General features: G+C 41.0%; 7 protein-coding genes across 9 annotated transcripts; 2 read left to right on the forward strand and 5 right to left on the reverse strand.

The window, feature by feature from the left end:
* The first annotated feature begins 8,661 nt into the window (after positions 1-8,661).
* Positions 8,662-14,140, forward strand: RPF1 (ribosome production factor 1 homolog). Its single transcript, XM_030953583.1, has 9 exons — positions 8,662-8,854; positions 8,937-8,993; positions 10,113-10,193; positions 10,556-10,651; positions 11,341-11,494; positions 12,024-12,106; positions 12,946-13,127; positions 13,214-13,340; positions 13,716-14,140. The coding sequence occupies exons 1-9, from the start codon at positions 8,699-8,701 to the stop codon at positions 13,755-13,757; spliced, it is 978 nt and encodes a 325-aa protein (XP_030809443.1). The 5' UTR covers positions 8,662-8,698; the 3' UTR covers positions 13,758-14,140.
* Positions 14,141-15,083: 943 nt separating this feature from the next.
* On the reverse strand, positions 15,084-18,846 carry GNG5 (G protein subunit gamma 5). The gene is made up of 3 exons (XM_030953584.1): positions 18,663-18,846; positions 17,422-17,577; positions 15,084-15,326 (listed from the first exon to the last, which is right to left on the reverse strand). The coding sequence occupies exons 1-2, from the start codon at positions 18,741-18,743 to the stop codon at positions 17,452-17,454; spliced, it is 207 nt and encodes a 68-aa protein (XP_030809444.1). The 5' UTR covers positions 18,744-18,846; the 3' UTR covers positions 15,084-15,326; positions 17,422-17,451.
* A 1,579-nt stretch (positions 18,847-20,425) lies between these two features.
* SPATA1 (spermatogenesis associated 1) lies at positions 20,426-33,805 on the forward strand. Its single transcript, XM_030953574.1, is given in 14 exon segments — positions 20,426-20,461; positions 21,330-21,436; positions 24,479-24,596; positions 26,620-26,673; positions 26,768-27,092; positions 27,207-27,460; positions 27,861-28,024; positions 28,174-28,234; positions 28,829-28,912; positions 28,914-28,947; positions 29,739-29,864; positions 31,613-31,782; positions 32,713-32,811; positions 33,707-33,805. Coding segments are annotated over 14 exon segments (1,731 nt in total).
* A 1,889-nt stretch (positions 33,806-35,694) lies between these two features.
* On the reverse strand, positions 35,695-42,103 carry CTBS (chitobiase). The gene is made up of 7 exons (XM_030953398.1): positions 41,932-42,103; positions 41,286-41,424; positions 40,144-40,352; positions 39,341-39,512; positions 38,697-38,794; positions 37,864-38,025; positions 35,695-36,896 (listed from the first exon to the last, which is right to left on the reverse strand). The coding sequence occupies exons 1-7, from the start codon at positions 42,055-42,057 to the stop codon at positions 36,711-36,713; spliced, it is 1,092 nt and encodes a 363-aa protein (XP_030809258.1). The 5' UTR covers positions 42,058-42,103; the 3' UTR covers positions 35,695-36,710.
* Positions 42,104-42,312: 209 nt separating this feature from the next.
* LOC115906421 (vitellogenin-2-like) lies at positions 42,313-64,093 on the reverse strand. Its single transcript, XM_030953580.1, has 35 exons — positions 64,054-64,093; positions 63,681-63,701; positions 63,347-63,498; positions 61,350-61,601; positions 61,053-61,214; positions 60,792-60,940; positions 60,219-60,369; positions 59,956-60,113; positions 59,710-59,875; positions 59,091-59,216; positions 57,905-58,123; positions 57,281-57,498; positions 57,067-57,164; positions 56,528-56,652; positions 55,819-55,920; positions 55,105-55,224; positions 54,825-55,014; positions 54,393-54,486; positions 53,406-53,591; positions 53,062-53,200; positions 52,076-52,304; positions 51,816-51,991; positions 51,284-51,610; positions 50,958-51,005; positions 50,713-50,799; positions 49,972-50,184; positions 49,737-49,879; positions 48,246-48,384; positions 47,397-47,532; positions 45,953-46,139; positions 44,569-44,679; positions 44,018-44,108; positions 43,779-43,938; positions 42,550-42,711; positions 42,313-42,425 (listed from the first exon to the last, which is right to left on the reverse strand). Exons 1-35 carry the CDS (start codon positions 64,091-64,093, stop codon positions 42,313-42,315), a joined length of 5,190 nt encoding a protein of 1,729 aa, XP_030809440.1.
* Positions 64,094-67,827: 3,734 nt separating this feature from the next.
* Positions 67,828-90,829, reverse strand: LOC115906377 (vitellogenin-2-like). The gene is made up of 37 exons (XM_030953524.1): positions 90,790-90,829; positions 90,655-90,675; positions 90,398-90,549; positions 88,855-89,106; positions 88,182-88,343; positions 87,942-88,090; positions 87,196-87,346; positions 86,936-87,093; positions 86,682-86,847; positions 85,726-85,851; positions 85,160-85,378; positions 84,025-84,242; positions 83,794-83,891; positions 83,387-83,511; positions 83,177-83,278; positions 82,416-82,535; positions 82,141-82,330; positions 80,357-80,450; positions 80,059-80,244; positions 79,354-79,498; positions 79,015-79,237; positions 78,761-78,936; positions 78,139-78,389; positions 77,684-78,027; positions 77,562-77,620; positions 77,043-77,096; positions 76,125-76,211; positions 74,887-75,099; positions 74,657-74,799; positions 74,126-74,264; positions 73,500-73,635; positions 72,852-73,038; positions 72,437-72,525; positions 71,279-71,376; positions 70,364-70,523; positions 68,814-68,975; positions 67,828-67,943 (listed from the first exon to the last, which is right to left on the reverse strand). Exons 1-37 carry the CDS (start codon positions 90,827-90,829, stop codon positions 67,828-67,830), a joined length of 5,511 nt encoding a protein of 1,836 aa, XP_030809384.1.
* A 4,373-nt stretch (positions 90,830-95,202) lies between these two features.
* SSX2IP (SSX family member 2 interacting protein) lies at positions 95,203-115,468 on the reverse strand. Of its 3 annotated transcripts, XM_030953909.1 has the most exons (15): positions 115,417-115,468; positions 115,059-115,174; positions 108,494-108,627; positions 107,609-107,772; positions 107,161-107,361; positions 105,437-105,547; positions 104,069-104,204; positions 102,482-102,557; positions 102,233-102,404; positions 101,299-101,449; positions 99,963-100,099; positions 99,382-99,549; positions 97,199-97,307; positions 96,253-96,373; positions 95,203-96,074 (listed from the first exon to the last, which is right to left on the reverse strand). In XM_030953909.1, exons 3-15 carry the CDS (start codon positions 108,534-108,536, stop codon positions 95,924-95,926), a joined length of 1,740 nt encoding a protein of 579 aa, XP_030809769.1. In that variant the 5' UTR covers positions 108,537-108,627; positions 115,059-115,174; positions 115,417-115,468; the 3' UTR covers positions 95,203-95,923. The 3 variants fall into 3 exon arrangements, with proteins under 3 accessions (XP_030809769.1, XP_030809770.1, XP_030809771.1); XM_030953910.1 differs by lacking the exon at positions 115,059-115,174 and having other exon boundaries at positions 115,417-115,466; XM_030953911.1 differs by lacking the exons at positions 105,437-105,547; positions 115,417-115,468 and having other exon boundaries at positions 115,059-115,185.
* Positions 115,469-142,910: the final 27,442 nt, after the last annotated feature.

Genomic DNA, 142,910 nt, shown 5'->3' on the forward strand with positions numbered 1-142,910 from the left:
GAACCATTGAGTCTAACTCTCTCCTGCCAAAGGTAACTATGCCATGCCTTCTCTTTCATAAATAATTCCATGCAAGCTTAGGAAATAAAGTATTTTTCCAAACAGGAGAAAAAAGTGATCAATTTGGAAATACAGACAAAGGAAATATTATTTTAGTTAAACCTTCCTTGTCAATTTGTATGTAACTTTTACTGAAATGTGCTTTTAATTCTGTCCTCTGTCTCTTACTGCAGAGAACAGAGATTGTCTCCAGCATCAGTCTGTGCTGGGTAAAGCATCAAACTTGTTGAACTGTGCAGACCAAGCAGAAGAGATGCTGTGACAAAAGGTCCAATGTAAGACCAAATCTCATTATGAGTTTCATTTCTTTGTTCAGTCAAACACTGTGCACCAGCCAGGATTGGCTCTCACAAGCTTCCACTGTAAAATTATACAAAAGAGGCTGAAATCTAGGCCACAGCTAGAAATAATTCTTAGGAAGCTCTCTGGATTTCCTGGAGGGTAAGGTGTGGCTTTGTGTGTAGGAGGTAAACGCCAGTGTTTTTCTGTTACCAATAATTATGTGCAGCTTGAGTTTCAGTAATAAGAGCTACATATGCATGCTGGAAAAAAAGAGTTTATCTTACACTGGGATTATACGTTCCAAGATAAATGTCTTACATTGCTTTTATCTTTGTTATTTTGTGATTAGCACTTTTAAATGTCTAAAAGCATGCACATATTTTATCAACACATAAGACAAAAATACAGTTCCTGAGAGTTTGTAACATAAAAGCGAAAGAAACCTTGTAAATCTTCATATTAGCCCACCAGTCTGTCTACACATTTTGGAACTACTACTTGCACTAGCATTTGTTTTTATTGGCTTCAATAATTTTGCTTTTGATGTTTTTTATGATCACTGCCAAGTACAGAATATGCTTTCCAGAAAGTTACCCTGAGGTGGATGCATAACATGGAAATATCAGTCTTAAAGGATTTGATAAACCAATAAAGAAAGAAAATCTTATCAGGGGAAAGGGGCTTGGTAGCTTAAATAAAAGAAATACTACAATTCTAATGACTATTAATCAAAATATAGCAATACAAACAGGAAAAAAACCCAACTTTAATGTAGCTAAAATGTAGCCTGTTAAATTATTTTAAAAGTCCATTCATTGCCGTGTCTAACCCCCTACCATATGAATATTATGGAAGATATTCTACAATTCTTATAAAACATTTGAAAGTGCTTTTTCTACTTCATTTTGAGTTTTCATAGCATCATAGGTTTTAAGGCCAGAAGAAAGCACCACAAGTCTCCAGCCTGACCTTTTGCACGGTACAGGTGATAATTAGATTGAGGGACGTGTCCTTTGGGAAAAAAATCCACCACTTTGGTTTAAAGTTTTCATATGAAAAAGAATACTTCACAGGCCTATCTATCAATTTGTTTCCCAGGGCTTAGTTAATCCAAGGGGTTTTCTGTTTGTTTTGATTTTGTTTTTAATCAAAAAAAGATCTCTTGACTCAGTTTTCAAACGTTGCATCTTCTAAAAGATTTGTCTGTTAAACTGAAGATTTCTATGATTATTCTCTTTATTTATGTAATTTCAGGTGAGTTAGTTCTTCCCTGATTCATTGATGGGCCAAAGAGATGAAGCTTTTTAAGTCTCTTCTGTAAAAAAGGGTTTCTAGATCCCAAAGTAACCACATAGTTCTGCTTAACCAGTTTCTCAGTTTTTGTCTCGGTATCAGGGCAAGACCTACTGTTCCACCAACAAAATCCCCATTGCTGCAGTGCTCCCCACATTTATTCACAGGAATGGCATTTCTGTGTGTCCCTAACTGCATTTCTGCATCACTCCTTTTCATGATGCAGCCCTCCCTCAGGTAACTAAATTACATTTTTCTTTCCTAGCAATATTAGCCTGCACTTAACTTTCCTAAAATGCACATTGTTCAAGTTAACTCACCTAGATTCTGGGAGTATTGTGGACTAATTTCTTATCTTGTATCACTTTACAACTTCTGTTTCTTACAAAATATTATCTTAAAATTTGTAAAATAACTAGTATCTGTCACTAGGTATTTATAAATACTTCTCACTTATTAATAATGCCAAGTAAAAAAATGATCCTGACTATTTTTCTCAATTTAAAATGTAAAGTATATACTAAGAGCCTTGTGTAATATAGCCAGACACTGGAATGTATTGAAACAGAGGAATATTTCAGCAGCATTTTGCTTATTCTCAATAAAATGTGTGTTCATACCATGGAGTTAAGAGCTATCTTCAAGGGGAAGGGAACGACAGTTTCAGTTGACACCTTTTACTTTGTAATAAAATAATCACCTTATTTCTGTAGTAGCACCTACAAATTATGTTGCAATAATTTTGAACAAGGAGAAAATCTTTCTATCTGTGGGCAAACTGCATGCAGAAAAAGAAGCAAAATTATTGGTTATACCAAGCTCTCTTTATTTCAGCAAAATTATTCCACTACCGCACAAATACGCCTTAATATAAAATAACAGAAATTTAATAAATAAAATGAAAACACAAGGTAGCATATTCTGAGAAATATCTGCCTAGAAATAAGTCATACTCTAATGTTGGATTAACTCCTTCTTTTTCCATACATAAAGGAGTGTTTTATTAAGGCAGCCCAAGCTATGTGTAATTGCACCAGCAGAAAGATACAAGCATCACTTTCTGCAAAGAGAGCCACACCTCCCAAGAAACACAAGTTTTTCTACATACCCACAAGGCTGATGAAATGTTGCCATTGACTATCTTCTCTTTTACAGGATAATTCTTTAGCAAAGGGTAGGGATCTCCAGAAGCAGCACAATGAATTCAGCAAAATACCAGGTTGGAAACAGTAGATGCTTCTTCAGTACTTTGCCACAGGTAACTATTGGATAAACTTCTCAAAAAGTCTCATTGTGTCAAAATACAACTTTATTGTCCATAGAATTTCCATTTGGGGAAGTATTCCAGTTTTCTACACTGGACACTTGAAACTTTAGCAACCACCATTATCTTTTTTTTTTCCCAGCTTATATACAATTAATGCATTATCTAATATTTATAATCTACTAAGCAGGAGTGCTGACACACTTGTAGTAAATCAAACACCCAGTACTAGCCAGGCCAATCTGTCCAGATTAAGATAATGACCAGTTATGCCATCTTGATAAGTCTTGTGGGGAAAAAAATATTATGTTGGTTATAACCACATATTTACTACTGTGTTGACATCCATACATAAAGCCATTTTTTTAAACTCAAGTGAGTTGAAAACTGGACACTCATATGCAGCAGAATATGGAATTTCCATAATTTTAAAATAATACATTTGCAAGGGTTTTTGGGAAGAATTCCTTATAAAATGCCTTCTTTTTTAAATCTTCTCCTTTGCTTAATTCTTCCTTAGATTATGCAAATCTTGCTCAGTCAGGCTTCCAAAAGCTTCGCTTCTTTTGCTTTCTCACATGCACATAACCACACACTCGCTCTGAGACGTTTGACACAGAGCACTTGGACACAGCACTACTCCTTGCACAGTGTTTCAGCAAGAAGGTTGCACCAGGAGCTGCTGCAGCTTCAAGAAGAGCAGGAAGGGAGAGCCAGGGAGCTACAGGTCTGTCAGCCTCACCTCTGTCCCCAGCATGAATGTGGAGCAAACACTGCTGGAACACATTTCCTAGCACCTGAGGGACATGAAGGTGACTGAGAACAGATGGTGCAATGTGGCCTTGCCAAGGGCAAACCTTTGATGGGAAGACTGGCTCAACAGAAGAGGAAGAGCAGTACTTGCTGTTTACCCTGACTTTAGGGAGATTATCAGCATGGACTCCCACAGTGTCCCTGCAGTCAAATGGGTGAAATAGGGAGTGGAAAAATGTGCAACATGGATGGATGATCATCTAGGCTGTGCAGTGAAACAGGTGTTGATCAGCAGTGCTAACTCCACATAAAAAGGAGACTGGTTATTAGTGGTGTTCCTCAGGGACTCATACAGGGGCTAAAACTCTTAATGTCCTTTTTAATGGCATTCTCAGCATGTTCAGATGTGATACTTTTTGTGGACAGTGGTGTCAATACTCAGGAAGATGAAGCTGCTATTCAGAGGGGTCTTTGTTCTTTTTTACCACTGTTTGCTTTCTTAAACCTAGGACTTCTTACACAAAAGTGTGAAGATTGGAAAGAAACTTTAAAAAGCAAGAGCACTACAGAATGAAAATTAAAAAAATTCATTTGGTCTCCTTATTGACTCATAGTACACCAAACTTTTTTAAACACTCAGTCTGCATTCCTCATTTGGTCAGTGATGTACCTGAAATCTGGTATCTAGAATGATCCTGAGCATGCAGACATTAACTGTGAATCTAATTGAATATAGTTGTGGTTTGAACGTGTGGTGCTAAATATTTGTAAAATAATTTTTAGGTGTCTTACACTGGGCATTCTAAGTGCGTTTGATAAATTTTGTTTTGACAGACTAGTTTAATTTTCCCATCTGTATAATGGACATCATGCCTTCTTTCCAATAAGCATCTTAATGTTTGTACACAGCTCAGGTACTGTAAAGAAGAGCAACCCAGAAAAGCATACAAAAATAATATTTTTTTGGTGTTATGTTATGGGACGAGGACAGGGCATTGAGAGTATATAGTAAGATCTAGTGTTCATCCTGAAATATTAAACAATAGCCAACCTTATTGTGCATGATACCCATTTTATCCATTAGAGAGATTGCCCTGGGTGACTGAAAACATTGAAATTAAAAGACTGTAGACAAGATCCACTAAGCAATGCAAGCCTGTAAGTCTCAAACAGATGATCCTGAAAAACTACCCACACACTTCCTGCATAGTCACCTGGTAATTTAGTGAAATGCACTCCTGGAGAAACAGCTCTGGGTATGCCTGAGTCTGGGAACAACGTGGAAAGAGCTAAGCAGCTCAGCATTTATTTTGTGCTTATGCCTAGCTGGGTAAACAAGAGACTGTTCTACAGTGGAGGCCCCAGATGGCTTGGTACAATAATACATACCAAGCACCAGCGGCTTAGGCTCTCTACAAAACACAATTGCAGGCTTTCTCTCAGAAAATGATGGTGTGGATGTTCATCTTTCATAGGACAGCATATTGTGGTGGGCCTGTGCCCAACTCTTTCCTAAGCTGAAGAAAAGTGGGCTCAAAGACACATTCCCCTACCACAGGAGCATCTCCCACCACTCTGACTGTTCCACCCTGGTGAGGCCACATTGTCTGTTCTTCACTGTGCTAAAAGCCCAGCAGAGCATCAGGCCAGCAATGTAGAAGGAACCAGACTCTCCAGCTCAGAGATGAGAGCATGCACAGAGAAACTGAAGCTGGTTACAATCCATTCTCTAAAACTTGTTTTTTGCTGTGTAACTTTTAAAGTAAACTACAGGGAGAATACTGAGACCTGGCCAGTAATCAAATCTTGCTTCCCTTCAGAAGGAGAGTGCCCAGCCTGGCTATTTGATTCAGCATTTTCTAGATCTTATTTGACACACAGCAGTAGCTTCAGCTGGAAGAATGAAGATACTTCTCCCCTCAGAAAAACCTGCAGCCTTGTGGTTTCAGTGTTCCATTGACAGGTGAGATGACAATCTCCAGAGGCTGGAAAGTCCTGTCTTCTGTATCCTTCTTCAACTCTTCAACTCCCAGTTAAGCAAAGCCACTATCACTGAGCCTGCTACACATTCCACGGTGTTCAGCATCCCCTGGAACACCTACCAGAGAGAAGCTGTGAGCATGAGGGGCCTGCTGAGGGGTCAGATGTGATCAAAGCTGCTCTGCAGTCTCGAGGCTGAGGTGTTTACAGGCATAACAAAACCAGACCTTTGGGGTACCACTTCATTATCTACACAGCACTGTGAAGGGAAAGAGACAAGTAGTATGTGCTCTCAACCTTCAGGAAAACAAAATAAAAAAAACCAAAACAAAACAGGAAAATAGCAAAATACTGGTTATTACATAAAAACAAACAAACAAAACACAAACCAACCAAACAACCAACAACCCCCCCCAAAAAACAACAAAAAGATAAAGAAGAAAACAGTTCTCTGAATTATTGAATCCAAAGATACCTTACCCTCTTTTCTCACCTTTTTCTATATTTTCTTACTTAATTTCCTTTTCCCATATGAATTTTTGTCATTTTGACTTAATCTCAAAATGTTTTTTCAATTTTTTGAAATGACAGAACAGAAAAAAACCAAAACAGTACTCCATTGATACAACTTAAAATGCTTCACTACTGAGCTGGGTTAATTTACAGAAGTTTTCCTCCAAAATTTCTGAGTGCTGACATGGAATCAATGCCTTCATTCATCACTATTCTATAGAGAAATGGCTTGTTAAAGGGTTTTGTATGAGTGGGTGGGGATTGTTGGGGTTTTGGTGGTTTTTTCCCAGTTGTTTTGTTTTTAACCAAGCAGCTTCTTCCAAAAGATTTTTTACCTTCCAAAAGGTTTTTTTACAATGCTACTTAAGTTGTAAAATAAGAGTACCCTGGTAAAAATGTTATTTGCACAGAACTGAGTTCATAGGTAAGAAAGACCTTGGAACTTCTATGAAAAAACTAAAGTAATACTATGCATGCATTTATTATTTGGGCCTTCTATTGAAGTTATAATTGTACCTTGTCAGTGATCTCTACCAAATCCTCAGTGTGTTTCTGGTGTCTTGTCGTTGTCCCTCCCCTGCCCTAGGAAGTTCTTGTATTATTGTGTATTATTATTTTGTTCCTCTGAGTCCTTGGAAGAAAGGTATTTGAATAATATTAGGAGGTTGTCATCCCTCTTGCTAGGAGGGAGAAAGATAATATGTTTTTTCCTCAGGTAAGCACTCAGTGATCCCAACAAAAACAGCATTGCAAACTGGAACTACAAACAACACAGAACTCCCTGTATGCTCTGCTAATAGCAGCGATGAAAATCTCTGCTAATGACTTTGAGAAATAACCTTGCAATCTCTGACATCTGCATCAGCTAGAGAGATAAAGTTACAGCAGTGCTTGGTTAACATATTCTCAACAAAATCCTCTCAACCTCAATTACCATGGAAACTACTTATCCTTAAGGCAGTAAGGATAGCTGAAATATTTTCTCTTGACAAAAAGGAGAGCGAGGCCAGAAATATATGGGATTGTGCATAATGAGGCCTTTGATCTTTCATTTCTGTGTTAAGCAGAAGTAATCTCAGTGAAGCAAGTTGAGTTGCAGAACAAAATTTGTTTATAGGACAGAACAAGGCTTAAGACATTCTTTATTATTCTGGTTATTTCTAGGGTTTTTTTTATTATCTTTCTATATTTATGTTAACAGATTTCTTTTTCCCTTTTTCTAGTGAGAGAAACATAGTAAAGACAAATAGTACTTGTATATAAAATTAGTAGACATCAAGCTTTGAAAACATGCTTGGGACAAATGGAACTAAGCAGTCCCATTAAGGTTCAGAATTTTGCAGTCTGAGATTAAAAATGTCTCCAATTTAGAACAGGTCCCCAAAATCCCTGAGTACTCAATTTCTATAAAACACTGTGTAGTCTTTGCTGTGCAGAAGCATTTGCACATCTCTAAGCATCAAAATCAGCTCAGGAATAGAAATTATTTTATGTAAATTGAATCTCTAATTTGCTGTAGGAGTTCTTGTTTCATTTTAACGTCAAGTTTTAACAGACTTTAATGGAATAAAATTAACTTTTGGGAACATTATCATCATAACCCCTATGGTTCCTAATAAACAGGTGCTCCCCAAAACTTAAGTCACTTTGAGCAAAGGTCCGAAAGCCTGCACATGTGCAGGCACTGCTGGGCCATGTTGTTACCTGCAGTAATGTAAACCCATCAATGTGTCACGTTTGCTCAAAGCTTCCCACTTTGACAGCTAACTCGGTTTATAAAAAACACTGCAGCAATAACCCCTATGAAATACACTGATTTTATCTCCAGGTTCGCTGTCTGCTGAGCAATGAGCCCTGACATGTCGTGGGTCGAGAGAGGTGACTGTGCTCTGCACTCAGCCTTGAGTATTGTGTGCATTTGGGCACCACGATGTAAGAAAGACACTGAACTATTCGAGAGTGTCCAGAGGAGGGCAACCAAGATGGTGAAGGGCCTCAAGGGGAAGCAGTGAGGAGCAGCTGAGGGCACTGGGTCTGTTCAGCCTGGAGGAGACTGAGGGCAGACCTCACTGCAGTCACAGCTTCCTCGGGAGGGGAAGAGGAGCAGCAGGCACTGATCTCTGCCCAGTGACAGTGACAGGACCCGAGGGAATGGCCTGAAGCTGAGTCAGGGCAGGTTTAGGTTGGATATCAGGAGAAGCCTTCACCCAGAGGGTGTTTGGGCACTGGAACAGCTCCCCAGGGCAGTGGTCACCACGCCAGCCTGAGAGGTTCAAGAAGCGTTTGGCACATGGTGTGTGTACGTAGTGTGACTCCTGGGGTCCCGCGCAGGGCGAAGAGCCGGACCGATGAATGATGCTCCAACTCGGAACACCCACAGACGATGCGTACGGCACGCCCGCGCCTCGCCCCGCCCTGCCCTGAGCGAACCCGCCCCGCGCCCGCCGCCCGCCGCGCGAGCCCCGTGCAGCGCACGCGCGGCGCCACCCGGCGGGGCAGAGGCCAAGGGTGAGGGGCCGGCCCCGCCCCGCAGCGGCAGCAGCGGCAGCAGCCATGGCGGGTGAGGGCAGTGGGCCCGGGCCGCGCGATGGTGCCGGTCCGCCCGCCCCGGAGCGGGTGCTCTTCCCGCCCACCTTCAGCGTGTCCGAGATCAAGAACAAGCAGCGTCGGCACTTCATGTTCCTTCGCTGGAAGCAGCAGCAGAGGAAGGTGGGGCGGGCTGTTGCCGCGGGGCTGGGGAGGCGCGGGTCTGGCCGGTGTGGCTAACGGAGCGCTGTTCCTCTGCCCGCAGGAGAAGTTGGCCCTCAAGAAGAAGCGGAGGAAGGAGCGAGAGGCTCTCGGAGACAAAGTAAGGGTTCCGGCCGCAGGAGCCGGTGTGGCGGCGAGGCCACTCCTTCCGCGCCGCGAACGGGGCGCTGCTCGCCAGGATGAGGGTCCTGCAGCTCTGCCCGGAGCTGGGGCTCCTCAGCTTCCTGAGCCAAAGGGCTTCTCCGCAGAATTCAGGGAAGCGGAGCAGTGAATACAGTGAGGGTGATAAAACACTGCAACGGGATGCCCAGAGTGGATGCCCCATCCCTGGAAACGTTCAAGGCCAGGTTGGAGTGACCCAGAGCAACCTGGTCTGGTCCAAGATGTCCCTGCTCACTGCGCTGGAATAGATGGCCTTAAAAGGTCCCTTTCAGCCAAACCATTCTGTGGTTGTATGCTCTCTGTGCTCGCTGGCTGTGGTAGCCTTCAGAGACACTATTGTCTAGTAGAGGTATCAAACAGCTGGCTTTAGAAACCTTGTTGCTCCTGTGTTAAATGATGCTGTAAACAGGCAGGACGAGTTTTAAATTGATGACATAAAACCATTCCTGAGAAGTTGTCTCTGATGTGATTGCTGTGGCATTTGTGTTGATATTATTAGGAATTGTACTCCAGTTTCTGTGTAGATTAAAACAATCAGAGCTGACCAAACCATTCCCAGACCAGTTACCTGCTGGATTCCAAGCCTAGCTGTGAGGAAAGGTTTTGTTTCCTTCCTGGAGTGATTGAAGATAGTCAGATGTGAGTTCCTGTATTACAATAGTCTCACTAGATAGTGTAAGTTAATGGTGTAAACATTAAAGGCTATTAGTCATTAAATTCTAGATATCAAGGTTAAAATGTGTTGCAGTTGAAAACAGAATCCTTTTCTTCCACAGAATAAAAATGGAAAGAAAGTTCCCCTCTTTTTTTGTTTTGTTTTGAAAAGTGACATTGTTCCAGTGGTGCTTCTCTCCATCTGATGCTTTCTGGTGTCCCAATAGCTGTGCATATTTTAATCAAGTTTATGTAACTTCTTTTTTAAAAGTGGCATCAAATAAATAATACTTGCAGTTCTGTGTAGAAATACAAACAATATTGTGGTAGTATGAATGTGGTATTTGCAATGCATTTAATAATGACATCAATATGTTATGTTAATAAACTTTATGTATTTTAGGCACCTCCAAAAGCTGTACCAAAGACAATTGAAAATCAGCGAGTGTATGATGAAACCACTGTAGATCCCAATGATGAGGAGGTAACTGCATGTGCTATTAAGTTAACCTTTTTTTTTTCTAACAAGGGATGTAAATTGATTGATGAAACTGAATAATCCCCACTTTCCTGTTAATCTGTTGATAAATTACTTTTTAGACATGATGGGTTTACTAAGAGGTGATATCATTCCATCATTATCTGTATTAAATAATTGCTATGCTGATATTGGTAGTAAAAGCTGCCCATGTTCATCACACTAGATTCTTAATAATGTGAAAACCACATTCTTTCGGGTGATTAATTACAGAATAGATCTTGTGAATTAAAATTTAGATCACATTGAACAGTTGTTCTTCAGGTATTTCATACATGGTGGATTTAACAAAACTTCTGTTCTTCCAGGTTGCTTTTGATGAAGCAACTGATGAATTTGCACCATACTTTAATAGACAGACTGTTCCCAAAATTCTTATTACAACATCAGACCGACCTCGTGGGGTATGTATGTTTTACTTGGAAACCAAATGGTTATAAGATACCAGGGTTTTCATCCTATGATTGTTACATTGAGACTGAAGATAATAGCATTCACATGGATTTTTTCTGTCATTTTATTTAGTGCCCAACCATAACCTTGTATGTGTATGTAATCCATTGGTTTCTCCAGCACTGTTTGTTTCCTCCATAAAAAAACCCAACCTTGTGCATGTGTTCTTGTATTGAAGTGATCAGCATTGCCTGGTTGAAGAGATTACTGACGTTTTTGAAAACCATAACAGAAATTGGTTTAAAAATAAGAAAAATACACCTCAAACAGTTTCTCTGAAAACTCAGGCATGAGTTCATGAAGAAATAGTTATATTGTATTTTGAGATGCTGTGAACGTTTTGTAAACCAGTGTACTTTATAAATAATGAGTGTGGAGAGTATGCTTTTTGCATTTTCCTGCTTTTCTGTGATGGAGGAAGGGGAAAAAAGTCCTTAAAAATCTCTGGTGTGCTGCATTCTTTACTGCAAATAAATTTTTTTTGCAGTAACTGAATGAAGGAATTTAATAGCTTATCTTCAAATCTCTATAGAGATACTGGAAGTAATATATGCTCAGGGAGTGTAGTTGGAATGACCAACCCTCTGTTATCCTAACAGCTGAATTCTGCACATTGCAATTTAACTCCCCTGTTTTGCAGAGAACAGTGAGATTCTGTGAGCAGCTGGCTACTGTTATACCCAACTCACACGTCTTCTATCGAAGAGGGCTGGCTTTGAAAAGAATCATTCCACAGTGCATTGCAAGGGACTTCACGGATTTAATTGTCATTAATGAAGATCGCAAAATACCAAGTATCCTTTTGTGTATTTATCAGGCAAAGGAAACAATTCTGTAGTGTGCATCAGAAATCTACTTTATTCTGTTTTCTTTCACTTCATAGTGCAAATTACAGAGCTAAAAATCAGTGTGCCAACTTGAGTGTCTGATGGCTAATGGAACTTGGACTTATTAAAGAAAGTGTTAGCACTTTTTTGTTGTTTGTAATGCATGGTTAAGCAGTTATTATTTCAGTAAATATAACAGTTTGATTAATTAACAAGTTTTTCTGACCAGGAAGATCCATCTTTTTTTTCTGGCTAGATAAAACATTACGAATTAGTTAAATGAGAAAGCAGTAGAGGATAATCCTTGTTAGCATGTAATGGACATCCTTCAGAAAGCTAGTTAACTAGTTTGGGAATGTATGTTTGAACATACAACAAAACCTTGGGTGTAGATGATGGATCTAAACCTCTAATGTAATACTGCATTTTGCATTGAATATTCCTCTGTAAATTACATGCTCAATTTTACCAGCCTTTTTTTTAACTTGGTGCACAGATGGTCTTGTTTTAAGTCACCTGCCTGATGGTCCAACTGCCCATTTTAGAATGAGTAGTGTGCGTTTGCGTAAAGAAATAAAGGTGAGACTCAAAAAAATTTGAAAAATGGGTTAATTTTTGGTTAATGATAAATACATCCAGTCTACTTCAACTGTCAAAACTGCATTTTGATATGATTCAGCTTGATCTTGTAAAGAGTTTTTTGGTAAGCTAAGGGAGGCTAAGGACTAGTGTGTTCTACTTCATAAGCAGCATATTTCATTTTCAAGCTGATTTGCTGTATTTCTTTATTGCCAATATTTTATAATCTGACAAGTATTTTTTAAATCATATCATTAAATAGTAGATGATAACCTACATCAGTAGGAAATACTCCATGTCTTAGCATATAAAATCAGCAGTGTAAAAGGTTCCATTAGATGTAGTTTATCTTGAATAAGACCTAGGTCTTCTTGTTCCTATAGCTCTATCACCTCTTCTTAGTATTGCTTACTTAGCCATAGGTAATTTGCAGTAAAATGGGTTTTCTTCTTTGAAATAAGTAATCTCTAATTAGTTTTTATTAAAGAAGCCCATATACTCTCAGTCCCATATATCCCTAGTTGGTATGAGTACAGGGGGAATACTCCTGTGATAGGTAGAGTACATTGTCTACTATAACAGGTTCTGCTAAGACTAAAAAATGGTGCAGGAGAAAATGTAAAATTATTTGTGCTTTTTCATTGAATTTATATCGTTGAACCAAAGATCCTTATGTCACCAGCCGCTCCTTTACGTGTTTATGAACTTAGGTTGTGTTTGAAAGAATGATTAGGGTTTGTTTTTGCCCCTGTCTTCCTATTTCAAACACTTCTTTGGTAATACATTGAAATCCTTTTGCATTCAGTCTGTTCTTTGCATTGTTATTGCTCTGATTTCAGCGGAAGGGGAAGGAGCCCACGGAACACGTCCCTGAAGTGATCCTGAATAATTTCACAACACGGCTCGGCCATTCCATCGGCCGCATGTTTGCTGCACTCTTCCCACACGATCCTCAGTTCATTGGAAGACAAGTAGCTACATTTCACAACCAGAGGGACTACATCTTCTTCAGATTCCACAGGTGACATTTTCTACAATACTCATTTACAAGTGAGAGAGAATACTCTTGTAACTTAATTCCTAATTTTAATTCTTTTCTTCCCCAAGATACATCTTCAAGAGTGAAAAGAAAGTGGGAATTCAAGAACTTGGGCCACGTTTTACATTGAAGCTGAGGTCACTTCAGAAAGGAACCTTTGATTCCAAATTTGGAGAATATGAGTGGATTCATAAGGTATGTCTTAGTAATGATAATAGTCCTGCTTGGGGAGGCTAAATGTGACACGAAATGTAACCAAAAATCTTACCCTAGAAAAGTGGTACAAATGCAGTTCTCAGTGTGGAAGTATTTAACTTAAGCATTTAGAGGTGTATTTTGAGAGTCATGCAAAGCAGAACCATCCTGCTGTATTTCAAATAAAAAATAAAAATAGCAAGGACAATGAATGTCAGTATACCATAACTACTTATTTGCAACTCTACTGTACAACAACTACATTTCACTGTCTGCCCTGCTATAAAGTGGAGTGGCCATCCTTGTTTGTTTCATCCTGTTGCATGAACTTGCTGGTAAACAACTTGCCTTTACAACTTTCCTTTGAAATTTCAGCGTCGAGAAATGGACACAAGTAGAAGAAAATTCCACTTGTAAGTGAAATCTGCCAATTGCTGGTGACCAGGAATACAGCAGCTGCTTTGAACTACGGACGATCTTGGACTACTAACTAATGATAATGATACTGAACAGTATCTGTCTGCAGAAAGACAAACAGCAAACATAAAAACTTTCTACAGCGGCAGATCAAGTAGGATGTGACTCTCTTCCTATTTGTAGCCAATGTGACAAGGACAGTGACTTTTTCCAGTTTAGCAGGAAAAACTATGGCTGTATTTGAGTAACTTGTCATTTAGCTATCACTAAGGATTTGCCATAAGTGCTGCTGTGCTGTAGAAACAGATTATGCTTCACAACATAAAAGACAGCAAATATGTTGGTTAAAGAAATTTTCAAAATAAAATATTTCTAGTTTTACAGTTCCCTTTTATTTTTTCTGTTAATGCAGACATCTTCAGTTAATCAGATAAGAGATAAATATTTGAAACTTACTTCTAACTTAGAGTATGCTGTTCCTGACAGTATGGGTAGAGTTCTTCCAAAAAGGTTCTCCTATCCAGAGAACACGGAGAAGGCAGTATGCAATCCATGAAATCCATGGTATTTTATTTCATTAGCATTTTGCATAAAATAGGCATGTTGCTGAAGTTACAAAAACAATATGCGTAACTCCTACAGGCATCTCTTCTGTAAGTATCACGTTGACAAGAGGTCTGTATACCCAAAGCAGTTGAAAGGATGGGAAAGAACTTGTAAAACTGCCTTACAGGACATTGATAAAGCCATCATCTAAAAATGCTGCTCAGTGACTATGTGAGGTCTCTGAGCAGGGTTTTCCCCATTAAAATTTTAAAAATGCTTCTTCAGCCTCACAGCAATACTCAAGTTTGTATTATCTACACATAAACTACTGTTTTGCCTGAAGTTGGCACATTCACTGGCAGCTAAAAGGTCAAGTTTTCTTTGAGCTACTTTCTTTTCATGTACAGCTGTAAGTGCTTTTTCATATTTACCTAATGAATAAGAAGGCACATAGAGTAAGTTATCTCCTAGGGTAGAATTACTCATTAAGATTAAGAATAATTTAGTCTGTCTTAATGTGATGTCTATGATATGGCACAGCTGTATAGCTGAATTATAAACAGTCCCAAAATTTTTTCTGTTCTATTTCTGTTATGCTTCTAAGTATGGTACTGCTGGAGCCTCATTGTTCTGAAGGACTGTTAACCCCAGGCAGACTTGCAGCAGCAGAGAATATTTACACTTCTCTCTGCTCTCCAACTGCTACAGTGATGCACTGACTGTGAGGTGCCACCATGCCCAGAAGTTAATCCAATTCTTACAGTAATTTCAAGACCAGACTAAGTCAAGACACTTTTATTTTTTGCTTGGCGTATAAAACTGATTCCCGTATGAAACAGAAATACGTAACTAGCATACAGTTCATCTGGAGAGGTAGATGGTAAGAAGTTTGATGACAGTAGCACTTTTAGAGTTAGATTTGGCACGTTAAAGCTAAGCTTTTTTACAGACTTCAAACCAGGCCACTCCTTGAGGCACTCTGCCCATACATACATCAGCAGGTAGGAAAAGATGCTAAAAGATCTGAAAAACAAAACCAAAATCTAGTTAGAAAGGTATCACTACTGAATGAAGCAAATCAAAGAATATATATTTCGGAGTATGCCTTGGACAACTGTTTAGGAAAAAATACCCTCTTTTTCCACAGCTGTTTTATTAGTTTAAAAAACAAACTTTAAGTGAAATCATGCCCAAAGATACACCAAGATAATCAAAGCTCTTACAAAATAACTGAAACTTAGTGTCTCCTTGAAACCAAACTTCTAAGTGAAATGATAGAAGAAGCTGTTCCCAGTCACCTTCTGCTCATCAAAACACCAGGTTTCTACTTTGCCTTTGAAAAGCAGGGAATTTGTTGTGTAACTAACAAATTACACTTCCTCCTCAGTGAGGTGGTGCTGACTTTGCAAACACAAACACTACTGGCTCATCAAGAAAACACAAAGAATCACCTCTTTTCAGGAAGTGCCTGCAACGGATACTGCAAAGTGAAGGAGTTTCACATAGAGGTAGTGTAACTAAACCAGAAATTAGTTCCATTCCAAGGTTGTAGCAGAGAAAGAAGATATTAAGCCTTCTATGCCCTGTGTATGCAGGTGTGGTGTGAGACAGAGGAAACATTGTTTCCCTACATCCACACCCAGGAATCCAGGAATTTCTTAACCTTGGCAAACCTCTCGGTGGGGAATTGTACCTGTCATGGATTAAGTACAGTTTATTTGGCTTTGTGTAAGTTTTCAGTCTATAATGCTTACAGATGATCTGATGTCTTCCTTGGATTAGTGCTTACAGCTGAAGCTACACTAGTGTAGTGTCTGAGAGTTTTTTTTAAATAACAGTAATTGGCAAAAATTCACAACAGAAGTAATTTTAAAAGCTACAGGAACTCTAAAGCACATTTCAGTTACACTGTTGTAATTCACTGCTCAAAACAATGTGGGATGTGGTTTTGCTTGTTAAATAGTTAAGGATCAACTTCTATACTGTTAACTATTCTACCCTTTAAAGGTGGTTATTCTGCTAGTACACTCATCTGCAACTTTTCTACAGTCTGCTTGAGGGAAGAACAATTTTATCAATCCAATCTGGCTGTGGTCAACCTTCTATAAAGCTGCCTAACAGCACAATTTTAATCTAGCAAACAACAGTTCTTCGGATGATAGAAGTCCGCTACACAACCAGAATTTTTCAAGGTTAAGACTGACTATGAGATTTGTAAGAATTGTGAAATGTGGTTAACTGTGTATCAGGTGCTTTAAAATAACATCTGTGCTCTCACCTCCAACAGATCCACATCAAGGGGCAACAGGAAAAGGGAACACAGTAAAATCATCATGCATTTACTGTGGTCAAAATAACCAAGTTATTTGGACTCTGAATTTTGGTGAAACTATTGTGGATCTAAAACTCACCTTTCCAAAGAGGTTAGCCTAAAATCTAGTCATCAAAATGGCAGATGAGTGAATAGTCTTCCTAGTGATAGCAGTAGTGCTAATGAACTATGTGCTATGAAAGTTCTGGAATGAAAATCCAAATGAGTATTCCACTGTTTCTAGTTATTTAAACCACTACCCCTGTAGTAGCTTACTTGAGTGGCATTTGGGCTTTTAAAAGTAAATACTTCTTTAAAAGTATATACTTTTTTCTTTTGGCAGAGAGGGCATCTCCCCCCCACAGTGGTCAGTGCTCTTCTTGGGGACCACCACCACTAATCTGCTTTTGGAACTGTTCATTAAAAGTTTAAGAACTGAAGTGTGTTTTATCTGCCCCAAGTAGGATTCACCACATTAATTCTAAGTGAGAAAAGGGAAATAATACCCTTATAGAGAGGAAGATACAGCACAATTACTGTTAGTCTAAAGAGCAGCTCAGTAGTAGCTGGTCCCACCATTCTGCTACGCAAACTGGTGGAAGCTCTGCAGCAGCAAAGTGCTGTTCACAATACCAATGGCCAGCATGTGTCCAGTACATAGCTGTGACCAGAAAAAGGGAGAAGGGACCAAAAATGGGGGTCTAGACCAACACCAGCTGCACAAGTCAGATGTTTCTGAGTGCCTTTCATAGAGCCTGTCTCATTTAAATGACAAAAGAGTTTATGAATTGTAATTCAATAACTTACCACTGAAAGATACTGAAGTAGTTCACATAATTACAAAAATGAACAAACTTTCTGGGGTCTGAATGGATTTGTACTTGATGATACTCCCGTCAGTAGGGGATCATGTTGTGCATTCTGCAGGCAGAATTGCTTCAAGTCAGCTGCAGCTTGAGAAACCTAGTTATAATAAAAGCTGGCATTAGAATTCACTGAAGAGTCTTTACTGAGGATGTGGTTTTTACATTGAAAAGACAAATACTACTAAATTATTCTGCAATACAGTTTATGTAGATTTTATGCAATAATTTCATTGTAGTTTTTTTGTTTCTTAAAGACAAGAAGATGAACAATGTAAGAATGAGAACTGATTTGGAAGTTTTAATTTCCATGGTAAACTTTTAAGTATGAAGGGTGACAGATAGGCAAGATCCTGGAGATGACTTTATTAAATATATGAAGATCCTTGTTCTGGCATAAACAATTAAAAAATACTGCCTATGGTTTAACATGTTTTACTCCACTGAACTTGCATTTCACACTCCCTTGGAAAGCCATCCTCAGGATGAGATAATGGGGTTCTGAGCACCCTTATAAGGGGTTTTTGGCATGCTGTACCTTGCTAATAACTGATCAGTGAAAAATTCCTTGTCTTGCTTTTCTTTGGTGTAACTCTGAACTCATACAATAGAACGATCGAAGTTTTAAAAAGTTGCATCTTCCGCTGACACTCGGTATCTGCAGTTTGTCGGGTTTCTGGGCCGTGCCAGGCGCGGTCTCGCCCTGGCGCGGCACAAGTTCAATGCACTTGGTGTGCCTGGCAGCGACATCTCCATCTTGCCGTGCCGGGCCAGCCCAGCCTGTTGTGCGCCCCGCCTCGGGCAGGCTCCCGGCAGAGCCCGAGGGCACGGCGCTTCTCGCTCCGAGGGCACGGACGGGCAGCGCGGGCCGCGTCCATCGCCCCAGGGAGCGCTTCGGGGGGAGCGGACCCGAGGGGCGGCGGGGAGCGAGCGGCCGAGCCCCGGGCAGGGGTGGCGACGGAGCGGGCGCGGCTGCGCTGCCGATCCGGGCTCGCCTCGGCCGGGGAACCCCGACGGAGCCCCGGGAGAAGCCCAGTGGCCGCCGCCCAGCCAGGTCCGCGGGGCGGGGCAGGTGGGAGCCGGCAGCCCCGGCCCAGCCTCGACGCGGCGGGCGCGGCCCCGGGGAGGTGAAATGGCGGCGCGTCCGCCCCGTGCCGTCCCGTCCCGTCGCGGCTCCGCGCTCACCTTCACGCGGGTCACACTGGCCTCCAGGCGCAGCTGCTGCACCACCTTCTTCATGGCCGCCACGTTGGAGGAGCCCGACATGGCGGGGTCGGCAGCGGGCTCGGCACGGCACTCGCAGCACTCCCAGCACAACTTCCCGGCACGGCCACAACTGCCCGGAGCGCGGCGCCTGCGCAGCCGGGGCCGCTCCGTGTGCCGGGACGGGCCCGCCCGCGGGCGCGGGAATAACCCCGCCCTCACACTTTCATCATGGGGACTGCCCGGGAGGCTGTGCTCACCCCGAGGCGGCGAGTCTTGGTGGTAATACCCACTGCGTTCCAAGTTTGGGGGTCATTTTGAGATGCAATGAATGAAGTTCCTAACTTAGCTCGTGTTAGCAGTTTGAGTGTTGACTGTAGCCTGGAGGATCTGTTTTCTGGTCCTAGTTCATTGCAGGAAGTGCCCGGGAGCGGCAGTGAAGTGGGGCATGGAGTGGTATCAGGTGTAGCTTGTTCCCTGTCGGCGGGAGCAATGGCAGGAGCAGTGCTGTGCCTGCCTGTGGCGGGCAATGACTGGGGCAGTGATGCGTGTCACCCCCGGGTTATTGGCAGGAGCTCACAAGTAAAGACACAGGCCCTGTTAAGCAGGTATTTCCCACTGACATGAGGAAATCTTAATTCCACAGCGCCAGAGTGAGACTTGGAAGGTCTGGTCACTCGTGCTCAAGAGCAGGTGAATTACAAGTAGCTGGGGTAGTGGCAGGAGGAGTAGAGAGATCTCCTGTTGAGAGCAGGAGAACAGCACCTGAGTTCAGCAGGTGAAAATCCAGACGAGGTTTGTAACCTCAGAGGGGCTGGAAGAGCCTTCAAAGCAAGAACACCAAGGAAACTCCTAACAAAAAGAGAAAGGTGGAAACAAGCTTTTTAGCAGGGCCTGTTGCAATAGGACCAGGGGAATGGTTTTAGACTAAGAGAGGGTTGATTAGAGATGAAAGGAAGAAGTTTTTTACACTAAAGGTGGTAAAAGCCTGGAACAGATTAACCAGAGAGGTGGGAGATGCCCCACCCCTGGAAACATTCAAGGTCAGATTGGACTTGGGGGTCTGGACAACCTGGCCGAGTGGGAGGTGTCCCTGCTCACTGCAGGGCTTGGGCTAGCTGACCTTCAAAGGTCCCTTCCAACCCAAACCGTTCCCTGATTCTATAACATGTTAGGACAGAGCTATGGTTATAATTTATGGAAGTATTTTTCTGACATGGTTGCCCAGCACAGTCACATTTCCTCAGAACACTGCATTTGGCTGGCACAATGTGTTTGCTGCAGTTCACAATAATCATTACTTTATCAGATCCAGATCCTGCAAGAATCTTCCTTTGTGGGGATTTAGGTCTGTGTCTTTAGGAAAACAGTGGAATTGTGTAGAAAATTGTATACTACCAAAATATTTTTATGAAAGGGGAGAAAATGTTAAGGGGAAGTGCTCTAGGGCAGATCTCAGAAGCGCAGGGCTATGATTTAGCAATTCCCCCAGTTGCTTAGGTGACACTTGTGTAGAAGGTGTGGTTGGTTCTGTTTGCAATTATCTGGAAGCTTTCTGCCTCAGCACGGACACAACTTCCGTTTTCATAAGTGGAATGAAGATCAGTAAATGAAAAGAAGGATATTTATGGAGTAATTTCTGTCATAACAGACTATCATGGAACTCATTCTTAAAGAATGCTTCAATCAAAAAGAAAATTAGAAAGCCCACCTGGCATTTGCTGTGGTCACATAGAGGGACCAACATGTCATTCAGTCAAATGAGACCTCAAACTTCACAGGTGAGAGTTTTTGTACTTTTCCACGCAGATTTTTTAGATTTCACAAACAAGAAATAAGAATACATTAAAATAAGGCTTTAGAATACCTGGGAGGAAAAAATGTGTGCTTTTAAAATAGTATATGTAGAAAGAATTATTTTCTAGTTCATATTCAATAACTCAACACTTGCAGAAATATTATGTATAGCTTATTTGCATGGCTTTTAGTTAAAGGGAATAGCCCTTGTCAATGCTATCTGATTTTTACTAAAAATATCAAGAGCTAGAAATTAGCAGTATAACAACTGCCACAGGTCTGAACACAGCCCAAGTGAACCTTGCTCAAAGCCAGCTTAGTTATTCTTTTTGCAGACATTAACAGGAATATTTTTGTGTTTCCAAGGCAGCTAATATTATTAAAAACAGTCAGAAATACTTTGATTTTTTTTTTCTTGATAACACAGTCAAGTTGTGGTGCTATTTGAATCAAGCTTTCAGGGCTTTGCATTTTTTATGAGATGAACAAAGGTAGGATTTCAGCTGAGGGATTCTTGTCGTCATGACACTCTCCAGAGCATCAAGTGGTTTTGGTAAGATCTCTCCATTGCTGTCACAGTGATACACAGCAGTAGCACAAGCTCTCTATTATCTCACTTGCATTGGGGAGCTTGTTCTAATGTGACTTATTTCAGCTGGCACTCAGTCACAAATTGCTCTGCTGTCCTCTCTCACAATCTAGTCATCCCTGTGAGACAGGGCCTCACTGTTCTAGTCCCTGTGCTAATACCAAAGGAACCATTCCTGCTACACAAATTAGAAGTCCACCTAAAAAAACCAAAATGTATAGGAAGAGGATGATAATACATTTACATCTGTTCTTTTTTCCTAGCTGTTGGAACTTCATGTTTTTTATGTCCCAGCAGAAGTGTGGAACTTCAAGCTGAATACAGTTCCTGTAGCTCTTACTAGCAAATTTGTCTCAGCTGGATTTATAAGGTGAGTGTGGTTTTAGGTTTTATGTACGTGGTAGGTCCTTCACACTGTCCTTCAGTCTAACTTTTAGTCCAACTGTTGCTCTAGAGAGCACAATTACATCTGCAGCAGAAATTTGTTGTCTAATGAAATGTCTGGAGTGTAAGTAGTGACCATAACTAGCATTATGTTAATTTGTACTGTATCAGGCATGATGTAGACATTGAAAAGCACTTCCAGAGCAGTGCTAGTATTTCTGCAGAATGATTTATATTGTAAAACCATATCTTACATTCTTTCTGTCTCCTTGAGTCTGATTATCAAAAGCTGGAATTCTTTTGGGCAATGGGCCAGCTTCAAGAGAGTGGCTTGATGAAGACAGGATAGCCTGTCAGTTCCCAGGAACAGGGGTATGATGATCTGAGCTCTCAGTCCAGAGAAAGAGCTGAAGCCCTGTTTCTCAAGGGAAAGCATTACAGCCAGTGAACCAGCAGCATTTCCTCTTTCTTACTGAAAGAAGAAAGTGAAAGGATGTGCATAACACCATGTGTGCAGCTGTGTGTGCTCTCAGGTAGCTGTTTAAAGGACTTAGTAAAAGAATACCCTGGTTCCCAGTCCTAGGCTCAAACCTGGCACAAGGAGTTGTATTTTTCATGTGTCATAACCTTGAAAGTTTTTTTAATACTCCTAAAACACTTTGCTCACAAAATCTAGTATCTAGTGTGGTGAGAAGTTGTAGAAAAATCAAATAATGTAAAGATGTGTATTGAAACTGAGCTTTTACTTACACCTTGTCTACATCTGTGCAAAACCTGTCAATTCAGCTAAAACTGCAGGGAATAGAGGTTTTAATTAGTTTAAATTGAATCTTGTATTATCCACTTGAGACAATATACAGTGTAGCTGAAAAGACTGACAGCAATCAGGTAGGAGCATGTAGGGCAGAATGTATTCATTCTCACAGCTGCTTTTGTTGAAGGGCTGCTCAAAACCAGAGAAAGTAAGTGCATAAACTCATTTTGTTTGCTGTTCTAGTCTGCAGCAGAGGTGCAGAATACATATGTAGTCTGGAGTATAACTTCATTTCATGTCATGGACATCTGCCACTGCCCTATATTTTCTAGTGTAAATTTATTCCACTGAGGCATCAAATTAAATTAGGATCCTCACTGATTTCAGTGGGTTTATATCTGCCTGGATATGTTGCTTGCTAATGACTTTTAGATAATTGCTAATTAATTCTTCTAGGGGTACTGTGCAATGCTGCAGTACATTAGCATTAACATAACTAGTACCTGGCCAGTGAATCACTGTCTTTCAAAACAAAAAATATTTTTAAAACTTCTTTTATTATAATCCAGGAGAGGGAATGGCTGGTACTCCTGTGGCTTGGACGCTGTTGGTAGCTCTGTTGTTCAGTCAGCTTGACAATCCCAGTGCTGTCTGAGTCAGCTTTCCAAAGGATTCCTAGGTCAAAGTACAGGCCACTTCCATTAGCTGTGAAATTAGAGGAAGATGTTAAGGGTGTAATTTTCTATGGCCCTGAGTTCTGGTTCCCATGAACTTGATTTCTTAGCCTCTGTGAGCTTTTTTTTCCATTCCTCATTCCTCACCACAGAAGCCAATCTTTTATTTTTTCTGGATGAGATGCCTGCAATGAGCTCTGGTTTGCATTGCTTTTAAAGGGACACCCTGAAGCAAGTGACTTGTATGTGACTGTTTTCTGCCAGCCAGTGGCAGCAAGTGACAGACTAATAGTATTGCATTTTCCTAGCAGCTGCACTGGCAAACAATTTTGAGATAAATTTCCGCCCTATATCTCAGGATCTGGATACCTAGATACTTTCCCCCATTGTACATTGTAGATGTGTTCACTCTGCAGACTTTGGTCTCCTCTGCCTCGTGCCTGTGCTCCAGGGCAGTTTTATGATGTTGAGGAGGGTCCTCTAAGTCCAGGGTATTTGAAATAATACAAGGCAAGCATTGTGTTCATGAGATGAAAATGGCAGTGTTTTTAATACATGCTTGAGGTGTGAACTGAAGGCCTAAGGGGCTGCTTGCAAGTGCAAACAAGCCTTGACAGGGTAATGTTGAGGACCTGCTCAAATGGAAGTCCTGGCAGGTTCTTGTCTGTACTGTTTCCTGAGAATGGCATGTGCTATCCCCCAAGCTGTGTCTGTGCATTGCTTGAGGAGTGAGAGCTGCCTGGGCCAAAATCAGCCTGCCACTTAATCAGAGTGGGTGGTTAACAGTCTCAAGCCTGCATTTGTTCCCTGGTTTCTTATATGGCAGCTTAGAACAATTAGAATTGCTTGTGCTGTGCTGCAGTGCTTTGGTATGCCTCTAGCACATTTGGATTTATTGTGCAGAGATGCTTTTTATTCTGTAGTGATTTTTCTACTGAGCTCATAGCCTAAATATTTGCATACTTTTAAGTAGTACATTAAATGATACAATTCATATTTGTGTCAACATTCTCATCCTCAAATCATGGTGGAAATGTTCACACTGCGGTGTTTGGTTTTTATTTAAAATACATTTGCATGCACACATGCACACACCCAACTGTAAATTTGTGCTGGAAAAGACAAAAGCAAAGGAATGTGCCTGCTGCTTAAAGTGGACAGTGCTGAGGGCTCCTCTGGCCCTGGGTGCTTGAAGGGAATGTTCAACAGTCCTGGTCCAGCCACATGAAACTGTGTCACTTAAATGGAAGTGCACGAATGTAGCTTCCAGTAGTGTTGTTATTCACCTGCAGATGAGCAACAGCATTCTGAGGAAGTAAATTTCATATTTTGTCTGCTTCCATATTCTCCCTTTGTGTGAGGCTGGTACAAGGTGACTCTTGCTGGTTAATGTCAGAACAGCCCTTACAGTGCAGTGTTCTGAGTGCTGCCCCAGACCCTCTGGCCTGTCTGTAACTGGCTTCAGTTCTAGGACACAGCTCCCAGTTTTGGTCATTCTGTCTGTGCAAGCCAGCACATACAGACCTTCATCTTCCCCCTCCTACTAACTAGCCATCATTATTTGATCTTACAGATGTATTAATGAATGACAACATTCTAGGGTGTCTCCTCACATCACATTAAGAGTGCTGCGGGAGAGGCTTGGAGAGTACCTGGGTGGAGTGACAGCTGCAGATAAATTCAGATTTTTAAAATGCATTGGGAAAAAACTAGCAGTGGTAAGTTAATTTTTTTTTCTTTAGTGCTCTTCTGTTTTATAATGTAAAGCAGAGATTTCATTCCTGCAGATGAGATAATATCACATAAATTAGAAATAACTTTAGGGGCACTGTTAGCATTTCTTTTAAACATGCTGCAGCCTAAGCTCTTGTCAGAGCATATCTGCTTCCCCAAGTGCAAGGGCAAAGCTGGTCAGTTGTATTACAAGTACCCTTTAGAGCAACAGGTGTAATTAGTCACCATCCAGTGAAAATATAATGGTTTTGCTAAGTCCATGGATTAAATATGACAAATCTGGTTGCATTAAAAAAAACCCAAATCCATAAGGCCATTGCTACCTGTACACAGTTGGGAATAATTCATTTGACAGATTTGCAGTGGAAGCTCAGTCAGAGTTCTTCTAATGGCTCCTGCTGTGACCTGCCCAAAAGCATTTAAGATATCATTCTCTGAATGAAAACTTCTCTGGATGTTCCACTGTTTAGTCCAATAATACAGCCTGAGAGGTCAGCAATAAAACCCCTACATGTGTGAATCATGACTGTTCCTCCATCAATTCTATATATATATACATATATATCTTACAAAGTATAGCTAAAGATTAAATAAACTTCAAAATTAATCCAACTGAAAGTTTGTTCATGTAACACACAAAGATGTAAGTCATTTATGTAAGTATAGAATACTTTCTCCATGTCTCATTTCTTCTCTTTCTCATGGATTTAGCAATTAACTACAAGCAGGAAATTCAGTGCCATTCTTTATTTCATTTCTAGTAGAATTATCACTAAAATCACTGTCACAGAGACTAGAGTAAATACTAAGTGATATGCAAAAACTGGGTGGAAAAACATGAAAAGAAACTTAAAAGACCGTGATACAATCTAAATAGGAAAGTATGCATATGTTTTCAGTGAATTGAGGTTTTCTTAACTGGATGACAATAAGTAAGATGATTAATTTTCACCCCCACATAGTTCAGAGATAAATAGAGAAATTTTCCAGCCTTTATAATGTCAGAAAATGAATAAAATATGTTAATAGAGAATTTAAGATACTGGTAACGTTCATGAGGATTTATAGAGACAAATGAAAGATACAGTTTTTCTTTGAGGTATTTACTGTTGCTTGATGTTTAACTTTATAACACAGTGTAAAGCAATAAACCGACTGCTTTATTTGTTGTTTAGGGTCATGGTAACCTCATTGAATTACATCTCCATGATCAAATATTTGTTGAGTGTTCTCTCCCCTTAGTCTTCTGTTTCACAATTCTAACAATGTAAGCAGAACTAAGAGCTGTGCCCTACTTGCAAGCAAGGGTCTTTTAAATGAAAAGATAAACTAAAATTGTGTTCATTTTCTCTTCCTTTTTTGCATATGACCTTTGTGTTTAATTCAATATAATTATTTGAATGTAAGCTCAGATTTCTTTTCCTTACATTGGAGCACATATTTCAAATATATATTGACTACTTTAGACTTTGTTTTTAGAACAACTGTTTAAATGTGAAAGTGTGTGTCACAAAAAGAACATGAAGGAAAATGATAAATACAAGAAGACATAGGATATTATTAGATTTTTTTTTCCATATACATTCAATATTTTGCAATACTGTATTAGGAAACTAGAGAAAATTATGTGAGACTCAGCATTTCTTTCCAGGTTCAACTTGAAGCAACTTTTGATAAAGAAAGTTGCAAATTTTTTTTTCCTGTGACTGTTGGATCAGGTCCTTTGAACCATAAGAGAAAGTGCAAAGGATAAAAAACCATTCAGTACGTGCATGTAATCTTGTAGGTCTGATTAAGATTTTGAAAAATAGACGAAGTTTCAGATCTCTGTCAGAAAATACAAATGTACTTTGAGATACTTTTACTCCATAAGGCCACTACAGATTATAGTGATGGTTATAAAAGAATGCAGTATGTAAAAATGACAATAGAATGCATGTGTCACATGCAACACTGTTGTTGAAAAAAGTATTGTATTTGTTACGTTTCCATACTTTATCTTCCAAGGTGAAAGCAAAGCAGGAAGCTGAACTGGAACTGAAGTCATTTGCTCCTCCTTATGTAAGTACTGAATGGTTTGTAAGGTACCATTTTCAGTAACTTTACATTGCACATTTTCTTTGTCCTATCTGATGGATATACTCTGTAATTTCAGGCACTTTTTCCTGAATTATATTTATTACCTGGAGTGGAATATTTTGAAGATGTTTATCCATTGCTATCATCACCTCAACAAAAATTTCACATTAGTGAAGAAGCTAATAGGTTTGGTCATGGATCAAGATTATCCAGCCTTTCCCAACAGAAACCTGAAAAAGGCAAACCATTTTCAGAAAGTATACGAAGCAGGCATCAGGCAGAAAATCTGGAAGTGCCCAGTCCTGTGGAATGGGGTGAGAAAGAGCCTGTTCCAGTTTCACACACAAACAATAAGCAAGACAATAACAACAGAATTCCAGAAAAACAGTTTGAAGAAAAAGGTAAGCTTAACCAGTGTAGTGAAGGAAGGTGATGGATGAGAAGAAAAATAAATATTATGGTTAACATTTACAGTAAAATAATATCTCTGCTTCATATTATCAATTCTTATGCAGATCCAAGTGGATCTGATGGATCTCTCTTCACACCAAGTCATTCTAATCCTGCAGACCAGAAGTCTGGAAAGTGGGACCTGGTATTACAGACCTCTGAGCAGAATCATCTCAGCCAAGATCAAGAAGACTGCAATGCTCCAAAGTGGAATGACAAAGCCAAAGGAACTGCTCCTACTCATGTAAACCACAGTCATGAACAAGGCCAGGGTAACCAAAGACTCCAAAATCACATTAAACATCAAAAGGGTACACATGTTTGTTATTATTTTTTTGCTAAAGCAAAGTAAAGCTAAGTTTTAAGAAATCTGTAAATTAAGTGTAAGTTGGAATAGCACTATGAGAACAATATTCAGTTTTTTAAAAATAATGATATGTTTCAAAGAGATGTCGTTTTACCTTGTGAGTCTTTCATTAGCACTGTGTGCTGATATAAACACTTTACTATAGTTGGTACATTTGTCTAATCACCAGAATTAGTCAGATATAAATTCTAATAACAAAAATACATTTTTCCCCTTGATTTCTTTCTTCTGTTATTCATGGAGCATTTCCAAATCCTAGAGATAAGACCACTTGCTGTGTTGATTCACTGAACTTCCAATACAGGTTGGAATGTCCAGTCATTGGCAGTCAAACCAGCCTGATTTTTGCAAGGTAATCTGTGTATTTTTGTCATCACTATCCTGGACAGAACTAGCAAACATGGAAAGTAATGAGCACCAAAAAGATACCAAATTAAGAAGAGACAGAACACAGGATGCTGAAATTCTTAAAAGAATGGAAGACCAAACTACAGATTATATCCACAAAAAACAAAGGTTAGCAAATAGTACATCTCCTAAAATAATGGATAATATTAATTCACCAATACAAACTTACTTTATAGACTTCAAATAAGTGAAAGAAAAGGAGGCAAGAAAACATTTTAGTCAATGAATTTTCACTTGTTTTTTTGATTTTATCTTAGCTTGCAGCAAAACAGAACTAAGAAGACTAGAGTTGGTCTTGGTGAAAAACTGGATTATCAGGTATGTTTTTCAAGGTAACATTCCTAGTAATCTTGAGCAATAAATATAGTCCTACACCTAGAAACAGTCTAATTTTGTAAGACTGGTGACTCATTATAAATATGAAAGATTTGAGAATAACTGAGAAAAGTTTATTCATGCTCTGCTACTTAGCAGATTTTCTAATGAATATCAACTATATTTCTACATAATTAAAATCTACAATTACAAGTTTTAGTTTAGAAATTGGCAGGTTTTGATTTCATAATTAACAAACCAGGTGGCCATTTTAAGGCCCTTATTTCCTGGTCTTGCTGGTTACTCCCAGTCAGTAACCTGGGGGTTATGGACATGGACAAGAAGCAGTAGCAATAGTCTGTAGTTTTGTCTGTGTGTTCTCTGTGATGGAGGAGTTCAGTGCTCTCATTTTGTTTGCAGAGATCCAGCTGTTTGAAATTTAGTGGTCCTGGGTACTGGTAACAGAATATAAAAATCCTACCTGCAGAAGTCAAGTTCAGCCCTCTCCTTCACTCAGGCCACTTTCAGGGCATGTATCTAATGTAACTATTCAGGATTATGGTTATGTACTTATAGTTGTGTCCTTTGACTCTATAGGCAGATGAAAACAAGCAAAATCATCTTACATGTCCAAAAGAGTGTATTTCGGCTCCTAGTCCACCTTTTTTGGCATTTACTGTAAAATCCAGCTCAAGTTCCTGTAATTCAGGCAGCAAGTGAGTACATGATTCAAAGAAATTGCAAGGAAGTAAATTTTTAATCAAGGCTGAAGACTCAATGAAGACATAAATACCTGCACTATACATGCATTAATTCACAGTATTGTTACAAATTTTAATTTATTAATAGAAAATTCCAGGTTTTTATGATTGCATGGGCTGTCCTAGAGCTTGGCATGTTCCCAGCACTAGAAAACCCAACTTGTCAAGTGGATGGAAGGAGAAAAGGAGGGAGATCAGATGAAACACTGCAGGCTCAAGTGAGAATGTAGCAAAGAAAATCACAAGTAGTGTTGCTGAGGGGGGAGGAGAGTGAGAAGTTAAGTGTTAGACCTGTTGTTGCAGACTAGTGGAAGTCTCAGATATTGTCCTGCAAGCTGGAGTTTAAGGCAAGATTTCTCTACAGTTTCTATTGCAATGTATTTTAAGCAGGAAATAGTCTTTTGGAGGCTTTTTTGGCTTTATTGGCCAGAGTTTGCAATGTATGGAGTGAATATATTTCTTGATTACATAGTTTTAGTGATACATTGTCTAAACATACAGAAAGATGTTTGTTTGCATGTGTGTGTGAATGCCTGGATGCATGCTGGATTTCCCCCTTTTTCTAAAGTGCCAGCCATTCTGAAAGGTAGATTAAAATGAAACCTGATTAAAATGAAATTGTTTCTACTGCTTGTTCTGACAGAGCTTTTGGCATAATTTGTGATGAGTGCATTACAAAAGTCTTGACTGATCCTTTGTGCTTAGAGTATTCAGATGCTTGCTAAACATAATTGTAATATCTTTAGAAAACAAGATGGCAGAACAATTGCAACAAATGAAGGAAGACAGAAGGCACATGGAAAAAACTAGAGAAGAACTGAGAAAAAAAGCTAAAGGGCTACTGGAACAAAATAAGCTGAGGAGATACCATGGTACACTTTTAATTTATTTTGGAATTTTGATTGATTGAGAAATTACAGTGAAACCAATGTGAAAATATTTGTCTCTGTGTCAGTGGGCTTAATTACAGAGTGGGCTTAATTACTGAGAGAGCAGTCTGCTAACCAGTAGGTCCAAGAAGACTCATTTTGTGTAATATCACGCTAGAAACAATCAGGGTTGCAATGTTTCCTTCCACTTTTTTTCCTAAACTATTCAAGTTATGTCTCATGTATGTGCAGTGCTCAGAGAGCTACTGCAGGCTGCTTTTCTCTGAGGCCCAGAGCAGCCTGGCATTTTCTAATCCAGCCTTTAGCTTACAAGGTGCTTACAGAGGCTTGTACTGTGTGGATAAGGCTTCAGGTAAATTGCAGCATAATAATTTTTGTTCGTCCTATCCAATAGTATTCAGCTTATGACATGGAAGTTCCAAGCCTGTTGTGACAAGCTTGACAAACCTTGGTTTTTAACAAGGTCAAATCTCATTGAAATTTCACACAGATTTTCTTCATAAAATTATTTTCAAGTTTATAGTTAAAACTATCCTCCCTAAGTCACATCCCAGTTATACAGACATGAGATTTAATAATTTTGATGTTTTGAGAGCTTTCTCTTTGTGCTTAAATGTCACTAAGTCATTACTAGTCCCAAATATTACTTGTAGCTCATTGAAAGGAGAGAAGCCCATTCTTTCAGTTATTCTCTAAGGACATGGCTGCACTGCACCCTGCAGCCTGGGAAATTTGTATTTAAAAACCCCAGACTTGGGTGTGTGAAGCAGTAACTCTGTAGTAGCATGGAGTTGCAATTCAAGCTAGAGATAAGCCCCAAATGGTGCCTGCATTGCCTTAAATTATGTTGTCCAGTTAGGTAAAATAAAGGTTATTTCACAAGGATTCAAACAGCTTCTGCAGGTTCTGTAAGAAGCATCTGTACCTCTGAATTTTTTTTTGTCAGACCTGAAGAGTTTTGTAAATAAGGGCACGTAGCAAGCATGTTTCTTTACAAGGTATTAAGGAAAGAGCATTTTCTGCAGTAACAGCCATCCAAGTCTGTATTTAATATCCTCCTAAATGTGCCATGCTGACAGGCGCTCTCAGTTACCTGGCACAGAGCCATCCTCCAACAGCTGAGTTCTTTTGGGTAAGTTTCACTTGTCCTGCTCCCACAAACTATGCCTTGAAAGAAGGGATTCATTTAAGACACTGCAGATATGTCTGCCACATACAGGGGCATTTATGTGCCGCCTCTTGATAGCACACTGACAGCACAGGAGGAATCATAGAAAAGTGTAAAGGTAACTAACTGTTTCCTATAATTTGGGACGTCAAATTGAAGCTGTTCAAAATCTCTGGCCGTGAAGAGCATAAATTTTGCCTAAATCTACAATGCTACATTTTCTGGTATAGTAGAGCTGTGGAATTCACACTGTGCTGGGCATACCACTCTTCACAGGAGCACCTAGGCGCTGCAGAACACCTGGGCTGTTTGGACCCTGTGTTTTATCACAGTGGACAGATAGAGCCCTTTGTTGGAGGTTTATGTGAAAATTCAGTTGCATTTAGAGGGAATGTAACTTTAATGAAGATTTTTTTTCACTAAATGTTTATTTTAAAGAAACCTCCTGCCGTGTGTATGCATTGGCCCACTGAAGCTTGTGGGGTGAGCTGTCCCGACTGCCTTCAGCAGACTTTATGATTGGGTGAACAAGACCAAACACTGTTACTGTTCTCCTGTGCAGTGCGTGAGGAATGGAAGAAGAAATACTTTGAAACCAAGAAGGCTACAGTTTCACTGGAGGACACTTTAAACAAACTGCAACAAGATTTAGAGCTTTACCACCAGAAATTGCTCTTGCAACTGGAAGCCAGAGATAGCCAAAAACGAGCAAACAAAACAACAACCTCCAAGGTATTTGCTTGTATTATTTATTATCTCTTTTTCACAGTCTGAGTTGTTTTGGTTTTTTTGTATAAAATATAAATTAAAGAAACAGATTTGTCACCAACCAATAACTTGTAAACTAGCTTTAGCTCAATGATCTGAGAGACAGAGTTCCTTCAGGCCATTTGTCTCAAAAAGACTGCAGAAGTGCTTGAGTCTGAGCATTTGTTTCTTTCTGCTTTCTGTTGGTACCTTTTTGTAACAAAATCCCCTTCTGTTCAGTATGGTTAATGGATTGTTCAGTTCTACTTTGTTTCTATTATCCAAGATTTCATACAAGGCAGCAATGAATGTTTGGAGCACACAAAACCTGCCTGTAGCTTTTGAAGTGGTTGCACTTCAACTGTTGTGCAACTGTGAGTTTCATAGGAAGTTCAGAGGGATTGAAAAGATAAAAGAGAAGGAGGAAACACCCTTTCCAGCAGTTGTGTCTGCTAATTTTCTACATTCATTAATGGAAGCAAGGCTGTTGAAAACAAAACTGAAGCTAGCCTAGGAAAAATAAATGTCCCTTTCTTGCATCTGAAAGGTGTGTTCATGTACAATCTAAGAGTGTATATTATATACAAACATGTATTATTGGAGCTATCTTGAAATATCTATGAAATAAAAATAGGAATAGGGTTGACATTGCGTTATGGCTATGCTCAGACACATTATTGGTCCTTTTCTGTAGTGGGCAGCCCCCTGAGAAGGGAGCTGGGATTTACAGAGCTGTGAGGCTGAGCAAAGGGTGCTCTCCAGCCCTCGAGAGCGACGTGCAGCCAGGCAGGCATCAGCCATCTGGGAAGGCAGGGAAGTTGGAAAGAGGTTGTTAGAGGATTGTTTCTGAGTGGTGAAGGAACACCCAGTGAGGAACAGATGCTGCACCTTGAGGTTTGTTGTTGTTTCACACAGAATTACACAATCATCCGGATTGCTACAGTGCAGCATGAACTCCACCAACTGAGGAGGAAGCTAGAGGATACAAAAATGAGACTCCTAAAAGAAATTAAGGTACTGTGCCTTTTAATTAGAACAGTCAAAATGTGGCAATGTATAGAAAAAAATTAGAATTTCTCAATTATTAGATGATGTAAATATTTGCTAAACAGTTCTTGTTTAATGCTTTTATGCTGTTAGCTTTAAGGTGTTAGGTGTTGTGACTTTAGCATTTGAGCTAAATTACTCCAGAATGCAGGTTATCAAATGATTTGGAATGTATGGCATTCAAACAACTTAGATACTCAATGTACTATGTAAGCTAAGATTCACAATCTTATTCATACAATTCTAATTACATTCAAAAGGTAATTGAAGAAATATACCTGGTGTGGTGAGGCACTGAGCATGCCTCACCACATAAATAGACCGTGGCTAAAGGAAAATGGTAAAAGGAAAAAAATAAACCATCAAAAAACAAACAAACAAACAAAAAAACCTAAAAAAGAAAAAAAGGCTGTCTAAGCAGATTGCAGACCTCTTCATCTGCTTTATTCCATATCAGTGTTGCCTGTGACTCTTTTTGGAAGAAGAGGTAGTATAGGCCTTCACACTGGACAGCTTTCCAGCTCTGAAAGTTTGAAATAGGAGTGTTCTACATCACAGAGATTGCCCATGCTCCTGTTTACTGGGTACTCCAGGCTGGTTGTAGTTAATATGACTTTATGACTCCTCCATTGTCTAGCAAGGAGTGGAAAGAACAATTATTTTTGCAGTTGCTTCAAAAACATCAGGGCAAGTACGGAACAAAGTAGGGCTAGAACACATAAAATTTCAGACATGAAAGATGTATTCTGTATTCAGCCATCCTGTATAAAATTCAGTCTTAGTTATATAAACCTATATGCATGTCAGCTCCAAAAAAAGCTTCCTTAAATTGCCATTCCTTAAATGATGGGTTCTTTTGCAGATGAGAAAGCAGGCAGCGTCTGATTTACGAGCACTGAGAGCAGAACTGACACAGAAGAAGATTCATTCTCCAGTCCAGAAAATCAGGAATTTAAGATGACATGAGTAACATCTGTGAAATGTACAACAGCTCTCTAGTGTATGTAAAAGAGAATTTCAGAGCATTTGTTTGTATGTTCTTGAAGTAACTTTGTAAAAAAACATTAACTATATAAATGTTGTGGAATTTATACACTAGGCTACAGCTCACTTCTTTTTAAATCTCACTTACTGTAAGATCAGTCGGCTACTTAAACATACAGTTTAAGCTAGTAACATGTCTAAAACTAAGCTGTCATTTTTAAAGTGCAAGTTAGTTAATTGTGTAACATGCCAGTGGTATGCTGACATTCTTTGATTACAGAGCTAATAATTAATAGCTACTAAGAAATAAACCTAAAATCTGTAACCTTCTGTCCTTACTTTGAGGCTCACACATTCAATTTTTTAGAAATTATTAAAATATAGTTTCTGTAGAACTACAGCAACAGTAATCCTTTATTTGGCTATTTACTGGAGTTTGTTTTTGCGCTTATAAATATATCTATATATAAATTAACTATCATTACTGTAGTATTATTATGAAGCATAAACAAAATCTCAGATAATCTCACTTTTTTTCCATATCTAGCTGGTTTTGTTCCCTCTCTTATTAGGAAAGGCACACAGACATTAGGTGTCTTCTGTAGTTTGAAAGCTTGCCTGAAAGCTTTCTCTTGGACCAGTATAATGATGATCCTGGTCCAATTTACACTCCTGCATGTTCTGCCTTTCCTTAGTTCCAAGGTCATGCATGCCCTGAGATTAACAATTCTCTGAAAGAGGAATCAGAAACCTCTTCATAGAAATTTTTTCTTAGCTCTGCTGTTCGCCTCTTTGCAAACCAGATGTTATTATATTGAGCAGAAGAATAACATGCTAGGAATTAATCTCAGCTAAAAAGCTATCAGGTATTTATAACTGGAAGTGAAACACTCATGGGAAATAAGTTATGGGATAAGAAAATTATGCAGCTCTCAAAAAAAACAACTTAGAAATGTCTTGAGTCAAACCACCCATTATCCAATTTATTTTCTTAAAGATAGGACTTAACAAAGATTTTAGTGCTAAAGGATTAAATAAATTCTTAAAACTACACCCCCTTTTGCTTAATTCAGGGTTGAAGCTTACATTCTCTATTTAAGAATTGTGTCTTATTTAAGATATGAAAGCAGGCTACTAGTTACTGGAAAATCAGAACCTAAATTTAGAGTTTAGTATTATCAATTCATGGTCTTGACTGCTACAGGAATGAGAGTTTTACAATTAAATCAGCTGGCCCTCAGAATTTTGCAGGTCAGATATTCGTAGCAGAAGACTCTCAATTTAGCAAATATCCATCTCACAGTATTTTAGCATTTAAAGTTCTGAAGTACAAGTTCTGAAGTGTGTGCGTGTGTATATATATATATATGTGTGTATATATATATATATACATTTAATATATAAAATGTAGGAGTTTCTCTTAAGACTTATAGAGTGGTCTTCCAATGAAAAGCCTTCTGATTTGTCAAGGGAATTTTTTAGTTTCTGTAAGAGCAGTAGGCTTCACCTTCTGCTTTCCATCACCTGTAATATCAAGCAGACACTTCAGATGAAGTCTTCCAGTCTTGTCCTCAGTAGCCATTATGGTAATGCTGCCATAGTATGGTAACTCTTTAGCAAGAAAAAAACCCAACCAATCAGACAAAAAAACCCAACCTCCCCAATCGAACCAAACCAAAAATCCCACCAAGCCCACAACTGACTACATCTATATAATTAAATTATTTTTTTAATTAATGGAGTCACTTAAGCAGGGCCCAGTTGCACTTTAATCTGGTTGTGAAAGAGTTCTGAGAAGCAGACAAGCAGTGTGGGCGGTAAGCTGTAGAACAAGTAAAGCACAGACAGGGAACATTGTTTACAAGCCTTACCAAGAGCAGCATTTTATTCAACCAAAAAATCCTGTAAACACCAGCCAATCTTTACATCACTATGGGTATTTTAAAAAGTTATACAACTTCTTTAGGCAAATGATTTTATGAAAATATGAACTAGAAAGAAAACATAATCTCCTGTTATCTCAGAGGCAACACCCCATAAAAACAAAAAACAAGCTACTGAATAAATCTTAGGGTGTGTGGGAAAATAGATATGCAGTTCACTAAATAAGCTTCTGAATTCTAGTTTTCAGGAAGTAAAGTAGTTTGAAATGGAAGGAAACATCATCCAAGTCACCTTCATATTAATGCTTCTTCTTCAAGCTAAGGTCAGAGATTTTCAGCTTTTGAAACTGAGGAATTTATGTGATACATAAGCACAGTGAAACTGGAGTTTATTGAATATTCCTTTCTAACAACAACTTTGATATAAATCTTAACAGCAACTACTTCATGTTATGTAATTTCTTCAGTCCATAAAAATCTTTTAATCTAGAAGAGTAACCAAGCTGCATATAATCAACAATTTGTCTCTCCAGTATTCTGTTTAATCTGATTCTAGAGTGACTTAGCTAAAATATTGTTTGGGTTGGGAAGTGAGAAGGCTGAGACTGCACCATGTAACACAGGAATAAGTATTTGCTGCACCTGGCAGCTTTAGCAAAGCATCATTATAAGACTGCCCCTGTAAATCCATCAATTGGTCTTGTTACCAGATACACACTGGGTTCAAGCATTAACTAACTTACAGTAACTGTGAAAAATTAAAAAGATGAGCAGTCTTAAAAAAACCTGCTGATACAAGGATTGTTGTTCCAAAGCAACAATGGAACTTTCTGAAGAATGAAAATACAGCTTTGCATATAAAATAACAAGACTGATTTGCCTAGTTTTTAAAGTTTTTTAATCACAATATATTTATATAAAGTCAACATCTGTGATAGTGTAAGCCAGAATAAAAAATTACCAATTTTCATAATTCTAAATCAAGGGTTTACACAGTTCTTATGGTGTCAGAGCTTGCCACATTGCTTGAGTTTGTTGTTCTGCTGCAGCTTCCCTGGAATAGTCAAGACTATTTCCATTCCACATTCCAATGCCCCTTAAGCCTCGACTCTTCACATATGCTGCTTTTAGAGAGATGCTGTGAGGGTCATCAAACCATACCTGGTGGAACTGACCAACAGAATCCTAGAAAAACATTTAAACACCAGTGTCAGGATCACATTTTCTCTTGAACACAGTTAAAAATACAACTAAAAACTGAGATACACAAGCTACATAGATTTATATAATATTTTCCTGATTTAGCAATTCTTTGTCACACAGGACAATTAAAAATTCTAAGCCAAATATTTGGATATTTTAAAATTGTAGAATATAAGTTATAAAACAGTGACACAATTTAACTGAAGTCAGATGAAAATACTTTGCTAATTTGTATTTTAATATTTTTTTAATACAGCTAAAATTTCAGATACGGTATCTAAACTAACAGGTGAATTTAGTTTGAGATTGTGGGGTTTTTTAAGCAATATACAGTTTTAGAGGAAGTAATAAAATTTTTTCAAGGTTATGCTGCTTTTACCTGGTCATTGCTTACAACATCTTTTTAATAACCAATATGTGGAACTCAAATAATGCTTAAAGAAACAAGACAAAATGGACACACTGTGGTGCTCTTGTAAGCACAGTCATTTATGGAGTCTTTCACTGTGTCTGTGTAGAAAACAAATGCAGAAGGGAATATGCATGCAAGGCATCAAGCTAGACAAAATTAAGAGCATCTCAGAATCATTTTTAGTTTAAATCATTTATCAGCTCATGAAAGTAACTCTTAACAGTGAAGGATGGAGCTACAGGATGTCTTTGTGCCAAAATGTCGTTTTTGACATGATGCAGTATCTCAAGAAGACTAGAAAGCAATAAAGATCTTTATTACTCCTGTAGTCTTCAGGCACTGCATTCCTCTCTCAGACTAGGAATTCAAGACACAAATTTTCAGCAATCCTTTACTGTACCAAAAAAACCAAACCAAACCAAACCAAAATGTAGAAAACATGAAAGGAAGAATCTAATCCCAATAACTTTATAGTCAAAGATCTGTGGTTCATGAACGCTTACTCCACACCACAGTGGCTTGGAAAAGGACTCTTACCTTATACTCATAAAATGGAGCCTTCTGCACCTCATCCCAGAGCAGCCCTGAGAGAGAACTGTTCACCTGCTTCATGATGGCTGCGTAGGGCACCTGGCTCCCCGCAGCGTCACTGCAAGGAGCCCCACGGAAAGGCACCTGGGGGAGGGAACAAACATGCTCCTGGAAAACAAACAGGGAGGCAAGAGTTTCAGGTGAGATACACTGAACTCCAGAACAGGAGTACAGCCAAGAACAATTCACAAAAGGCGTTAGAGCCACAAAAATTCCAAATCTTCAAGCAAATCCAGCAGATACTATTTGTAGAGAAAAGTAAATTAAAACAGCTACATTTTCTTTAATCTGCAGTAATACAGGACTGGATGGATACCCTTCAGCTTAAACAGTTGTCTTACCTTTTCCACCTTTAACTGACCCTTACATTTTTCATAAGTATAATATTTGAGACCTCATAAACTGCTATCCTGTAACAGTCGTAGGTTTGCTATGGTTTGTTGCACCTGTCTTTACAGTGGTGTTGAGAAGGCACATACAAGTGTTGTAGGGCCTTTGGACTTCATCTCTTCTCATACAGGTAACATTTATAGCCAAACACAGTGTGTGGATGTCACGGGGTTCAGGCTGCCTAAGGAGCTAAAATGCCTTGTCTGGTAACACACTGCTCCATCAGTCACCAGCCAAGCAAAAGATTCTGGTTTGTGCCCCATCTTGATGCTCTTATCCATCAGACCACAGTGTTTCCCAGTCCAAAAACAAGATTACCAAAATCTAGTTACATCTTTCCAAAGAAAAAAATTAACAGTTTGATTGCAAACAAACATTCTTCACCTTACCGTGGATAGGTTTTGGCAGACATAGTCATAGCCATACCAGGGGACACCCATCACAAGCTTCTTAGGATCAATGCCCATAGCAATGTACTCTTCATATCCTAGTTTTGAGGGAAATAAAAATTAACATGCATCCTTTACTTTTCCTATGCTTTTTATTCTTACAATTAATTTAGAGCCAGAGCCACAGCATGATACCCAGAGGCCAAGGTGCAAGCTGTCCTTTGCCTTCACCTGCACTCTCCAGTGAGTGAGAGGCTTGCTCTACTGGGATCGCAGTAACTGCTCCAGTTTCTCACACTTAAAACCATCTGCCCTGAGCAGAGGTTCACAAAGATGAGAGAAATGTTTCAGGTTCTCTGCAATCCCAGGCAGACACCACTGCTCTGGCTGCCCTCTGTCATTCCAAAAGTGTTCTTTGCACTCCTGAGGTTACAGGAACCAACACACAATGCTGAAGGTCTGTCTGCAGGCTCATAAGGACCAGGGGCACTGTGTTCATATCCTGACAACACATATCTGATCACACTCAAAGCCTCACTGCAACAATAACAAAATAAACCTGTCTGAGAAAAAGCCCTCTTTTCTATCTACTCATGTGAGCAAATGGCAATGTTCTGACTCCTGGGGAGGTGTTCTGTCCTCACCAACTAAGGTCTGCAGGTAAGGAGCATTGGCTTTTGCAATACAGTCTGTCCAGATCTGGCTCTGTTCATCATATGACATCACAAATAAGAAGTCACAGGCATCTGCAATCCCAGTGTAGTTGTAGCACCTTTTATCTATGCATGCTGGAGACCAAGCCACATCAAACGTTACCTGAAGGAAAAATGCACAACTTAGTACCAAGTATGGCCCTCAGTGCCCTTGTTATCTCTTATTAAAAAAAAAAAGCTATGACTTTTAAAGACAGTATTTCCCAAATGGTACAGTTTAACACATCTTGATAATAATGAACTATAGAAGAAGCTGCTTATCTGACAAAACAAACAGAAGATAATAAAGTGAGTATCCCATTAGTGAATACATATCACCAAAGAAATTAAAATATAATATGAAAACTACCAAAAATAAGAAGCACGGTGCAGATCTTGAAAACTTTCATGACAGGTTTACCAAAACACTATCAAGCTTTTGCCCCAGAAGGCTGTATTTGCCCTACTTTCAACAATTCATTAAGGGACACTAAAAACTGCCAGCTCACACATAGCAGTAACATTGTATGTACAAATCTCAACAAAGCCCATCTCTCATTGAAATTCACACAGGTCAAAAAGAGTGATTCTTACAAGATTATATCACAGCTAACATTCATAATTAAGCATTCACTAGAATATTATATTTAGATCTGCATAAACTTTTTCATATTCATATGCTAAACAGCACTACCAAAAGTCCTTACATTTCAGAAGGTTAAATTTAATGTTTGTATAAAGTACATTATTATTACCTGTGATCCAGCTATTTCTCTGTGAAAAGCATCTGTAGTTTCTTTAACAAGCTCTGTCAATGCATAATACTCAGGGGAGTTTTCATTAACTTCTTGCTCTATATCTAAGTTAATTCCATCCATATACTGCTTTTTTGCAAGGTCCACCTGTTGGGATATCCATGCTGCTCTTTTAGCAGGATCAACAATTTCCTGAAGAGGTACATCACCTGGACAAGAGGCCTTCAAGAGTTAACATGCATTTACACCACAGTAATAGTAGGAAGGAAAGGTTTGTCTTTAGTTAACCAACACATTTAAACACAACATAAAAATTACCCATATCAATACTGGTAAAATACAAAGGAGTTCATTTTTTCCTCAAGCATAATTTTGAGAAACCACCCCAGAAAAGATTACCAAGGTTCTTTGAGAGAGTGATGTTAAAATTAAGTTCCTTTGGTTTTTCAATAATTTTAATCTTACTTCTGCTTACTATTCTTTTAGCTACTGTAAATTATCTTTCTTGAAATCAAAGAACTTTTATCATTTTAACTGGTCACATTTAGAGGAAAGCTACTTTTGTGTTTAACCTTTGCTGTTTTGCACACTGTAGTCCTGGATTCTGCTTTTTCTCAACAGAGCCAAAAGGTATTTACAACATGTAAGCTAATGGACTTTGTTTTTCTAATCAGCATTTGTACCTGCACTGAGTTCCTGAGCAAGCATATTTTAAAACTCAACCACTTCCTAATACAGAGGGATTAATTTAAGTGCAATATACTAAATATTACTTAAAATCCCTTTCCTTACTTTGTCTTTTGGGTACTGCACATAAGATCCAGAATACAGACCCAAATAGCAGGCTTTTTCTTTCCTCTCTCTTCCCCCATAGCAATGATGTTCCCTATTAAGAGAACTTTTATTAAGATGTCACTGGGATGGTTTGGTTACTACTGTGGCACAATCCACTGTTGGTTTCAATACCCTGCATACCAGCACGTGCAAAATATCAAGGGTTCATTAAAGCCTTATTAATTAATTCTCTTAATGATTTTAATACTTTGCATACAACTGAATGTAAAATGTCAAGGTAATATAGCCCTGTGTACCTTATCTTATTCACGTATCACAAACAGCAATGTTTTTGCAGTGTAACCAACCTTTCAGTACTATCCTCGAGCCTTTGGAGTGGGCATAGCACATGAGCTCGGGATCGTACTTCCCGAAAGCTGCCACAGTGGTAATTTTGGACCAGTCGTAGGATTTCCAGGCTTCCTTCCCCACATCAAACACGAATACCTGGAAAAGGGGTAAAACGCACCCTGGTTAGACCCGAGCGCTTCTCAGCAGTACTACCATTCTCCCGCGGCTCCCGCACCGGCACATCCCCGCTGGGCAGCGCCTCAGGGATGGCAGCCGGGGGCCGAGTGCGGGGCACCACCGACCCGGGCACTGCCCGGGACATTGCCCAGGCCGGGGACATTGCCCAGGCCGGGGACATTGCCTAGGCCGGGGACACTGCCCGGCCCGGGGACACTGCCCGGCCCGCAGACACTGCCTAGGCCGGAGACACTGCCCGGCCCGCAGACACTGCCCGGCCCGCAGACACTGCCTAGGCCGGAGACACTGCCCGGCCCGCAGACACTGCCCGGCCCGCAGACACTGCCTAGGCCGGGGACACTGCCCGGCTCGGGCCGAGCGCAGCGGCTCCCGGGTGCCGGGGCGCGGAAGCCGCTGCGAGCGGCGCTGCCGCCGGGCCCGGCCCCGCCTGCGCCGGCAGCGCCTGCTCGGACCGGGGCCGCGCACCTCGGAGCCGGCGGGGCCCGTGACGGGCTGGCACAGCCGCGGGTCCCGGCAGGGGCAGGCGCCGGCAGGGCCCAGCAGCTGCAGGAGACCGACGGGCAGCAGCCACCCGCCCCACGGCCGCCCCATGGCCACCGGTGCGGTCCGGCCGCGCAGCCTCGGCCCCGGGGCGGGCCCGGGCGGAGCCGGGTCCAGCGCGCCGCCTGTGCAGGGACAAATGAGCTCCGCCGAGCGTTCAGAGAGCAGCTGTTTATTGAAAGGTCATCCCGGGGACGGATGCCCGGGTTGTTTCCCGGATCCCCGGGAGAAGAAGCAGGGCAGAGCGGTCTCCCGGAGGGGACGGGGCTCATCCCCGCCGCCCGAGGCAGCCGGGCTGAGCGGGGCTCAGGCCGGGCACTGCTGCTGGCACGAACACGCCGTGTGAGCGGACACCGAGCTCACGACGTCCTCGGACTTCTGGTCCAGCCGAAGCTGCCCGTCCAGGCTGAGAGCGGAGTCTAAAGGAGAAAGGAGAGCAGGGTTGGTTATACATTGGGGCACTCCTGTGTCAGTGCGGTGCATTTCGTGCTTTCCACAGAACCCCGGTGGCACAGCGTGGTGTGCACAGCTCACCAGACTCACCGGCTGGAACGCAGTGGAAGCCCACGGACACGGAAACAGTCTGGGTTGCTGAGCAGCCTTTCACACAGCGAAGGACTGGCTCCACGGAGAAACATTTTTCTGCTGCCTTCTCAAATGAAAGTGGCTTCTCACTTTTGACAAGTTTGTGCTGCAGTTTACAAGCTACAAAACATGAACCCTCTTAAAGCGTGCACAGAGTTTAGGTAAATAGCTTTCAGTACTTAATTTGTAGAACTGGCAGACACTAAGACCAATGGATGAAGTGTGGCATGAAGGTAATCAGCTTGAAGTGAATCAATTTTTTGTCAAAGGCTCAGGCTGTGAGAAAATGAGGCACATGGAACACAGTTGCAAGGACAGAGATGGGATCTAGGTGGGACACTGATGTCCAAATCCAAAAGATACTTGTGAAAACCTTGGTCAACTGACGCTCAACTTTACTTGAACTCAGACAGCACTTCATTTTGGGGCAGCAGTGGCTCCTAGGCATATCCTCTTCTGTACTGTGAGCAGCATCACACCTGCCTTGCCATGGCTGAGTAGCTTAGTCCTTATGTCTATGATCCAGCCACCCCAGGGAAGCTTGATCTAAGAAAACATTACAGAAAGGCCAACACGTGCCCAGAAGGTTGTGTTCCACACAAAATGTGTAGTGCACCCTAATGTGACCAACACATTCATGTTTTTATGTAGGGCCTGGATAGCAAGAACAATTAGTCATTCCCAGGCTGAAGTTTTCAGAGTGTGTTAATCTTCAGCCTGAGGAAATTAAAACAAGTTTTTCCCACCTCAAATGCCTGCTAGTTTGATAGTCAGGGCTAGATATAATTTTTTAAATTTAAACTAAAAGCCTGGAAATAACAGAATGAAAATAAAGAATGAAACTATTAAAGATGACATAAAATTACTTTTGTCAACAGTCAAACTTCTTCCTTTTCATACTAAGTTATCAACTTAGAGAGTTTTAAGTTGAACACACAAACTCCAGGTAACTACACAATGCATAAGACGATATAAAAACCCAAGAAAACTAGAACTTGCAGTGAACTACCAAACTCAGGAAAAACGGATTATTTTTTTTCTTCTTTTAGTCTGAGGCCACTAATCACAAAAATAGCAAAAAATGAGATGACTGTGCTACAATTAATATAAACCAACTATTCATGTGATTAATTAACTAATTAATTAATTGAAGGCAATTACATTAATATATGTTGGGATCTTAGTACCTCCAGTACAGGGGTCTTCTGAGATGATCCAAGAGTGACCAAAACTCACAGCATCTTTAGCTAAATATCCACTGGGTGTTTGATATTCTCTTTCTACCTCAGCATCATATTTTCCACAAATGCCACATGTTTTTCCAGCCATCCAGAAAGCAGCTTGAATCTTTGTGGAAATACAGAAAAGTTGCATGTAAATGCTTTTCTTCTAAAACTAAACACACTGAAAGTAACTTAAAAATTACCTCAAGTCTATGCCCATCATAGTATATTTTATCTATGCCATAATCTGGGGCTTTTAGTGTCAGTCCTTTCTTTTCACTGCTGATCAGCATGCTTGCAGCTGCAACAGAAAAGAAAAATGTGATCTTTTCTGAAATGAAGTTACTGTTTTAGGATCCACCCTGAACCCTTTGTTAATTTCCTGGGCACATAATGCACACTTTACAGAATCCCAAAAGAGATTGTGGGAAGTGAAAAGACTACTGCTCTCTGCCCTGGGAAAAGCTGAAGCCACTGACAGGGGTGGCTGTGACAGGAGTCATCTAAATTCCTGTTCTGTGGGTCTCTGGAATCAGCAAAACATACCACAGCCCTGCAGTTTTGGTCTGTGCAAAGATGCACAGGATCAGCATCTCTTTCTGTGCTCATCTTTCTTGCCACCCACAAGAAAAGCTTGCATGGAGGTATGTTAAAATCTAATTCTTTCTCAAATTAGGATGATCTTTATCTTGTGAGGTGTCTGCAGGATCATACCCTCTCCTTCATCAAAAGATCAGGAAAGATTAAACAAAACCTAAAGACGAGTCTCTTACCAGTATTAGATGTGTATGGAAGATCTTTTGGGGCTTGGACACCATTAATCTTCAACTGGATGAGTCCATTGGAAACATACATGTCAATCTCACTTTAAATAAAGGAAATTAGTGTAAACAAATGCTTCTCCTCTGCCCTACTCAGCTTATAATTTCCTGTTCTGGCAGAACCATCACTGCAGGATGCTCATATCATCCTGGCATGAATCACCTTCTCCCCTTTAGGGGGAAGGCTGAGGGGGCCCAGGACAGTGTGCCAGCAGGAGGGCTCCCAGTGCACCTCCCCTGGCTGTACCATCTCTGAGTGGCTGCTCGTGGCCACAGCTCAGGCAGGAGGACACCAGGCTGCAGGAGCCTCGCTGCAGCACAACCTAATTGCTATTACCCTCACATAAATGGAAGGTGCTTTACATTTCAAAGGAAGATTGGGTTCCCTAGGGCAGCTCTCTTACAGCCTGAACAGGCTGTGTATTGTAGTATTTTCTTCAGAGCAGTGTTTGCTCTAACAGAAGAAATATGAAGCTCAAGCATATCAAAAGCACATCCATACAATTGCATGAAACAATCAGGAATGATTCAGTGATGAGGAATGTCTTTATCACAAAAGATACAGTCTATAAAACAAGCATCCTTGTGTTCTTCCACAAAACAGGTGCAGGGAATACTAGATTCCCTCTGTTTCTCTAACACTATGGCACAGTTAGGCACACATTTTTCAGAAATAAATAATTACTTGTAATGAAACCTTAGGGATGAAAGTCTATTTATATGCTTTGAAGAACACTCACTACAGTGATTTTAGTATGCATAATCCCATGCAATTTAGGGGTGATTGCTCCAGGCTGAAACAAAGTGTATCTTAAAGGAATTTCAAATAGATTAGAACATTATGTACCAACTAAGAGACATCCTAAGAGAGTGCCTCTAATCTGGGATATGTAATGCCCTTTTTAGCTATGTCCACTTCTCAACAACCCTGCTGTAATGAGTGTGAGTTCTAATTTGTTCTAATTATTAGCTTAGTGTAGAAGGCCAGACTAATGATTAAAATATCTCCTTCTGGATTTACAGTTTATGTGTCTGCCTAAGCACGAAGTACTGAAATTAGATGCTTAAGTTCTAACAAATTAATGAAGAATTTGTAGCAGTAAAGTCTTGAGATTACTGTGAACCTCAGATATATTTCAGAAGCCCTTTTAAAAGACAAAGTCCCAAATTCCAGTGACACTCCTAGATATCTTTCCATTTACATCAGTACTTCCTGCATGAATCTAATGTTAGTGCCAGTCTGCCTTGCCAATTTGATCTTCATTTATAGCATATTCAGGTTGGCATCTATTTTTTGTTAAGTTTTCAATTACTTACTGGCTGGCAACTCTGACATTTACTGCTGTAAGGTCAGCAGACTCTTCAGGTCTTTTCACCATCACCAGGAATTTAAGCTCTGGACTACAGTCCTGCACCAAGACATGGTAGCAATTTGCAGGCATTGAATAGTTAAATTCAACACCATTGAAGGTTGTGATCTTATTTTGGAAAACTGTACAATGACCTGAAAAAAAAAAGTAAAAGTAAGCATTTTATAATTTATGTAAGATAGCAATTTTATTTTAGTTTTGTAATTAAAGGGAAAAAATATTCTGGTTCTGCATGTTCTGATGTAGAAATGGATTAATTCTGTCAGGTGAAATTTTAGATTTGTAGTAATTCAAAAGTAAAACTTTGCCAGTCCTACAAATTTTAGATTTGTAGTAATTCAAAAGTAAAACTTTGCAGAACAACACCCCCGTGATTCAGGCATTGTGTGAGATGAATTGTGCTCAGAGCTGGTGCAACTCTCAGTTTGTGGCATTTTGGCTTTTCTAACTTTGTTGTAATCAAAAGAATTTCAAAAGGGTTGATAACAATTCACATACCATTACCACTAGGGAAAGTTTACTGAAATGCTGATACCTTTATGGAATCATAACCAGGGTTAGAAATAGTTAGAAGTTGGGAAGGAAAAAATACCACACTACATTTTTGTCTTTTTCACTGTAATGCCATTTTGTTGGAAATCCTACCAGCTCTGATTAGAAATTATTTTGCAACAATTGTAGTTAATACAGATTAGTTCTGGTGTTTACCTTAGAACTACCATTGAATCATAGAATGGCTCGGGTTAGAAGGAACCTTGAAGATCATCTAATTCCAATCCCCTTGCTATGGACAAGGACACCTTATAAATATGCATGGGATGATATTATCCCACTGATTCCAAGCAAAATGTGACTCCTTATTGCAGGATTACATAAAGCTTTTCATTTTAAAACTTACCCTAAGTACGTATAATGTGATTAGCTGTTAATACAGCATTAATAAAACAATAATCCCTTCAAACTCAAAGTGCAGGATTTGAAATTAATGAGTACACTTTTGGAGCTGTTTCAGCTTCAACATAACAGTGCTAATCAAGCAGAGCACCCCAAATCAGAGGTCACTTAGATGTTCCTCTCACAAATTTTGTGTTGTATTTTCTTCACAAACAATTTTTGCAGCGAAGCTGAAATGGGAATGGATTTATTTGGGAATGGATGTACTTGAAAGCATTATTTGGCATGGAACTGAATGTTTAATCTTCCTAATATGTCTCCATTTCTTTACATCTTTGCAGTCTCACAGATTTTCATAGAGATGCTTTGTTTCTATCTGACATCCAACTGATTTTTAAGTGAATAAATAAGTAAAAAAAAATTACATCAAAAGTGCAAATCATGTTTACAAAATTTACAAAGTCAATCATTGGCTGTGCAAATAGTTACTTGCTGACCTTTAAGACTTTCAATGAGTGAAAGTGTTGCTTGGGAAAAGACCTTCCAGTCAGAGGATGGTGATGCTGAGATGGCTGTACCCGGGTGTGAGGGGACTGGCAGGGGCAGACTGATGGCCGTGTCGTAAATTGTGAGCTGAAAATCAGGCAGGAAACAAACATGAATGGGAATGGAAATGCAAAGTACAGTATAGAGATAAGGTAGCATTTTCCTCTAATTTTCCAAGAGAACTGTGCTGACTGAAATCTAAATTAGCATCTGGATTTCTGTCAGAGTGAAAAAGAAATCAAGTCCTCTGTGTACAGCATGAAATAGTTGTACAATGTGACACATCTGCAACCTGTGGCACAGCAGTGCTAGAAATGAATTTGGATAGTCACCAATTTGCAGCTTTTTGGGTAGTTGTGCATCACATTTGTTCTCAGGCTGAGCAATTTGCTCACCTGAGATGCACACCCTCTTTCTGCCTATACATCAAGTGCTGCGGTTTGGCTGTCCCAACAGCCTGGTTTTACAGTCTTTTCCAGAAAACAGGAAAACCTGTCATCTTTCTTAAGACTTTGGGAGGAGTGGGCTTTTTCATAAGTTATTTTCTAACTTGCTGTCTATCATGATGATTGTTTTCTAACCTTTTCTTATTTCATATGCTTGTATGCTACATGAGAAAGACAAATATGTTGTAAGGTGTTTTCTTACTAAAACCAACTGTATGAATGTCTTCTGAAGGCAGCTTCTTTATAGTTTTGATTGGGTTGCTTTTTTTTTTAATCAGCAGGTCAAAAAACCCCTTAATCATCCATTTTCTAGGTATTGACTGTTTCAGGATAAAAGATGATGGAAATTGTTACCTCTGGCAACTTAAAGACAACATCACAGGTTCTTGGGGATGTCAAAGCCATAACCAAGGTTGCCTGGTGAGAGGGACTAAGCTGTTGCCTTTGGGAAAACCCAAGCAAATAGGCAGCTCCTGGGAGAAATGAGTAAAACCTGGGGAAGAAAAAGGAAGTTATTAAAATTAACTGTCTTTGAAAGAAATTATTATTATTTGTTCACACTAAAATACCTCCATAAAGTAATATGCATATGTGTTAGTATCAGGGCATGTTTTGCATCAGGGTTTGGTGATACACGATGTTGTATATTGAAGGAGAGGCAGCAAATTTATTTTTTAATTGGTATAAAAGATCTCAAGAGTCTGGATGGGAGAGTAATATGAGAAGAAAAGTGTGGCAAATTTGTTTTAAACACATTCAGACTTAAAAATAGGCATCAATTACATAAGCCACCAAATACTAACATGCTAAAAAATGCTAAGTTAATATTTCACTTTAGTATGTCAGTCATGCAGTGGTAACTTTAGGCAAGGATCCTTTGCCCACTAAGACTGTTAACAAGCTGATGGAGGGATCTCTACAAATGGGTTTCCAAACAAGCTTGGGGCTCAAAGAGAGAAATACAGAAAATATTCCTTTATAAAAAGGCACAGTCTCAGAGCAGAAAGAAATGGTAGGTTCTGTGGCTTTGCTCCAGGATAGTCAATTGGATGGTTTAATCTCCTCTAATAAGGGCAGATAACAGCTTTGGGTAATTCAATCTAATGTAAAAAGTTACCTTCTTCAGAAGACTTTTAATCAAATCACCTGTATGCCTTTAATGTGAAAACTTGTGTTTTACATGTATTTAGTTAACTGAGTTGCTGTACATGACTGTATTTTAGTAGTACTATGCCAAAAAAATAGGCTTCAATGTGGATCTATATGTTATTGCAGGCAAATGCATGGAGGGATACAATAAATGAATGCAACAGATATTTCATTAAAAAGGAGACACATGTGAACTGAATTCAGAATGTACAGTTTTCTTGCATTAAATGTCATTTAAAAATTGTTATTTAATGTGCATAAGCTTTATGAGAAGTATTTGTATCACCTGCTTTAGAAGCCAGAGGCAAGTGCCTGCATTAGGAAATTAAGAGACTGATTTCCTCAGAGACCCACAGTCAGGCTTCTGCTCTGAACCTCCATGAATCAGGAAGCATGACAAGAGCAATCTCCTAATTCAGGCACCTTAAACTCCAAGTCTGCAATAGATTAGGTGAATCCCATCATCCCAAGTGGTTTTCTTGCATACAAAAATGCAGTAATGATGCTTTGAGGGAATGAATACAGAGAAAGCACACATTGGTAATCTGACTTTATATAAAATAAAATATAATTTTATGAAAATTATAAAATCCTACTCGTGGAGGGGATTTTTTCCAGCTTGAAAGTTGCAGAACTGAACCTGCAATTATTTGGAGCACTGACATATATTTTTCAAAGACTAAAGTGAAATCTCACCATCTTGCAGTTGTTCGGATTATTGAGGGAACTTTCAGCCACTCCAGCTTCATCTGCATAGCTGGATAAGCAGCAAATTGCCCTGTTGCAATCTGAGTGGCAATCTGGTAGTCCTGGCAATTTTTACCCCATTTAAGAGAACCCTAGTAAAGGGAAATAAATAAATTTTTACATAAAACATAGTAAGATCATTATGTTTCATTTATATTTGGGCCGATTGGTATTTTAAACTTACTGATACTTTTCGGTAATTTATTACTGAAGCATCAGCACAGAGTTTCCATCTGCTTGGTCCTGTGATGCTTGAACCAAACACCTGTATTCTCCACCCCTTGGGCTGTGTATCAGTGTACAGGACAAACTGCAGTCCTGTTGGCTGCTTGTTTCTGTAGATGGCACGGAGAACTGCAGCCAGTATTGGTGGCTTTCTGTCTCCCAGGAATTCAGGCTTTGGTGAGTAGAGAGGAAATAGAGACCAAAGACACAAAGAAGGCATTAGAATTACCATAGTAAAACCACTGGCATGACCAATGCAAGTAAGACTATGATGGGAATTTTTTTGTTAATTTTTTTGTAATTTCAATGCCTAATGAACAAAAGAGTGGCAGAGTCAACTCCTAAACTTTTACAGAAAGATACACAAGGAAAATATCCCTGAAACCAGTTTCTAATCCAGCAGGTCAGCACTTCAAAAGTGTTCTGATTTTTATAGTGAATTATTTACTGAGCAAGACAAATTTCAACATGTACAGCAATACATCCCAGTTTCATTCAAAAATGTAACCTGTATTAAATGAATATTAAATTACATTCAATGATTATCCAATGTGCTCAGCTTTATGAAATAATAAACAGTTCAATTTCTTTCTATACACCTATTATGCTAAATCACTGAAATTTTCCTATCTGTTATAAATACACAAAAACTGGAAATGCAAAGTAAATGTTTGGGTTTCTTGCAGATTAAGACATTCACCTGAGACATGGCTCCAGAGAAATCTTCATCACTAGCTGAGGAAGAGGATGAGCTGATGCTGATGTTCAGGATTTTCCCTCCTGTGTCCTGCAAAAACAAAGAATCACCTTGAAGCAGGTGTCTGCCACTGGAAGCTGTTGCAGAATTAATTTATCATATTTTCACTCCCAGAGAACTAGGATCTAATTGCAGAAAGACAGCAAGACTAGTTGTACCCACTGCTCCCATATATGCAGTAAATGTACCTGTTCATCTGTGGGCTTAAATAAAAGGTGGTAAACAGGTGGGTTTGCCTGTAAAATAGATAGTATGTAAGATCCAAGAGAAAATAAAGAACTAGCTTTTGAAAAATGCATTAAAAATTTCAGCTCTGAGTATGGAAAAAAAGTGCGAAATTAAATTTTTTAAACATTTTATAATGAAAAAGACTGAAATGTCAAAATTCTGGTCTGAAATGCCTCAGAGAACCAGAGTTCCTCTTTCTTTGGTCCACAGTCTATGAGCACAATTTTCTGATGTACAAAGGCAATCCACCATAAGAAATATAAAAGGTTCAGCCAGAGTGAATTACCTGTTGGTTGGAATATTCCCTGTCCCCACTACAGTGCCTGTCCCCAGAGTGGTCCTCCTGGCTGCTGCTGCTGCTGCATGCTGTGCTGCCAGCAGAGCTCCAGCTGCTGCTCCTGCTGCTGCTCCTGCTGCCACGCTTCCTCCCAGACTGCCGTCTTTCATCTTTCCTGTGATGATGTCCAGGATCTCTGCCATCAGCAGAGGAAGCAGCAGAAGAGGAGGATGAGCTGGAGAGGTGGGGTATGCTGGGCTCTGCCCACAGGCCCGTGTCTTCAGTCTTGTACTCTCGGTTAATCCGTTTTGTGCGGCGCCGTGTCTTATTTGCAGCCTCCAAAAACAGTTGAAAGCATTATGAATTTAGAGCTTGTTCTGTTACATTTCCCTGGCTGTCAGACAAGATGCTCACCACAGGCTTCCAAGGAAATAGAATTCCTCCCAGCCCAGCTCCTTGCTTTCCCATGCCAGTTTTCCACAATGGAAACCCTTGGCTTCATTACAGGAAATATTTCCCTCCCTGATGCTCAGTCTCTTACCATGAACACCTCTTCAATGCCTAGAATCTTCTTCAGTTTAGCTTGAATGTCCTTGTATGGAGCTGCCTCTCCCTCTTCCTTTGACCCTGAGCTTGATACTTCAATTATTTTTGAAGCTGCTTTGGGTCCTGCTTGAACCTCCAGCTGTATTTTGTCAATGTCAGCATCTGTACGAACTAAAAGGCAAAAACATTCCGGGGTTGTGCTGCTTGAGCATTATCTACAGTGATTGTCAGAAAAACCTGTTATTATGACTTTACCTGGCTTTAAAATTATTTTGGCTTCAAATTCTTCATATAATTCGTGCAGATAGGTATTTCTTAAGGAAGCAGAATTTTGTGATTTAAGGCTGAGACAAGTAGAACATCCCAAACTTTCAAATTTTTTACAGAACCTGCGTGTGTGAAATCTTCTTCCTGCATTGTTGTGATGTATCTCTTCTGGACCTTGCTGGTATCCTTTGGATATCACATTAGGCATGCTGCTTTGCTGCATTAAACAAAAATAAGGCAGATAAAGTCATTTTCCATAAAAAAATAAAATTGTCCCAGCTCTTAAAATAATTCCTCCAGTTAATGAAGAGAATGATGACAGTCCTGCTTAAAGAAGGAAGCAATGCTTAGAATTAGAGATCCAGGCACTGACAGCAGTGGGGTTTCCTGCAAAATACTCTGTGGAAGAGACATGTCTCCTGCCCACTCTTTCTCAGGCAGTGCTTCACAAACACACTGCCAGTGAGAACCTGCAGGGCTCTTTGCTGGGGCAGTCCCTCTGCATCCATTTCAGGCTTCTAGCTCTCCTGCTGGAAGCCAAGGCAGCCATCCCATGCCAGCCTCAGGAGTGGAAGAGCACATGACAGAATGTGCTCCTGCAATCCACTCAGGGTTATCTCAGGATTCGGGAAGAAAAATCTATATCCTGCCCAAGAACCATATTTTTCACATTAGTCTGATTCAGGAAAAAAAAAAAAAAATATTGTACAAAGGATGTGAATTTCAGACACCTTCCCATGACTGTGAAGAAGTAGGAAAACATACTGTCAAAGCAGCCCTGCCTGCATGCAGTGAAGGAAGTGAGTGGACTGTGAAGGATCATGTCATGAACCCATTGGGAAATATCAGGCCCCTGTTGAATTTCACCATTCCTGTGTCTGTGATCTGGTTAGCCAGCTCCCATGTCAGGGATGCCCAGCCCTTCTGAGGAGCTCTCTGCTCTCTGCAGTACAGGTGGCAAGAGGCTTCCTTACCTTCCAGCTACCAGGTTTTGAAGATCCTTCTGTTGACTCCTGGTCAGAGATACTTGGTATTCCTCCTTTGGGGAAAATCTGGGATTTCTTTTCAGAATCTACTTCTTCCATGTTCCTTGAAATAGCATAAACTTCACTCCTGTGGAGGTGATAAATGGCACACAAGTAACGCCTTCTGATTTCAGTCTACCCATGTTTCCTGGTGCAAAAAAGACAGTACTAAACTTTGTGTGAGTGCTGAGGTATGGCAGCCCTTAACAAGTAGTTGGATACTTGTGATTTTATGACAGGGAACTCAAAATCAGTAACACAGAGCAAGCAAAATGAAAAAAGCTCTTCTGTACCTAGCAGCTGCGAGCTCAACCTCTTGATGGCAGGGAAGGGTTTCAATCTTCAAATTTTTTTCTTTCATATTTATCCTGGCATCAAATTTCATTGTAGTGTTGGCACTGAACTCTGCATGATATTCAAAACCACTCTGAAAGTACTGTGTATTAATCCCCATCATTGCAATCATATGAAAATATGCTCTGAAAGAGTGGAAATAAAACCAGGCATAATTATATATTAATATGCAAAAATTTAACTTTGAAATGCAAAAGTACATTTTCATGCTGTTCTTTTTATTGTAAGACCCACTACTGATGGATGAAGAGATTTATCACAACAGGATAAGAAAAAAGCTAAGATGCCACTGGAAAACATGGTTTGTCTGAAAAACAAAGCTAACATGGACCTTCTGACTGCACTGTCACTGATATTGTCATTGTCATTGCTTGAGGACAAGCTAATTCCAGAATCTCGTAGCTTCAGATTCTGCCTACTTTTATTATATTATCACTACTGTTATTATTATCATTATTGTTACCATTATCATTATTAGTACTGTTGCTTTTGCTGATCCAGAAGCATTTCCCTTTACCCCCTGAAATCCTTCTGGCTTATACCAGGTGATGATGCCATTCTATGCTGAAATTGTAAAAAACTTGATACATAAGATAACATATTTTCACATCTTAGTATCTTTAGTCATTGAACAGGTACAAATGTAAGCATTTCTAGCAATGGCAGAACAGTGCAGTATCCTGTGGGATACTATGCACATTGCTGGATTTGCAGGGTTGTAAAGCATGAGGGGATTGTGTTACTTTCTCACAACTTTGTTGCTCTAGACCAGCAGATTTGTCCAAAATCTGGGACAAGTAAGATCCCTGTATAGCTACACATAGCTATACATATCTATGTCAGATAGAACTGACATATATCTATGTCAGATATAACTATAACTATTAATGCTTGTGTGCGTATGTGAATATATGTGTAATATTTACTTTGGCCTGATGTCAGCATGAATATCCGTCTTGGTTTCCCACAACTGTGAGAGTTTAAAATTGTCAGATACTGGTGGTGATACCTTTACATCCACTGAAAAAGACAGACAGCAATTATATGAACAGAGAAACAATGAAATCTGGGGATAAAATACTTTCAATAAGCAGAGTAGTTAAGGCAAGGGCAGTGCTTTTACATTTTGAAATACTTTACATGGTTATTTAAAAGTTGCTAATACCAAACCAGAGTTATACAAATATGTCTCAGGTGAAATACCCTAATTACTTCTCAAACGCTTTGGAGGCAGCTGGTCACTAAGGTTTCAACATTACTGGGGTATTTTTCAAGATTATAGAAGGATTCCGTTTGAGCAGAGGGATTGGAGCCACAGTTATGTGGGGAAGCTGCTCGGTTTGCCTTCCCACGCTCACCATCGGCCGCAGCCTGGGCCACCGCGGCCCCGCACAGCCCGAGCTCCAGTGGCAGGCCAGCGATGGTGGGGACGATGTGCCTCATCTCAGCCACCAGCACTGGCAGGGTCCATCGCCCTGAAATGCCTCTCTGGACCTCCTCCACCAATTTTTTCACCACTGGCTGCCAGTCTGATGATCCAGTTAGACTCTGGAAACAAAGAAATAGGTTAGGTAAGAGGACACATGGAAGGGAAATTATTCAGAATTGCAGACAAAAAGTCAACAGCCTTGTCAGTACCATCATCATCTGTTGAATGGCCTCTTTGTCAATGTCAACAAAGGCAATCTCTTGGCCCAATACTTTGATGTAAGTAGATACCAGGGGGTCTTCAGGTGGCAGTTCTTTCCATCCCAGAAGCTGTGGTGTTAGGAGACGTGGAGAGAAAGGGAAGAAGCAGAAAATATCACTTAAAGTGGAGCAATGTATTAACAAAGAGTAGATCCCATCTGAAGGGTGAGAACTGTGGTTCCTTAGCCAAAAAACCCAATGGACATATTACAGGTCTGAACCAATGTGGCCTTTCTTAATTGCATAGCTGATTTCAGAAAGAATTTCCCCATGTAAGGATGAGGTAAAGGCAAGGTAATTTCTGTTGCTGTAAGTAGTAGATGACACCCAAGGAGTCATGAAGGAAAAACCTCATTCAATTATCATTTTAAAAGAGAAGAACAACCACTTAGTATGTTCTAACATACACTTTAAAACATTTTGGCTCCCAACAGCAGCCTCATCTTTTGTACTATACATTAAGAGCTAGCACATGTTGAGTGAAAAGGTGGCACCTGTTGAGAGAGTAAGTACAATGTAAGTACAGCTTTCCATGACTGAACAGGATGACGGACTCCTTTCTTCCAGAAACATCAAAGGCATGGCTCAGTGGGTGGGTGATGCAACCCTGGTGCTGGGAGGAGCCGTCTGATGCAGACAGGTCAGAAAGGTGCCCAGACATACCGATTTACCCAGCTCCTTCAGGGTCTTGTACGTGTCGAACTCAGCGAAGGGAATGTTCTGCTTCCTCATGAGCTTGGTGAGGCCTTGTGACCGGAAAGCCACCTGCAGGAAAGAGTCAGGCAGCACAGCCCAAGTACAGGAGAGCTCAGGAAAACTCTTGTGCCTCGGATTAACTCACTGAGGCCACATGAAATACTTGTTTCATGAAGCCATTGCATTATAAGGACATGTCTACCTGGTAGATGGCTGCAGGCTATGGCTGCAGATGCTGAGGACGTGCTGAGCCAGCCAGCCTTAAATTAGTCAGCAGGGATAATTTTAGGGTAGGGCAGAACTCAGCCGAGGCTGCAAAGCTTGCTCAAGAAGCTGTGTGAATTCTTGCATGCTGTTACATGGAGCTTTGTGCTGCCCTGGCTGTACTGCTGGCTGAAATTTAATTTCCCTGTACTTATGCAAAATACCCTGGATCCCACGTGACTTTAGGTGGGCAGATGGATGTTCTGCTGTGCAAGCCTTCCTCCTCTCCTAGACTTACATGCCTATACTGGATGTGTTCATTGATGAATGTATGTGTCAAGAAGCCCAAATAAAAGAAGTAAAATCATAATCATTATCTAAATTTTCCCTTCCACGTCCGCCCTCACAGCCAGAAATGGAGTTAAACAGTACATCACAGTCCAAAAGCTGGCTGCCTTAATGCAATACTTACCTCAATAATATCCATTGCAGTGTTTGCATAATAGCCTCTTACTTTTGTGATTATGTCAGATGGAAACATGGTGCTGGGACTGTTCATTAGATAGACCCTCCAAATGGCACCAGCCTGATACTGAACTGTCACAGGAATAAAAAGCAGCAGAAATTAGGGTCTCCAAGGTGTCTGGTGCACATAAGCCACCTCAGCTATGCGCTGAGGGGTCAAGATCACAAGGGGTTCAGCCCCATAGGTCCTCAAGCTTGCAGCCTCAAGAGGAGGACTTTATTCTAAGGCAGAGTCAACACAACCCCAGGGACTGAAGAAGGAGGCCTAAATCTGTGTGCAAGCATCACTTTCCCCAGCAGATACCAAAGATTTAGATGTGGAAGAGTCTTAGGAAATTTTGCATGTTAGGAAGTTCTTCTGCTTTTTCTATTTCAAGAGTGCACTAAATTCACAGTTCATGATTGGATTTTGGATGAAAATCACAGAACACAATAGAGGCATTTGGCTGCCTAAGCTGAGGAAGTGCACAGGGCAGCTCTACTCACAGGAAAAGTCGCTGATCTGAATAACCTTGCTGTAGCGATAGCTCAGCCTGTCGAGTCTGGGGCCCAGGAGTTTAATGGCAATGTTGCAAGCAGCAGAGCTGAGTAATAGAATTAAAATCATATGAAGACAGTCAACTGTGACCAAACTCTTAGAAAACTGCATGGAAAAAAAATCTCAGTTTTCTACTAAAAATATACTTCTTCCTCTACTTACAGTTTATGGAGCTGTGGGATCCTGCCTGCTGCCAAAGCCTTCATGTGTGAATATGCAAAACTGGCTACTTGCAGGCTGGGCTCTGTCAGCAGCGAGGTGGCCAGAGCTGTTACTGTTGGAAGAGCAGGCTTGGTTTCGAAGAGAACGACACAAGCCGCCATTCGGATGTTGGGAGCAAGCGTGCTGTCCATAAACACCTGGAGGGTGAGCTCCCTTACCTACAGGAGGGAGAGAGAACCCCTGAGAAGCCCCTAACTTCCTGTGAGCAGTGCTTCCAGAACAGTGCATATGTGCTCTGCAGTGGATGGAGAACAGAAACCTAAACAAGAGATGTGGGCAAGGGAGCTGTCACCAGAACTGAAGATATTGCTGGGTGCACAGTGAACAGGGCTGGGAGAAACAGCCATTAGGCTGAGCATTACAGGGACTAAAACACTCTTTCCCAGGATATCAGCAAGGATGGGATGATGTCAGGAGTTTGCAGCATGGGCAGGAGGAAGACCAGTAACTGAGAAGCCTGTCCAGAGTTGCTAACATTACCCGATGTCTTTGTTATTCCCGAATCACTAAGCAAACCCAATCCATACCCTTTAAGACATTTGTTTAAATAATAATTGCAGTTACTTTTGCAGGGTCTTTTCTTGCAATTTTCCTTAAAGCCAACACAGCATCAACATGAATTCTGTTTGGTAATGAAGCTGCAGCTGCAGAAAATGTTGGCAAAAACTTCAGGATGCGTTTGATACTGGCTGGCTCTCCTGCATTGCCCATGGCTTTCAGGGCCAAGGACATGTCTTTGGCATCACCTTTGCTGGTGGCTTCAGTAGCAAGGTCGTGGAGTGGCTGAAAATGAAGCAGACACTGTTAATCTTACCAGGTAATGATCAATGATCTTGTAGTAGTGCATAAAAATGTGCATTGCCATAGCAAGCAAAACATTTACTGCTGCAAATCCCAGAACTGAGCTCTTCAGACTTTTCTCCCAGGAAAATCTCATCATTATCAGGGTGCTAAACATGGACCATACAAATAAACTTGGTTTTTTCCTTGCACAGTGTTGTAGTTGATTTTGAATTGTGCCTGAGCGTAGGAGACAATCCCAGGTGGGTGCCTGCAACAAAGAGTCTGTTGCAAGTCCAAAGGCAGTGCTGAGCTGATGCCAAGCTCAGTTGTTCCCAGAGCCACTTCTGCCAAATTGCTCTTGCATTTTTCACTTCCTACAATAATTTCAAGTTTACTTGAACAGTTCTACTGTTCTGAGAAGTGGAATTACCATTCTGGCGGCCTGGCTTTATTCCACTTTATTTTGGAACATTGAGACATATGTCAAACACTGCAAGGCCTTCTCAGTGCTGTGGTCCTGCTGAGCAAGGAGCTGGGGCTGCACAGTCCAAGGACAATGTTCTGAATATTTCTGACAGTGAAATGCAATTGTGTAGCAGGGCTTCCTTGGAAGCCCTAGCCTATGACATACCTAGAGCATTGCTTATATTCACACTTTATAAGTACACTCTACCTAATGTCAAAGTAGAATCATAGAATCATAATTATTTTGCTTTAATCTGACTTTTGTCACAACTTAATTCAGTTTCAGGCTGGTTACAGGATCCATTATCCCAATGGGCTTCTAGTACTACATTTGAAATTCTGCCTGACCTTTCAAAAGCATCATCTCAGTGTTTCATTCTGTCTTTGCATCGCTGAGGCATGCAAATAGTGACTTACATAATTGCCAGCATTGTGAGAGCTAAATTAAAGGCACTTTTAAAATTTTTTCACCTTTTATGAATAAGAAATGAGAGTCACATACCTGAAGAAGTTCATTTGGACACAGTAAAGCGTGAGCACAATACTTATTCACCATGCTACCATATCCTAGGTAAACAATTATCCTATGCATCAGTACTTTCTGGATTTGGGGACAGGTCAGAAAACTCTGCAGAAGGGAGAAGTGTCATTTTTTACTATTTCTAGTAATTAGAGCTGTGAAGTATTTATCAATAAATGCATGTGAGAAATAGATAAAATTGATTTGTGCTGTTTCTAAATAATTTCAGGAATTCAATCAAATGCTAGACATTCAGCTACAAAAAAATTAAGTACATTTGCCCCAGTTATGCTGTATGCTCTTTAGATACTGATTACATATTATTTTCTTGAGTTTGTCTTTTTTCATTTTAACTTCTGATTTGGCAAAAAGAATCAACAGCAGTTTTCTTATAGTTTGTGGGGTTTAATACAAAATATAATTACAAACTTTTGGCAACAAGTGTTTGGAAATATTTTCTGAAACATTTTCCATTTTTGCTAATACATTGCATTTTACAAGTTTAGATGGAAATATGTTGTATCTTTCATTTATAACCCTATGAATTCACCTTTAAAAAGGAGTGAGAGGGAAAACAAAAGGACGAATGATCTGTACTCACAGAGGCAATTTCCAGGGTCTTTATGTTTGGTGTAACAAAATGGAAGGCGAGAGGGAGAGTCACTGCTGTTTCCCAGATGTTCAGCTTCTTGTCATGGATTTTTTGCTTCAGGAATCTGAACGTGTCAGTAGCTCCAGCAGCACAGATGGCACTCAGGAACCAGGGCCTGCCAGGAAAAGGAGCACTCATCATCCTCCTTGCCCATTGTGCCTCTGGTCAGAAACCCTGGCTGAAGGCCATAGTTACCTGTAGGGGAGTTCATTGACAAACTGCAGCCACAAAGACTCGATTTGATCAAGGGTTGCTACACGAAAAAGCTGGATCATTTGTAAGAACTTGGCTGCAGCTTCTTTGGTGGCTCCTTTCTCGTTATTCTGAACTAATTGCCGCAGCGTCTCTGTTAGCTGTGGGAAAAACAGACAGCTGGAAGGATCCATGTTTAAAGTAATTATGTGATGACCTGTTAACCTTATAAATAGTGAAAGTGGGCAAAGGTAAGCCTCTAATACCTGTAAATCTGGATTTTTTATCCTTAATAGAGGAATTGGCATCTGGAGTAGCTCTCCTGAGAAATGGTAACGAAGACTCCCCTGTTTTTGCAGCTGAACTGTTGGTTCACTGAGAGGAGGCCTTTTAGTGCCAACCAAGGACAGCTCTTGTCTTCAAGGGAAAGAGGGAAATGCATCAGTAGACAGTAAGCACACTGTGCATGGAGGGCTTGCACAGCATTGGAGCAGACTGAGGGCTACCCAGCAGGACTGCAAATGGAGGGGCACTTCTCTGTTCATCATGGCTCTGGATTATCTGGAAAAGCCATACAACTGCAAAAGCCTTTGTGAGAGCTTGCTAAAGTCTGTGAGAGGTTGGACAGATGTTTTGAGTGGCCTAAACAGTAGGGCAGAGGCCAGCTGAAACACTCTGGGCATCCTGAGCTGGGCATCCCAGGAGCTGTATGGTGTTTGGGCCCTTGGCAAGCACAGGCCAGATGCTTCTTGTTATCTCACAAATCAACAGTAAATGTATAACCAGTTTTAAGCATCTCCTCCTGGCTGTGATAATGTAAGGACATGCACAGTGCCTACCTTGCCTCCACGATGGCTGCCCCGTTGGGTTCATTGAAAGGAGAGATCTGGTACACCTGGTCCGACACAGCGGACGTCAACGATGCCCCGCTGTCATCATACCTGATCTTGTAGGTGAATGTCACCGTGCCCTTAATGTTTCTGGCTTTCTAGAAGTGCAAAGAGACCACTCAGAAACAGGAACGGGCTGGTGAGCCCAGAGAAGCCAAAGCCCCATGAGCAGCAGTGCGAGCAGGACAGCAGTGGCTCCTGCCCTCGTACCAGGGCACAGGTGGGGCAGGGCCGCACGTAGGCCATCCCCAGGTTCCTCACTGCTTTGTCCTGGCAGTCTGTCAGGTCCTTGCTTTTGGAAACTGTGGCACGTTTATTCGCGCTGTCATCCTGGATAACGTATCTGGTTTGGCAGATGCCTTCAATCCCAGCCTGCAAGTATGGGTTAAACACAGTGAACGCCCACTTGAAACAACAATAAAAAGGTCAAAGAAAATGGTCTAGGAAGTATAACTTACTCTTCAATTGAAATGAGAATAAAAGTAAAATCAGAATGGAACAACAAACCTCCTGTAGCTCGTACACATTTTGTGTCTTTTTGATGGTTATCTGCAGCATGTTCAGAACCCCTCTCGCTAGGTTAGTGCACAGAACAGGACAGTCCTCAGGGGCAAAAATACTTCCAACCCTTCCTTCAGTGTATTCAAACTTAAAGGGCTGGCTGAGACATGCAGCAATGGTTTCTGAGAGCCTCGAAGACGGAGTGAAGGAGTCAGTGGGCCAGAAGCCATTGTGTTCCTCCAGCTTTGGTGATCGAATCTGTGAACAAGAATAGGACAACAATCATACTGTTCACCATCAGATTGAAATAGTGCTATAGTACAGAAACTGGACACTCCTTTTTCATGGCAAGACAAAAGTCACTTGTCATTGCAGGAAACAATTTCCAACTGGGACTCCTGTGCTCAGCCTAGGAAGCATCCTTGAAAATGCAAATGTCCATGAAGGATTTCTGCCAGAAAAATAAGATTATGTGAGCAGAATTTGAAAGTTCAGCAAGTCTGATGAAGCTTGTAGGCTGAGTGAAACACCAGCTACCAACAATCAGTACAGACAGGATACTCGCTCCTTTCCCACAGATGACAAGTGAGATCTCCCTTCAGTCTGCGAGGCATCCAAGCCATTATTGCCCAAGCTGCATGCCTGAGCACACAGGGGCTGTTCTGGCTGCTGCTCCAGGTCCAGCACATCCCCGAGTACCAAAGGCATGGCACAGCTGGTGGGGGAGCAGAGCTCACACCTTTGGAAGCGGCTGACACCCCTGTGAGCTCCTCTGGCTGTAAAGCCTGTGCACAAGTCCTTGACTGCTGCCTAGTGGAAGTGTGTGCCTGCATACACAGACCCATCTAGCTCCTCACTTACATTCACACCTCCCACCCTCGTGCATTAAAGTACGTGCTCCTGCAGAGGGAAAAGGTGTGGGCTCAGTGCTCTGTTTTATTTTAGGCATTTATAATCGATGCTGTAAGGCTGGCTTGCCTCTTGTCACATTTTCTCAAATTAAATCCTACTCAAGGCTCTTGTCTCAACTCCAGTGAGGTTACACAGAGCCTGCAATTGCAGCCCTATGTAAAGTTTGACAATAGGTATTCCTTCACACTGTTTCACTAATATATGTGCAGGATTACAGACTGAGAAAACTCCTAGGTGAGTGCTAAGGGCAGCTCTTACAGCTTTTTCTCCATGCGCTGTCTTCTCAGTCCCTAGTCTGTGGCCTTTTGTTCCATACCAGTATTTTAAGCTGTTTGGTTTAATCTTTTTGATGAGTAACAATGCTTTTAGATCTGATATTGTGATAAACACAGGCATTACCATTAGAATTCTTCACATTTGAATTAATGCCTATGTGAAGAATATCAAAAGGGGGATAATGGAGACAGTTGGGTCTTTCTCATGTGGTGTCTGAATTCCAGTGCTGAGCTTTTTTAGGTGATGGACCAGGTTAAAAAACATGGACATTTCATTCTAGAATGCCCATGTTCACACTCAAGCTTAGTGTTGCCTTAGTAAAATTACGTTAAGGACATTTGTTTAAAGCAGCTGCCAGCCATATTTTGTATGCAGGTGAACCCAAGGTAGCTTTAGTCAGGGGGCTCAGGCACTGATGGCAGCAGAGTGGAGCAGCTCCAGCTCCTTCCTGCAGAGGAGCAGGCTGTGAGCAAGCCTGTGGTGCTCTCTGTAGGTCCCTGGCAGTAACCAAAGCGTTCTGGATGCAGGTGCAGACCCTTCAGCAGTGCCCCCAGCTCTCCCCATCATAACCTGGTGTGCAGGGTGCAGAGCTCAGCGCCCATGTCCACACCTCTGTCCCTGCTGGGGAATCATCACTGCCTGAGGGAAACTGCTGGGGCTTGGAGGGCCATCTCAGCAGTGGGTAGGGCCCATGGCTTTCGTGGGAGCTCTACATCTTTTTGTCATTTATTCTACTGGCCTGGAGGTATGAAGGAAGCATCTTTATCTGCATGATCTCAGTGGGTGGGAGGGCTCCTGTGGCCATGGTGATTTACCTGCAGAAGGTGCTCACTGAGGGACACACGGCTGATCTCCACCTTGCTGGCCAGCCTCAGCCCTGCCGTGGCCAGGCTCCTGTCAGGGAGCCCATGCATAATGATGCTCTCATAGCTGTACAGGTAGGTCTTGCCCATGTGAAAAACAGGCTCTGTCAGGGAAAAAATATAACAGAAACACTTCCTTGGCTATGACTGCTTGATGTTACTTGAACCAGCCCAGCAAAGAAAGGTGAAGCTGCCACTGCCAAAAAAGCAGGTGCAAGCAGTGGGCAAGGCAAGGCTGGGAGGGAAAGCAGCAAGGGAGCTGCTCCCTGGCAGGGAAGCCACTTACCAAGGTCCTGCTTCTGGCCCTCTGTGAGGAAGGAAAGAGAAGTGTTAATGAAAAAAAAACCATTTCTGTAGATCCTTTAATGTATTATTCATTAAGTCAGCGTGCTAATGGTTGGCAAACCACCAGTAATGGGGCTCACCCCACACCCCCAGGACACCAAGCCCATGCCAGCCCTGCTCACTAGCTGCTGCTTGCTTGGCTTTTCTCCTGCTGCTGAGCTTAGCACAGAAATCTAACAGTTTACAGCTGAAGCTATAAAAGGGCTTCAGCAAATGAAGTTGTAAATATCCCTGAAAAGTCCCAAGGAGATGCAGTTTGCTCAGGATCACAGTGGCTGTCACAGCTCAGCAGTGATGGTAAAGCTCCTACTTACCCACGAGGGCAAACACCAGGGCCAGGATGAGTCCCTTCATGCTAAAAGTGACTGAAGTACACAGGGGAAAATCTGTGGCTTTTATAGAAGAATTATTAACAGGCACAGTGAATTTTGTTGAATTATCAACTTCTTATCAACCACCCAACAAACCCTTTGAGGGAGAGGGGGTTGGGGTCAGGGCAATGGATATTTTTGCTGAACCAAAACCATCACAAGTTCTGTTGTTCTCACTTCACCAACTGAATGTCTTGAAAGTACCTTTAGAAACAACTACCTAAAAATATTAAAACACAGTTAAAGCCAAAATTTATTATTACGTAAACAAAACTACTGCTTATCCTTACTCCCTGAGAGCAGCTGGTGCTATTGCAGTCTGTGCTGACTCTGTCTGGGTTGTGCTGACCTGACCATAAGACACACAGCTTATCTAAGTGATAGTGCCCCAGCAGGATTGTGCAAAACCCCGGGCAGCTCTCCTGTGACACTGTGCCCACCCCTGCCCTGCTGTGAGTGGGACAGGCTGTCAGCACAGAGCTGCTCTCTGGGGACAGGGACTTCACCCAGTGACACAAACCCCCTGTCATTGTCACAAGGGCCATGGCTAAATGCTGCTGACGTTCACGCTTCCCTGTCCTGCCTTCTCTTCCAGGGCTGATGTGCCAGCCCCTTCCACTGCTGTGTTTAGCCACAGAGGGGTGTTGTGGGGGGCTGCCTGGCAAGGGGGACAGGGTGAGGCTGACAGGTGCTACAGATCAAACCTCTTGGTTTGACAAAGGTGGACAACGTGTAGGACACCCAAACTTTTCACATCCCACAAGGGGTGACATCTTCACCCCATGGTGGAGCCCCCTTCTCTCATCAGCAGGCATTTTCCCTGCCCCTTTGTAGCCAAACCCAGAGATCTCTCAGGCTGCTGTGGGCTCCAGGTTTGGCTTTGTTCCCAAGCCCACCAGTTCCCTCCAGTCAGGTGATGGAGTGCTCCATTAGGAATCAGCACAGGGAGGGCTAAGGCAGCCCAGGGCTGGGGGTTTCACCTTGGCCCTGTGTGGCCACTGCTTCCCCACCAACCTTCTCCTCTCTGGGTGCGAACACAGCTGCTGCTGCCCAGCTCACTGTGGGAAGGGACTGGATTCATTTTCTCATCCACAGACCAGCGGCTCCTATCCAAGACAGCTTAGTTTTTGTAATGCTCTTTAGCTGATGGGGTTTTATAATTAGCTTTTGGGATATAATTTATAATGTCTGACAAACAGTGGACTTTCTTCCTAGATCAAAGACCGCATCTGTAGGGAAAATAAAAGAAATTTGAAGTATGACAAATCCTTTGCCGTGTTTTATTCAGGTCCTGATTTTTTTAACCCCTTCCCTTGTAAAACTGGTAGCACATGATAGAAAGTCAAGCTATTCACTAGAGAGTTTTGTCATGTCTTTGGAGATTTGGTAAATGTACTTAAGGGTTTGAGTATACAGCTACTGGCCACTGGCACTCAAGGCTCAAAGGGCTACTATGGCATAGCTATAGCAGCTGCACAGGTTTGGGTTTTTTTAAAAAAAAGCATCCTGCAGGCAGCAAGAACTTGAGGTCAGTGGCAGTACAAGTAGAAAGCTGCTGTGATGGCAATATTAAATGCAGGAATGCTTGTATTCTCAAAATTATAACACTATATCACTGAAACATCACAATATAACAGCGACTTCTCAAAATAAAGGTCAAACAACATTCCTCAAAATAAGGGTCCTCACAGGCTGCACCCAGCTGCAAGGGTAGGGTCTCCCCAAAACCACCAACACTGCAGACTGGGGCTGCAGAATCTTATCCCCCTCCCACCCCATCCCTCCCTTTGGGCAGCAGGTGCTGCATCCCTGGTCATCCCAGCCATGCTGCTGCCACAGGCACATCTGTTCTTCTGCTTCAAGGGTCACCTAAACCTGCTGGCAAGGGCTTTGTCTCTGGTGACTTCTCTATGAAACTGAAACCTCTCCTTGTCTAGGTCACTTCTTCAGTACCTCAAGAACAATTTCAACTCCCAGGCTTTGCCCCCATATATTCACAGCTCTTTTACACTAGGATTACTCAGCAGGATATAACCTGAAGTAAAAAGAAGAGTGGAAAAAAAGCCCCCAAACTAAGAAAACTGTGAGGGTGACAAACAGTTTTGCTGAGCCCATTTCCCTCGAGCTGTGCTCAGCTCCCTCAAACAATGGCAGTGGGGGAGAGGAGCAGAGGCTGCCTGAGGGCTCTCACAGGCCCTCAGGAGGGGGACACCAACACCCACCTGGCCTGCAGGCCCACAGAGGCTCTGGCTGCCCTGGCTGATGCTCACCCAGGCTCTCCTGCCAGGGCAGTACTGCTGGGGGTCAGCACACCTGGATGCTGAGGCTGCTGGAAAACAATTCCCCCAGAACTCTGCTCCAGCCTTGGCACGCTGGGAAGATGAGAGCCCCATAAAGCCCTGGATACTGCTGGATTCAGCCTGAGGTTGCCTGAAAAGTCTGTGCTTTCCATCACTGCCCTGTGTGAGTTCCAGGCAAGCAGCAAACCACCAGCTCATGGCTTTACTGCTGCTGCCAGCTCCCCATCATTCTGCAGTGCAGGTTCCCATGGCAGCATCTAAACTGCACAGAACGGTATATTTAGACCTTTCAAACAGATTTCTTTTGGTACTAAGGACTTTACTTTTCTGAACTATAAAACTGATATCCAAACCAGAAAACTCAGGTATGTGCATCCACTGAAGGTGCAAAAGCTGCTGGGGAGAGCAAAACAACAATTTTTACTGAATGTTATCAGGTGTTTTCAAAATCCCATTCACCCAGTGAATACTCAGCCTGCAAACACACCCTAAAGACAAGTAGAAAACACCTTCCAGGTCTGCTGGAATCCTTTGGGCTCCACTGCTCAGGGCAGATGAGCTCATCCCTGGCCATGCCCACACAGACCTGGGGCAGGAGGCAGAGCCCACCTGGGGGTGGCTGCAGCCACGACTCCTGCTGGGCACAGAGGCTAGAGCATCTCTCCCAGAGTGCAGAGGTCTGGCTCAGCTCCAGAGCCTTTGGCAGGTGCTGGGCTCGATGTGCCTGGTGAGTGCTTGATGATTCTTGTGTGCCCCACCCCATCCTGCTCAAAGACACCAATTCACCATAGCTTCTGCATGTGGTGCACCAGAAACTTAACGTGTTCTTGGCTCCCTCTGAGCAGCCTTGCCCAGGGACACGAGATTCAGGCTTATTCCTTGAGCCTGCTGCTCCTGCACCAGCACTGGCCCATCCCAAAGCTCTGGCCAAGCACCACAGCTGCATGGCTGCTGCAGAGGGTGCAGCATCACAGCAAGGTGATCAGTCCTGCTGCAGGTGCACAGGATCCCAGCACCAGGGAAGGAAGCACTGGGGGAACAAGCAGGAGTATCACAGCAAGCCAACCCAATTCCCAGTGTGACCCTGAACAGAACCCCAGTGCACAGAACTCAAGAAGTCTATGAAAAGGGGGATAAGGAGAACCTATGCAGACCTCTTTCCACCACCAGTGAAATAAGGAAGCCTTCAGAATTTTTTCCATGCGTGGATTTATTATGAAATCTGATATTTATGGGCAATCATAAGAGTTTCTACAATAATAAAGTTTAATACTTTAAATTACTTGGGAAGATTCCACATACAAGATCCTTAAGTACTTAATTTAGTATCTATTATTCCTTAAGACAAGGTTTTTTACACTACACAATAAAAACATGAAAGTATTTATGTTTTCTCCTATGCTGCAAAGGTATAGCTTCATGTGCAGTTTTCATCCTCACAAGTACATGCTATGTGTGCATCAACAGTGTCCTTCATATCCTCTGACTTCTGGTCAAACTTCGTCTGCTTGTCTGTCAGGATGGTGGCTGAATCTGATGGGGAACAAGAAATGAAAATTAAACAGTTTACTTCACAAGTAGTTCTGCAAGCTACAGCATTTACCATGCACTAGTTATTAATTACAGCAGGCTTGGCTGTTCCTCACTGATTTACATATTCATATTTGTCTAAGTCACACAGAGATGTTCCAGGAAAGCCACTTCATTAATAAGCCAGTTCTACCTTGAAAGCTGCTACTTCCATACAGAATGTTATTAATGATACATCTAGGAAAGGGTATTACGATCTTTAAGAAAAAAAACTTGGAACACAGACACAACTCTATGCTCTATATAATCTACATATATATTATCTAATGTTTTATAATCTACAATACATGTATAGAAAATAAATCCTCCAATATCCCTGGGCCTGTGTGCAACAATCCTGTCCACACTTGCCCTTCTAGTACCTAAATCAGCTCAGTGAAGTAGGATCACACTGAAAGGCAGTGATATATAAAAAATGCAAGGCAAGGATCCCTGTCTTGGGGCGCTGCACTTGCTGCTCTATGGCTCAGTCTGCACAGGCTGCAGTACACAGGTTTTCAGCTGAATCCCAACGCTGACTGTGCTGTTGTCCTGCCCTTCCTTTGCTAGCCCTAAGCACCATGAAGGAGAATTCAATTTAGAGTTTAAATCCCAGTACAATGAAAACCATTAAATGTACAATAGAGAACCATCTCCCACACAGAAGGAATGTTTGCCTATAACAAAACAGAGAAAGGGCTTCAGCCAATAGGGCAGTAAGCCCATGCCTATCAGTGGCTATGCTGCATTCATGTTTTTCAAGTGGAATAACTGAGTGACAATCTCTTGATGCTCCTGCTCGGCTCCTCCGCAGTGGGATTCATGCTGCCTTACCTGCAGGGACGCAGTGGAAGCCCACGGTGACCGGGGCAGTCCTGGTGGGCGAGCAGCCCTTGTTGCAGCGCAGCACGGGCTCCGTGGAGAGGCAGCGGGACTCGACCCCGGCCAGCTGCACCGCCCTCTCCAGCTTCACAAAGGCGTGCCGCAGCTTGCAGGCTGCAACGGGCAGGGGGACAGCTGGGTGACAACGCGATACAGCTCCAGACCCCCCAAAGGACCCCTCTGCCGACACTGCCCGTCTGCAAACTCCCCTCTGTGAAAACTGTGTTTGGATCATAAATGAAGAAGTTTTACTGGCTGATAAATCTTTCAAATCAGTTTGTTGGATATGGAGCCCTGGAAAGCGAATTTCAAATGCAACTGGTCTGCTTCTAGATCAGGATATAAAAACATAGTACTTTCTAATAAACATTTTTCAAGGTAAACTAGCTGACTGAATAGCTGTCAAACCACATTTTAAAATGTTGAATGTCCAGCAGTGGAACTAAAGGGGAGATTTCTGACCAAATAAAATTAATCACTAAAGAATTGCATTATTACCAATGTCATTCAGACACAGAACTGATCAGAGAGAGAGCAACAGTCATTGCTGCCAACAAGTAATATTGATCTCATTTTGGATTCCCAGGACAAACAGTTACAAGTGAGAAGTTAAACAGATCACAATTTATTCCTAGATATAAATTTTATGTCTTCAAATTTCAGCAGCTTCCACCATATGTTAAATGCAAACAGAATCTGGCCACCACCAGCCACGGGAATATTATTGTGGATGTGCATGTGGACTCCATATCCATCTAAAGCAAGTTTGTTGTCCAGAATTTGTGACAAAAACATGGAAGGGTAACAGCTAATGCTGAGCTAGACATGCACAAGCCATCTCCAGGGACTGAGGATGTCCTTCCCACAGGACAAGTCTCTACAGATGCAACGTGCCTGCTCTCCTCAAGCTCTGTGGTGTGATATTGCATCATAACCTCAGCTGAGAGCTGCACACCATAAGATCCTAATCTACTGAAAGACTTAAAATGCAACTTTTTCATTTCAACCATGTAATTAAGTCCCTGGACTGCTCATCTACTTTGTGCATACAAAACATGAATGCTTTGTTTAACAGGTTGCACTGGTTCAAAAACCAGGTGGTCAGCCCTGGTAATAACTACTAATCCCCAGCTGATTTTTGATGGACTAATTGCTGAAAATTGATGTCCAGAAAATGGGGTTGTGCTTAAATAAAAGCAATGTGTGTGAAGCTTATCCTCTTTCTGATCCTCATCTAAAATACTTCAAAACTGAAACAAAGATTTTGATTCATCTTATTTTTTGAAGTTCAACTAAGTTGTATATTTTGGTTTGTTTAACTTGTCATTTCTTATTTATTTCTCAGCTTGTAAGTAATTTTAAAACTTAATATATAACTTAATAATGAATCTTCTAATATGCTTTTTATTTCCAAAATATATATGGATTTTTAATCTGAACAGATTCCACATTTCCTGAACAACTGCAGTAATATTATATTAAATTTATTAGAGCTTACATACCTCCTCTACAAGGCCTTTCTTCCAAAATCCAAGAATGCCCAAAGCTCACTGCATCTTTCGCTATATATCCATTGGGCATCCGATATTCCTGTTCACATTCTGCATCATATTTTCCACACAGTCCACACATTTTCCCTGCCATCCATAAAGCAACTTGGATCTTGGAGGAAAAAGAAGCAAGAAGTATTTCAAGTTTAAAAAAAAAGTAATACCTGTGGAGCCCATTTTTGCTATGCAGGTCCCTTCCAGTGTAAGCTAATGCACAAACATTTAAAATCTCTTTGATAAGAATTCAAAAGGGTCTGACAGTGAGATGCCAAACTCCTGTGGGGCTGCAGAATCTGTAACTGATACAGTCTTCATAACCTACTGTGCCACTCTAGGATGTTAAGTTATTCGTGCTCTAGACTATTATTAATATGCTGAAGCTTTTTTCTGGTGGTTGTTTTGATAGTACAAGAGACAGATATGAAACAGTTTACCAATCCCTTACGTTCCAGCTTCATGTTAATGTCAGTGCAGACTTTAAACCACTCATTTATCTAACAAGAATGGCTGCATTTTTGCTGTTTTGAAGAATTATACAGCTGTAAGAACAGTGTCAGGAGCTGAAAACTCATTTTTCTTGTAAATGCACTGCTGACTCAGCGTGCGTATGCTCACAGACCCACTTCCCAACACACATCTGTACTGCAAGAACAGAATACTTGTGTTGATCAAGGATTCTCATTTCTCACACTCAGAAATAAAGAGCAGGACTGTGCAATCCTGTAGCATCATCTTCCCTTTGGGGTTTTTTGTGCCCTGCACACACTTGCCTTTGCCACTGTACACCCTTGCCCTCATACACACAGATTTAAGGGAATCCAATGGAAATTTCTTAACACTCGATCTTATGAAGAGAGAGAATGATACCCTGAATGTGTATCCATCAAAGTACAGTTTGTCAATGCCATAGGCTGGGGCGAGAAGTGCAAGCCCTTGATTTTCACTGTGGATCCACAGAGAAGCACCTAGAAGGAAAAAACAAAACAAAACAAAACAAAACCAGACCAAACCTAGCTTCTTTAAGAGAGAAAAAAAGCAACTGTCATGTTTCTAAAATGTTCTTTTCTTCAAAATTCCTCAATTACCCTATTCAAGAAACAAAAATACGGAAGAAAGCAATTTAGAAATGGGCATACATAAAAAATGGGTGTTTGCAAAAGGATGGAAGAGAATTTTAATGGTCACAGACTTATTAATTTTTTGGTTATTAACATAAGCATATTTATGTCTATAAATTATTACTGAGCTGTCTATAGTATCTCTGTATTTGTGCAGATCAACAAGGCTCTGAGTGCACTGCATTGGAATATGGAAATATGAGGAACACCATGACTGCCACTGGAGCCATTTCTAGCACAATTATCACTTCCCAAGTACATAACAAACAGGACAGAGCTCAGCACTGGTACATGCTAACCCAATTTCAGCAAGATTTAGCCCAATTCCTATATTGCAGCTCTTCAGTCAGAATACCCACACTGTATACAGCCCCTGACTACACGGCACAGGATGAAACAAGGTCTTCCTGTACTTTTCACAGAAACAAACTATTCCTGTTTTGGGAGAATCAGGCAGGCTGTTTCACCAGCTCTCATACCTATCCCTAGCAGAATGCAAGCCAAATCTATACCTACAAATCAAATCAGGAAAAACATCAATATACAAGTCATGTGTAGTGGATTTTAGAAAAGCTCTACTTTTTTAATCAAGCAAAATTTGATAGCATAGCAAAACCCCTCTGAAATTTGGAACTACAACAGGACTTGCAATGATATACAAAAAGGTGGGATCTTCATGTTAATTATATCTTGCTTATTTAGGCTACTTCAAGAGATTCACACTCTAATCAATCTTTTTAAGTGTCCCTCTGCAAGTGAGTAAAGTACATATTCTTAAATATTACCTTAAAACCAAAGAAACACGGATTGAATACAAACCAATCAAATCTCCTTCACAAATTCCTTCTCTCTGTCCTTTCTCCCAAAACACATGTGAAAATTGAGCAGCACATGCTGCATCACTCACCAGCAGATGTCAATGACACGTTTGCTGGGCTCTCAGCCCCATCCACCAGCAGCTTCACCTGTCCGTCGGCAGAGTGCATATCGACCTCACTGCAAGGACAAGAGTGCTCACCCCCTGCCTGTGCCACCTTCACACACTCACGGTGACAGGGGCAACTTCCCGCTCACTAAATATCACTGCTCAGAGCACAGGTTCATTTCAAATGCTTAAATTACATCAGGGGTACTCTTGTCACCTAAGATGCAGGATAAGAGCGCCAGCACCATGTTCAATATGCATGGAAAATAAATAAGGGGAGTGCTGAGACCCCATGGGCTGCTGGCCATTGCAGGAAAGCTCAGATTGGAGCTCCTCTCATGCTAAATGTGGGCAATGAGGTCACTCATGCTCCCAGCATCTGGCAGAAGTTACTTACTGATTGCCAATCTTGATGCTGATTACTTTCACATTCCCAGCTTCTTCTGCGTTCTTCATCATCACCAGGAACTTCAGGTCAGAGCTGCAATCCTGAGCCAAGATGTGGTAGCAGTCAGCTGGCATTGTGTAGTTAAATCGGACTTCATTAAAAGTTGAGACCTTGTTGTAGGAAACTGAGCATTGAGCTAGTTAAAAAAAACAAAAACAAAAACAAAAACCAGTGAGGTTTTTTTTTTTTTTCCATGAGAGAAAGCCACTAAATTGTGTGGTTTGTTTTTAGTGCCATATTATTTTAGCTTTGTATTTGTTTCATTATGTGATATTTTCATATGGTTCACAGGGACTTTTGGCTAGTAACCACCCATAAATTCTTAAAAAGGCATATAAAATGTGTTCTTCTATCTAACAGAAAAATAATTGACAGAAATGTAAAATTTTATCAATTTGGATAATTGGTATCTTGATCCCTGAAATGCTGATGATTTCTGTTCTACGGAAAAAAATTTTCTCTTAGTTGAACCATCCTCACATTATTACAGAACATTTCCTAATTAACTGAGATAAACAATGCCAGAAAAATTTACAGGGTGCCCAAATAAATTGTGAGACTGAAGTTGTCATGCTTCTGAACCCAATTAGATCTGACCTTTCAAATTCTCGAGCACTGCAGAAGGGGCTTTAGCAAAGACATTCCAGCTGGGAGGCTGCAGCTCTGACGTTGATGTCCTTGGCCCTACGGGAAGTGATAGGGGAAGCCTCATGGCTTTTTCATAGAGGGTAATCTGAAAAGGAATTCAAAAGCACATTCAAAATGTATCTGTGCCTGCAAACAGCTAGGATTTTTTCCCTCTTTCTTCTACTTTCATTGCAAAGTCTTTATGTGAACATAACTCATCTGACTCATTGTCCATGAGGTTTTTGCTTTTGCTCAGTTTTGTCTCGTGGTGTGAGAGAAATCATTCAGGTATTGTTTGGCAGAGAATGAGTTACTCCCTTTCAAAGGTGATGAGGTGAACACTTATGGAGATACTACAGATGGAAACTCATGTCATTATGAGTACCCACGTCTCTCTCCATAAAAAGAATCACTATATGGACATCCTTCTATGAAATATTACAATGATGGAAATATATAAAAGTAACTTTCATCATTTGCACCCAAACTGATGCTAACTTAATTTTTCTTTCTCAGAATTGACCCACTGTAATTAAACAGTTACATTTTTCTACTAGGATTCAGATAGAAGAGTGATAAAAATATTTCATAATTACATCAGGAAGCTTGATAACAACATCACATGTCCTTGGAGAAGTTAGAGCCACGATCAACCTGGCTTGTCGAGAAGGATTCTTGTCTGCTTTTTCAGAGAACCCCAGCATAAATGCAGCCCCAGGGACAAACTTGTAAAACCTTCAAAAGTTCAAATCAGAAAGATTTAGTGAGATGGAGGAAAAAAAAGGCTGCACACATTCCAGCTAGATTGTCTCACACCTGTGCAGCATAATAGTCTGCAGGACCTCTGGTTATGTCCTCACATCCACTCTCTGCTCTGCTGTTCAAGTGTTCAGTGAAAGGAAGGATCTGTTCCTCGGTTTTCAATAATTATGGCAAATATCAACAGTTACTGTACATTAAAATAAGATGTAATCCCTCTCAGCTTTTACGTCCAAAGGCAGTACTTGGACAGATCAGAGGATGAAGTATCAGCCGGTACTTAAGCCACTAGAACCTCATGTGCAGATGCTGATTTTTCCCAGTTGACCAGCATTGTTAACAAGTGTCACTGAAGATTCAATTCTCACCATTCTGCTATGGATCTGACACTGGAAGGAACTTTAGGCCACTCCAGTTTCACTTGTACAGCAGGGTGGGCAGCAAACTGCCCAGTTACCAGCTCAGATGAAACCTTGTAGTCCTGGCAATTCCGTCCCCATTTCAGGTAGGCCTGTGATGGAGGGACAATGGTCCATTTTTAGTGCCTGAGCATTCCTGTGATACATACAGAGCTGTACGAGCCAGTTTGGAGCCTTACCTTTGCCTTGTGAGCATTGTGGACTGAAGCATCAGCACAGAGCTTCCACTTGCTTGAATCTGTGAGGTTGGACACAAATACCTGCATCCGGGGCCTGATGGAGTCAACATCGGCATACACCACCAGCTGGAGGCCTCCTATCTTCTTATCATCACGGATGCTATGCAGCAAAACTGCTAACACTGGGGTTTGAACATCTCCCAAAAACTTGGGCTAGGAAGAAGGGGGAGAAGGCATGCAAAACGTATAATTATAGAAGAGTTACCATGGAACATTTTAGATGCAAGATCTAGATGGATAAATGAAAAAATAAACAACTGAACCACAAATATATACCAGCATATGTATCACACATATATACATGCCTATAAAACCTCATGCATATATCTTTAATGTGCACGTGCCTCTGCATGCCAGATGGCTGTTAGCACTGTGTTTTTATGAGCCAAAATTTGTGCCATTTCCTGAGCTACAGCTGATACCATGGAAATAGTCATATAATTAAAACACAGTAATGACTATATGATTTGGGCTTCATTGTTAGTATCCAGCCTGTGAATAAAAGAAAGCGGTTCAGTTTGAACATCAGCTGTCAGTGGTGTGCGTCACCCTTTCCCACAGCAGAAACATCCCCCACTCATCTCCTCTTGTTTATCTGTCTGGGTCTTGTGCTGGCTTTCTGCTCACACTTGGGCTGTGAGTTCTGTGGGCCAGTCAGTTTTGTATTTGCACAGCAACTCAGCACAGAATATAATCCAGGAAATTTTCTCCAACATCAAGAACCCCTTCCCTTGGAGAACAGCCTAAAGTGCATCATGACCTTCAATATCTTCATCATTCTCAAGCCTGCACTCATCTGCCTGGTGGTGAGGAGCCCAGGTGCTCCATGCCCCCTCTGGAACATGCCTTTTACTACCACCAGTGTCCTCACATGGCACTGCAGCGCCTCAATCTCCCTCCAGGCAGCAGAGGTCACAAAATGAGTCTCTGCAGGCAACTGTTGGGTGGGATTTCCATGAGGGAAGGGTTGTGATGCGAGTAAGAAGGATCCTCGGTGCTGAGGAAAGTGCATGTGGGAGCTATGGTGCATGTCTTGACTGATACCTGAGACTCAAGAGGTTGGCATTTCTCCCTTCCCATGATTATTGTAGTTATTATTATTTACAATTACTGTCAGTGCACAGCCACTCTGACATTATTCCAAGCTGTCAAAACCCCCTAAAAATGATGCAACTAACCCATGAAGCTCGAGATGTGGCGTGACTGGATCTGGCAGAGGAATGTGAGCTGTCAGTTTGGTCATCTGGGAGTTTACTTTTTGGGACCTGCAAAAAAGAACCCAAAAAAATCAAACCACAACAGGCTTAAGAGGGTAACTTTAAAGCATGTGTGAAGAAATTGCATGAGGCCATCCTGAACAATACTCTCTCTCATGGCACTTGGCTTTGTCCTGCTTACTATGTAGGATCTAACTCTGAAAAATTTTGTTTCCCCAAACATCTGACTCTTCACGGTCCATAAGGACCATACCTAGATGAGAATTCCCTGTATGAAAAAACAATGGATCAAAGCAAGTCAGATTTTATCAGCTTCTCACTTCAATATGAAAGACCAGAAATTCTGCACAGGCCTGATGAACTGAATGGACCAACTGAATGGAAAGGAGCATCTGAGTGGACACACACTGCTCAAATGTTAATTTTTGAGGAGCACTAGTGCCAAGTACACTGCTCTGGCTGGCTCATGCCCTAGTAAGAATCTGCTCAACGAAAATACTATAAAATAAGGTATATTTCTAGATTTGTCCACATCACTATCCTCGTGTACCTGCAGTGATTCCAACCCAAGAAACCAGGTGATTAAAACCAATCAAACGAATCAAGCTTCTCATGGTTCCTCCAAAGTGTGCAGCTCCAGCCTGTTTGATTGCTTTGGAAGAGGCTTTGCAGCTCCTTTGCAGAGCCACAAGTGGCTTCATGTGCACAGCAAAAAAGGGAACACAGCTCTCTGTCTTTACCCATCTCAGAAGAACCACCAGGGTTCTAATGTTATCAGTACTGTAATTTTCCTCAATAAAGATAACAAGTTGCCATTAAAATCTCCATTTGACTCTTGACTGATTCCATACTTCTTTTAGTGAGGAAAGAAAAACTCACCTTTTCTTGTCTGTGTGCTGATTTAAAGCGGTACTGATAAATCTCATGAGCTTCCTTTGAAAATGACAAAAACAAGAAGATTAGAAGTCTCAGAGGAAAAGAAATGCTGCAATTTTATGAAAATCTAAGAACTGGAAATTAAATAAGAAATTTACTGATTATCATTCATACATAGTTCTGTATGCTTAGTCACAAGAACATAATGCAAGATGAAGTCATTTATATAAAACATTAATGTTTCTACCGCAAAATTAAGACAGAAATATGCAATGTTTATGGATAGCATATTGTCAAAAACCCCATTTCCTGACAGTAACAAAATATTCAACAAACTTGTGAAAATTTTGAGATTAAGTAGACATCTGTGCCAATCATTGCAGGTGTGTTTGTAGAATAAATTTTTCAATTTTATGTTGCTAAAATCTACTGGTCAGCTCCTAATATCCTGACTTGTCATGCAAAGCCAGCCACCATCAGGAGCGAGATTAGTAGCATCAGTTGATTTATTGACAAAATTACCCATATTTTGGAATATGCACTGCTGCTGCTGCTGCCACCTTCCAGATGTCCTGAATGATGTTCATGGCTGTGGTGGCTCAGTGACTCACTGCTGCTGCTGCCATTCACATGCCTCGAGAGATGCCCATGGCTGTGATGACTTGATGACTTCCTGCTGCTGCTGCTACTGCTACTACTACTGCTGCTGCTACTGCTGCTTTTGCTGCTGCTACTGCTGCTACTGCTGCTTTTGCTGCTGCTGCTTTTGCTGCTGCTCTTGCTACTTCTGTCACTGCTGCTGCTACTACTCTTGCTGCTGCTGCTGCTACTACTACCGCTGCTCTTGCTACTGCTCTTGCTACTTCTGTCACTGCTGCTGCTGCTCTTGCTACTTCTGCTGCTACTGCTGCTGCTGCTACTCTTGCTGCTTTTGCTACTGCTGCTGCTGCTGCTGCTCTTGCTACTGCTGCTGCTACTCTTGCTGCTTTTGCTACTGCTGCTGCTGCTGCTCTTGCTACTGCTGCTGCTGCTCTTGCTGCTTTTGCCACTGCTACTGCTCTTGCTACTTCTCTCACTGCTGCTACTCTTGCTGTTACTTCTGCCACTGCTGCTGCTGCTCTTGCTGCTTGCATCTTTGTTTCTTGCTTGCTCCTCTTGATTATTTTCATCTTCATCACCAGCCTCTTTACGACGAGGAGAAACAGCAGATGATGAGGAAGAGGAGGCAACTGAGGAGGCAGAAGATGAGCTGGAGGGATGTTTTGTATCAGGGTCTGCCCCAAGCTCTGTAAGCACAGTGTTTTCTTTCTTTGAAGGTCGCTTCTTCTGGTGTCGTGTTTTATTTGCAATCTGCAAACACAATCCAAGAGGTGCAAAAGAGAGAATACATCTGATCCTGTTTTTACAAAGTAAAACTTCTGTGGGTGTTGGACAAAGCTGGTTCTCATATCAGTTTTTCAAGGTAAAAACCACCTCCCTGCCTCACTCACAGCAGAAGCTGCAGAATTCCCTCAGATCCACTCCAACCAGCTGAAACCCAGCCCAGCCCAGCCCACCTTGCTGGATGCACCCCACAGGAGCAATACCTCAGCCTGGGGCACTGGCATCTTCCAAAACAGCCCCAGCCTTTCTTTGCCATGCCAGCTTCCCACACTGTACTTCTAATTCTTGCCCTCATTTAGGGGAAAATGTTCCCCACTGCCATACTCAAAGTCACTTGCCTTGAACACATTGTTAATGCCTAGAATCTTCTTCAGTTTAGCTTGAATGTCCCCATACAGAGATGATTCACCCTCTTCCTCCGACTCCGCGTTTACTTCATTAATTATTTTGGAAGCTGCTCTGGATCCTGCCTGAATCTCCAGCTGGATTTTGTCAATATCAGCATCTGTTTCAACTACACACCAATTGCACACGTTAGAGAGTTATACTGCTTCAAATGGCCCTGACAGGCCCAAGATGCTCAGTATTTTACCTGGGATCAGGACTATTTTAGCTTCGTGCTCTCCGATGAGTCTGTGCAAATAGGTGTTTTTCAGGAAGCTGGCATCTCGTGACCTTCTGGAAAAGCAGAGCTGACAGCCAAGGTGCTGCAGCTTGACACAAATGTCTCGTTTATGAGCTTTCCTTCCCGTGACGGGGCCAAGATCCTCTTGAGAGCCATAGGCTCGTTTCCTTGAGGCGCTGTCAGCTTCCGGCTGCGTTAGAGGTGAGGATGTGAGTGCCACTGGGACTGTCACAGCCAAGAGTGAAACTACAGACATCCACTGCAGAGAGGGTGAATGTTACAGTATAAGCCAAAAAAATAGGTTACCTTTGTGAAATCTTCACTGGAAGCTCTATCTGATGATTTGAAAGGTTCTTCCACAATATTTGATGAAGCATCTCCTGGGAGAATTGCAGTTCTCTTTTCAACACCTAGTTCTCCTAAATTTCTTGATACAGCAAAAGCCTTATGTCTGTTGAGATATATGCAAAAAACAGTGAATTATTCCAACCCCTTGTTTTTGGATTAATACATCCTTGTAAGTATCATGTGACAGCACAGAGGTAAGATATTTGAACACAGGGATTATATATAAATATTATTGAAATGTTTATATATATAAACATTATTGAAATATATTGAAATATAAACATTATTGAAAACAAAAAAAGAGTTAATGGCAAATATAGTTTTCTTTAATTGCAGGAAGTTTTCAAGGTCTGGATAAATTTCAACAAAATTTCCGAAACATCAGAAATATTCCTTCAAACACATAAATCAAAATCCTCAAAAGACAATAGAGTAGTAAAAAAATAATAACACAAAATAATAAACCATTTAATATAGAAATTACACTGCTAAATAATTCAAGTATCTTCTGATTTTTAGCTACTGTATTTGTCTTCTTTGTGCTTTATCCCAAAGGTTCTGAAGAATCACTCTGCCTATCTAGAGACCTCTGTGGGAGGTCAGTCAATAGTGAACTTTGTCAGGCTCAGCAACACAAAATATTCTGCAGTAATGCTACTGTACCTTCCAACCACCAGCTCAGTTTCCTCATGACATGGATTTGTTTCAATCTTAATATTTTTCAGCTTCATGTCTATCTTGGCATCAAACTTCATTGGCACTCTTGTCAGGACCTTGCCTTGAATTTCCACAGCTTGTTGGAAGTACTCTGTGTTGACACCCATTGTTGCAAATTTCTGTATATATAAGCTGAAACAGAGTGCAGCAGTCAGGTGTAAGGAAGGTGCTCTTTTCACCCATGTGGTTCTGTCCTTCCCTTAAAAACCTCCTTCATATGGAAAGCCTCAGAAACCTGCCGTACCTGGGGTTTATGTCCGAATGAATCTGCACAGTGGATTCGAGCAACTGTGAAGGTCTAAAATCTCCAGTTAAAGGGGGAGATATCTTCCCATCAACTGCAAATGCAACAACAATATTTAAACACTGTAAAAATGAAAGAAAGGAGTCAAACATAAGCAGTTTCCAGTAGGAGGTAGTGTTTTTGTTAGTACAGCAAATATGGCTGGAAAACAAGACAGACTTTGGGGTACATGAGACCTTTCATGATCCTGAACACTGAAAATATAGAGGAAGCTTGTTATGTAGGCAAAGGTTCTGATGCAACACACTAAAAATGGAAATAAAATATACTAAGAAAATGAAGAGCTGACCCAAATTGAAAATTGGATAATTGATATAACACTAAAATTTCAGAAACATGTGGAGTCAGAAGACAGAGCAAATACAGAGAACAAGACCAAACAACCTCTGCTCTCCAATCTTTCCTCACATCAAGTATGAGCATCTTGTACTGTGGACCCAAAACTGGACATTCTACTCCAGATACAGCTGCAAATGTGCTAAACAGAGGAGGAAATCATTGTCACACTGGCTCTGCTCTTGCTTCTGCAGCTCCTGACACAGTTGGCCTTTATCACCACATGAGCACACTGCTGCTTGATCATACCAGGTTGTCCTGCCCTTCCTGCATAACTGCTCTCTGTCTGGGTGATGCCCAGCCTATACACCTGGGTGACTCCACTCCAGGTGAAGGACTTTCCATTGCCTTTGTCAAATTTCACCCCATTTCTGACAGGCCATCCTCTCCAGCCTGTTAAGCTGCCTGTCAGTGGCAGCCTGACCCCCCAGAGCAGCAACTGCTCCCACCAACTCAGTGTTAATATTGACACAGAAATCCTGAGGATGCTTTCTTTTACAAAGTTTGAATTTTAAAAGAAGACAATGAACAAGTGCCAATGACAGAGGAAGGTTTCTCCTAACAAGCCACCAATCATATTTTCAGCTGTTGACTACCCTTGGAGACCAGCAGTCCAGACAAGTTTCACTCATTTTGCAGCCCATCCATCCAATCCATACCTCCCCAACTTGGCTACAAGTATGTTATTAAAAAAAACCCAAACAAACACACAGAAGACACACAGCAGGGGCAGAGCTGCAAAGATGTTACTGAAGCAAACTAACAAACCAGAAACCAGCAAAGAGCAGGTATGTGGGAGAGCACAAGCACATGTTCATCACCCTTCATTCCTTACATGGTGTCAGCAGATATTAGAGTCAGTCTTGCCTAATTTAAGTCTGCTGCACAGCTCACAGTGTGATCACTGAATTAACTTCTTGAAGAGGATTAGCACTTGCATATCTTTTCTTTTAAAAGAGAGCTCATCTCTTTTCACAGGCCCTCTTCTCTCCCTCCTTCTTAATGTTACTAACAGCGCTCTTTTGTTTTCTATTTTCTTCTCTTTTTAAATCAACATTGAATCCTCCACAGCCTGTGTGTGTACCTCTTGGGCACCACCCCCTTCTACCCATGTCTGCATCAGCTCCCCAGGCAGTTCTTGTGGCTTTTTGTCCTTGAATGCTGTGGCCTCTCTCTCTCTCTGATTTCCCAAATTCTCATCTCACCTCTTCTGTCTTCAATCCATTCAAGCACAATGCACAAACCAGTGGATCCACCTTCTCTTCAAACACCTTCACTGCCCCACTCTCCAATCCCCAAACTAGTTCTTTTTCTAACCTCCTGGCTCTCCACTCCTTTCTCCAGCCTCACCCAGGCCCTGTCCCTCCCATGCCCTGCTCAGAGCTCACCGCTGGCAGCAGCCCTGGCCAGGGCCGTGCTGTAGGAGCTGTACTCCAGGGGCAGCCCAGTGGCGGTGGGGACGATGTAGCGCAGCTCTCCCAGCCACAGCGGCTGCGTCCATTGCGCCGCGATGCCCGCGCGCAGCTGGGCTGCCGCCCTCCTCAGCAGTGTGCTCCTGGCTGCAGGCTCCAGCACTGCCTGCAGGAAAACAGGGAGCCAGCATGTGGGCATGGGGAGCTGGAACGCTGGCCAGAATTGCAAAGAGAGGAGGGGGCCCTGGTACCTTCACAGCCTGCTGTAGCACTTCCTTGTTGATGTTGATGTAGGCCAGCTCTTGGCCAAAGAGTTTAAAGTAGGCTGATATCAAGGGAGTTTCTGTTGGCAGCTCCTTCCATCCCAGCAGCTGGGGAACAGATAAAGAGACAAGCAAAGTTTCTTAATGGAACACTTCATAAATGATAACTCATCCTAAACCACCCATAACTAAACCTATCACTGGCCAAGCTGCCCTTTTCCTTTGTAAGATTTCCAATTGTAAATAGCATGATGGCACTAATTCACACTTTCTTCCACCATTGAGATGCCCACAAATGTTTGGTATCCCAATACAATAACATTCACACGCAGGGTCTGAGCCATTAGTACCACTAAACCCAGTTTGAAAGTGCTGCAAAAAAAAAATCACTTGAAGACAAAGGCATATTCTTGTAAACTAGGTGAGGTAGATGAAGGGAGGGAGTAGGAAGCCTGCCAGGCATGTGACACACTGTACTGCAATGCCTTCTACTCCCTTCCCTCCTATGCTCCTCCTGAAGCCATCTCTGAGGTGAGGAGGAGGCAGAGCCAGAGCAAAAACTGGTAGAAGCCATTGCAGCCATGGCATATGTCCCCTGCAGTCCCCACTGCACGTCTCTCCTTCACAGAAATACTTGAGCTAACTCCTAGGAGAACAGTTTGTCTCCTGACACAGGGCTTAGCTAGAGTGAGAAGCATCACAAATGCCCCTTCACATAACCCACACATTGTATTACTGAAAATACCTACAGCTTTTCCAATCTCCTTTATCTTTTTGTATGTGGAATATTCAGCAAATGGGATATTTCGTTTCACGATGACATCTGTGAGGCCTTCCACACGGACACCAGCCTACCAAAACAGCAGGAGAAGGAGCAGTCTGAAAGGTGCTTAGAGAGGAAATTTTGTGAGGAGTTCTAATTTTAATTTGATTTATTATTGACTTAGGTAAATATTTACCTCCACCAAATCAGCCACTGACCCTGCAGAATATGCCATCAGCTTGGAAATGATTGCTGATGGGAACATTGTTCCTGGGCTGTTCATAACAAGGACATCTCCAGCAGCACCAACTTTATAGTTATCTATGGCAGAAGAAAACAAGAGACATCTTTTTTCTAACCATTCTGTTTATCATTCAAATCATATTTCTGCAGCTTTTTCCACTGCCAACTTTAAGATATATCATTACATAAACTCTAACTCTTCAGGCAGAAATTCTTAAATGGCTACTCTAACCATATGAGTCTCACATTTAATTTAACTTCTCACTGAAACAAAGAACACCATACTTCTCCAAAGGACTTAATATTTTAGGAATGGATTTCTGAAGTGAAAGTTTCCTGGTCAGTGAAACACTTACTCACCAAAGTAACCACCAACACGTATGACCTTGCTGTAGCGATAGCTCAGCCTGTCCAGTTTGGGGGCCAGCAGCTTAAGGGCAATATTGCAAGCTGAAGATCTAAACAAAATGAGAAAGGTAGTAGCATCCAGAAACAAGCTCCTGTCAGTAAATAAACTGACTTCAGTTGTCAGCACGTGCAGAAGATCATTATTTTCTGAAGGGCACCTGCTTTGTTCCTGTCTCTACTCACATGTTGTACGTGTATGGCAACCTGCTCTTGGACAAAGCCTTCATGTGGGAATACACAAAACTGGCCACTTGCAAATTGCTCTCCTTCATGGCCACGTTGGCAATGGTTGTTATCAAGGGAAGGGCAGGCCTTGTCTCAAAGATAACAGCACAAGCCATCATCCGCACTTCGGGGGAAAGCGACTCGTCAGCGAGGATCTGGATGAGATATCCCTGCACCTGCAGAGACAAAACAGGGTCTGGAATTACCAATAACTGAAACTATTTTGCGAACTGGATCCACACCTAACCCACAGAAAATATGGGAGAGAGGATCATTATCCCTGCAGTAAGGTTTCCTAATCTTTTTTACTGCAGGGTTCCACATAACTTTACTAATATAACTGAAGGGGCCATGGTGGAACAGCTCCATGAAGCCACTGAAACCAAAATAAATGTCCATCTATCAACCCATGACAATCCAAAAGGCATCAGCATTGCTTTGTGCATTACTGTCATGCAAATATCAGTGAACATCTTTGGAAGAAAAAAATATAGATAATAAGACAAAATCATTGTTTGAAACAACTCCACTGATTGAGTGAGCATGCTTCACTATTTTAGACCAGTTTTAAAAGGGTTCAGCAGTTCACCAAAGACAGTTTGAGTGAATGGTTTCTCATATAGGTCCTATACCTAAACCACCTGAAAGTCTTGCCTACACTTTCTGTGACAGCAGCCTCAGTGTGGGGTCAGTGGTGACTCACCCAAGCTCAAGGGAAGGGTCTAAAAGAGGCAGAGCAATGCTAACATCTGGCCTAGGAGTTTAACAGAAAGTGTCTCTCCTCCTGATTACAGAGGCAATTTAAATTATATGTCTGACTTCTAGGCGGCTAAGTGTCCACTATCTATAACTAGCACAGGATTTAGTCGGTTGCAATAGATGATAAAAGCAACACTGCTGGAAGATTCCTACTGACTAATTGTCATTACGTCTTAGCAGAAAACATTAGCTAAATGTAAAACTGTGTAGCATTGTTCCTAAAAATAATCTTTTTTGAAAAAACTGAATCCACACACAATACCATTAAAACCATTACATTTATGGTACATATTCTAATTCACTAAGTAAAAAAAATCTACCAGATCCTACGTACTGTTTTGCAGTCCTTCCAAGCAATTTTTCTCAAGGCCATTATGGCATCAATCTGAATGTGGATGGGGATACCAGAAGCACTGGATGAAAAGATGGGGAGGAACTTGAGGATGCGTTTGATGCTGGCTGGTTCTCCCATGTTGCCAATGCACTTCAGAGCCAATTTCATTTTGTCCTCACGGCCCCTGCTGAGTGCTTCGTCTGCCAGGTCATGGATGGGCTGTAAAAAAAGCACAGTTCAGTCTTCTTGCTCTTATGTATAGACTGTCCACAGAGTCCCCCTTACCCACTGAAAAGCCCACCACAATAAAGCAACTGGCTTTGACAAAAATCACTCAATGGTGGTTTCTCTCAGGATTTTACCCTCGCAATGTGAAAACTGTGTTTTCGATGATGAAACAAATGATTACATTGACAAAATTATTTGATGCCTTTGCTCTGAAGAAAACCTACAAAATGTGCATTTATATTTCCAGTCACCCTTTTTATACTGTATATTAAAGAATTAAGCTAATATAATGAACTTTACTAAGCTATAAAAAAAAAAAAAGCTTGGCAAAAAGCTACCTGGAGAGCTTCTTTAGGACAAGCTGAGGTCTGAGAACAGTATCTATTCACCACAGAACTGTATCCCAAGCTGGCAAGTTGTTGAAGCCAGGGATTTTTCTGGATTCGAGAACTTGTCACTAAATCCTGTGAAGAAGAAAAAAAATTAATTTGTCATTTAATACAGTGCTTCACAAAGTTTTCAGAGCAGGAAAACCATCAGATCTTATTTGAAGGGATCAATTTCAGAATGATTGCTGTTCTTAGCTAAACAAATTAAAGTAGGCTGTAGACATTATATTTGGAAGCTTTACTTAGGAGCTTAATTCCCCACTAGTTTATACACATATAAGCTTACATAGCTACATGTTGATTTTTTCAACTGAACTCTGAAAATATTAAGATTATGGATAAACATCAATGTATAAATGGAATACCTCTAGAAAAATGTGCAACTCAATTATATTAATGATGCATTTTCACACCATTTCTGCTTTTCCTGTTTTAGAATATTGGCTAGAGATGGCAAAAATCCTGTTCAGAATTAATGGTTCATTATTGTGTCAACGTATTTTTGCACTAGTATTTTTCCTGCAGCATTTTCCACTTCATGGACTAGTTTGTAATTGAAAGAGCTGCTCAAGTGACATAACACCCCAACCATCATTTGTTTCAGAAGTAAGAGATTAAAGGGACAAAGTTTTGTTGGTAGAAGGCGTGCCATGTGATCCCAGAAAACTAAAATGGGAATTATTCCCAGAAGGTCTTATAAGAAAAGGGCTTTACATCATTATACAGAAATGAAGACATAGAACTATCCTCTAATAAATGCTGTGCCAAAAATAATTCACTAGTCAACATTTCCACAAAATTAGTGCAGACAAGAGGAGAATCCAGCCTCTAATGTGCTTAATCACAGTTGCTGAATATCATTCCTTTCGTTGTGAGACAGGGAAGATTCACATGGCTTTACTCACTGCTGCTATTGGAACAGTATATTCATCAGCTTTTGTGAAATGGAGAGCAAAGGGAACACTCAGAAGAGCCTGAAGGTAGCTGAGGTCATCACTGCGGATTCTGCTCTTAATGAATTTCAGAGCTTCTGGGGTGCCCGTCGCAGAGACTGCACTCAGCAGCCACCGCCTGCAAAGAGATTTTAAAAATCCTTCATTTTAACTGCCAGTGGTCGCAAAACCAGAAGAGTTTCTTATAGGCTGATACAATGAAATACCTGTAGCGGGGTTTGTCTGAACATTGTCTCCAGATGGATTCGAGGGTGTCAGCGCTTGTCAGCTTGCAGAGCTGGAAGAGCTCCAGGAAGCGGTATGGGAGATCATCATGGAAATCTTGCTGGTTATTCAGGACTATGTGTTGCAGTGTTTCGATTATCTGGTACAAAACACAAGACAGAGGGCATGCATATTTACAGTCTTTGGAATTTATGATCAGGTTTGTTGTTTTTTATTAAGAAAGAAATTTGGAAAAAAATACCCGTTGCTCAGGGTTTTTGGTCTTGATGAGCTGCACTGACATCTGTGGCAGTACTGCTGGGAACTGGTATCGAAGGCTTCCATAGCTCTGCATGGAGATGTCTGGGGAGCTCCCCCATTCACTCTTCACCTCCAGCAAGGTGAGTTGTTGTCTGTCAAGAGACAAGAGTCACAGGAGAAAGGCATTATCTCTCTTCACCCATGTGTGAATTTTGTTTGTTGTTTCAGTGATACTGTGATGGTAGTTGTCTTACTCTTTAAAAAATTTTCTTATCAAAAGAAAACATTTTGCTAATGAATAAAGCCTTCTATCTACAACAAAATGGCATTGGAGCTATCTACAATGAAATTGTTTCTAAGGAGAAGCAAAATCACTGTCTGCTGAATGAGAGCTACTGACCTGGTGTAATGAATGATCTTATTTCTACACACCCTATCTTCCTCCCGACACTACAAATTCGCCCCTTTTCAGAACAAACAGAGCAGTAAACTAGCATTCTTATGGTACAAGTGAACAAAACAGCTTTTCTCCTTTTCTTCCATGTAATTGTAATGCCAGTTTGACCAGGGTACAAATAGAAAATGGTTTGCTGAACTTTAAGGCCTATGGAAACTCCAAGTGTGATTACACATCTCCATTCAACTGCTGTGGAGTTCAATTCTCATTTAACTTCAGTTGGGGGTGAAGGGAACTGATTGAACCTCTAATTATTCTCATTTTGTGAAGCAAGCTCACGTCCCACCTACTTTGCTTCCGTGACAGCGACCCCGGTGGGTTCACTGAAGGGTGAGATCTGATACACCTGCTGAGACACCGCCTCTGTGATCAGGGCACCACTGTCTGACTGCTTCAGCTTGTAGGAGAAAGCGGCAGTCCCCTTGATGATCCTTTCTTTCTGTAGGACAACAGGGAGACACAAAGAGTCAATAAATGGGAACACAGTGGCCATGTTTGTAATTAGGAAGATCTTTCCACATCTCACGTACCATCATGTCAACAGGGCAGGGGTAGATGTAAGCCATTCCAAGACTCTTCACCACTTTTTCCTGGCAATTATTTTGGTCTACAGTTTTGGTCACAGAGACTCGGCTGTTCTTCTTGTCTTCCTGGATGACATACCTTGTATGGCAAACACCTCCAATCCCAGCCTGGCAGATGAATACAGAAAATGAGACTTCCCAATTATATCAGGATTTAACTGTGTGAAAAGTTGTACTTAATGAAAATTCTCAATGAATCTGTTACTAGTACATACAATCATTCCTACTGAACTAAATAATAGGCATGTGAGCAATACTCGGTCAGGGGATGGAGTTTAAACTTAAAAAGTAATCAATTAAGATCAACAATTAGCAAATAAAATTTATCAAATAGCTGTATTACAGAAGCCATATAACAAATAAATTAATGGATAATAATTCTTTTTCTCCAAAGAACTCCATGTTAAGACTTAAAGACGTATGTCTTAGAAAGAATTCAGCCCAGGTAATCTGTTGAACACACATGCACACATTTACTTCTATATGAATGAAAATCACCTTTTTCTTGCTGCAAACACACAAAAGTAGATGCAAATAGACAGAAACTCAGAGGAAGATCAGCTAAAGAGAATAAACACATTCTTTCAGCAAAACAGTTTTAGAATGGAAAGAAACACACCTCTTGCAATTCGTATACGTTCTGTGACTTCTTAATGGTTATCTGTATCATGTTCAGTATTCCTCTCACAATGTTAATGCAAGTATCAGGGCAGTTTTCTGGGCCATAAATGTTTCCAACCCGTCCACTGCTGTATTCAAACTTGAAGGGCTGGGTAAGGCATGAGGAAACCATCTGGGTGATTTTGGAAGATCGAGTGAATGGGTCCCTGGGCCAGATGCCATTGTATTCCTCGAGTTGTGGGGAGCGGATCTGGGAGGAAATCAAGATACTTAGGTGAATAAAACCCCTTTGGTACTAAATACACAAACATATTGGAATAAATTAATATAACCACTAGTGAGATACTCTTTTCTTCCAAATGTAGGCTTAGAAAATCATAGAGCAGTTTATTCTTGTGCTTACACTATTGTAAAACCAGTGCAAATCCTGTCTGCTCAACAGTACTATTTTATCTTACAGAAGCAGTTAACATATCAAATAAAGTCTCCCTTTTTGTCAGCCTTATAATAAATGTTCTGCTTTAAATTTAGCATTTAAAAAGCTTATACCATTCTAAATGTAAAAAAAAATTGCAGTTTTAGGATGTTTCATTTTAACTTATTCCTATACAACTTTTTTTTTGGACTAAACTAATTACTATATTTGCTTCATATTAGTTACTTATTTAAATCAACCAAAGTATTTTAACAATGGACAATATATTTATAAACACTGAGATACAATGTAAATAAGAAGCAATTTCTATAACTTCGGCAAAGTGACTGGCAGCTTAGGTGCCTCAGAGCACAGGCTGGTGCACACCATACAAGAATTTCAGGACAAAGTCTATTGTGTGAAATGCAATCCCTAGCCCCCAGTTTTGAAAGATCTACAGTTCAATACAACTGGTGACAGCTGCCACTGAATTCAGTATTCCAAAAAGAACCCCTGATTTGCAACTGAATTAAGAGGGTAAAAGTACATTTCTGAGGCACATTTATTTTGAATTGAGCCAGGTCCTATCACTGCTGACATCAGCAGAGGCATGATTTTACATGTACAGGTCTTTTACTGCATTATTCAAACACTAAACATTATTACATACTCCTTTTTATGACTTTCACTTTTTAATCTTACCTTTATCAAGCGTCACTTTTTATTGTTAGCTTTTATCACTTTTTAAGCCTATTTTTATTAGTTGCCTTCATGACAATGATTTTACACACTCAAGTCCTGGCTTCCCACAAGGAGTTAGAAATGTGTGCTAAGAGTAGAATCAAATCTTAGAGCAATTTAAAATGTCTTTAGTTTGCCATTTTCTAGCAAACCCCCAGCAACTGTATTTCCAATTTGAAGTCTTGAGGAGCAGCTGCTACAAACAACTGCCACAGCAAGCACAGGTGACTCATCCCTCTGAAACGGCAGCTTGCAGCTCATTCTCTGACATCTACAGTGATAAGCCTCCAGTTGTGTTTCCTGCAGCTTTCCTATACCCCAATCGGCCAGATGCAATTAAAACAGTGATTTTAGCTCGCTGTTGCACATTTAGGAGGTGCAGTACCTTGAGGAGGTAGTTGTTCTCCGACAGCCCACTGATCTCCAGTTTGCAGCTCAAGCGCACGCCAGCCTTGGCTAAATTCTTTTCTTGAAGCCCATTCAACACCCAGCCTTCATAACTGTACAAGTAGCTCTTTCTGCTACTGAATCCAGGCTCTGGGGGAAACAATAGCCATTTTCACAGTACTTGTGAGCATGTTCTAATAAATAGAAATAACAGCAAATTCACTGAAAACAGATGCTAGAAGGAAATTTACTTACCGATGTCAAACTTCTGACTACCTACAAAAAGAGATGAAAAACCAGGTAAGTAATGTTCAATCTAGACCAAATCACTGCCACTGAATTTAAGGAAAATTTAGAAAAGAAAGGTGAAGAAGGGATATGTAGCCTTACCTACAAGGGTGAGCACTAGTGCAAGGATGATCCCCCTCATAGTGCAGGTGAATGGGCCTGTGGCAGACATGGTGAGACTTTTATGGAAGGAAGCTCAGGAACACGTGGCTGTGTTCTGCTGAATTCTCAAGTTTTTTATCAGTTAATGTAAACACATCCCTTTTTGCAATCATACTTTCTCTTCAGATGGAATAACAGAAATCAAGCCATACCTTGGCATCTCACTGATTATCTCATGAGCCCTTTGCTGAATTGTTTAAAAGTTTCAACTTATCCTAATAAGCTTTTGCTAGATTGCTTACAATCATTTTACAGTAAACACATTACCTAATTTCCTAGGTTGTGTCACAGCTGGCTGCTGCTATTTGGTCCTGCCATAGACTAGGTTTATTTTGCCCAGGTTATGCTGACCTGGCACCTGACCCAAACTGTTATCTAGCTGATAGCAGCCCAATTAGCAGAGTCAGTATCACACACTGACACTGTTCCTCCCCTTCCCTCAGCACTGGCTCCAGCTGCCCCTGCAGACAGCAGACCAGGACAGGTATCCCCTTGCCATTATATTCCTATGTGCACCAAAGCACATTTAACAATCTAATGAAAACCTATATATATATGGCATATAAATACATTTATTCAAATAAAGCAGAGGATCAATGTGTCCTTTCAGCTCTGGTCACAATGACCAGGAATATTTTTTAAATGAACAAAGATTTCATAAGCTATCAGTAAATATTTTATCTTTCAAGGTAAATGACAGCCAAATCTGAATAATTAAAAGCCACAGAGACTGCGCCCAGCAAAGCAGGGGGAATGGGAGTGCAAGTCAGCTAGAACTTTTGCATTTCCTGAGGAGTCAATCCCAAAATGCAGCTGAACAGATGCAGGATTGCAGCCAGCTTCACCATGGGTTTACAGTGAGAGCCCAGGCACACATTCACACAGGTGTTCTCTTCCAGAAACCTTAGGGCTGTGGAGGCAAGTGGAGATGCACAAAACACTTTTGGCCTGTTTGAGTATGGTGAGAGACTGGGGGATTGACCAGACCCATTCCTCCCACAAGTGACAGCATCCCCCAAAGCCAGCGAGGCGGCATCTGGATCAGCAATAAAAATGCACAGGGGCTGGAGGATGTTTCTGAAGGAGCAACTTAAAGCCTACAGCTTATTGTGTTGCCTGAAGTCACACAAAAGCCCTGAATCCCATTAAAATTCACCATCTATGGCATACTGGGTTAATCAGACACTTTATTCTATTCCCACAACTCCTATAGTTGTATGATTAACCACAGGAGTGTGCTTTGTGGCAAATGCTATTTTAACACCCACAAATGAACATTTATTTTCTATTTCACAGTTTCTACAGCCTTCCATTAGCAAGTGCTGTTCCTGGGTTGCCAGTCCCATAGGTCTTCACTTTTTCAGACTCCACATGGACTGTAAATCCATCTCAGGCTGTGTGAACTATTTTGGGAACTGCCACCCAGCTCACTGCAGAAGACATTTGAGGGATGAAGGGTGGACACTTGCAAGAAATGTCTCATTTCTCATGATTATTTATCTATCTATCTATCTATCTATCTATCTATCTATCTATCTATCTATCTATCTATCTATCTATCTATCTTCAAGGGAACAAGCATGTTTTGTGCCTCAGGGGACAAGCTCTTTTATACAGTTATAAGTAATTTTTTATTAGTAAATATTTATTTAAACAAACCTACCTGTTATGCATACCAAAGAGTTGTACATCTTGTACAACTCAAAACGTGAATAAAGAAACAAACACTGACAAGTGTGAAAACTACAACAAAATATGAAAACTACAACAAAATATACACCATGGGAGCTCACGTTTTCATTTTAAGTGCAGCTTTGTAGGGCATAGTGAACATTAGATATCAGATGTATTTTCTGAAACCAATAAATAAATCATTGGATAATCTGAACACTTCTTCTGAGGTCAACTTTTTGATACAACTATGTCAACATTTCATATCTTCTCATCAACTTCTCTTGCATATCAGAAAAAAACTAAAACCAAGATGTCTTATAAGGCTTCACAGAAAAAAGCTTAGTGATAACTACAAATTAAACAAAAAACACACCTGCATAATAACTAAGCTGATTCAACATGCACAGTATTGCCATTATTCTGCATATCCTTCCATTTTCCTTTTAAGAATAACCTGATTGTATTGGTATTATCTACATATATCAGTTAACTTGACCTGGTTGAAACCTACCTGGACACAGAACTAGCCCTAGAAAATAAGTTAAAATACAGTCTGTTTTTTCTTTTGTCCTGCTACAAGTGAAGCAGAGCATGCCTGTAGAATCTGGTGGAAGCAGTTCTTCAAAGTAGGAAGAAAACAACAGCTGTTTTGTGGGGAGAAGGTTCACTTAAGAAAAATTTCCATTTCTTAGGTTTTTTTGCTATACAGTCTGTGTTGCAGGAGCTATATATTGTATAGCCTTCAGCTGCTGGGGATGAAAGGGAAAAAAAATTAACAGCTCCAACATAATCCTGGGAAGTAAGTACTCAGACCTAATCAGACTGATATTTAGGGTAAAAGCATGTCCATCACAGACTGAAAAAGCAGCAATGAATATTGTAGTTAAAGATTTTTAAGAAACACCACAGTTTAAGAGAACCACTCATCTTTTCAATACCATGCATGAGTAGCTAGCAATAGCTGCATTGTCTTCACTTGTTGAGAGTCTCTACTTCTTGTTCCTTGAGAAGAGCACTCACTGTATTATCTCAAATATACACCTATGGGAAGTGATACGCCTGTATCACATTCCTGCAGGAAGTCTCCCCCTTTGCTCTTCAAATCTCTGAGTAAGAAAGATCCTGTAGTTGTTTCCAACAGCTCTAAGTACCACAATGTCACTCTTTGCAGAATTCATATAATTATTAGAAGTAGTTTCAGATTTAAAATCTTCCCAGACACTGAATATAGAGAAATCCAAAAACTCTAGCTATGTTTTACTTCTTTGCATAGACAGGACCAAATCTGTACTCCAGACTTCCTGACCAAGTTCTGAGGCCAGCTCGAGACTCAACTGCATACACCCTTCTAGCACAGTTAGTTCTTCCATGGAGACAGTCACACATATTCCACCACTCTAAAATGGGTTACACAACTCTAAAGCAAAAAATTAGTACAAAATCTTTATTAATTGCTAATCACTCAACAGACAGAAACAAGAGTTTAAATAGGTTATTTTGTTCTTCAAGGCACTATTATCCTAAAAGTTACTTTAAAGAAAACCAGGCTGAAGAAGGAAGGCTCAAGTAAAGCAAACACAACTAACAGCCCCAGTAGGGCACCCATGAGCACACAATGGAACAGCAGCAGCCCCTGGTGGCATCTGGATCCTGCCTCAGCCATGGAGATCTGCAGCCACTACTGGCTTGAAAATAATCCTGCTTGCAGAGTCCTGCTCTCCCTTTATATAAAGAACTCTTAATATATTAATTTTTCACTTTACTTAAGTTTTTTGCAAGTGTATTTATTCTTCCACAAGTAAAATTCAGGCAAGAGCTGCTCAACAGCTGGGAAACATGAAACCAACAGGAACTGTACACTGCTAGAAAGCAGTGAATGTGATTCTGAACATCTGTGACATGATTCTGAACATCCATTTATTGGGCAAGAACAGGAGAAACAGAAATATGATGCTGCCTTTCCAACTTGACTACCCATGCAGCAAAAAGCCCACCAAGACAATAGTATTGGTATTATCATTATACCCACTTCTGCTCCCTTATAGGTGCTATATGAAATCCACACAAGTATCATCCTCTGCAGTTTACATTGGCTACTACTTCATCTCAAGCTGGAACTCAATGGACTGAATTTACTGCAGCAGAAAGTGCAGCTTTTTACCTCAGTTTCTTCTCCTCCCTGTATGATCCTATTGCTATTTTTCCAGATAATCCAATCACTACACTCCAACTCTGAAGTGAATGGGCAGAGCAGCAATATCCTTCAGTGAAGGATTCTAAACTTGAGTTAATTTCCCACCTCTGACCCCAAGAAAGGCAGTTTAAGTTCAGACATCTTCCAAAAGGCCAATTACACAAGGATCAGAGCTATTCAAGTGATCCCACATGCACAAAAACCAAATAAGAGAAGATGGATCTGTACTGGGCAAGGAAAATCACACACTGAGTAAGGTGAAGGAGACCTTGAAACATCTTACCTCTAAACTTGGCTATTTTTATTACATTATAAACAAGAGACTTCCCCAAGGCTACACAAAAAATAACATTCTGGAGTCAATTAAAACAAAAAACCAAACAAAATACAAAACCAGCACCAGATTTGTATACATTGTATATAGCCCTATAACCATGGTAGCTTAAAAGTTTACTGCACACAAATCATAGAACCAGGGTTTTTTAGAATAGAATTACACGTTTATTGTTCACATTTGAAATACTTTGGTTCCTGACTGAACCACTGAAAGTCCCAATGGATCTGTAAACTGAGTATCACTAGAAAACAATTTAAAATGCCATGTAAAATAATATTTATGTATGCATGTGTTTCATTTCATGGTTTCTCAGCATAACCACTTGTTCTATTTACAAATATATAAAGATTTGCACTTTAAATCATTGAGATATCAAAGAGGTATTTTCAAATCACACAATAAATATAGAACCTGTTTTGTTAAAAATCTACAGTATACTGTACATTCAAGTCGAGGCAAAAAAGGATTTAATGCCAGTTACACTTGAGACATAAATGCATGTTTCCAATAATTAAACAATTTCTAAAAGTGCTATCTCTGCCTGTGATGAAAGGTAACATTAGGATCCAGTATTTCATTACAGTCAAAGTTTCAGACCATTGCTTTATTCACAGAACTAGAGTTTCTGTTACTAGAAAAATATCAAAGCTTTTATATATTCTTAAATTTTCTTTCAAGAGTTGCAAGAAAGAGGCAAAAAATGGTCTAAAAAATAAAAGCCATGTGCACACACATAGAAACACACCACGATTCAGATCACCACATAATCCTCCAGAAGAATGATCAAACTCACAGCATTCTGTTTCATTTAGAATGATAAGTTTATGAACAAGTCTCTAACAAAAATCCCAGCAGGCAACCCTAGAAGTCTAAGGCAGCTGTTCCATGTGCAAGTTTCTACATAGAGTGTCAAGTCCAGAGTCTTCCCATGTCTTTGTGCATTCTTCAGTTTCTTCTTTGTCATCACTTTCCACCCACAGATTTGGCATGTAATCTGCACCAGGTTTTTCTGATGCAACACTGGAAGCAGAAAAAGAAGTTACAATGCAAATAAACAATGCTCTGAATGGAAACAGAGTATTGCTTTTATGATATAATGTTTAATATCCTTGGTTATATACCAACCATAAGCTTTAGATTATGCTGTGCTCTCCATAGAGTTCAGCACTCTACAAGCCATCTACATTTTTTCACAAACCTGTTTTGTGTAATGTACTGGGATATCTGGCAAGGCTCTGGTGAAGCAGTAGTACTCAACACAGAGGGAGGTCTTTTTTGCTGAGATGCAGATCTCACTAAACGAAGGTCTGTGTCAGAACCTAAGAGAAACACACATCAGTTAAACTGCAGCCCACTGGAAATAAGCAAGTCCTTCAGCATTTTGTGCCCTCTGCTTTAAAGAAAAAACCAAAACCACAAAGACCTTAAAGAAGAGCTATAATAAAACTGTCACTGATACAGACCTGGGATTAAAAATTTTTAAAGTATTGAAGGAAGTTATGTTAAAATTAGGACTCTAAATTTGAAAATGCAGCATTTGCATATATAGCTACCACTGAAAGTAGTCATATGAAGTCACTCAAGTGTAATTACTCAATTTACAATTAATAAAGCTTTTTTGTTCCTTAAGTAAAGACCTCTCCAGCATGCACAGACAACACCAACATTAAAACCTGCAAACTTGTCAGAATACAGAAAACAAAACCAAAAATGAAGTCAGATGTCTTACTGTTTACATGAAACTAACCATCACACAAGTCAATGGAAATAAATGGCAAACTTAGGAGGGCCAGATCAATCCCTTCTCACATTTATATTTCAAAGTTTTTATATGAAGTAGAAAACCAGAATGATTACATGTTCTTCAGTATTTATGAAAGCACATGAAAGTTACCTGCTGTGCTGTCAGGTATTTGATATTCACCAGATTGTTTCACAAATATAAATTCACTACATAAGTAATTATCAGGAAATTTTGAACCATCAACATATCAGTTGCCCTGATATGTGGAGGCATACAGATACATGGTAAATTTTTTCTTGAGACCTTTGGGTTTTTTAATTGTTTTGTTCATATTTGTGACTTCTAGTTGAAAGGAAGAGAAAGAAACTGTGCAAGAACATAATCTGAACCAAATACTTGCTTCTTAAGAAGGCACTTGGAGTTGTTGCATTTTCAGACTTGCAATCAGCAGTCATACTTAAGAACTGATGCTTCAGCCATGCTCCTCTATCTTCCTCAAATGCCTTTCTCTAAGAAAAGAAATGACAATTTACACTTATGACAACAGGAAAAAACCTAGCCCACGTTAAATTGATGTTATGCTATTTCAGAAAGCCAAAGTTGTAGCATGTCTATGTCACCAAGGAGAGCCAGCAGTTTAACACAGCAAATACTGCCTGTGAGCAAGCTTTTAGCCCAGTGAGGATTGGCTGAGGGGGCACTCACAGCCAAATCCCACAGCTTGTTCCACAGAGGTCAGAGTAATCCTTTCACTTCACTGCTCTACACTCCACCGACACCACCTCCTGTGCTCCCCATTCTCCCAGAACAGCACCACCTCTTGGAGCAGCCCTCATCCAAGGCAGCCACCAGGAACAATTACTTCTTAAACCTTCTAAACAGGGAAAAATTACACTGAAAATATAGCCCTGATTGCTTCTGTATAAAACTGGGGCAAGAAAACAAAGAGGTTGTTTCCCTTTCCAGTCCCTCCAAGCACAGAAAAAGAATGTCTAACAGACAACCTCCAAGAGATCCAATGGCTCTGGAATCAAGCAACAAGTTATTTCATCTCCAAAAACCATCAGTGAAACAGGATGCTCCTATTCTCTGTCAGTAGAAAAACAGAGGAAGCTGAACTCCAACGCAAACATTCACAAACACCTACAAAGCTCACAGCATTGCTTCTCATTTCATACCTCAGCATTCTGACAAGCTGAAGCATGAGCAGTTATACTTAGGCTGCAATGTAGTCCTAAACATTTCCAGACAAACAATTATTGTGTATTATCACTCATTGCTTTTAAAGCTGAATTCAATGTGCAACATGAAATTAACTCACTCACTGAAACGCAAATAAAATAAAATTAGTTATAATTTGTATTTGTTACCACGTGAACTACTGCTATCCCAGTAGCTTAAATAACACCTAGAGTATTTTATATTCTGGGTCAGACAGGTTGGCCAGTTAACTCTGTATTCTGTCTCAAACAGTGGCCACAAGAGATGCTATTTATGAGCAGAGTCACTTTCTGCAGTGCATTCCCTCACAAGTTCCCATTCCCAAAAGCCATTTGATTATAGATACTGAAAGGCACTCCCCTGTGCCCCATTTTTATTATCTGTGAGTGTGTTGCCCATAAGCTCAGGCAAGTGCTTTTTGAACTTGATGGTATACACTGCCTTTACAATCTCCTTCAAAAAAAATCCAGAAGTCAACTACCTAACTATAAAAAAACTACCTTTTGGGGTATGATTTTGATTTAATTTCAAAATTAAGAGTCCCCTCTAGTCCAAGCCTTGAGGGATTTGGTGAACAACAGTAGGGCTTTCATCTGCTCAAACTGAATCCACAGCTTTATAAATTTTAATCACATCCCACTCCAACTTTCTGCTCTGCACATCAAAGCAAGCTGTTCTATAAGCAAAAGTCCATCTCTTTTTTCCTGTCATATCTGTACCATCCTAGTTCCACAATCACATCATGATGACCTTTCCCTGACAAACTTGTAAGCCTCTTCACATTTTTGACCCTAACTATGGGCTAGACCAAAGGACATGTGCTAGAGCTCGTTCAGACACATCTACCCTGACTGCCAGTACCTGTGCTTACTGCCCAGCTTAACTACAAAACCAGAACAGATAATGACCCTACTAAGGGAAGCATAGTAATTACTTGGTGTTTTTGCAAAAGTCACTGGTTTTCACCAAATCTTAGAAATCAAGTACCTTTCAGATTCAACCCTGAGGCCAAATTTGACTGAAATTGACATAGGCCTTACTTTTGTAGGAAACCAACCTTTACAAGTATCCAAGAGATTTAGTTAATAAATTTTGGAAGCACTTCAGATATTTCAAAACCTGAAACAAAAATGGTTTGGTTCCAGTTGCAGAAACTGTATTTTCTAATATACACAAAAACCTTGGCTTTTTCAATTGCCAAGAGAATGATCTTCCAGAACAACTAAAGATATGTTTTATACAGTATGGCAATGATCTTTCTCTATAGACATCAGAAACTGATACTGCTGGATGGCTGCACTTTGTCACACATAAAAGAAAGACTTGTAATTCGTCTTCCATATGAGCTCCCTTTCCCAATACCTCAAGTCCTAATCTAATAGCAGCTTCTGTAAAACTTTTTCGTTCCTTCTCAAAATTCTTCTTTTGCTCTCGAAATAGTCTCCATTCTTCCTGGAGACGCTCTCTTTCTTCCAACAAATAGCAGTCTTGTAGTAACAGAGTGGTGTCATCATCACATGTAAGCTGTTGCTGTAGATACAAAGCAACAAAAGACAAATGTTAATTTGGGAGCGACTTAAGAGATATGGTATTTCCACAGTTTCAGTTTTACTAGAAAAATGGTTGAAGTTTAATATAGAAACAATGCAGTAGATATCAAGTTGGTGGATAGTGGGGGCAGATTTCAGATAGCAATCAAAATGTCCCTGTTCAGACAGCCTCACCTTTGTTCAGCCTCCAAAATTATACCTACCAGGAGTAAAAAGTCCTTACATTATTAACCAAGCCACTAGCACAGTTATACTCAGACCACCCACTAAGTTGTTTTATTTTAAAAGCACAATCAAGGAATGGAGAAAGGCTCAGAGGCAAGAAGAGTGGAACATTAAATAAAATAAACTTGGATTCAATTAAGAAAAATAAGAAAAAATAAAGCCTACTACCTGTAAGAGCTGTTGCTGAGTTCTGATCATTTCTTTACATTGCTGAATCTCTAACTCTAACTTTCCAGTTTCTAGCTCATGGTCTTCTCTTGAAATGACATCTTTTTCATTCAAAGCTCCTGAATGTCCACGTGACACTAAGGGAGAAAAAAAGCATCCTTAAAGCAAGTTATAAAAACCCCAAGACCTCATACCAGAGACACCTTAGAAGAGTAAAAGTTTTTAGATTCTTTGTTTCAACGTGAAAGACAGATACATAGTGTACTCAAAGCATTTCTGTCAGAGACAAGAGTTCCAAAATTTGTGCTACATAAGTAATTATGCATCAAATCCAGTTAAAAAAAAAAAAGCAAAAGCAATGAAAACATGGCTGTTTCACATTCCCCAAGGTAAACCAACCATCTACACTGCAATAAGTGTTACACAAAATCCTCGCTTGCTTCAGCAGTCATTTAAAAGAAAACTCAAGACAACTAAAGATTTTTTTTTCACTGACATGCTGTTAGCCCATTCTTCTGAGCCCATTTTTGAAGGGCTTATGTGTTCATAAAAATATGACAGTAACTATATTTATCACAGATATAAAAAGAAAGCCTTTTCCTTCAAGTCCTGTGAAGGAGAAATGGAGCTAACAAACACTGCATGCATGTTTTCATTCTAGTAAGGGAATGAATTACAGAAATGGTTCTATTTTGTACAATTACGTACTGGCTTATTTAGCTCAATGCATGCTAAATCACAATGATTGTAATAAGACAAGTTTTGGTCCCCTGAAGCCAGTATTTGAACATTAATAGAATCCTAAAGGGCTATACTATGGTCACCCCTATAAACTAAAAAAAAACCTAAAAGATGACTCCAAAAAAAAGAGCAAACAATTGTAACATTATTTCTGATGCTTACTTTTCAGTTAGTTACACCAAATAAAGTATTACAAGCATTCTTGAAATCCTTTCTAGGGTGTAAACATACTCTCAAAGGCCATCTGCTGTTTTATTTGCAAGTGCATGCATGACCTTCTCAATCTTACTCTTGACAGCAAACATCCCTGTGGTAGTAGCTGAATTTACTTGCATGGAAAAATAATACTAGGAAAGAATTTTATATATTTTTAGCTGTCTTAATGCTGTTTAACAGCTGGAAATGAGGAGAGTCCAGCACCATACCATCAGTTGGTTTGTTTTAGAATGCCACAAGAAGTCCCAGAGGATGTGGCAAGACCAGGCTCTTTAGAGGGAATTACATATTTTGCATCCAATTATTTCGAAGTGCCACATCTGCATTACTTTTTCTAAAATGTATTTTATATGTACACATAATGCAGTTGAACACCAACCTTGGTTATCCAGCTTTTCAACGTGATTTTTCAACATTCGCCACTGCTTCCTAATGCTATTGGTAAGCTGTTCCCGCACAGTTTCACAAGATAATTCCCACATATTCTCTTTATTTAATTCTCCAATATCTTCCTCCTGGTCTGACAGCACCTGTAGAAACAGAAATAAGAAGCTGCAAACCATTTCACCCCTCCAAATACATGTATTTGTTTATATAAATATATGCATAGATTCAATTTACTGAAGAGAAAGAAAACCCTTACATAAAGATTTTTCCATCCAGGGAAATTTGACTCTCAGGGAGTTCTGGTCCCTGACAGCATAATGCTGAGGAGGCAAGTGAGCAGGCAGATCCCAGAAGCCCACCACAGACACTGTGGGTCAGCTAGCAAGGCTCAGTCACTCACATCTTCAACCCAGACAGGGTCAGACTGCTGAGTTGTGCTGTCAGACTTAGGCAGCAGCTGCTCCAGTATGGGGGCAAGTCATCCAATCAAGAACAGTACTCTCACCTTATAAAGAAGGTGATAGAGAACCTAGATGGCTGTTCTACACAGCCATGGCAGTAAACTCTTCAATAAAAATATCCTGTGTAAAGAAATACTAAAATCTGGAAACAAACAAACAAAACCCCCCAGGCATCCAAAATCCAGTATGATGCATTGCAATATAGAATTACATACCAGTAGCTATTGCATTTACATTCATTCAAAGAAGATTTTCAAGCTTTTAATTTGCTCACTGGAAAGAATACACTGTGTATTGTTCACAGAGAGCAGAATATTTATATTGGATGAATTTCACACAAAACACATGATGTGCAATCCATTGCAACTCTCAGAAGAAGTTTACTTTCTTTTTAATAATTATCAATTTACTCCAGAACTATACCAAACTGCTACAGAGATTTAATTTTAGCTGAAGAATACTCACCAGCCCATCTTCAGATCTTTCTTTAGGTTTTTGTTTCTGTGGTGGAAGAAGTGAAATAATATCTTTCTTCATTTGCTGAAGAACTTTCTTTAGCTCAGTATTTTCCAGTAAAAGCTGTTTTTGGCGTTGTTCATAATCACTTAACAGAACTTTGTACATTTCTTCCTCGTTTCTGGAAGAAATAATCTTACAGTAACAACATACCAGCCCTCATACATGCTTCAATTAATGTTGTTCTAAGACAACTACCTGGCTTCTGTCTTATCAGTCCTCCATGCACCTCTCTTCCCATCAGCTCTACCAACATAATTTAGAACTTCCATAGCTACAAATGAAAAGGATATTTCAAAGTGTGAAACAATATGCAAAGAGATAAAAATTTAGATGACATTGCATTTATATGTAGTTATTATAAAAAGATCATATTACTCAAAGATCATATCCCCCTCAAACTTTAGACTCATTAAATCACATGGCCCTGCTTAAAGCAAAAATAACAATCAAAGGAAAAAAGGTAAGTTTTTGAGTTTTGAAACTCAGAAGGATATATTCTCATCCTGTCTTATCTTTTTAATGCATTTCTTAATGACACCTTCATCCCTGTTTCAACCTTTATATTGATGTATCAAGTCTATGCTCATTCTGGCAACAATGCCAGTTTTATCTCCTGTTTAGGGTAAGGAACTTATTCATGTTTCTTAAGGTATTCCTCAAAACTTCTGTCCACGTTTGAATAAAGGTAAAATCAAAAAACCCCAACCACACCAACAACAGAAACCCAAACTTGAACTAGTACTAGCCACCAGAAAACAAGAATGTTAAGTTTTGCTGACCTCAGGGTGAAGTTTCTAGAGCTTACTGAAATGATAGGTAAAGATTTTCTGCAGCCAAAATAGGTGATCCTCCTACTGTGTCCTAACCTGGCTGGGCTTAAGCACAAGGACTTAGAGAAAACTAAGTAAGCAGAGAACCATCTTGGCAACAACAGGAACAGTTTTCTTCTGGTTTAGTGAACTCAATGAGCTCACTAAAACATGCACTACAGCTGGCAAACAGCTGAGTTTGGGGGCAGCAAGTGGACTAGAGCAGGACTTCCCTTCCACTGGAGATAAATTATAGAAATACTTTAAGGGCAGATATATGAACCAAAAGGTACATTTTTTTTTAATACCTAACAACACCCATTTTCATGGTTACCCATGTATTGATGGTAAATAGCACTGATGAATGTCTTGAACACAATTTCTGGGCAGTACAACATACAAGTACTCATGATAAAGGAGATCTGGTTTCTCCTCATTTCACATAGTACAGGATGGTATATCTGCCTTGTAGGGTTACTTCCTCTCAAACCTCTCAATACTTGTGCTAACCACAAGCAGAGTATCTCCAGAGTAAAATCCCATGCAGTGTGCCTTCCTGATGTCAACTGCTTAGAACAACACAGCGTTTATGACATTATCCAAAATCTTGTGATAGCAACAGTAGCAAGAAAATAGAGGAGAGATGGCTCTAGCATAGCCATTGATTCCTATGGAACCCTAGGAATAAATTTTCCTTAGTAAGGAAAAAAAACCACCAAATAAACAACCCCACCTCATTAGGTAAAGATCAGCATTTGGTTTATGCTTGGTAAGGAATCTCACGAAACACAATGTAGAAAAGTCTTACACAGTCAGATAACATGAAATATCGCTTATTTTCTTTAACATTTCAACATCCAAATAAAATCTGCAAGAGGGCCACATTGCCTTTAATGATAAAAATGCCCAAAATTGGCTCTGGGTAACAAAGATTACGATAATTTTGCTGTGATAAATTCAAAGAGCTACTTACCTAACTTTTTGTCTTTTTTATTCATGACTAACTGATGTAAGCGCTCCTTTAATTTGTTATATTCTCTCTCTTTCCTCTTCATATCATGATTGTATTGTGTAGCTCTACTTGAAATTACATTCTGTAACTTCTGAACCTAAAAGCAATGCCACAAAAGGCTGTTTCTTCCACTAAAGTATAAACATACATTTCTTCAGAAAACCAAAACACATGAGGCAAAACAAAACTTCTATTAAACTATTCTTTTGGTGAAAGGAAGTGACAAAAGGAATCAGAAGAGCTCTCCCATCCCATGGATTCTGATCTCAGACTTATCTCAGGAGAGGCAGGTTCTTTTCACAGAAACCCATATCATAAACAGCAGATTATAATACTATAATTTCTCTGAAGTACAACTGAATTCATGTTCTGATAAGTCACATAACCTTTAATGACTTTATTGAACAGAGCAGAGAAAGATGTATCTTTACTTTCAGTAATTCATGCTCAGGATCTAGGTTTACTCCAATCCTAAAGCATGCTTGTTAGGCTTGCACTAAAAAATAAACTCCTCTTCCTTGGGGCAGCAGGACATTGAAAGACAGACTACTCCATTTGGTCTAAAAGAACATTAAAACATCACAAAGCAATTTTTGACAGTTCTTAGGGTTGTATTGTTTGGGTTTTTTTAATTTTACCATTTAACCTTACAAACATACAGCACATTCAATATTTTAAGCTGGAACTCCAGGAAGTTCACTATGAACAGTTAGTACTGTTATGCCCAACTGTATGAACATGTTTATGAACACAGAACATCCACAGAAACTTAGAGGAGCCACATTCACAAAAACATGGGAGCCATGTGAAGTACAATGCTAGGGAAGGAGCATAAAGGAAACAAATGCCAAACTAAGAAGTGTCATGGATGTCAAAGTGTTTTCTGATCTTAATTGTTTCAAGATATTTAAGTTTAATGAGATAGTTGTTGTGAGCTGGGTTTCCCCCCACCTCCCTTCTTATTGGTCTTTTTCTCCCCTCTATAATATAACAAGAAAACCCCAAAAGCCTCTATACACAAATGTTTAAGTAAGTGACAGAATCCTGTTGCTCCTCCTACTTTTTGATATATCTGAACATTCTAAGCTAAAGCTGTACAGAAAATCTCAGAAAACTGCACATCTGCATTTCTGCAGTACTCTCTATTGCTGCAACTTGGACCTATCCCTTATAGAACCTATTTATCCATATGCAACATGCCAGTCAACTTGAAAGACATTTACCAAACAAAAAACCACATTCAAAATGAGCAATTACAAGACTCCGTGCATAAAAAAATATTCTTCAATATCTATATAATGACTTGTGTTAATGTACAAAACAACTCACTTCATCCTTTTCATTTTTAAGTAACTGGTGCAAATTTCTGTTCTTGCTTTGCAGTTGTCTGTCTCTTTCCTGAAGCCCAACTATTTCCCTTTTAGATAATTCCAACTGTTCCTAGAAAAAGTGTTGATAGTTCAGTATCAATAAGAATTAAAAGCATAAGATTTAAAAAAACCCCAACCAACCAAAACAAACAAGCCATGTTAACCAAACTGCCAAACCACCTCACATGAGATATGGCTTAATATTTAACAGATATTATCTTTTACAGTTAGGACTTTTTCATTAAGTCAGGATTCTGTAAGCATATCTGTACTGTGAGAGTGAGGTGGATATTAAGCAACCTGGATGAATTTGGAACTACAGTTTTACTGGAGCATTTCTGTTGAATAATTAAGGGTACAATTAATACAGATATACAGACTGTGACCATAACAATGCAAATGGAACATTCCACATATACAGAGAAGGCTAGACAGATGATCTTGTTACAACAGATAGTGCAAAACTAGCATTTTTAAAAGTTCTGTCCATGAATGAAACTCAGACCTAAAACTGGCAGCTTAAATGACAAGCCAAATACAAACTTTTCCTTCACATGCATACTGAGGTACAAATGTGTAGATATGTTTAAGCAACAAGAACTTCTACACACACCACAGTGAAATACAGGTAACACAATAGTGGAAGTCAAGAGGATTGCTGTATGGTAGCTGGAAGAGTCTACATGAGGAACCTCACAAGCTGACAGCCAGTTAGATGCCCTGGGATTCATGCAGTACTAAGATGATCTCCCTCTCTCCCCTTAACAGCTATTCATCTAGGGAAAGCAAGTGAAGTATTCTAGGACCTTACATTTTAGTGTTTGCATAAAAATCAGTGCAGTTACAGATTACTTTCTATCTGTAATCAAAATCCTTCTACAGGAATGACCAATCTCAGCAAGAGGGCTACTATCATTTTGAAAATCTACAGCAGTAATTTTCAAGGAGACAGTGCTGACCAGCACAAGTGAAAAGCAAACTTTAAAAAAGCACTGAATCATGCACTGAAATATTTTCTCTTTTTTTATATTTTTTTTCTTGATAGAATTAAGAGAAAGTCAAGTCTTTTGTAATATGACTGCACATAAAAGTGCACCCAGGAACTTCCAATATATCAGCTACTCCACAGGGACTGGCCTTGAGCATGTGTTTATTCTGTGATAAAATGAAGCTTAGTAACTTGTGGTTTGACACCAGTTTCTGAGCAATTCTTACAAACAGACTCTGTAGTTGGATGTTTGAGGCATCCAACAACAAAAAAACCACATGGAAAAAGCTAATGATATGGAAAAAGACTAAAAACCCCACACTAGAAGAGTTATGTGTGCTTTTACTTGTTACAATTACATCGGGAATTTATCTGTAAGAGCTGGGCATACTCTTTTAAGCAATACTAAATAATGAGAACTAAAGTGTTTAATGTTTTCACCCAAAGTGTACATTAACACTCACAAGTCAAACAGTCTTCCCCCTTCCTTGATTAAGGAGGCTAAAATTCCAAGTAATTAGAAGTTCTCTTGTTAGCTCATATTTCATTAACTTTAAGGCATTTTCATTTGGAAAAAAAAAGACTTCCAAAATCCCCAAAATACACACAAAAATACAACTGTAAATTAGAACTAGGTAGGAAAAAAAAAAAAAAGAAATGCTGCATAATTCTAGTGGAATGATCCTTTTTTCTACCTTTAACTTAGAATAGCAGTTCTGCAAGTGATCCATATCACTTCCCAGTTTCAGATGCTGTATTTCTATTTCTTCCTGAGCTCGGAGGTTCTTGTGCTGCAGTACAAGCAATTCATTCATACAGTTGACCATAGACACTAAATCTAATTCTTTTCCTTTGGACTCGGCATAAATAGAGGGAAACCCCATCGTTGTTAATTCCTGGTAAAAGACAAGGGGGGAGAGAGGGCAAAATGAGATCAATAACTGGATCAATCTCCCACTATTCTCCAAAAGACAGAAACAGTATCAGGTGAAATCCTGTATTAAGGGGGAAACTGTGACTACTTCCCACCAACTTCAGCTTCTGGGCACTGAGGAAGAAGCATTCTTAATCCAGTCAGTCTTTTTTACCACAATTGATTGTGTGCAGGTGACAACTTTCAGTAAACAGAAAGATCTGGCTTACCCTATCAATATAGGATATACTCTGTTCAATATTCTCTTCTGTGCAGAAGGCACTGAAAAAGCTGTGCATGCTTTTGGATGAAGGCAGTGACAAGCGTAGCACTTCTGAGCTCATGCTTGTAGGAGATTTCCGTTCTGAGGTATATGGAAATTTAGTTTTGCTATCTAAAAGTTAAACATTAAGAAGAAATCAGCTATTATTTTAATGCATCACATAAAATCAAATCCTTATGTATTCAAGTTATTATTTACAGAAATTTAGATTCTATAACAGAGAATTTGATCTAGAATGACATTAAACAATTCACAAGATACATATAAAGCAGAAACTGCCACTGAAGATTTAGACTCAATAACACTTTAAAGTGTTGTACCTTTCAAATTTTACTCATCCACCAAGAAAAAACTGAGCACACTTCCTTTTTATTGACTTACTACAACACAGGTGAAGAGATGTGCATTCAGTAAAATTCTTATAGAATGTATGGTATGATTATACTTATTAAGTATATGCTGTAATTTACTCTTCCACTAGGCAGAAATAGGCAAGAAAATATTTACTCCTTTAACAAATTTGTAACCAATTTATTAAGCAAAAGAATATAGAACAAGTAAAGAAATCTTTGAAAACACAAGATACATTTATAGGCATGATTATAAAAAATAAAATGTGACTGCAAGTTCTTAACCTTTTCATATATGTGCAAGTACAGTATTTTACATTAGCATGTCTGTAAAGATTCAATCCAAGACAAAGCACTGTTTGTATTATTTACCATGCTGTTTAACTACTCAAATATGCACAAAACTCCAGTCTCTCTCTAGCTGCTAAAACATTGCTGGTAAAATCAGCAAATCAACTAAATTCAGAATATTCCCAGTTTACCTGATGACAGCAGCGGCACAGTAACAGTCCTCCAATCTCCCATAGCAACAGAGACAGGCTGGGTACCTGAGCAACTGGTTCAGCAGCAAAGTATTCAGTACAATTGCTGGCAACGTGTGTTACGTAGGCATCTCCTAAAATAGCAAGAGCATTTTAGATTAACAAAAGCAGCTAATACAGCTAAAAGGTTAAAGAAGGCACAGGAGAGTGACTACTGAACTTGAACCACGTGAAGTTTTTCTACTTCTTTACACTAAATTTGGAACATAGTAAGCACAGCAAATAGAATACTGTAAAAATGATGCATTTATCTATATTTATCCTTAACTGTCTTTTAACTAAAGCCAAAATGCCATGCACACATGAAAATTAAGACTCATGGATCACTAGTTGTTTCTGTTGATGTATATCAGAAAAACCAGAGCAAGACAAATATTTTTTTTCCTGCCATATATAACCTAGAAGCAATTTTATTACTTGCATGAAGTTTTAACATATGTCTGTCCCATTGTTACTTAAAGAGATGTATTACAAAGGCTCCAGAGAAGATATATTGGCAGGGGGCAAAGGAGCTTTTAATAAATATTTAACCATTTAAATTAACTTGCACATTTATTAATATTGCCTTTCCCTAGCAAATTGCTTGCTCCCTTGCAGAAACCCCAAAACTGTTGAAGGAAACCAACAGGAGAAGCCTTACCCTGTTGGCACAGGCTCAGTACAGCACTGTCCCTCTGGAAACCAAAGGAAAGCCACCCACTCAAAAGAAAGAACAAACTGATTGTCCCCTCACCCCACCTCCACCACACAGTAAGAAGGCACATAATAGCATTAGTTATCTCTCACCGCTGGAAACTTTAAATCCAGCTTGGATGCTAAAGATTTGGACAGCACAACCCATCAGCTGTTAGGGGAACAATGATACTTCAGGGAAACAAACTTTCCACCTGACAGAAAAGAAAGCCTCTTTGTTTCAACCAACACTTTGGAACAAAGTCTAAAGTCTGTTTCAGATGGATTCAGTAGATTTTAGAGCACAGGGATGGTCTTCCCTAACCCCTTGCCAGTGTTCCAATAAACACACTTTGGCTAAGCAACTTCTAAATTTCTGACACCAAAACCTTGTATTTTTACCATTGTGGAAAAAATATAATTTAGGTGGGGAAAGAAGGGAAGGAATGGGAGGGGGAGTGTTTTGTTAGCCCTAAGGTCTGTTGAGAACACAAAGACGGTAAAAATCCTTATCAAATGACAAAGCACAAAATACAGTGTCCAAAGAAACACCAAGTTTTTAAGAGATCATACTGGTGAACAGTCACAGAATGCTCAGCATTAAAAAACCCCTCTAAGTAATTATCCAGTGGGATGAACATTTTTTTCCCCAGGTTCATAAACGTACATGGGAAAAAAGGTAAACAGCTATTCCTCATGTGTTGTAATTTAGTGGCTCCTGAAAACTTTCAGAGCAGAAAGTACACACAAGGCAGCAAGAAAACAGTAATGTTCTATGTATGATCAATGTAATGATCATACATAGAACATCAATGTTCTAATGATCAATGTAATGATCTAGTTGCTGTTCTTGTTAAAGAAATGTTCTGCTTTGTCTCTACACTTGATTTATGCATATTTTTCAATTTCCCCCCCCATAGAAGCAAGATGCTCACAAATTAACTCGACAACAGTGCCTTTTAAACAAAATTCAAAGTCAGTAAGTATTAAGAGAACACACTTCTTACATTCTACTTTATTTCTGCTGGATCCATCAGACAGATAAATGCACAAACAAGAGAAAAAGGCAGCAAATTAAGGCACAAGTACATTTTCATTACTGACATCACAACCCTGCAATCTTACAATATTTTCCAAAAGATTATTAAGAATCTTAAGATACAAGTTCCATCAACGACTGTTGGAAAGTCCACAAAAATACTTATCTCATTTTAGATATGCTGCTACTTCCAAACAAACTGGCTTTTATTCTTTAACAGACTGCACCCACACTCCCTGCACACACAGTATTATCAACCCCCAGGTCTCTCTGCACTGACAGTACTATTCTGACACAGCATCTGCCACCCTAAATGATGTCTGACTGGAAGCAGCACTAATCCAGGTGTAGGAATGCAATGATTCTCTAAATTTGCACCCTGCAAGTCACACAGATTCATTCAGAGCAGGTGCTTTAGCAAGAATACCCTGTACACAGGGATTTGTTACAGTTAATTCCCTACCAGGTTCAGTGACTTGCCCAAAACCCTGTAACCACCCATTGCTTTCTAGAGGTAATTGCCCCAACTGGGTGTCACTTCCTCTCCCAAGCAAGGAATTCCTGGAGGCCAAGACACAGATGGATTGTGCAAGAATGAGCCTCTGGGACCCAACTTCCAAAGTGTGAATACAAGAGCAGAGCCATCTCACTGAAAAAAGAAATCTTATATCCAACAAAAAGACCCAAACATACACCCCACTAAAATCACAGAGGGCTTGATTACACCAAGGAAGTAGTTATCAAACCAAGGCATTTAAGTGCTAGTTGGAATGCAGCAAAGTACAAAAACCCCAAGGAACTTTTATAAAAGCACTGTCACGGTAATAACATACCAGAACTTCTTTGAAAGCCACCTTGGGAATTTTTGGACAAAAAAACCACAGAAGTATTTCCAGAACCTTCTAGATAATTCATTAATAAATACATCTTTCTTTTCAAGAACATGGCTAAGTTCAAAATTAGTATATGTCATAAGTTCAAAGAGCTCAAAGAAGCTGTTAATAAAAGTACTGGCTTGTGTTTTCGGGGACAGGAGAGGAACTGACAAGTGTGCCAAGATTTAAGACAGAAATCTGATTAATTAAGTCTGAGTTCAGGCTATATAAAAACTTGAAAGTCATAAGCAGCAAGAAGTAGAATTATAAACTTAACATAAAAGCACACTTAAAATTTCTAAATATCATGTTTAAACTTGAAAAGGAGCAGTTGTAACTGGGTTTGTAAAACACACTCAAACAACAGCAGAGAATTGCCACAGTGCTGTGCTGTGATCATATTGCACCATCTGGTCATCCCTAACCCAGACAGGGTGTGACACAAGTGGGACATGCAGTATCTGCCAACCCAGAAAACTTCTACCCCTGCCAAGGTAGGGAGGATATGGAAAGTCACCTCTGGAGAGGTGCAATGCCACAGAAAAGAGTTTGAAGAGTCAGCATCAACCAGAAATAGCCTACCATTCCTTCTCTGTGTATTTCAAACACTACAACTTGTGACATGCATGTGTTTCAACTTGTAAAACTGTGGGGGTACTTAGCATTTACTTGAAGACCAATGTGATTCTTTTCTACCAAAATAATACCAAAGGGAGCTATGGAGCTGCTTAAAGCTTTTACACTTGTCTAGTAATCCACAGATGTCACACAGATGGCTTTTATCTGGACAGACAAAGAGAAACAGAACTCTAGGTAAATTTAGGGTGCACTCTAGACATGACACTGAAAGTTTACAAATACATCCCTGATAATGCCATGACATATACTTGCTTTAATTTGTGTAATTGCCATAGAAGTCCCTGCATTTCCTCCCTAGAGTTCTGACATTTATTGTCTCTCTACACAACTCCTAATAACAGTTTATCATTAGCACTAATATATGTATTATATCCAGTGATAATGGTACAGTAAAAAGAATACCTTTCTCTAAAAATCTACTCATTCTAGTGACCTTTATTTAAAAATGTAATTTTAATGATGGCTCTTGTAATTAAATCTGAGCCCAGATTTTTCTTCCCACACGTTCAAAATTGTGGCAATTTAATCATTAATCTATTAGCTTCAAAATGAGGGTGAAGAAATCCCTCAACTTATCCACATTCCATGGAAACTTAGAGCAATATCAGATTTTCAGGTGAATTTCCCAGTAGCATAAACAATCAAGTCCAGTTACCCAGCCTCTGGGTATGAAGTCTCCGTTCACCCTGAATGCATCATACTCAAAAATCCCAACTACATTCCTCTCCTCCATTTTACTTAAAAAAACAAACAGGAAAGCAAATTAAAATTACCAAAGGCTTTAAGAAAAGAAATATTCAATCTTCTCAACACATATAATTACACAAGAATATACTCTTACATCTGATAAAATTCAGTGTTCAATGACTGATCTGTCGTGGTCTTTGCCTCAAACACTCAAGTTACAAGGAATATAATCTGATGCACTACCTCAAGATTCAACTCCACACGCTACATACAGAGACGACTGAAATTCTGTTACTTCAATCAGTGAAAAAATTGAAACACATGGAAACATTTTATCTAGCTCCCAAATTCCTACCCCATTTTGAACTGACACGATGGATTTCACATTAGCATTTTCCTATCACTAAACAATAACTCTATTGTTAATCTTCAAAATTGCATTTCTCCCTTTGCATTCACAAACCATTTACTATATGTAGCCAGAGCAGAACATTCTGTTTCCAAATCTCCCTATGTCACAGACAAGAGAACCTCAGAAACCATCTTCTGCATGTCCTCCTCTTCTTCCTGAGGTCAGCTTGAGCCAAACTTTACAGCTGGCTGTCTCTGCAAGCAGGCAACTTTTAAAAAGAAAAGCAAACTGCTGTCTTATTAGTTCCTAAAGTTGGTGAGATATTTACTGGGGAGAGCCAGAACTAGCATTACAGATATCACAAATTAGGAAACTTACTTGTTTTAGCAGCATGAAACCTGAAAGCTAAATCAGGCATGGAATGCAGGAAGATAAGTACATAATTTCTCTAGAGATTACCAGGGAACTCAAGGAATACCTCCCCTGTAAAACCTAGGTTTCTGTTAATCAAAACATGTCACAGAAAAGACTTGACAAACAAATGGGACTGGTAAAGTGTCAGCAGACCTTCTGTGGAAGGAAGGAACATTAACCAGTCTGCCACAGTGCTCTGGAAGAAGGAATCATCCAACACACCTGGGCAAGACAGCATAATTGGATTTGCAAAAAGCTTTTCACAATGTTCCCTCCAAAAGCTCTTAAATTAAGATGTTAAGGAATTTATTAATGACCAATTATAAATGGAAAAGGGCAAAGTGTAGGAACAAGTTACAGATGGCTGAGCAAAGTGTATGAAAGTGACAAAGGGAGAAAAATTAGAGTCCCAAAGGGGTCTGTGCAGGCATCTCTCCATAACACACAATATACTCATGTACTATACAGAGCTATTCACAAAAATAAACACAGGTTGAATGACAAACTGCAGAAGGTTGTCCTCAAACTGAACAAATGGATAATAAAAATCAGCAGCTGAAATTCCTTGTTCATAAACACAATGAAAAAGACAACTCTGCCATGCACTTAAACTAACAGGCTCTAGTTAGGCATTATCATGCAGGAAGAGATGCCAGTCCCTATGATTAGTCCCTGGAAATAACAGCTCCCAGGCAGTTAGCAGAGCCCTGGGGCAGAGGACAGAAGAGAACACCATAATGTCTCCCGATGAATACTAAGCTTCTGCACCTTAAATATCTCACAGAGATACAACCTGTCCTGTAAAAAAACACAGAATATACCTAAATATGGTGCAAGAAAGATCAAGCAATGCTTTCATACACGAAACTAATAAGCTGTGACTTTTCAATGAGAAGAGGAAAGAACTGGAGAAACAGGACCAACATACAGAAAACAAATATTCTTTGCTTCTTTTAACACAGCAGTTATAAAGAATGCAATGAAACATTCAGTGCAAAAGCTGGGAAATACGGGCATTTTTTCCACATAAAACACAAACCATGAGTTGCTGTGAATACTCAGTACATAAACTGCCTCCAATGTTTTGAAAAGCCTCCATCAGCATCTATTACATTTTAAAAGACAGATGCAGCCTTCAACTCCAGACTGCAGCATCTTGGGAGGATACACAGATAAAAGCATTGCTGTACAACCCAACTGTACTTAACATCTTTTCCTTAGCATCTGCTGCCAGCTTCAGAAGCGAGATATTGAGCCCCATGAGCCTGCTGTTACCCTCTCCTGTGATCTTTCCAGTCCAAATTATAACTGATATTAGTATCACAGCTTTCTCCCCCCGCCTCCCCCCCAACCCCCCCCAAAAAAAACACCAAACCACAGAAACAACATCTTCCTCCATAAACACTCATAATCTGAAATCCCCATTCATTGTATCAAATAATTTCCTCTAGGTCTCCTTTCCAAGTTCACTATTAAAATTTACCTAATACGTTCACATTACACTTCCAATACTTCGTATTTTAAGCCATTGCCCTGAAATTCCTATCATACCTTGGCAGCCTATGGAGCTCGGCTTAACTATTTCACTCACCACCGCTAGCAGCAGAGCGTTCTACATAAGCTGGGGATGCAGGAACACTACAAACTAGTCTCGCATTACGATTTGATCTTCAAACTTAAAGTAGCTTGGCTACGAAGTAATAAAATTAAAAAAAAAAATAAGCTCAAGTCACTTACAAAACCTGTACTCCTACATCACGTGAGCCGCCAGCTCAGCCCGAGCAGTCACAAATTCCCTGACTCAGTAGAAAGCTTTACGGCTCTCACCTCCGAGCATCTGCCGCTGTAGCCTCACAGAGATAGCAAACGCTGGGCCTTACAGCACAGCGCCGGCAGCCCCAGCCCCGCCGCGGCTCTCCCGCGTCCCCGGGATCAGCCGGAGCCTGAGAGAACGAAGCACATGCCAGGACCCACAACCCGCCCGGGCCAGCGGCTCCTGCGCCCCCGCACGGGGCCCTGCCCGGCCCGGGGCGAGCCCAGCCCACGGGAGCGCCGCAAGCCCCGGGCTCGGCAGCGGAGCCTGGCAAAGCAGCGCCGCTACCTCCGCCCCGGCCGCCTCCCCCCGCGCCCCGCCGGCGGCCGCCGTTACCCGCCGCGCCCAACGCCCCGCCCGCGCACCCCCCACCTGCTGCGGCCGCAGGAGCCGGAGGGAAGCGGCTCCCGAGCGAACCCCGCGGCCGGCGCGGCCCCGGCCGGGCCCCGCGGGGTTAAACCCGCGCCGCGCCCCGCCCCGCCCCGCCGCCATTGGCCGGGCGGTTGCCGGGAGACCTTCAACGGCACCTGCCGCCCCCCGCGGGCCCAGCAGCGCCTCCGCCACCTGCCGCGGCCCCGCCCGCAGCCAGGCCCGGCTCCTCGAGCCATCGCTCTCTGCCCCTGTCAAAGGCATTCTCTCGCTTTGAAAAGCTCTCTTCAGGAACGGGAAGGTGTGGTGAGGTTTGCCCTGAGCCATCTCCAGGCTCAACAAGCTCAACTCTCAGCCTGAGGTGCTGAGCTGCTCCAGCTCTGAGCATCTTCGTGCTCTTGTCCGGACCCGCTCTCCCAGGGCAGCACCGTTCTTGTGCTGAGGACGCCGGGGCTGGGTGCAGTGCTCCGGGCGGGCTCTCACGGGAGCACAGAGGGAGAATCCCCTCCCTGACCTGTTGGCCATGGCTCTTTGGGTACAGCCCAAGACGGGATTGGCTTTCTGGGTTGATTCATGCCCAGCTTTTCCTCCACAAGAACCCCAAAGTCCTTCTCCAAAGCTCCTCTCAATGGGTTCTTCTCCCAGTCCCATGTCACAAAATGCCTCCCTGGGAAGACCTGACAGCTTTCCCTGTGGTTGGGAGTGATGCTGAAGGAGCGCCAGGGTACCCAGCCTGGCACAAGCTTTATTCCCCAGAGAACATCAGTTAAACTTTCCAATGTCTCACCATTAAACATGTGACATGTTGCCTTTCAAAATATGAAGTTTTCATCCTAATGTATTTCCAAGTTAATAAACAACAATTTTCGTTATTATCAACCTTAACCTGTTGTGGTATTTTTTTAATTAGGATGAGGTCACCAGAACAGGTCCAATATTCTCTTTACATTTAGCTTTGAGGAGAGCACTTTGTTGGAGGATTCAGTGCAAGTAATCATAAGCATTAAACAAAGTGATCTCAAGGAAATTAGATTCATCAGAAAAACCGGAACCATAAAAGGGAAATTTTGAGCCATGGGGTGTTCACAAACAACCACCAAAGACGTTCAAAAGACCTCATATTCAAATAAGTTAATGGAATGAATTAGCATCTACATATGTATTCAGGAAATGTAATGAATATGTAGTAGAAATGTGATGAATATGCATTAGTTCCACGGATATAACCTGGCCTGTTAGGTTACTCTTCATGAATGCTTTGAGGAGAAATCCCCATGCATCAAGCACTGCTAATAAACTAATGCCAGCTTTCTAACCTAATAAATTTATTGGGAGATTTTATTTCCTGGTTTTTGGTGACAGGAAGAGATTGATGATTATTTTTGCTATTTTTTCTTCAAAAGCTAGGGTATTATAGACCAGATCAAGAAACTAAAAAAAAAGAGGGGGAAAAAAATTACAGAAAAGAGACTGGAAAGACACCACCACAAAGAAATAGCTGTGATTAGGATATAAAATATTTATTTTTAATAGATTGTAGTTACATACATTTTCTTAAATTCAGTTGTCCACCCAAGTTGGCAAATTTTGCTTATTTTCTGAGTATTTTCAGTATAAGAAAGTGGTAACATAGGACACAAGTAGTACCATTAGCATTTTCACTGTTAGGGTCACCATGTAGACAGACAGAACAATGCTCTGTATGCAACAAGGGACGGAGCTGCAAAAGAAAATGGGCCTTGTAGGTTTTGCTGTGATAAACCTCCCTATGTCTCTCACACACTGCTTGCCCTGTTCCAGATTCTCTTTCATTCAGCATTTCTTGTTTTCAAAAGTCAGCTTAAGAATGGAAAAATGCTGAGTAAGGTCAAAAACAGCCTTTCAAAAGTAAAAAAAATATTAACTTCCAGGGGCAAAGTATACTCCTGCCATACATATTGGAAATAAAGCTATTTCTCCCATTTATGAGCAGACCATAACTACCTCTCCAGGCAGGTGAAAAAGAATATGGGGCAAGTAAGCTCACTATTTCTTGCTGTGTCAGAAGGACACTCTATCAGCTTGCAGAAACACTGATTATTGTTTTGGCTTTTGACACCTTTGCAAAAGCATTAAAAATTTTTCTAATAACTGAATTATTTTTTAGTGTTATTTGGATTGTAGGAAATCATTCCTCACAGTGCAGAAGAAAACTTCCATTTTATCACTCTGGTTAGTGCAGAAATTTTGGGTCTTTATTCTGCAGCTTTGCCACAGGTGCACTCCGAGGAGGAAGCAGACTTACACAGAATATGTTAGTGGTAATGGCAAATGGGACAACAGACCTTGTTCACAGGAAGGATTAAGCTCCTGGAGCTTTAAAACATAATACAGGCATGGGTGGTGCCGAATTCCCTTTGTCCATTTGATCTTAGCAGCTGTTCCTGAAGTTGATGCTATTCAAAGGAGAGCTCCCCAAGCACTCTGCTGTGCATCATGGATCAGGTTTGGTTTATGTTTTTTTAAAAGGCTGGCCAGGAAAGGAAAAGTCTTTGTGAGATGCATTCAGGCAAAAGAATGAGAAAATTTTACCTTATGAAAAGCTGTAGTCCAACACAATCCTTCGCGGATAATGCACCAATTTGGTATAACATAGCCTTTGTAAACTGGGGTGAGAAGTAAAACACAACTTTCTAAAGTGATTCTTAACAGAGTGACATGACAAGGATTTTGGTACAGAGAAAGGCTGGTATCTTTAGAAGCTTGGGGTCCTAAGGGATACAGTAAAGGATACATCAACTATTTCCTGTATTCTCTTGAGTAATATCATAAATATCCTGTAGTGGACGTCAGGTCTGTGACAACAACCCAAATTTTAAGAGTAACTCCTTAAACAGTTTTTTCCTTCTTTACATGTTCTTGTTTGTGTCTAATCAACTGAATTATCTGGAGTCTCTTTTTATTTTGCTTTACAATTCAGTTTTAAAATAATCAAACAACTTGTGTTATTTCATAGCTGTTCCACTCTGTCATATAGACTCTTATCCTGAAAATTGATTGTAGTTCAATTTCTTTTATAAACATACTTTATAGAATAAATTATTAGAGAAACCTTGAAGATGTATTTATAATTGCTTCTTTGTAGCTATTTGCTAAAAATTGGGATGAAGAATTATAAAGAGAAAAAAATTAAAGGAAACTGCTTTATGACGTGAAATGTACAAAATACCTCTCAAAACTTAAATTCAAGCTGGATTAAACCGTAACATGAACAGTTAGACAACAGGCTTCTACAATTCAGAAAAAGAGGGGCTGATCCACAGTTTGTTTGCATTTCAATTCCAACTCATCTTCTTAAGTACATTCAGAACTGCTGTTTGCTGGAGTGGTTTCTATAGCAGTGTCCTGCCTGATTACCAATCAGCAGGGCTGACGAAGCCTGGGCGAGCAGAAGCTCATTAAAATGTCTGATCCGGTTATGCAATAGACCAGTGGCAGCCTGTGACTCCTTTATTGTCCCTTGGTGTAAGAACTGCATCTCAACAAAGCCCAGCTCCCAGGGCTTTCGTGTCTCTTTGTGGAGATGTGTAAAAATAACCTCATAAGCCAGTCTGTGGGTTGTGCTCTGCGCTGGTAAGCGCTTTAAGGTCTGCTCTCAGTTCCAGCTCACACAGTAGAAGCTCCTGTCATGCAGTAATCTTAATAGATGTCTCTGGAGCCCATTGGTGGCTCCAAAGATGCAGAGACCTACAGCAGGTTACAGGACTTTACATTCTTAAGCCCACCTGTGTGATCCATTCCCTCCTCTCCCCCAGTGTTCCACATGGCTCAGTATTTAAAAGACATTCAACTTCTGGCTAAAAGTTTCCTCTGCTCCTGCTCTTGGGCAGTGAAATTTCAGACTAATCCCTGTTAGGTTAAAAAAAGCAGAGAGAAAGATGCCTATCTTTCCTCAGGAGTTTGACCAAGGACACCAACAGTCAAAAACATCCACAGATGAGATGGTGTTCTTACCTGTCAGAGTAACAAGTCTTCGTGCCAAGCCAAAGCCATGGAAAACAAACTAAGCCTCAGGAATCCAAGTGGGTGTGACACAAAAAGGATGCTGACTCCACAGAAAAGAAACCACAGCCAAAACCTTTGAATAAGACTGCCTTAGGGTGAGTGACAAGATGCCAACTAAAACATGGACTGCCACTATTTCACTGCTCCTCCCCAAAATTGTCTACATGGTTATGCTTTTGCACAGGCTCTGGTTTTTATTGCACTCTCATCTGAGTCAGTTCAGCTCATTAATTCCATTTATTTTAATTTTTTGTTGGGCTAGAGTTCCAACAGCTTAGCGAGTGAATTGGCTCACAGGGTGTTCCAAATGTGCTAGAGCAAGTACAAAACAATCTAGGACAGAAGAAAGAGAAAAGAAAGAACAGGGAGAGGAATGGGACTCCACAGTTTTAGTGTCAATGAGGCATGAGATGCTAATCCCTTTTGGGGAAGCACAACCACACCTTTCTCTCTCTGCAACCTTATTTCTGATTAAAGATGGGAGCAGATATTTCCCTCATTTAATGATCTCCACAGATGATAAGGGTACCATAGGCACTCAATTTTTTCTTCCATTTTGGGAGGCAGGCACCAAGTAAGCTTTCACTGAATTTATGCCAAAGACCTTTGGAGGAAGATAAAGCGTCAACTGGCTACAATGCCTGCAGGAACTCAGGTTCCCTTCTGAAATTGTCCAGACAGTAATTCAAGGGACCTCTTCCATGAAGTAAGGAGCAGCGCAGACAAATGCCATTTAGTTTAACTGTTTTGAAGAGTTTCAGTGATGCAGATATTTCATGACAAATTTTGATGTTAGTAGCTATAGCAACTCATGCCATGAAACAGCTGGTCTCCTTCCTACCCTATCCTGTACTACACATACATCATCTTTGGAGAATATGTGCAATATTTTGCATGTCTGCTTCAATCTCTATCAGAAAAAGATTCACAAAAAATTTGTTCAGCATCTCACACTTGTGAAATATCACTGTAGGCAGGGCCAAATGTCACTGAATCTTGTGCATCTAACTGCTCTCCTTCATTAGACCAGCTGCTGAAATAGTTGTGCAAATGCCATTACTAAACACTAAGGTGCTGAAAAGTGTTTGAAATAGTTGTAGTGTATTTATAAAGGAAGAAGAACCAAAGGTAGCTCCAGGGAAAGGAAGAGAAACTCCCACAGCTTGTGAAAAGCAGTAAAATAACATTTCAGGGGAAAGCAATAAATGAAGCGTGTTTGGTGCCTTCAGAAACAATATGTGGTTCATCTGATCTCTCACCAGTCATAAAAGCAAGACTTTTTTTACTGTCAGCAAATAAACAAATCTATGTCATAAATCAGCATCCCAAAATAAACACACAACCCCAAACTCTGAAGAGTTATCAGAGAAAAGGGAGCAGGAGTCGTGTCAATTTTAAACATGTGGCAAATTAAGCACCAAAGTATTAAGTGTATCTTTAGGGAAACCCATTCCATAACCAAGGGCTGCAATTTGTTTTCTTAGTTCCCATTTCAGATCATTAGAACATTAAATTTCAATAAAAATGTGCTCCTGACACACTCAGCTGAGTTTACCATTCATTTTTCAGTCCAATGAAACAGCACAGGCCTCAGAGCTACCAGGACACTGCACGTAAATACAAATCTTACGCTTCCTTGAGAAAATTTACTTTAGCATAATTTGTTGACTGTAAAAAGAAAAATGAAAAGCTTTCACACAATGCTACAATCAACCATATAGTGAAATATTTAGGAAAATAAAATTTCTAGAATCATATTTCACCACAGCACTGTCCTTTCAGTCTGATGCCCACAAAGCAACACAAACTGTTAGAAAAGCAGCATAAAGTAATCATTTCAATCCTGTCTCTCTTTAGCTGATCTCTGATTAGCTTGCAGAGCCATTAAACTGCAGTTGTCCATACAGAACACAGCTGATACTCCAGTTTTTAAGCATTCTCAGCTGTAACTAGTTCTGAACTATGCCTCTCTGAAGAGAGGTGCTTCACGTCACTCTACTGGAGTGTCTGACCTAGGGTGAGTTAAAGGCACTTAAATCAAAATCCTTTCTTTTTTCTTTCAGGATGAGCTCAGCAAGAATTTAGGAAACAATTGTGTATGTGATTCTCTATCACTCTTCAGTCTGGCAAGTGCTGATGCTCAGATGCCCATGTACAACTTCATGTGCACAAGTGCCATCACCTGCACTAGGAAAAAAAAGGAAATTTCAAGACTGATTACCAGCTGAAAGACTCTTTAACTATTTGTAAAAGATGCAGTATTCAAGTTAATATCTTAAAATATAATCAAACACAGTTTAAAATAAATTTGAGGGATGACAGTCTGGGAGTGAGCAGCGTCTCTCAGATATCTTTGCCCAGATGTGCTGTCTCTGCTGAGACCTGGCCTGCCTCTAGCACACTGTCCCTGCAGCAGAAATGCAAAGGCCAAAAACTGAAGAAAATATTTTTAAATCTAAAGGTTTAAAGATAATAAGAAAGTCTTGGTAATATAAGTTGTTTTCTTCTTAGTTCTTGATCTGAAGCCTGCTCAAAGAAACTTCTCATTCACCAGCACATACAGTCCAGACACAATAAATACAGCTGGTACAATAACTCTGCCCAGAACTGGTGAGACAGTGATGAGTAACTTGTTCTTACCAACCTGCAAGATAATATTTAAAGAAAAGTTTTCTGTTATTTGAAGAAATAAAGTGAACTGCTTAAAAGTAAACAGATTGAGGCCAACAAATGGATGTTTAAAAATGTCCTTGAGTGAAATAATTTTTGCAAAATTGTTATCAGGAATTGCATTCCGGGAAACGCCTGAATATTCCACTCCATAAGCTTAGGTTATTTCTTTGAGTATCTGCAGAAACAACATCTAATCTTGTATGCTGTGGGAGTGGTAACAAGGCTTTTAGGCACTTCTGCAGTCATTGTCCAGGCTGTGATGTGCTCTAGAACACTTAGATGGTGATGATGATGATTATTACTATATCAGATTCCTTTTGACTGAAATCTGGTGCTCTGCATTGTAAAATTGGGTTTACAAAAATTTAAACAGTGCCCTTTTGAAATGAAACCAAATAAATATTTTTAAACATCTGCATTGGAGCTTAAAAGGAATCCACAATGAATAAAAAGGGCATTTTTTCGAATAAAACTGATCACAAAGCATGATGGGGAAGGTTTGTTGTCATATTGAAATCATCTTTTGCTGAAAACTGCAAAAGAAAAAAATCAGGGTGATTTGTTTTAGGTTCAGTCATAAATTATGCTGTTATTTCTGGCTCCATATCCACATAGCTGGCAGTTATCTTTCCCTGGTGACTCAAGTACACTTGCTGGATTTTGAAAGGCAAATGAAAAATGAGGTTAGGGAGTCCACAGCTAGCATAAAGCAATCTGGATTTTAATTTCAAACATCCAGTATTTTGTGTTCGTGTGTGTGAAATTGCCAGAAGAAGGAATGTGTATGGGTTTCACAAGGGAAAAACACTCATATATTCCCTCTTATACTATCTGGAGGAAAGGGAAAAACTTCTTTTTAGTTGTACAGTGAGGTGCCAGCATATAACATAATTCCCTGATTTAGTGCAAAGTTTTAGAGCAGAGGATTTAAGACATTACTACCTGCAGTTGTTTTCTTCACCTCTTGCTGGAGGTGACTGCCTCTGGAATATCAAGTAGAGCAGTTAAGAGGACAATGTCTATTCCTTCCTGACAGAGTTATCTCCTGGAAATGAGAAAAATCTACACCATGGCTCCATGGCACAGACAGTGAGGGATTAATGGCTGATGTGTGGAGAACTTGCACGGGAAAATGACTGAGGAAGAGCTGAGAGCAGAGGGGCTCATAAGCAGCATTGCTGCTCACACTTTCCGTTACTAGAGCAGGGCTCAATGCCGGCTCCAAATGTGAATTTAATCATGGAAAACATCAGTCTGAGATAGTGCACAGATCCAGTGTCATGGGATGCAAGTGTGGGGCAGTGCTATGCCCTGTGTTTATCTCAAGAGTGAAAGGAAAGCCCTTTCAGGGGAGAAGGCTACAGAGCAGTCATGGCACCACCTCAGCACTGCTCCTTGTCCTGAGAGCCACAGGGCTTCCCTGTGGGCTTCCAGAGATCTTGACAAGCTGCACACACAGATCTGAGGATGGTGAGAAATACAGCAATCCATGTCCTGGGATTCTGCAGACACGGAGAACTGGTCTGGCTTCAAATACATATATATACAGTTTAAAATGTTAAAAACAGTACAGATATTTTAAAAGCAAGATAATCCAGACCCACTCATGTAGAGAAAATTTCACAATGTTGTAATATTGTTGTCTTCTATGCAATATGTAATATTGTTGTCTTCATTGCTGAGCTTACCACGGACAGAGGCTCTGCCAGCTGGGGAGCACAGTACCATGACCATCTCCCCAGTTCAGGTCTCTGAATTTTTGGAGGCTAATGTTAGGTCATTAATCTCTTCCTCTTTTCCTCAATAATGCCTAAATATTCTGCATGATGAGAGTGTGGATTTAGAATTGCTTCTCTTTAGACAAAACATGGAGGTAGTCTGCCAGGGTCTTCAAAGGGAGAGACTGGTGCTGTGATTCCTGCAGGGAAAGAGCTCTGAGCCTGGAGAAAAATCAAATTTCTAAATACACTGAAAGGCATTAATAATTTCAAATCTAATTGCTTGTTTTCTACAAAAAATTGCAGATACCAGTGCTATTTGAACTCTTCTCTTTGGTATCGTAAGCCAGTCAGAATATACACACTGCACTTCATTTCAGTGGAACAATAGTGGCATCCAGTGGTCAATCAGCAAATTCAAAGCCTTGTTTCTGCAGGGTTTCACTGAGATACTGTGATCTGCTCATAGTCTGTCCTTGATTGCTTTTTTTTTTTTTATTGAGGTAGATAGTACTTTTCCTTGAAAATTGAGTGTATTTGCATTGATGTAGAAGGAATAAAATACATTTTCTAAAGTCCAATAGTTAAAATGTTAATTCTCAAAGGCCCTATTGCAGTTGGCAAGTAGCTGTAGGGAGGGCAGAGTTGGCCTTGATGCAAACACATTTGCTCTAAAGGCCCTGTTCTTGTGACAAATGAGGTCAAACAAACAGTAATACATCATTGCAGCTGTCTTCTGTGTTTGGTTCCTCTGGCTGTCTGGAGGAAGATCTGTGTGCAGCTTTATAAATCACCAGAAGTAATACTTGCTATAAATCCTTGGAAACTCATTTTGTCATGTCACTGAAGTCAGTCTCCTTAGTAGCAATTTCACTATTAGGAAAATGTGTTGTGTGGCTTTATACCATTCTTTCCTAGACCGAAATCTTGTTTGAAGATAATATGATCTGCCCTATTTGGTTTTAGAGCTTTACCTTTAAACTGTGGATGGAGAGTTTCCATTCACATCAGGCTGATCATCTCAATGCCCATTGCCTCTGTTCCCGCCCCAAAAGAAAGGGGGTGCTCTCTCCACCAGAGCTCCCAGTAGCCCATTTACATCCATCTTCTGTTTACTCCATTCAGATTTCAGCCAAAGCAATGAACCTAACCCTGAGTCAGTAATGACAAAATACTGGGCTGCAGTCTCAGTCCTGCAGGAAACAAAATGCTGTAAATGCCATTCTGTGATACCTAGGGGAAAAATGCAAAAAAGTTACTCTAACATCTTGTAACAAGAATAATATTTTTCCCATCAGATATAATCCTGACAAAAGTTTAATGATTCAAACAGGGAACTTGGTTTTGAATTATGTAACTTGGTAGTCATAATATATTTTGCACATCAGCCAAGGGGAAAACAAAATACTTAACAACCTGGATTCAGATCTCTGCAGTGCAGATATTGATATATAATATTGATAATGATGCATTGATATATGACCCTCACAAGTAATTGTGAATGTTCTGAACAGTATATCTTTCCAATTTGCACCTTAAAAACTAAATAGAGTTTTTACTTTCATTTAAAATAATAACATATAATATATTGAAGCTTTCAATCTGCCTGCATTGATAGCATTCATGTCTATCCTAAATATGTCAAATATAAGTTTTATAGTGTTTACCCATTTCAGGTTTATACATTGTCTTAACAGCACTTGTGCTACTTGACAAATACAGAAATATAATTAATTATAATTAGGTGGTGTGACATCTGACAGAGAAAAACTGAGTTATTTCAGACTGAGTTATCTTCTTTGAGAAGTTCAGGAAAATTTATATCCCATAATTTAATCATATGGCTGTCATGTGATAGGAGGACATTATATGGGGGGGAGGGGGGAAATCTTCAGTTGTGGTTAGTAGATGCTTTCTGCCCAGCAAAAGGATGTCTTCTATCTCAAATGTTTCATGCATTTTATTTAGGCTTATGAAATTCCCAATTCTGATTTTGTTCAGGTTTGCCAATCCCCTTCGTTTTCCCTCCCTGCCTTCAAATGTGTAAGGTCCCAACTCAGTCCCCATTGAAGCGATTGTAGACTCCCACTGACTGTAGTGGGAATTGGATTAAATCTCTAAAACAACAATTACATGCCTAATTGCTTTTTATTGCTCACTTAAAAATGCATTCTTTGAAACACTACCAATATTTGTAAGGGCTGAGGGCTTAATGTGCCAAACTATTTAGGTTATTTGGAAACCTATTTTCTACCAGTGCCTGGGGATTTAAATAAATGCTATAAAAGAGTGTTATTTACATTATGCATTTATAACAGAAGTGTTTATACTGCATCGTTATTCTTCATATTGATTTCCCTCTAAATGCCAAGACTTTGATGCTTTGAAATCAGTGGGAGATCTGCCCCTGACTTCATCCAAACTGAAACTGGGAGCTAACGAGAGGAAAAGAGGATGCAGTTTTCAGATCATGCTGACAGACAGACAAATTTTGTCAAACACTCTTCCTAGAACTCTGTGCTGACTGTCTCCTCTGGAGATCACCCTTGTCCTGTGGACAGGCACTCCCTATCTCCTCAGCATCAAGAGGCCATGTGTTGGTTTGGCAAGGGCTGTGAACAGCGACTGTGCTGATTGGAGAATGGCTCAGAGAACTTCCTCTTCTGCAAGTGGCAGCCTGCACCAGCTCAGCTTTCCCTGTCACAATCCTAGTTCTAAAATATGAATCCCATACAATAATGGGTGTGAGAAGGTTACGCAGAAATTAATTAACCACCAGAGATCTTATACTTGACCTCTGAGCCTTGGAAAAAAAAGTAGTCACTGAAGGAAAACAGAGCAATCCTCTTCCTATAAAATCAACTTGAAAGAAACAATATAATTAAAACAACCCTGAATCTCACAAGCATGGCCTAGAGGAAGATTATAAGATCTGAATTTGGCTGCATGCCTAATGACTTTTACTGCAGAAGTGTTAGCTTCCTTCATCGCCAGCCTCCCCTCTGAATGTGCAAACCCCATCCCTGCCACAGAGCTCTTCTGACTATAATAGACCAAGTTCAGGCATCTTTCTAAACACATACAGCAGGAACACTCTGCACAGGCCTGGAAATACTGCTGAGAAATGCTGTTAGGTACCATAAGGAGGCAAGTCAGATTTGGGAAATGGATTGAAATGGTTACAAAATTTTCTCTTTAATTTGACAGAGAATTGGCAAAGGACACGTTGAAAGCAAATAGCCTGAAATGCCATGAATCTACCCACAAATCAGCTGATCAGTAAATAAAAATGAGCATGCCACAAATTAAGGTGGAGAGTACATACATACTCTTAATTACAGCAGTATTTCAATGTATGGTGATTGCAGACCAGGGGAGTGAGATTTTTCCAGGAATTAAAAGTCTATACCTCAATTTGCTAGAATATGTTGATATGCTCAAGACCCAAATTTAAAATCATTTCAACATCATATCTTGATATGCTACAGTAATAAAAAAATGCTAGTTTCTGGTGGACAATGCTGTTTCTCTAGAGCGAATATAAAAGTAAAAAATTACCTTTGTGCTAATTCGATAAAGTTAAATAACTTGAAAGCAACCTATTAAAATATCTCAAGATTAAGACTGGCATACAAGCAACTTGTTTTTGCAGGACTCTTGTAAATGTAGCAGGTTTTTCCACAAAACCATAGGCTGAGAAGATGGCTTCCAACTCTTACTCTCTTTGTTTGCAGCCCTGCATTTCACCCTGTGACTACAGGAACAATTTTTCCCAAAACGTTTTAAATGTTTTACAGTTTAAATTCTCATGGTCAAGTTTATCTGCATAGCAAAATTTTCCTTGCCAGTATTGTTTGATTAGTAAGATGTTACTATGATGCTAGAGGCAAACATTTCCAGTACAATTAAGAACACTGTGAAACTAGGGCAAAGCTGAAGATTGCTGAACACAGCAAAGTGAAAGGACATTCATGTGGGACATAACACCATTGAACTTTATCATATATTGTAATGGCAGTGGATCAAGCAAACACTTCTGGATTAATGGAAAATGGTTGTGCAACAGGACAGACATGATAAAAGGAAAGGTCATTTGTGTCCCTATGCCTGGTTAGTTAAAACAAACAATCCTCCTCAATTCCATTTTCTCAGTGATGCTCTCCCTGCTGCTGGGTCTGAATGGCATCTGACTGCTGCAGCACTGTAGTCAGTCAGTGCAATGCAAAGGGAGGGGTTAGACTTGACCAGACAATTTAAATACAAACATGAACATAACACTTCTATAAAATAAAACCAACAAAGACCAATGTTCCACAAACTGAGACATTATTGGTGTTACTACTACTACTACTTAAGGTCCCCCCAGCAATTTTTCAATATAAGAAATGATGATTTTAGAGCCCATTACCCAGCTTTCAGTGAGATCAGGTCCATTTCCATGGCAACATGAGATGCAGCTGTCTGAAAAGTTGTCTTACAGAGAGCTGTAATGTTTGTCTCCTTTGCAGTGCATGGCTGATGACAATCCACACAGCTGTAGGAATTAGTCTCCACTGCAGGCTTTTAAATAAATGAAATAGAAAAATAAATATTCTATTAATTTACTGGGTGGGTGTTTTATTGTACAATTTAGCTTTTTAAAGATTTAATAAGTCTTTGTAGGAGTGTTTATTGTCTAGAAAGTTCCAATACCTGCGCTTTAGTTATAGCCCAAGCCTTTGCAGGAGAAACTTGACCTGATTCTTCTTTCTTTCTTTCTTTGGTTTGCCTATTTGTTTGTTTAAAGGAAGTGCTTTTTCTGCTTCTCTTCAGTTCGAACTTGTTCACAGCCTTTGGCAGGGGATGACAGCCCATGTAACACTGTGCATTCAGAGCGCCAGGGGTAGTTGTTTGGCCAGGTTTATAAGCTGGAATGTGGTGACTGACAGTAGGTTGAATAGACTGTGGATGTGATGGGACAAATGGTTTCAGGAAGAATTTGTGCCATTTAATAAAAATACTCAAACCTCTGAAAGATTCCTAAGTGGTCAACTCATGGAAAAGCCAGTACAGCCTTTTGAAAGGTACATGCCCTGCACACACTCTTTGCAGGCTGAACAGCAGCTGGATGTATCTGTGGCCCTTGGAGCCATTCCAGATGCAGGGGAATATCCTGCCCTTCCTGGAAGCCAAACAGCTGCCCTAGCTGACTGCCCTGCATATTAACACACAAGGAAACCTGCCAAGCTCTAGCTTAGCACACCAAACTGTCAGATGTGGTAGCTCAGTGGAGCTGAACATTCCCTTCAGCCACATCTCCCACCAAAGCATCCATCCATGGCAGGGGCCAGGGGCTCCCCGAGGGGCCCCAATGAGGCCTGCTGGCATTGCCCTTTGCCAGAACACTTCTGGCACCTTCCCCAGCTGCTGTGCCAGAGCAGTGATTGATGGTGCCGAGCGTGCAACAAGCAACCCATGGGTTAGGCAGCTTTATTCTCCTAACAGGATTTGCTGCTTGCACAAGTTCCTGAAACACAGCACAGCCTGCTTCTACTTTGAGCATATTGAATTGTAAGGAACTAACTAGACACGTACATGGAGTGTGGCATAATACTGTGCAACATATGGCTGTTCTGGTCTGCCATGCCCAAATTCTGTCTAGCATAAATAGGCTCATTTCCCACTGACATCAAGAGTTGCTGTCTTAGATTATTCTGTACTGAAATCTAAAAGTGGATCTTGATAATCTCCCACATTATCAAACAGAAACTAGCTGTCCAAAACCAGGCAAAATTCTCATAACAGCTTTAACATATGCCACCACTCTTTCCCTGACAAGTGATTTTCCTCTCATTGCACTGACTGTCCTCTGATTCAGCAGATTACTAGCAGGACAATATGGAGAATGGGCCTCTTCCAAATACACACAGCAAGAAATAACTCAGTTCTGGCTTGCAGCTTGGTTGAAATGGTGCCAGAGCTGCCTCACCCCTGACCAGCTCCATTCCAGGTGTGAGAGAACAAAAGTGATGCATAAGGGAGGCTAAAACTTGACTCCTGGTTCACTCCCAGGCCCCCTGCTCTCCAAGAGCAGCCATGGTAGGATGCAGCTCCAGATAGACATCCACCATCTCCAGCAGACAGCTGTGTGTGCTGCCACTGACTCACAAGCACATTTTAGTGAATACAAGGCCATGATGACTCCCATTATGTGATCAAGAGTTCCTTCAGCTATTCATGTTCTGCTTCCAGATAAGAGACCATCCTAGCTCCTCCTGCATGGGTGGACTCACCAGGATGTGAGGGCTGGGAGACCCAGCAGTGGTTGGGCCCCAGGATGCTCTGCCACACAGCCCAGCCTTGTAAGCTCTGCTTTGCCATCAGACTGCAGCACCACGTGAACACCCGTGTTTTTCATGGCTAAGGAAGTTTATCCAGGAAAGGATGCACTTGGACATTCTTATTGTTTTCCCTGCAGCTTTTCTGGTGCAGTAAGAGAGAAGCCACATCAGCTGTCAGTGAGATGACCTTTGGACTGATATTTTTCAAGTGGTCTGCTGCGTTGAGTCCCTAACTGCACTAATGGACCTAATGAACCAAACCTCTTGGAGGAAGCAGAGAACATCACAGTGACAGGGGCATTTAAAATTAAATCTAATCAAGTGCTTGGGATTATGCTGCCAGGAACAGTTCTGCCTCAGAGTTGGTGCTGGTTCATAGGTCCTACTCACCCTCTACCTATTTTAATCTCCAAGAGCAGTTGCATTTGCCTTGGCTGGCAAAACCAGACCCACCTCACCCATGATTCTGGAGAGCAGCAGGAAGACAGCTCTGCCCCACCTGAGCCACAGCCTCATTCTTCTTCTGGGCAGGAGGGGTTTCCTGCCCTAGTAGCCTCTCCTTCCAGAAGGTTCTGTGTAGATTCATTGCACTGCACCCCATCTCACCCACCTACAAGGTGCTGGTAAAGGAGGAAGAAGCTCCAGGGCCCGCCACTCCCAGTCCTGGTTCTGAGAAGATGATCCTTAACAACTCTGCCTTTGATTTTTCTACAGGATTTGCTACTGGTCCATCTCAGCCTTCCACCAGCAGCATGTTCAGCCCTGAAGAGGAGAAGTTCATGAACTATGTTATTTCTTTATGCCAAAAAAATGCAAATAAACAGGCTAACCTCTTATTTCCTAATGTTCCCTAATGTGCCTAATGTACCCCATGGTTATTAACCGGATATGTGCAGCACGTTCAGCCTGGAGAGCAGAGGCTCATGAACTATGTTATTTCCTTATGGCAGAAAAAATGCAAGTAAACAGGCAAACCTCTAATGTACCCTAATGTGCCTAATGTACCCTATGGTTATTAACTGGATGTCTGCTGCTTTTAGTGTCTGTTTTAAGCTGTTTTCTAGAATTGTTTAGTCTGAAATGGGAGTGTGTAAGGCACAGCTTGGTTCATGGTTCTAAGATGATTTTTAATTACTGAGTGACCTAGCACTTGGATGCTCAGAGCTATCTTTTACTAATAAAACAGGTTATTTCTGTATCTCTCCTGCTGTAACTGCCTGGTATATAGCATCTTTTATTTTATTTTTATTTTCTTAAACTGAGCAAAGAAAGAAGCAGTACCTAGCTCCTTGTGCTTTGGCTAAAACACCAGCAGCTATCGAGGTTCCATGACCAACCTGCATTCTGGTGCTGGCCAAAGTAAAGGGGCAGAAGGCCATGTGGGGTTTGTTATGCTGTGGTTGCCATAGGATTATTTAAAAGGTATTTCATTGCAGGACAGCAAACTTCAAAAAACAATAACATGAGTCTTTCACATTTTTCTTCAGTTACCCTTGCTCCTGTTTGTAAATGCAAATATTTATATATCAGCCAGGATAGTTTATCCCTCCTGCTGCCTTAACAGCAACATGATATTACTTAGCAGATCTTTAGTTCCACTCACACAGAGACCTCAGCCCAGCTCAGGAAGGAGTTTAGCTGTTAACCCCTTTGAGAAGTCCAAGGATTGTAAGATTATTACCTGCAGATAATGCTGCTCAGGACCAGCAGTGGAACCAATAGTGGGTCTGGGAGCTGTGGTTGTGAGGTCTTGTGCTGTGACTGCCAGCCTGCCTTCCTCCCACTCCATCCTGCAAAACAAGAAGGGTGAAAAGTTTAAAACCCCAATTCAGCATCTGCAACAACACAGGAAGATCCCAGAACACAGTACTGGATGAAACCTAAGGTTGTCCTGTTTAAGATGCACCTAACCACACCTGAGATTCCAACATGCACACCCATCTCGTTTTGAAACATCCATTGACGGTGCTTGTCCTCTCTAATGAGAAAGGCCTAGGGTCCAGCTCGATTATTTCAGACTTTCCTCACTGGTCATATTTTCTACATCTTCAGGGGAGGAGCTGGGGGGCAGCAGAACCTCCCTTGGCATTCACACCGTGCACAATCCCCCCCTTAGCCTGGGGCAGGAGGGGCACAGCCGGGCCTGCTCTGGCGAAGGGCACAGCTGGAGGAGGAGAGAGGACGTCAGTGCCATGGTAGCCATGGCTGGGGGGACAAAGGCAGCCCAAACCTGCAGCTGCCTGCCCTCACCGAGAGCCTAATCATTTTTAAATTCGGAGAATGAATGCCATGACCTGCAATTATTCATCTTTTGTGTTGTTAGCTACAGCTCTGTGCGCTGTGCCAAATCACACGGTTCCAGACCGGTTTGGTGGTTGGAGCCTTATCAACAACCCCATCTTTACACTCCTCTGCCTGCCCTCCCCCCAAAGCACCCATCACCCCCTGCCCAGGCCCTGCTGAGGGGCTCCCGAGGTCTGGGCAGGATCAGCGCCCTGTGCAAAGGCCCCAGGGAGGGGAGGGAGCCCTTGGGGTGGCACATGGCCAGCAGGCACCACACAGCCATGCCACCGAGGTGCTGGGCAGGCTCCAGGCAACGGGGAGGAGGGGACAGGAGTGCCATGTACCTTGCAGGGAATGTGCCGTGCCACCTCCCAGAGTGGCTCCTGCCGGCTGCCCCATGGCAGCACCAAGGGTGCCCTGTCAGGGGAAAAAAAAAAACATGCCAAAAGCACACCTTACCTGACAGATTGCAGTTGTTATCACCAGGAAGAGCCTGGGCCCCAGCAAACTGCTTCCCATTTCTGGTTTTTGCCCTGAAACATGCATTTCTGCAATGTGCTTTTCAGACATCCACAGCTGTGAGCAGGGAGATGCCCAGGAAATGCTGGGAAAGCTGCTGGTGCTGCCGCTGTGTCCTTCAGCTCTCAGGCAATGTGCAGCTGCCACAGGGCACCACTCACCTCTGGGACTACTTGTTGGGGCAGAACTACCACCAAGAGCAGCTGGTGGCCATAACATCATCACCCCTGTCCCTCCTGGGCTATGACTGGAAGAACTGTGCTCTCCTGCAGTTTTCCAGGTTGGCTGAAGGACCAGCAGGGGCTGAGCCCATGGGGACAGGGGTGGCAGAGCAGCCAGGAGCAGGGTGCCCAGGCATCCTGCAGACATGCAGCTTGTCGGTGTGCAGCATCATGGAGCTGTAGTGTTGCAGAATTCTTTGGATGTTTCCATGTGCCTGGTTAAGACTGTGAGGCTTCTGAAAGAACTGCAGTCCATTAGGCAGTACTTATTAATGGGACACCTGTCCTCAAGGAGTCCTCAGACCCACTCAATTAGCATAAACAAGGTTAATTTGTTGCTGAAATTATCATTCATATTTAAATGCACAATTCACTACAGAATTGTAACTTTACATTTCTGAGTGATACACAGGACTTGGTTCAGGGCATCTCCTGCTTCATAAGCTGTGCTTATAATTAGACTTTTGATTTGTCATGAAGTCATGGGGGTTACCCAGAAGAAGAGACACGGGTTTGGCCCAAGTGATCCTTTTTTATCCTATATGAACTCCCAGAGCTGAGAAGCAACCAAACAGAACATTGCAGGCAGATATAACAGAGGGTTATATATTTGTACATGGGTTATGAACAATAACACAACATTGTTTAAAGCAGGAATAAGCAAATAATTGTTCTTAAAATAATAGATAGTACAACCTCCCTCCTATCAAAAGTAAAATTCCAGAGGTGCTCTAAGTAGTAACATTTTTAAATCGGACTCAAAGAAAACTTTATTGTAATAAAACTTGGCTTATCTTCAGTGGTATCAGGTTTTACTACTTTTTGAAGATGCCTAAATAGACCTTTGACAGCTGCTACTGTTATGGTATTTGTGCTGCTGGGGCCATGGCATCTAACAGATGGAAAAGCAGATAATGCAATAACAGCATTCATGAGTAATGTTTCAGGAGTCATGGTCTTTAAATAAAACTGGGCAAAGCAAAGCTGACTCAACTTCACTCCTAGATAAAAGAAAGCTCCAGTTTCTTCAACTTTGACCATGTCAAAAAAGTTCCTTAAAAACTAAAGGGTAAAAATTTAAACCTCATACCTGGAAAGATGCCTGAGTGCCTGTGGGCTCTCCCAGGACAGCAGTCACGGGGAGCCTGTGAAGAGCCCACATGCAGGTGGGAGGCAGCTACTGCGCCGTGTCTGGCCAGGACCACCAGGGCTCCTGCTGCAGGCCACCCTCGGGCTCTCGTTCCCTGCTTCCAAAGTGTGGCAGGAGCTGTAAGGAGCTCCCAGCTGCATTTGGTGGGCAAGCAGTCCCAGTCACTGTGGCAATTCCAGGAGCCCTAGGTCCTTATTCTCACAGTGACATCCCCCACTAGAACCCATGCACAAGGGAAGGTGCACAGAAATCCAGTGAGCAGAACACAGCAGTGCCACCCTCTCACAGAGAATGTTTCCAGGGTACTGCTCATAGAAACAACGCATCAAAAGAGTGTTGCTTGTCTCCCGGCCAAACATGGAGACCAAATAAAACATTTGCAAAACCCTACTTTGCTGGGCTGGGTGAGGCACTCTGGTTGTGTCATCTCTGGCGTGTTGATACAAATACATGCTGGATCCAGCTTGCCTTTCGAAATAATAGCTCACTCAATCTTCATTGTGGGATTAAATGAATCAACAGCCCTTCAGGACAGCTCCTGATGGAGCCTGTTACTACCATTTGTACTGAATCAGTGGTTATCAGTGCACAGGAAATTATTGTAGCAAGCCAAAATATTCAGTCTGACTGCCTCAGGGAGGATGAACTGCTCATACCAAATCCGAGTGTTATCTCATCCCTGGCACCTCTTCCAATCAACATTTCATTTGACTGGCCAAAAGGTTTTGTACTTCAGCTCTGAAGCTTGTACTGCTGCTGCAAAGGGTGAGAAAAGACACAAGGCAAGACAGGAGGGGAGAGAGAAGTGAATTGTCATCCACCAGGGATTCCTTTCTAGAAACCCTCAGTGAGCCATTTGGGCTTAAATCCCTTGAGATACTAAGGTGTCACCTCCTAATATTCCTTTCAGCTTCCTACCCTTGTGTCAGGGCACTGAACACCAGCACCTGGTCCTGCTGCCACTGAGCAAGACACCCACAGCTACTGAGCTACTGAACACCCACAGCTCCAGTGACCCAATCCCATTCAGACAAAAACAACCAGAACCACAACTTACAACCCCAGCTGGTACACAACCAGCGCAATGAGGAGTCAGTAGCAGCAGATTTCATTAATAAGAAGAGTTTCTGCACTGGGCATCTCCTGTGACCATCTGCATCCCCTGAGCCCCCTCATGTCAATCCCTCTGTGATTCTGGCTCATTTGAACCACTTCCACCAAATGAAAGGTCTCAGAACTCACACAGAGGTAAATCCTCAAGTCACTGCAAAACCTCAGGCATCACAAAGTAGGCACACCATACACAAGGTGAGCAACCACAGAAGCCTGATTTTCCTCCACATACAGCTCTGTGCTTACAGATGGACTCACAGCTCCTTGCAAGTCATCCTGCTACCTTTTGGAGAAGCCATATTCACACTCCTGCAGAGAGGAGCCAAGACTATTTCACCTCAATAATTCTTTAACAATTTTGCTGACTACAAATTAGATAAAGATGGGAGACTGGCGATTTCCTGGCATTGACTGGGTGCAAAGATTGGAGGCACAGCAGTGATGGGATATCAGGGTGCTGGGCATTTGCTGGGAAGCCGCTTTGGAGATGGCTTTCATCGTTTTCCTGCAAGTCCTCACCTATGCACAGGCAAGCATAAAATTGCACCCATAAAACACTTTTATCCTGATTTCTGAATGGAATGAGGCATGGGCAGTATGCCACTTTTTGCCTGACTAGTCCTTGAAATTTTTGAAATCATCACTCACTTTCAGTAAAACTCGGCTGAGCAGCAGAGATTTAAAGGTGTTGCCTTACCAACAGGTTTTGGGGGGAAGAGTCTGCTCCAGAGAAGCAAGGGGCATGGTGCAATCTCAGCCACCACTGGGGCCAGGAGGCACAAGCACTTAACAGAAAGTCTTCTGCCAGAGCTCACACTGTATTCTGCAGAAGTTCCTCCATCCTTGGCCTTGGTCTTGTTTCTGTAAATCAGCAAAGGCTCCTGGAGCCCATGGAGACAGAAACATGGGCCTGGGTGGGGGAAGGGGTTCAGGAGATCTCCCTCCTGCCTGCATCCCCTCGTGCTGGGAAGGACATGAATGCACATGGCAGCTTCTATCCAGTTCAGAGAAACTAATCAGAAAACAGATTTCTTTGCTTCTGTTGCCCAGAAAACTCACAATTTAAAAGTTTAGAACTTCCAACTCACATTTTCACTGCAAAAAATCAGCCATAAGCTCAGGGTTTCCTTTTCTTTTGGCAAAGTATTTTTCTCCAAAATCTTTAACTAATACATGCAAGCATAACTATTTTTGTTATTTTTGGTATTCTGACCTTGCAAAAACTCAAGACTAAAATCCCTGCTCAACCATCTTTACTTCTTTTTGTGGCTCTCTGGTCTGTGAAATTGAAGGGTTGCTATAGGACCCAATACTGCTGGAATTTATTTGTTTAGAGAGAAGTGTGCTTTAATCTGTGCTTTGAAAAACAAAGCAGAACACACAAAAAATTACATGGAATGTGCAAAAAGATTATAAAGGAGAAAACAGGACACAACAATGTAGGTCAAATTTGGGACGTGATCCAATATTGTAAATTTGTGGGTACGAGCACAAATGTCTCCTCTTTAAAATCAGTAATTGTGTCTGAGAGGGGCTGATGTGTTTGTCAGCCAGCCTCTTGCTATAGGGACAGTTTCCCATACAGCAGGGACTTTCCATCTAAACCACAAATGTCTTCACCCCACAGCTGCTGACGCTCACAGGGCTCCTTTCACAGAAAAGGGGCCACTGGCAGCAGTGGCACTGAGTTAAAACATGGGGGTGAGCAACTGCAAGTTCACCATTCACCAGCCTTTTACCCCTACAGGCACAAACCCTTCCATTTCTCATTAAATTAACTCGTTTATACCTGTGGGAAAATGCCAGCCCAGCATCACAGAGTGCACTGCACAAGCCAATACACTAACATTCATAACAACTGATGTGTTAACTGGGACTTGAATAGAGCCATTTAAGCATTAATAACACTTCCATCTCTGGAGATCAAGCCTTTTCACTTCTGTGCATTTTGACATCTTTTAGCAACTGAGCATATTGCCAACAGAAATCTAAGTAAAGCAAACACACCAAGCACTTGTTTGCATAAATACAAATGGAACCTGGGGATAAAATTAGTGCTACAGAACTGTGAGAGTCTTTAGCATAAGCAAAAGAATCTTAATATTTAGGGACAATATAGTAGATATATATTCTTACCAATTGCACATATGAAATGAAATAATGGGTGATACAACAATGTTCCCAGGCCAGTATCCCACCACCTTCCACAGAAGCTCTAGCAGGAAAGCTAAAGAACCTGTCTAGAGAAGAAGCACATCCTCAGGAGATCACATATCAAACCCCTAAAAAATTACTTGTGCTCAGAAACAACAATTCCTTATTTTCATATATCTCAGAACAAGTCAGGGAAACTAAAGGGATGGTAAGTGTGCTGACTTACTCCTGGCCTACAGATATGCATAATGTTGAGTTTGGTGTGGTTTTTTTGCTTGCCATAGCCATTTTAATGGGAGTTTTTGTTCATTTATTTTGGGGTTCTTTTAGAGAAGTCAGGCCATATCTAGGATTTCAATGAAATTAACATTTAAGTTACATACAGCTATTGCTCAGAACAGATTAACAAGTGATTTGTGCATTTCTTATTCTGCATGTTGACTTTCTTACAGGGCCATATATCAGAATCTGAAGTGCACAAATGGGATTTTAGTAAAGGCTAGCTCAGAAAAGAAAGCTGTGCCTAGCACAGTTGTCTGTGGTAAGTACAGCAGAGGGTGGTTTAAATGTTGGTTCACTTCAGCTCCCACAGGAGGAGATGCATGGATGCACGTACAAGAAAATTCACAGCAGCATACCTGTGAGCTGCAAAGTAGCACTTCTAAGTGGGTTGGAAGAAAACAGATGCTTCTCCCTGCTGTAATGAAAAAACACTCTCAATGCTATAAAAATGTGTACAAAAGAAGCCAGGGACCAAATGGTACTTGAAAGATAAGCAGGATGTTTTGAATCATGGCTGAAAGCAAATGAGTCTAAATTCCCTGTCTTCCAAAAGAACTTGTGGGTGGGGAGGAACTATCATGACCTAATTCCTCATTTCCAGATGGATTTATTTTTCCCTGATAGAAGCATGCCTAGTCACTGTGAAGTATAGCATTTAAGGGAGACTGTGTTTCACAAATATTTCTAGAAAAAAAATCATCTGTGTGACTCCATATAACAAGCAGAGGAAATAATGCAGCTGCTGGCTCATGACAAATAAAAAAATCTTCTATAGTTATTAGCAAAATGTGACATCCAGGGTTATTTTTCAGACCTCCTACAGTTCACAATATGATCTCACAAATCACTGTGCCAGCATGAGTGGGAGCAAGGGGGAAAATGGGATCACTTCCTTCAAGTGATTTAATTAGAATTATAGGGATAAATAACAGAAGGTCCCTGCCTTCTTCTTTTTAACATTTCTATATATTTTCTTTTTTTGGCTCTAGTGTTGCAAGCAGCCATTGCTTTGGGCAGGACCAAAGGCTGATCCTTCCCTGCATCTGCTTGGATGGTTACCTGTAGTCAGAACCATAGGGAAAAAGCATAAGAAATATGTCAAGCTTGAAAGGACCCTTCCTCTCTAATCTTCCATTAACCAATAGCTTAGAATCTTTGTGCAGAGCTCACTCAAACTGTGAAAGAATCATATCAGAAGTATTGCTCCTATAGTTCACTGCTACTTGGGAGGGAGTTTTAAGGGGAAAATATATATAAATATGTATAAAGATCTGATCAGAGAAAGGCACCATCACAGGGCCGCAGTAATTATTGCAGTTCAAATACACACACAAGCTGTCATATGCACAAATACAGATGTATTTCACCAGTCTGCAGGAATTACTGAAAATAAAGGCTCACAAAAAACCTATACAGAAGGAAAAATAGTCATGGCAAAGCAGCCCCAAAGCACTGGAAGGATCGTGCTCTAGAGGCACTCAAGCTTTAGCAGTCTGGCTGCTGTCCCAGAGGGACTCATCACCCACACCACCTAGGTCAAACTGACAGCACAGATATCAGGGAAACTTCTCTCCCACGCACACAGCCATTAAACAATGATCAGTCTAGCTGCTTATCCAGAAAGATCCAAAAGATCTCTCGTGTAAAATAAAACCTCATTGTTCCCAGCTTTTAATAACAGCTCTCTGAAAAGCATCTCTAATGATTGTGACCACACAGGCTTTATGGGAGAGCAAATCACAGAGGACAGACCATACATCTTTGCCCTGGGAAAAGCCATGGAGCGTTTCTTCCTGGACCCTATGATCAACTGGAAAAGTAACTTTGGTTTGGGAGCAGCTGGAGAGAGAAAAGGAGAATATCACAAAGGTTTTCAAACCATAATTGCTATGAAAATGTTGTCTTAGAAGGATCTGCTTGCTACTTCCTGCAACACAGCAGCTCTCAAATGCAGAAAGACCTCCAGCAGCACCAGGAACATGCAGAATCTCATAACTATCTGACTTAATGGTAACTCTTCCCTTTCCTTCCTCTGCCTCCCATGAGCTAATGTCCTGGGCTTTCTGTGAGTGTTCACCCTAAAGTCTGCCCCAGCAGAATGTTCTTATACAAATAGGAGCAGGCACATGCCAAGTTAACTGATACAGATATTTGGGGATATCAGTGCAAAAGGGAACAAAGGAACCCTGCAGAATTTGCCTTCGCCAACTGCCCTTCGTTCTTTTAATTATTTTTTTTTTTCTTACTGAAGTGTAAATAATGCTTTAATGGTTTCCTTGAGACAAATTATTCTGACAAATGTTTATGGAGTTAATAAGGAATTCCCTGCTCTGTGAGTAGGTAGATGTTTAGACAGTTTGATATTGGAAACATTACACAGCCTGTGCTGTAGCAGTTCATAGGAAAGTTTGATGCAACATCAGTTTCCTTTTCCACTCATGTCACATTGCAATTTATAGCAGTAGACCATGAATGTAGCAGCTCCAAGGGAAGCATTCTGCAGCAACAAAGGGCATGGCACTGCAAATAGTACCATTCTCCAAGCACCCGTTTGCAGGCTTTTGGGGTTTTTTTTCTTTTTCTTAATTAGACAACAGAAAGGATAGAGACCTCAAACCCTCCCACTGACTTGTAGCAGAAGGATTGGTAACATATCTCAGACCTTAACCCAGATGAGGAGTCCACTGGATGAAGTGCTGTAAAAAAATTAAGCCCTTCACCTTCACAGAAGTCACATTTTCCTGCTTACCTGGAAATATCATGCACAGGTAGTTATTTTGCATCCTAAATCCCAAGCTCTGAAGGAGAGACCTAATGTTTTTTCCCCTGCTGCAGATGCTCAAGATCTTCATCGAAGCTCTCTTCAGTGCCTGATTCAACCAAGCAATACACTGGCCAGTACTGCTGGTAAATAGGAAAATTTTATTAAAACAACCCCCACCCCCACCTGGACCCACAGTAACATGAAACAACATTTCCCCATTGTTTTTCCATCACCATTCAAACAGGAGGCCAAACAAGACTTTCATTTTGAAGTACCATTTTATTTTCTATTAGGTTTGCATACAGAGCCTCAGCCTAGCTCAGACCAACTGTGCACTGCAGTAGCTGCAGGGATGCAGGGACAGGGGTGCCTTGCCTGCATGCTGGGCCCTGGCAAGGCCACCTGGGCTGGCTTTGCAGGGCAAGGTTTCCCTAGAGGCGTGGGGTGGGGAAACAGGGGTGGCTTTGGTGAGTGGACAGCAGAAACTTCCCTGTGCCTGCCAGAGCCAATGCCAGCTGGCTCCAAGACAGACGCACCCCTGTGCAAAGCTGAGTCCATCAGCAACACTAGCAGCAGATCTGGGATAATGTATCTAAGATGGATGGAAAAAACCTGTGCAAATGCAGCTGAAGAGGAGAGTGAGAATTTGTGAGAGAAACAACTGTGCTAATACCAAGGTGGGCAGGAGGCACCAGAGCTGAGCTTCTCCTGCAGCCCTTGGAGGCCCATGGTGAGCAAAGGTCTACCTGCAGCCTATGGAGGATCCCATGCAGGAGAAGGGGAATGCCCAAAGGAGGCTGTGAGCACATGGAAAGGCCATGCTGGAGCAGGTTTGCTGGCTAGTGACTCCATGGGGGACCCATCCTATTGGAGAATTTGAGGAGAACTGTCTCCTGTGGGAGGGACCCCATAAAGGAGAGGGGAAGAGTTTGAGGAAACCTCATGATCAGGAGGAAGGAGTGGCAACAACTGATGAACCAAGCACAATCCCTGTCTCCCTGCACCACTGTGGAATGGAGATAGAGAAAACCAGGAGTAAAGCTAAGCCCAAGAAAAAGAGAGGATGGGAGGAAAGTATTAAGATCTGGGTTTATGTCCCATTATCCTACCCTGATGTGATTGGTAATAACTTAATTTTTCTCCAAGTCAAGTCTATAATTGGTGATCAATCTCTCCCTGTCCTTATCTTGACCCATGAGCCTTTTGTTATTTTTTCTCTCCCCTGTCCAGCTGAGGAGAGGAGTGATGGAGCAGCTTTGGTAGGCACCTGGTCTCCAGCCAGGCTCAACCCACCACACCACCGCCTCTACAAAGCACCACTTTACATGCTTTTCAGAACACCAGAGCAGTGAAGTAGTATTTGCACAAAAAATTGCATTATAATAGCAAAAAATGTGTAAACATTTTTAGCGTTGCTCAAATACAGCATCTACCTCGAATACTGGGCACATCCCTACCAGATGGGATGGGATGAGCATGTTATGGGAGAGCTCTCTGAACAGGGCCTTACTGTGCTTGCAAGATATGCTAAGGGCTGCTGTGAAGTCCCCCAGGGCATTCTGCAAATCCCCTGCTCAGCCTTTGAGCCAGGGGCTGGTTCTGTTTTGACCAACACAGTCCAGATATCCATATGCAAGTGGCACCAAAGGAAGGATTTGTCCAAACCGCAGCTGAGCTTTATCTTTCAGCTTCATAAAATATGTCCTTGGTGTTGGCTCTTCGTGCTGTTCTCTGATAATTCCAAGTGGCCAAAACTTCCAAAACTTTTCAAAGTGACCTCTGGTTGTGGTAACCTGCCTTGATGCTAGGGATCAGACTTTCCCTAGGAGACAACACAGGAAACTCCTCTTGAAGTTAAAATGGCAACAGGGAGTTCACTGCCATTGAAACCAGGCAGCATGAACCAGCCTTTCAGAGCACTGAGAAACTACAATCCAGTTTTTAATTTGAAAGTTTAAATAGAAGAAGTTTACCATAGAGCTCTGCGTTGCTGGACCCTGTTAGAGCGTAGTCCATGAGTCAAACTCCAGCTGTTTTGGCTGCGGCTGCATCAGCACTAGATTTGATCAGTCACAATGCTGAAAGCTCTCCATGGCTTGCTGCTTCATGGCCCCTTCCTCAAGTACCTGTTTCAGTAAGATTTGTTTGCAAATCAGAGGTTAAATGGGGTCCAGACAAGGCCTGGCAATCAATGCATACTGTACTATGGTAGGAGCTTAAATTGATTTCAGGCTTTTTTCGCCTGTAAATTAATTT

Source organism: Camarhynchus parvulus, chromosome 8 (assembly GCF_901933205.1).
Source record: "Camarhynchus parvulus chromosome 8, STF_HiC, whole genome shotgun sequence".
Classification (NCBI taxonomy): domain Eukaryota; kingdom Metazoa; phylum Chordata; class Aves; order Passeriformes; family Thraupidae; genus Camarhynchus; species Camarhynchus parvulus.

Coding starts and splice junctions, on each gene's coding strand:
- LOC115906377 (XM_030953524.1), bottom strand. CDS start 90,829: ATGAGGGGGATCATCCTTGCACTAGTGCTCACCCTTGTAG. Junction 89,107..90,397: donor AGAACAACTACCTCCTCAAG/GTACTGCACCTC, acceptor ATTTCCTCCCAG/ATCCGCTCCCCACAACTCGA. Junction 67,944..68,813: donor CTTCCACTGCGTCCCTGCAG/GTAAGGCAGCAT, acceptor GTTCCCCATCAG/ATTCAGCCACCATCCTGACA.
- LOC115906421 (XM_030953580.1), bottom strand. CDS start 64,093: ATGAAGGGACTCATCCTGGCCCTGGTGTTTGCCCTCGTGG. Junction 60,114..60,218: donor TAAAAAATCCAGATTTACAG/GTATTAGAGGCT, acceptor TTTTTCCCACAG/CTAACAGAGACGCTGCGGCA. Junction 44,109..44,568: donor GGTAAGAGACTCGTCTTTAG/GTTTTGTTTAAT, acceptor TGCAGCTGCAAG/CATGCTGATCAGCAGTGAAA.
- CTBS (XM_030953398.1), bottom strand. CDS start 42,057: ATGGGGCGGCCGTGGGGCGGGTGGCTGCTGCCCGTCGGTCTCCTGCAG. Junction 38,795..39,340: donor TTACCTGCAGACCTTAGTTG/GTGAGGACAGAA, acceptor CCTCAAAACTAG/GATATGAAGAGTACATTGCT. Junction 36,897..37,863: donor CTCCATTTTATGAGTATAAG/GTAAGAGTCCTT, acceptor ATGTTTTTCTAG/GATTCTGTTGGTCAGTTCCA.
- GNG5 (XM_030953584.1), bottom strand. CDS start 18,743: ATGTCGGGCTCCTCCAACGTGGCGGCCATGAAGAAGGTGGTGCAGCAG. Junction 17,578..18,662: donor CCAGTGTGACCCGCGTGAAG/GTGAGCGCGGAG, acceptor TATTATAACTAG/GTTTCTCAAGCTGCAGCTGA.
- SSX2IP (XM_030953909.1), bottom strand. CDS start 108,536: ATGGGAGATTGGAGGACTGTTACTGTGCCGCTGCTGTCATCAG. Junction 102,405..102,481: donor ACTGATAAGACAGAAGCCAG/GTAGTTGTCTTA, acceptor TATTTCTTCCAG/AAACGAGGAAGAAATGTACA. Junction 100,100..101,298: donor TGAAAAGCTGGATAACCAAG/GTTGGTGTTCAA, acceptor TTTCTCCCTTAG/TGTCACGTGGACATTCAGGA.
- RPF1 (XM_030953583.1), top strand. CDS start 8,699: ATGGCGGGTGAGGGCAGTGGGCCCGGGCCGCGCGATGGTGCCGGTCCG. Junction 10,652..11,340: donor CATCAGACCGACCTCGTGGG/GTATGTATGTTT, acceptor CCTGTTTTGCAG/AGAACAGTGAGATTCTGTGA. Junction 12,107..12,945: donor GTTTGCGTAAAGAAATAAAG/GTGAGACTCAAA, acceptor CTCTGATTTCAG/CGGAAGGGGAAGGAGCCCAC.